This window comes from Eptesicus fuscus, chromosome 17 (assembly GCF_027574615.1).
Source record: "Eptesicus fuscus isolate TK198812 chromosome 17, DD_ASM_mEF_20220401, whole genome shotgun sequence".
Classification (NCBI taxonomy): domain Eukaryota; kingdom Metazoa; phylum Chordata; class Mammalia; order Chiroptera; family Vespertilionidae; genus Eptesicus; species Eptesicus fuscus.
Window position 1 is genome coordinate 45,367,831 of NC_072489.1, and position 144,179 is coordinate 45,512,009.

The following is a 144,179-nucleotide window of genomic DNA, read 5'->3' on the forward strand; positions in this document are numbered from 1 at the left end:
TGGAGAACACATTTGGGTCCAACACCTGTGGAAAGGAAGGAAAGGAGGTAGGATTGGGCAGGGAGAAGGTGAACTGTGAAATAGACTCAGCAAAGGTCTCCACTAAGCCTGTTGGGATCTCTGGAGTTGGGATGGCCTTTCAGAGTTGTCTTGCATCGGGGTAAGAGGCCTTGATGTACACTGGCATCAACAAGTCAATGGATGAGGAAGAAGATATGACCCAGGGAGAGGGGACTCTTTAGCGGGTCATTTCTGGAGAGGACTGTCTCCTATCACCCGAGGGAGTAAGTCCTTCAGTCTTGAAGAGGGTAGTGGGTGACACATTTAGCACCACTCCTGTAGCAAAGCCAGTTTTCTGTCATTCTGCCCAATGACACTTTAAGTTTGTCAATAAAATCCCAGTTAGCCCTTTCAATGACAACTGATACAGCTAAGAAAAGCACTGGCTTTTGGCTCTTGCTCCTCAACTCTGGCTTCTTATGTTAAAACTAGAGGCCTGATGTACGAAATTTGTGCAAGGGGCTTGGTCCCCACCGCCATGGAGGCCACATCTGCCTTGGCCTCGGCCTCCGTCCACCGTGGCGGCTGGGGGCCTCTGCTGCCTCGGCCTCGGCCCCCGCCACCGGAGCTTCGTCCAGTCTAATTAGCATATTATGCTTTTATTATTATAGATATTGACCAACATCATTTGATTGCTGTCCCTCCTGAGTGCTTAACTTCTTATGTTAAGCAAATTGTAAAAGATAAAATGTCTTCTGTATCAGAGACATCTCTGTTCCTTTATTTTTTACTTTCAATATTATTTTGCATTGGTTTCAGGTGTATAGCATAGTGGTTAGACAATCATATATTTTACAAAGCGTTCCCCTCCCCCCACCTCCCATATCTCCATTATGCACCTGGCACCAAACATAGTTATCGCAATAGTCACTTTCCTCCTTCTTTTTTTAAAATCCTGCTTCCACCTTCTCATTGTTTAAGACTCATTGAAGTAGTTCTAAATCTCTGGTTAATTTTCCACCTGCTCTTGGGAATTAAAGAAATACTGATTTTTCCCTTCTTCTGTGTAGCACACAAGTAAGAAATACTTTGGCTATACAAAAACCATTATTCTTTAATAAAAATGGTATTTATTGAAGCTGAAGAAGCACATCACCTAATAGTGCTTTTACATTAATAATTGAGCTAGCTTGCTTTTCCAGCTCAATAGGGTAATTTGAAAATAATTCAGTTGGCCTGGTTTACAGGAGCGCACCACATTGTAAACGAGTTTATCTGGAGAATCTGGATGCTATCAAAACATAATGGAACATAACCTCCCTTTGGAAAAGTAAATCATGCAGCTTGAGGAGAAGATGAAGGAAAGCCCTCTGGGAAAGAACTGATGCTTCCGAGTTTGTTGGTTTAGCTAGATTGGTTCTGGGGTTGGATGGCAGTAATACTTGGCTTCAAAGCAGCCTTGATCCTTCAGTAATTCCCTAATCCTTGTTGTTATGTGAACCAGCAAACATTTGAAAGGCAAAGCTGTAGAATAGAATTAGGATGGTCTCCTAAGTGAGACAGAAAGTCTCAATGGTGCAAAGGACTTGCAGTTCCACTTGAAACCTGTGTTTTGAGGATTTTCGTGAATATTGAATAGAAGCAAAATGTTCTACATATCTCAGGATAAAATTTTTGGGGTTAACCACAAGTATAAAAACCACCAAAGCGCTTCCATATTATAGGAAGAGTCACAAAGATGGGGAGATCTCCCCCATTTAAAGGACATGTCTGAAATTCCATGGCATAGGACAGAACCTAAGGTAACAGAGAAGGTAGAAAAGAGAACGTCCCAGATGTTTAAATGACAACACTGAGGTCTAAGTCAGAGGCCAGTGCGATCACTGCTTTATAAATCATCTTTGTTAAAACAAGAAGGTGTCCTTTGGGTAGACAGACTCACAGCCTCTCAGCCTAGTTAATAAAATGTGCACTGAATTTCAGCCTCCCCTAGCCTTTCAGGGGTGTGCTTTTGTGTGATACACAAAAAAACAAACAACTAGTCTTTCCACAAGCCAAAGAGAAATCTAGAAACCAGAATGCTCAACTTGATTGATTTGGGAGTGAGGTGATTAGAGTCAGCACAGTTTGAACACAAAGGTTCAAACAGAACATAACTTTTCCAGCAGTCAGGCATGGATCAGGGTAGATAAGACTTGGCAGCATGGTCATGGGATGGAAATCAGGAGGGCACTGTTGATTTCGGTAGGGTATATCCAGAGTGGGATAGAGAAGACTGACTGGAGAACTCTATCTCCAGGGATCAGGCTCTAGGAGAGGATCTGAATGAAGAATGATAACAAGGGGTACCTGGGAAACTGGTCAGTATGCCAGTCTGTATAATTCTGTATTTTGATGCTGAAGTATTTTTATTATTTATTTTTATTGATTTCAGAAAGGAAGGGAGAGAGAGAAACATCAGTGATGAGAATCATTGATTGGCTGCTTCCTGCACGCCCCACACTGGAGATCGAGCTTGCAACCCGAGCATGTGCCCTGACCGGGAATTGAACCATGACCTCCTGGTTCATAGGTTGACGCTCAATCACTGAGCCAAGCTGGCCAGGTGATGCTGAAGTTTTTAAAAAATATATATTTTTATTGATTTCAGAGAGGAAGGGAAAGGGAGAGAGAGATAGAAACATCAATGATGAAAGAGAATCATTGGGGCCTCCTGCACGCCCCCTCCTGGGGATCAAGCCCGCAACCCAGGCATGTGCCCTTGGCTGGAATTGAATTCAGAACCCTTCAGTACGCAGGCCAACGTTCTATCCACTGAGCCAAACCAGCTATGGCATATAGTACTCCTTTTTAAAGTAAAATTTTGATTTACTTAATATTGTTTCAATGATATATTGTTGCTTAACAAACGTTCCTAAAACTTAGTGCCTTAAATTAACAGCAATTGCTTATTTACTTCATTAATCTGCTGGGCAGGACTCAGTGGGGAAGGCCTGGCTCTCCTCCACTTGCTGTCAGCTGAGGTCATTTGGCGAGAAGCTGGAAGATAACTTCAAGATGGTTTATTCACATGGCTGGCAAGTTGATGCTGGCTGTTAGGTGGGAGCTCTACCAGGACTGAGGGCCTGGGACCCATGTTCCTTTCCTCCCAGGCCTCTCTACATGGGCCTCATCATGGGTTGTTTGGACTTTCTCAGAGCATGGTGGCTAGTTTCCAAGACTGAGTGTCCAAGTGACAGGAAGTAGAAACTGCCAATTTCTTAAGGAATGGGTCTGGAAACGGGCAGTGTCACTTCTGCCGTATTATATTAGTTAAGCAGTCATAGCTCCAAGATTCATAGATACCCCTCTTGACAGGAGGAGTTTCAAACATGTAGTGGCTATATGTTAAAATTATACATACAGAAACACATACAAATCATAAGAGCAGAGTCTAGTGAATTTTTTCATAATAAACCTACCCATGTAGTCAGCATCCAGAGGCCTCCCCCTGTGACCTTTTCTAGTCACTACCCCCTCAAGGGTAACCAACATCCTGATCTCTGATACTAAAGATTAGTACTGTACAGGGTTTCTCAACCTGAGCTGGATAATTCTTTGTTGGAGACAGGGATGGGGAGCTGTCTTAGGCATTGTAAGATGTTGAGCAGTGTTTCTGACCCCTACCTACCAGTGGCCAGTAGCACCCCTCTCACAGTTGTGACACCTAAAAAAGTCTGCAGAAATGGCCAAATAACCTGTGTGGGCATGTGTGTGAGGCACAAAATCACCTTGGTTAGAAGATAATATCTTTTATTATTTGCCTACATCCCACTTAACCATTAGAGAATTTAAGTTCCACCCAACCAGTGCGGCTCAGTGGTTGAGTATCATTTGATTCCTGGTCATGCCCTGGTTGCTGGCTTGATCCCCATTGGGGGGCGTGTAGGAAGCAGCCAACCAATGATTCTCTCTCATCATTGATGTTTCTATTTCTCCCTCTGCCTTCCTCTCTGAAATCAATACAAATATACATATTTTTTTAAAAAAAATCTATTTCTGTTTTTTAAAATATATTTTATTTATTTATTTATTTTTTCTTTTTCAGAGAGGAAGGGAGAGAGATAGTTAGAAACATCAATGAGAGAGAAACATTGATCAGCTGCCTCCTGCACACCCCCTACTGGGGATGTGCCTGCAACCGAGGTACATGTCCTTGACCGGAATAAAACCTGGGACCCTTACACAGGCCGATGTTCTATCCACTGAACCAAACTGGTTAGGGCTAAATCTATTTCTTAAAAAGAAAAAAGAGAGAATACAAGTTCCAAGAGGCTGCAGGGTTTTGTTTGTTTTTTTGGCCCATTTTGATTCTGACTGATTCTCTAAGTCATCCCTACAGGAGTATATAGTAGGATACTCCCTCGCCTATAGTAGGAAATTGAGACCATCTGATGAATGAAGGAGTGGATGAAAGATGGCAATTCTAAATAGTTATTTAAAGAGTCAATTCTGGAATACATTTTTTCTCCCCCAGTGGAACCCTCAATCACAAATAATAGGTACATTTTTGTTAGAAATGGCCATTTTATAAAGTTCAGATGAATAAAAAATTGAACATAGATGTGGCTCTAATCAGAATCTATATTGGTTAATTTCCTCCTGCAGCAGCATGAAACATGAGTCACAGAAATAGAAAATTTCGTGATTTCCCAGACAAATAGGCAGTGTCTCGTGACTGTAATAAGCCACAGATTTTGGTCTCTAGTTGTTGTGGCGGCTTTGTGAGACAAGAATGTGCAGTAATAAAGTTTTCATTAAAAACCTGCTGCTCTGAAAGATCAGAGGAGTTAAGGAGGAAGATTATGAAACGATAGTAAGAACTTGTTATTTCCTTAGGGGGAAAACCTGAAAATGTCTTTTGGAAGATAGCCACTGACCTTACTCTGAAAACATCCCAACCCAATCCTCAAGGCATGTGGCAGGCTCTCTTATCTTACTAGGTACATTTCCGAAGGGTTATTCCAAAAATAGCTTTGGGTGGAAACAGGATTCTCAATGAGTTTTGACAGACAAGCCTTTCTTTCTGAAATTCCTAACTGCATCTATTTACTCCTCAGTCCCAATTGTGTCAGAAAAATGGACACCATTACGAGTATATGCATAAGGCAGCTAAAGTTAGGGACACAATGAAAACAGAATTTTACAGTTACAAGGGCCCTTAAAGTTCATGTTGAAGAAGCTACCTACTACCAAAATCATACCTTAGCAGTTAATTCCATTTTCTGGGTCTTTCTGAATTGTTTCAACTCCCGGAAGTCTCCACTGTTCAAAATGAAACTCATGTGTAAACCTCATAGTGTCGAGTAGTGACTTGCCCACAGAGACAGTTAATGATGGGACAAATAATTTTGAGCCAGCGCTAAAAAAATGATCACATCCAACTTGTTTGCCTTATGAAACAAAGAAGAACTGCAGTACATAAAAGTATGGGCAACAGAATAGCATAAAGGCTTTTATTAATCACAAAGGATTGGCTGCCTGAAGGCTGCAGCTAATGTCTGAATGAGATGAATTCGATATTGACCACTTAAGTCCTTAACATTCAAAAGATGTGGTATCTAAATTTTAAAACTGGAATGTGAGTGCCACTTGTAAAAGAAGTATGTCTGTAGAGTTTTTAATTCCCCCAGATTTGAATATGTTAAGCCTTGCCATTACACTGCCAAATGTTTATGATTCATTTCAGCAGAAGCAGCTAGGGATGAGGAGAGGGTGGGAGTGTGAGTGCAACAGTTCTGTATGACGCAGAAAGGGACATTAATGTAGAAGGGAGGGTATTTTTAGATTCCCCTTTTGAAACAAAAGCAGCTTACCAGGTGATTTGTTTACTTTTAAAGTAGGAAAGAAAAAAAAAAGACCAAAAATCCGTTTTGGAATTTTCTGAATGACACACAATCCTATTTCAGGAGAATGACTGTCATGATTGCAGGTTACTTTTTAAAAATACCCGAGAAAATATTTATTTCTAAAAATGTAACTCCACAAGGATAGACAAATGTATTTATACCACAGTTCTTGTACACCAAAGGAATTTGCTACTTCCATGTAACCTACACAGTAGCATTTAAAGAACTTAGTAGTAAACTTGCTGCCTAAATTAGAAATAAGAAAGGGAAAGTAATTGATGTGAAATTTGCTCTCAATAGGTATAAAGTTCATTCACTTTCATTCATTATTCTACACAAATTTATGGAATAGGAAGATATTGGGCTACCTCCTGTGAGGTAGCTATTACAGACCATCTTAGTTCTTCAATGCTAGGGAGTTTGGTTTACCAAGATCTGGATTCCAGTTCAAATCTGCTATTGTCATCTCTGAGTAACTCTATCTCAGTTTTTCTTACTTTTATGGGGCTATTTTAGATCCTACCTCATTGCGTTGATATCAGGTTTAACTGAGATAATACATGAAACCACTAAGCACAGTGCTGACATACAGTAAGCACTCAATACATATTCGATTTTTAATTAAAAATTTTAAATAGATTTTTAGAGAGAGAGAGAAGAGGGAGGAGAGAGGAGGGAGGAAGAAGAGGGAGGAAGAAGAGGGGAGATGGGAGAAGGGAGAGGGGAGAGGGGAGAGGAAGAGGTGAGAGGGGAGAGAGGAGAGGGAAGAGGGGAGAGGGGAGAGGGAGAGGGCAAATTGTGAAGATAGTTCTCCCCTCACCAAGCTATTAGTGAGAATGTCTTGAACTGTGTATTAAATGAATACTTTACATGGCCACTGGTTAAACTTCACTTTCAAAGGTTTAAAAATTCAAGGAAGCCAAACTATGGTTTACAAATAACACAAACATCTAGCTATCAAGGTCATTACTGGGAAAATCTGAATCTGTCTAAATGATATCTCACTGGTATTATTAAATAATTTCTGTGGCTATAACTTCATGGAAAAAAATGTATAAACTCCTATTAACTCCCTCATCATTTCACCAAAGTATGTTATACTTGATCACCTCATTTAAACAATATTAACAATGCCATTTGATATTATTATTTGACATGATGAGGCAATTCATAAAATAAGATAAAGTAGCCAATATACATATGAAAAAGTGTTACATCATTAATAATCAGAGAATTGTAAATGAGAGGTTATTTGTTCTATCAGCTTGACAAAGATTAAAAAGATGAGATAATACCTTGGTGCTATTGAGGGTGTGGTGAGACTAGCACTCTCACATATTGCTAGTAGGAGTATAAATTAGTACAATCTTCCTACTGGACAATTTGGCAATACAGGAAAAAAATTCTGAGTATGATCTTTGACTCAGTAACTGCACTTCTTGTATTTTATCTTAAGGAAATACAATCAGACAAATACACAAAGATGCTTGTATATGCATGCTCACTGCAGTGTTGTTTATGATAAAAAAAAATTGGAAACCACCTAAATGCCTACCAATAAAGAAATGTTTAAATAAAATGTGGTTGAGCTGTACCCTGGGACTCCATGCACTTATTAAAAATGATTGGATAGATTTATTTGTACTGGTATGGAAAGATATCCATGATCCATATTTGACACCATTTTTTGGACACCATTTTTATATTTAAAAAATATATGAATAGTCCAGCTGGTCTGCCTCAGTGTTGTCCCATGGACCAAGAGGTCCCTGGTTAGATTTCGGGCCAGGGCAAAACCCAGTAGGGGGCATGCAGGAGGCAGCCATTCTATGTTTCTATCTCTCTCTCCTTCTCCCTTCCTCTCTATCTAAAAATCAATAAAAAAAAAATTTTTTTTTAAAGTAAGATATATTTGTAGAGAGAGATTTAACCAGATTCTTTTTTATGCATACATTTTTAGAAGTATTTTTTTTAAATGTACACAGTTGTGTAATCATTACTACAATATAATTTTAGAACTTTTTTTGTTAACCCCCCAAAATTCCCTCTTGCTCAAAGGCTTAACTTTCAGAGTGGTTAGGTTGGAACTGAAGTTGGATAGAGGGAAGGCAGAATGGGGGAATTACAGACAGGTTCCTAATTTATCATTTCTATATTATTTGAATTAATTTACAACAAGGATATACTATCTTTTAATTTGAGAAAACAGTAAAGGTTTTTCTATTTTGAAAATAGCAAAAAAAGGAAACAGATTTAAACCCTTTGACCCAAATTTGCTTCTGGTAATTTCCCTAAGGAAATAATCAAATATGTGGAAAAGGATTTGTAGAGATATTTATCTATGTTTTATCTAAAGTTGAGAAAAGTTCTATGTAATCCAAATATTTCATGTTTTAAGGAAACAGTTGCTAATGGTATGGGAATATGAAATGTGTAGGGTGCAAACCTTTATATTCAGTATACTTTAATCCACGTAAATAAAAGTCAATCCACAGCCAAAAGTCCTGTTTGGAAATACAATACAATCTTACCAATGTTTATATCTGGATGGTAGAATTAAAGTATGTCTTTGCTTCTTATGTTATTCTTTGTGCATTTAAAATTTTCCACAATGAGTATGTATTACCTTTACATCTAGTGCCACCTGCATAAATAATAATAGTTAAAAATAGATTAGTTTTTATTGCCACAGGTGTATACATCTGTCAAAACATAAAATCGTATATTTTAAATATGTACAGTTTGTTGCATATCAATTCTACCTTAATGAAACTATGAAATAAAAAAACAAGAGGGATCTTGAGAAACAAAATAATTTTAACCCTCTTTCTGGAAGAAGAGTTTTGGGGCTGGAGGGAAAAATGGTTGGGCCTTATATAGATAGCAATTTGGCCTCTGCTCCAGATAAACTCCATTCATTCAAGGGAACTGCCTTCTCATTATATGTTAGGAATGTTGTCAGGTTCTTGGATACAATGATGTGTAACAAGCCACTGCCCTCAGCGCTCCTTTCTGGTGGAGAACAGGAAGGCCGGTCACTATCTGGTAGATTCCAGCCAACGCCCACTTGGCCCAAGCCTTCTTCCACTCACGCTGCCCAAGGGGCCAGAGGCAGATCTGGAAGCCAAGGTAGTAAAGTGGTTCAGATGGAGTCAGGAAGGGTGGGTGGCACGGGAATACGGTTGTTGAAGTGGCCAGCAGAAGGTAGATTACCCTCAAGGAGTGTCGTGGTCATCATTCGAGAAGTGGGCTTACACGCTTTATATATATCTATGTCTATCTACCTGCACACTTAAAAAAATTTTTTTTTATTGATTTCAGAGAGGAGGGAGAGGAATAGAGAGAAACATCAAAGATGAGAATCATTGATCGGCTGCCACCTGCACACCCTCTATTGGGGATCGAACCTGCCACCTGGGCATGTGCCCTGATGGGGAATTCAACCGTGACCTCTTGGTTCATAAGTCCACGCTCAACCCCTGAAGCACACTAGTCGGACTTACCTGCACACCTGTAGCAACAGCAGGAACTAAAATTGAGCAGGCACCGCGCAAACCGCTTATATCCATTGCCTCGTTTACTCCTCTCCGTAAGAAAGGAAAGGTTACTGCCCAAGGTCACAGAGCTGGTAATTTCTGGCTCTAAAGCTCCCAGCCATCACACATGCTCCTCTCACTGTACTATTGGACCCATTTGAAAGCGGAAAAAAAATCCTTTCGGGCCCCCATCGGCACAGCTCAGCTTTCAGTGTTTACAAAATTTCTCAGATCCAGAACGGAGGCAACATCCGCTAGCAACATCAACAGGGTCGTGCCCGCGGGGCAACTCTACCAAAATCCTGGACTGATAGGATGTTAGGGCTTAGAAGGTAAATGGGGAACAATTCGTAAGGATCGAGGAACGCAAAAGTCCACGTCGCACCCCGGGCGGGACGCCTGCGAGCCCCTCAAAGGCCGCCAGCAAGTTGAGCTCAACGCGCGTGCGCGGGACCAGAGGGCACGCCCCCACGCGAGCGCGCGGTGAGCGGGGCGCGCGACCCGCGGAGCGCGCGGGCGCGCTGCGGCATTGGCGTCGGCGTCGGCGTCGGCGCGCGCTCCAGAACGAGGCTGTGTGGGCTGCGAAGGGAGCGAGGAGGCGGCGGCGGCGTCGGAGCCCGGGAGCCGAGGGGACGCGCGGGCCTCGCGCCGCGGGAGCGGACAGCTGCGGAGGGGACCCCGGGCTCGCGGCCCGAGGCGGGAGAGCTCGGCCTGTGGACTGCCGGCCCCAGAGGTCGCCGGCCGCGTCCCTTGCCCGGAGTGGGCGCCGCCCCTGGAGACTCGCCGTGACACGGGCCTAAGCCGCGGCGACCGCGGGCGTCTGGACCGCTCGGACCCATCGGGCTGGGCCGGGTTGGGACCGAGTCCGGGCAGGTGCCGCCACCCCTAGGGCCGACAGGGGGCAAGGCACCCACCGCGCGGCCCGCGGGCCGGGCTCGGCCGAGGGACCGCCCGCGCAGCGCACCCCCCTCCCACCCTGTGGGTCGGAGTCCGAGACGCGCCCCGCCTTCCCCGGGACGCCCAGCCGGAGCGGCGGGAGCCGGGAGAGCCCGCGCCCGCCGCCGCCCGCCGGGCTCGCGCGGGAGAAGAGGGAGGAGAAACTTTGCCTTTCATTGTTGTTTTTAGTCCTTTAAGTGCCAGGAACTCTGTTGGGAGGAAAAATGTCCTTCTTCAATTTCCGTAAGATCTTCAAGTTGGGGAGTGAGAAGAAGAAGAAGCAGTACGAACATGTGAAGAGGGACCTGAACCCCGAGGAGTTTTGGGAAATTATAGGAGAATTGGGCGACGGAGCCTTTGGGAAAGTGTACAAGGTAAGAGGGAGAAAACGGGAAGTTGCGCTTGTAAGATAAAACAGCCACTGTCCTGGAGTGGCACGAGGATTTCACCCCCCCCCCCCCCTTGTCCCTTTCCTGTCTCTTGCCCATCTTTTGACTTCGGAAACGTACATCGGAACTTTATCCAGGCTGTCATCCAAGGAGCAATCAAGACAGTAGGGTTTAAGGTTGAACTTTAAAGAGTGATTGCTAAAGGGAGGTGAGGTTATTATACTGGCTACTCTGTCAAACTTTAAAGGAAGTGGGGAGAGCTCTTTAATTTACAGCAGGGATCAGGTTGTGGCCTTCAAGTACTTTAAAACCACACTTTAGAAACTCATTATACTTTTCAGTGGCTTTATGTTTGTCTACTAGCTGTTTGGAATCATGTGTATGATTGTACTTAAACCAGTTTCTTTTTTAGAGTCAGGGCATATACTTGGTTGTGTCTATAGGACATACGTAACCTATGTCTTGGGATGAGAACACAGTGATTGCTACTTGCCCACTGTTCTTGATTTGGTTGCTTCACAACGTCCTATAAAATGGAGTGGAATTTCTGATCGAAAATTTCCAGAAGAAAACCTGCATTTAGTACTAGTTTCAGAGGAAGCATGGACTAGAAGTCAATACCAGTGCTTAAGAAATTAAAAATAACACACACTTTATTTATTTATCATTTATTTATATTTCAGTAGAAAGAGTCTTTGAGGTTTCAACCTGAAGGCATTAGTGTTAGCTGTTTATTACCCCATAAGGGCATATGAATGATGTCATTAGAATATTTTCATCCTGAAGGGTGAGGTTTTTATGAGACACAGGTTTGGGGGAAAGATCCTCGTGAAAACAAAGAACTGATGTTTATACAGGTCTAAAGCACTTTCACATAATTTGGCCCCATGAAAGTCCTGTGAGGTAAAGAGGTCGGTGGAATCTACATTTCACAGATGAGGACACCGAGAGTCAGAAATTGTTCAAAGTCACACAAGTCAGATTTAGTCACACAGTTTAGATTTGAACTCAGGTCTTCTGACCCCATATTTACTGTTGTTTTTTACTTGAATGTCCATTGGTAAAAATGATAGAATTTCCCCCCTCCTCTCTGAGCACCAGCACACTCTGCCTTTGCTCTGCCTCAGGTGCATCTCACAGCCCCTTGCCTTGCTCGTTCTTTACTCAGGCTGAAATATACACTCTGTGTGCTTTCAGAACACATTCTTCACATGGCTGCTATGGCACTGTTACATGTTATAGTTAACATGTTTATGTTTTTATGATAAAACCAGAGGCCAAATGTAAATTATGATAAACATTTGGGTTCACCAATTGCCTTAGCACATAGTGTATCTCTCTGTATTTGTTGAAATGAAAGAATGTATGTTACCTACATGTGAGTGCTGTTGAAGTTATTGTATGCTGTGAAAGTTGGCAAAATAAACTTCAGTGCTTGTGAAGGGGATAGAGAATGGGTTCCAAAGAGAGTTTACAGTTTAGATGTATGGTCGGAAGGAAGGGCTTTTAGTGCAGTGGGAAGATCACTCCTGGGAATTGTGCTTTAGTGTTGGCTGTCACAAACCAGCTCTGGGGTCTTGGACAGAACACTTCTCTGGACCTCCATTTTCTTAGCTGGAGAATCATAGATTTCCCCTAACGTTTGTTTTGATTTCTTCACCTAGTAGAATTCTGAGTATGCAGTTATCTGGGAAAGGCAAAAATAAGTTACTCAAGACACCTGGAATCCGGTGGTTAGAAGGTGGTAGGTGATTATAGGCAGTTTTCATGGTATAAGTGTTTTATTGAATAGAACATTGTAGTATTAAAACACTGGCTCTGGAATTGTACTATATCTTGCCTTCCTCAATAGCAGCCTGTGAGTTGGACAAATTACTTAATTGTTCCATGTCTCACTTTTCCTGATCAGTAAGACTTGCTTTTAAATGTGTGAAAATTAAAGGAGATAGTTAATATAAGGCACATAAAAAGGGCTCACTAAGTGGTAGAAATTACTGTTATTATATTTAGAATTCAGAAGCAAACTATAGGATGGGACAGGAAAAGGGACCTATGAAAATAGTGAACCATTTTCTTATTTTCCCATGGCACAGATGATTGTATGGACATGATAATGCTCTGGGATTTAATTATTTAATGACTCTTTCTGCAAAATGTAACATATCTTTCTATAGTGAGATATCAATTGAAAAATTTCTGAAAAATAAGACACTCCATATAGTTGAAACACTGTAAAATTGTGTCAAGGATAATTTTTCTGGGCTTCATGACTTTCAGTGTGATATTTGAAGATCTTAAATCCTTTGTATCTTTTCATTTTACTGGTCTATGCTTTCAAGGCTCTGAGATTTTTTTCTTTTAAATTCTTTATTTTTGAAAGTATTATATATGTCCCCTTCTTCCCCCATTGTCCTCTCTCAGCCTGATACTTCTTTAGAAGAAAGTTTAAACTTATCTGACCTGTTTTTTCTCTTTTTCCTGAAAGTTTCTGTTTTCCAAGATATGCTAGAAATTTTAAATTTATAAACTTCCTTCTGTGTGGGAGAAAAAGCTACTAAACTTCAGTATTGTATGAAGTAGAAAACTATTTCTAAAATTGATTGTAACCATCATTTACTTATGGAAATTAGTAACTTATAAAGATTAAATTATAAAAGGCAATCATTTTAAGTACTTAGTTTATTTGAAACACTTTTCCATCATATACTTGTATTCTTTCCACTCAGTTCAGCACTACACGAATCTGTCTTCTGTATTTTTAATCTATTTTCTCTTTTTTAAGTCTCTGACTTATCTTTATTTTTAATTTTCTCTTTAATGTTGTATAATTTGACATATAAAGGAAAACATATATATCTCTCAAACTTTTTACAGTTTATGTTTGTTATATTCCACAAATGAGTGAGATCATGTGATATTTATCTTTCACCAACTGGCTTATTTTGCTTAGCAAAATGCTCTACACATCCCTCCAAGCTGTTGCAAATGGTAAGAGTTCCTTTTTTTTACAGCAGCGTAGTATTGCATTGTGTAGATGTACCACAGTTTTTTAATCCACTCATCTGCTGATGGGCACTTAGGCTGTTTCCAAACTTAGCTATTGTAAATTGTGCTTCTATGAACTTAGGGGTGCATATATCTTTCTGATAGGTGTTTCTGATTTCTTGGGATATATTCCTAGAAGTGGGATTACTGGGTCAAATGGGAGTTCCATTTTTAATTTTTTGAAGAAACTCCATACTGTTTTCCACAGTGGCTGCACCAGTCTGCATTCCTACCAGCAGTGCACAGTTCCTTTTTCCCCACATCCTCGCCAGCACTTGTCGTTTGTTGATTTGTTGATGATAGCCATTCTGACAGATGTGAGATGGTACCTCATTGTCATTTTGATTTGCATCTCTTGGACCATTAGTGACTTTGTGCATGTTTTCATATGTCTCTTGGCCTTCTGTATGTCCTCTTTCAAAATGTGTCTATTTAGGTCCTTTGCCCATTTTTTGATTGATTGCTTATCTTCCTTTTAAGTTGTATGAATTCCCTATAAATGTTGGAGATTAAACCCTAATTGGATATAACATTGGCAAATATGTTCTCCCATGCAGTGGGCTCTTGTTGTTTTGTTGATGTTTTTTTTTTTTTTTGCTGTGCAGAATCTTTTTATTTTGATGTAGTCCCATTTGTTTATTTTTTCCTTAGTTTCCACTGTCTAGGGCTTTTTTTTTGTTAATGTTTGGATTTCTGTTGTTATTAATGTGAAAAAAAGGAGTAACATAAAATTATGTATTGAATTGAAACTGACCTCCTGACTGTATACTGGATGAAAGTGATTATTTTTATGGCACTGATGGGTGTACACCTTTAAAAATAAAAATTTAAAAATTGGATGTACAATTACCTAGAGCTGTAATTGTATTGAAAAGTATAAAAACACATGTACATTTAGTAAATAATAATAATAATATGATAATATTAATCATCAGAGTCAAGGAATTCTGCCAGCATCCCAGAATTCCTCCCACCTTTTTTCTGAATTGACCTCTCCCCCTAAAGGAAAGCACTATCCTGTTTTTTAAGTTTTTCATTTCTTTGCTTTTTTTTATAGTTTACTATCTAGGTATGTAACCCTAAATATTATAAATTAGCTTTTTAAAGAATATATATTTTTATTGATTTCAGAGTGGAAGGGAGAGAGGGAGAGAAATAGAAACATCAATGATGAGAGAAAATCATTGATTGGCTGCCTCCTACACGCCCCCTACTGGGGATGGAGCCTGACTGGGAATTGAACCTTGACCTCCTGGTTCATAGGTGGACACTCAACCATTGAGCCATGCCAGCTGGGCTATAATTTAGTTTTGAATACACTTGAACTTTATATGAATGGAATCATGTTGATGTCTTGCCTCTTTCAAAATCAGCATTATGTTTGTGAGGTTCACCTTTGTTATCACCTAGAGCTGTAATTACTTCATTATTGCATAGAATTCCATTATATGGTTACTCTTAATGGTAAAGAATGTTTGTATCAATTGTTTCCAGTTTTTGGCTTTTATACACAATACTGATGCATATATGCATGATTTTCACTAAAACTTAACTCAGGAGTAGTATTGCTGGGTTATAGGGTAGTGTATCTTTAATTTTACTAGATGATGCCAAAGTGTACCAAGTTACACTCTTACCAGCAGCCTATGAGAATTTCCTTGCTCTGCATCCTTGACAACAATTTTGATATTGTCAAAATTTTTCAGTTTTGACAATCTAATGTTGTTATATATATATTTTTTGTGGTTTTAATTCATCTTTCTCTACTAATTACTAATAACTAATTCTTTTCACAGCTTTATTGGTAGATTGAATTTCTTCTTTTGGGTTCAGTTCTCTTGTTTATTTGTGTATTGTTTATTTTAACCATTTTGAAAATCACTTTTCTACCTTGCTAGCTGCTCACTTGTAGTTTTAACAATTATGGAGCACTGGAGGAAGGCTGTAAGGAGATGAATAAAGAAAGGACTTTCACCTTTTTCTTTTTCTGTGGGCTTCCTGTCTGCTTTCCTGTTACTATAACCATCATCCTAGTGGAAATTCCTCATCCAGCGACAGGAGTTAAATCCAGTTTGTAGTTTTTGCAACACTCAGAGCTAGCCTCATCATAACCTTTCATAACACCAGCTCCAGTTGGCTGGCCCCCTCTTCCTCAAAAATTCCATGAGACCCCTCTTCCAAGTTCAGAGAGGCCAGCAGCAGCTGAGCAGCACTCTCTCCCCAGGGATCTCAGTTTCAGCTCTGCAGAACCTTTCCTCCAAGCTTCTGAGTTTTAATAATTCCAATCCCTTGACTCTGCTGGTCCTAGGGTAGTAGTCTTTTCCTGCAGTTGTTACTTCCACCTCCCAGACTCTTAATCTTCTGTTTATTTTTTAATTACTAGTTAACAACAGAATCAATAATTATTTATATCAAATTCTCTTTTAAAATGATCAATATGATTTCTTTCTCCTGGCTGGACCCTGATTGGTTAAATAAGCTAATAAATAAGCCACAGTTGAAACAAGAGTAATTTAAGATGATGTAATTTTTACACTACTTCGTTTAGATTTAGAACATGAAAACAGTACAGGAAACTTAATAATCGTTATGTTTCCCTGTAGCCACTAGTTGTTTATGTAAAGTGGCCAAGCTCTATTCATGATTTATAAAAATTAAAGCGGTGAATTTTATGTGATTATGACTGATCTCTGAAAACATTTTATCAATGTCAAGTACTATCTTGGTGTGTGTTATTCCATTCTTGTTTTTATTAACATTTGTTTAGTTATTTCATTAAGTCTTTATGTGAAAATGAGATTGTTTCTTTTTAAACATTTTTTAAATAGTCCGTTTTTCTATTATTATTATTATTATTATTATTATTATTATTATTTTAAATCCTTGCCTGAGGATATTTTTCCATTGATTTTTTTAGAGAGAGTGGAAGAGAGAGGGAAAGACAGTGAGAAATATTGATGTGAGAGAAACACAGATTGGTTGCCTCCTGCACGAGCCCAGACGGGGAGGAGCCTGCAACCAAGGTATGAGCCCCTGACTGGAATCGAACCCGAGACCCTTCGGTCCACAGGTCGTCGCTCTATCTGCTGAGCCAAACCGGCTAGGGCGAGATAGTTTCTTTTTAACACTTATATCCATTATATTTGTTTAAAATGTAGTATTACATGCTTATCAATGTTTATTTCAGTTTTGAGTTTCAGAGTTCTTTAGAACCAGATCCTGATGAATAATTGTTTTCAAGCATTAATGTAGGAGGCACTTATACTTTCTAATGTAACTTTTATTCATTATATTAAACCAAAAGGTTTCATTGTTGGTTTAATCAGTATCTCCAGGGGAATGGAATAATTAAATTTGTTACTATAAAGAACTTTAGAGATTATCTAGTGTTATTTTCTCCCTCTTCATACTATTTCATTCATAAGTAAAAGACATCTTTAAAATCTCTAAGGACATTAGTAGAAGCATGCAGAAGTAGAATGACTTTTAACTCCACTCACAATATCCTTAGTCTATTACCAGAGTTTATATTTTATAGTGTGCCTCTTCAAAGACAGTTCCTCTGGTCTCTTTCTTCCCAGAGTATTATATTAAAACTAGAGGCCTGGTGCACGAAATTCATGCATGGAGGGTAGGGGAGTGTCCCTCAGCCTGGCCTGCACCCTCTCAAAATCCAGGACCCCTTGGGGGATGTCCAACTGCCAGTTTAGACTCGATCCCACAGGATCGAGCCTAAACTGGCAGTCAGATATCCCTCTCACAATCCAGGACTGCTGGCTCCTAACCGCTCTCCTGTCTGCCTGCCTGATTGTCCCTAACCACTCTGCCTGCCTGATTGCCCCAGTCACTCTGCCTGTCTGCCTGATTGCCCTAACCCCTCTGCCTGCCTGCCTGATTGCCCCTAACCACTCACTTGCCTGCCTGATTGCCCCTAACCGCTCACCTTCCCACCTGATTGCCCCTAACTGCCTACTGCCTGCCTGCCCGATCGCCCTTAACCGCCTTTGCCTGCCTGCCTGATTGCCCCTAACCACCTCTGCCTGCTTGTCTGATTGCCCCTAACCACTCACCTTCCTGCCTGATTGCCCCTAACTGTCTCTGCCTCAGCCCCCGCTGTTGTAGCTTTATCCGGAATGATGTCCGGAAGGTTGGTCAGCTTTCCGGTCTAATTAGCATATTACGCTTTTATTATTATAGATGATGAGAGAAGGGGTTATGTTTCACTGGCTTATTTCTTCTGACTTAGGGGGATGGTGAGTTCTAATTATTATTGGCTCAACTGTGTATCTTTCTTAGAGATACAACTTAATGTTGTATTTTCATCAGTTATGACAGATTTCTTGATTTTTAACATCTCTGAAATTGGAATATGTCCTTTATTGATTGATGCCTTAGTATTATTGTTGGCCAGGTAAAGGTCATGTTATATCTGTCATTGAACTTAGTTGTATCACTAGTGTCATACAGTTGCAATCCTTTGCTGTTTCAATTAATAAACTATTTAAGGACCTTTTGATGAAAAAATCCTGGTTGTTACCTAAAAATCTTTTAGCACCTGTGATCAGATAAACAAAGTAGTATCATTATAATTGCAAAATGGGAGACAGTGACTTTAAATAAAATTTTGGAGATAGTAGTTAATTTAATGGCCAGAGAATGATATTGTGTGGACATTAGATATCTCAGTGAATAAGTGATTAAAACTTCAATATATGAAGTATTTAATTATATATGAATCAGGATAATAGATATACAATAACAGTTTTTGTCTAAATATGTCCAAAAGTTCTTAAAAAAGGTATAATATAAAAATTCTAAATGAAAAAGTGTTGATATAGTTTAATTGGAAGTTTTTCTTCCTTAGTGAAATATAAGATAACTAGAGGCCCGGTGCACGAAATTCATGCATGGGGGGTGTCCCTCAGCTCAGTCTACACCCTCTCCAATCTGGGACCCCTCTCATAATCCAGGACTGCTGGCTCCCAACTGATCACCTGCCTGCCTTCCTGATTGCCCCTAACCGCTTCTGCCTGCCAGCCTGATCACCCCCTAACCACTCCCCTGCCAGCCTGATTAATGCCTAACTGCTCCCCTGCCAGCCTGATTGCCCCTAACTGCCCTGCCCTGCAGGCCTGGGTCCCCCCCAACTGCCCTTCCCTGCAGGCTCGGTCGCCCCCAACTTCCCTCCTCTGCCTGTCTGGTCACCCCTAACTGCCCTCCCCTGCTGGCCTGATCGCTCACAACTGCCCTCCCTTGCAGACCTGGCCCCTCCCAACTGCCCTCCCCTGCTGGCCATCTTGTGGTGGCCATCTTGTGTGTTGGAGTGATGGTCAATTTGCATATTACTCTTTTATTAGATAGGATAGAGGCCTGGTGCACGGGTGGGGGCCGGCTGGTTTGCCCTGAAGGGTGTCCTGGATCAGGGTGGGGGTTCCCTTGGGGCATGGGGTGGCCTGGGTGAGGGGCCTGTGATGGTTTGCAGGTCGGCCATGCCCCCCCGGCGACCCAAGCGGAGGCCTTGGTATCTGGGATTTATTTATCTTCTATAATTAAAACTTTGTAGCCTGGAGCGGAGGCCAGGGCAGGCCAGGTGGGGGGCGGGAAGCTTGGCTTCCTCCATCGCCGGGGAAACCCAAGCCTCCTGCTCGCTCTGTGGCTGCAGCCATTTTTGTTGGGATTTATTTATCTTCTATAATTGAAACTTTGTAGCCTTGAGCGGAGGCCTGGGCCAGCCAGGAAGCTTGGCTTCCTCCATTGCCGGGGAAACCCAAGCCTCCTGCTCACTCTGTGGCCACAGCCATTTTTGTTGGGATTTATTTATCTTCTATAATTGAAACTTTGTAGCCTTGAGTGGAGGCCTGGGCCAGCCAGGGTATGCAGGAAGCTTGGCTTCCTCCATTGCCGGGGAAACCCAAGCCTCCTGCTCGCTCCGTGGCTGCAGCCATCTTGGCTAGGTTAATTTGCATACTCGCTCCTGATTGGCTGGTAGGCGTGGCTTGTGGGCATAGCAGAAGTATGGTCAATTTTCATGTTTCTCTTTTATTAGTGTAGATAAGATATTTTAAAAGACATTTTTGGAGATTTGTTAAAATATGATAGCTTAGAATATTCTTCTAGAGTGTAGTGATGATCAGCATGAAGTTTTTTTTTTTTTTTTTAAAATATATTTTATTGATTTTTTACAGAGAGGAAGAGAGAGGGATAAAGAGTTAGAAACATCGATGAGAGAGAAACATTGATCAGCCGCCTCCTGCACACCCCCTACTGGGGATGTGCCCGAAACTAAGGTACATGCCCTTGACCGGAATCGAACCTGGGACCCTTGAGTCTGCAGGCTGACGCTCTATCCACTGAGCTAAACCGGTTTCGGCCAGCATGAAGTTTTTTAAAAAATATATATATTTTATTGATTTTTTTTACAGAGAGGAAGGGAGAGGAAGAGAGAGTAAGAAACATCGATGAGAGAGAAACATCAATCAGCTGCCTCCTGCACACCCCCTACTGGGGGTGTGCCCACAACCAAGGTACATGCCCGTGACCGGAATCAAACCTGGGACCCTTGAGTCCACAGGCCGAGGCTCTATCCACTGAGCAAACCAGTTAGGCAAAGTCTTTTTTTTTATTTTAAAAATATTTTTATTTCAGAGAGGAAGTGAGAGGGGAGAGAGAGATAGAAATATGATGAGAGAGAATCATTGATTGGCTGATCCCACTGGGGATCGAGCTCGCAACCCCAGCATGTGCCCTTGACCAGAATCGAACCCAGGACCCTTTAGTCCACAGGCCAACGCTCTATCCACTGAGCCAAACCAGCTATGGGTGAGCCAAACCAGGTAGGGCTGAAGTCTTTTGTACAAAACATATTATTTGAATCCTAAACATTAGGGTTACTTAATTAGTAATTAGTATTTTTGCCCCTATTTTTTTCCTAAGGAAGTAAAACATAGTAATAATGTACTTAGAAAATGTTAAACAAAAGAGTTTACAGTCAAAAGTTTCTTGAAAGAAAGGTTTTATTGAGCCAAGTGCTAGCCTGGAAAGGACCAGGTCTTGGGGCATGAAGTCTAAACCACCGGTAACGTAGCTAGATGGAAAAGTTAGTACGTTCGTACTGGCATTGATGGGCGCTTGTGTACATTCTGTTTTGGGGAAGAAAGCTTGTTTTGGAAAGAATATACATTGGCTACAGATAAGGAGGGGGGGTGGGAAAAGGTGAACTGGGGGCAATTTTGTGATAGTTACACAATCCATAAGGAAGAAATATTTACTCTTGTTGTTTAATTATGGGCAGCAGTCCTGAAAGTTAATGCGTACTTGTCTAGTGATTGGCTAGTAGACTCTGGAGATTGATTTAAAGCTCCAACACATATTCAGGAGTGAGAGCACTCTTGTTAGTTGGCCCACAACTGTTAACTGGTTAATTGTTCCAATTTCTTTCTCTGACTCTCCTGTCCACTTAGGACATACAGAATTAATTTAGGACATACAGAATTTTTCTTTTGACAAAAAATTCCATTCCCATATACAGGCTGATACCTGTTTTGCTTACTCTTTTCTTCATTATTGCCAAGGTTAGATAGTAGATCACTAAGAAATCTCCCACATACTTATTTTAAAATGCTTTATTGCTTCTGTAAAAATAATACATGTTTGTTTTTAAAAGCTCAAACAATATGGTATGAAATAACGAAAAAGTCAAAAGCACCTGAAATTCCACCATCCTCACTAATGAAGTATTTCTAGATACTTATGAAGCTATCCATATATGAAAATGGATGTGTAGTTTCTGTAAAATTACGTATCTCTCATGTTTAATAAGTTGTGTTTTTTCCCAGTCACTGATGTCTTATGGCTACTATTCCATCTTACGAAATATTAATTGATTAGTCAATTCATTTTGGCTGTGTAATGTCTCATTGTAGAATTATATTGAATGATTTAAGCAGGTTCTTGTGAATGGACATTTAGGTTGATTCAGTTTTCTTACTGTAAATAGTACTTTGATGAATATATTTATACATGCATATTTTTTATTTTGTAAAATTACCTCCTTATGATCAGTTCTTAAAAGTGGGATTTGGACTTTTATTTATAATTTGAAACACTTATTAGTAGCTTCTAAAAGTTTGGTATTTTTTTCTGTTTTTTTTTTTTTTTTCTTTTAAGTAATATATTCAGTTTTGCTGGAATGATAACATATAATATTGAAATGTTTTTAAAAAAATCTAATTAGTATTTTAAGATCTGATTAAGATATGCACTTAGCATGGTGCATAGCATGCATTAATTAATATTTATGTTTAGGCTATCTTTCAAAATAAGCATTCTATATAATAAACGGCTAATATGCAAATTGAACAGCGGAATGACCGCTTGCTATGACATGCACTGACCACCAGGGGGCAGATGCTCAACACAGGAACTGCCCCCTGGTGGTCAGTGTGCTCCCACAGGGGGAGCGCCGCTCAGCCAGAAGCCGGGCTCACAGCTGGCGAGCGCAGTGGCGGTGGCGGGAGCCTTTCCCGCCTCTGTGTGGCACCTGCCCAGTGGAGAGGAGACAAGAGCTGCTGGGGCTTCTCACAGTAGGAGTCTGTCCTCTCTCCTCACGCAGAGGCGGTCCCTGCAGATGCGTGTTTCTCTATGTGCCTCCTCGCTGATTTCACCTCTATTTCTTAGAATCATAATGGATCCAGGGAAGCTGTCACCCATAGTTTGGGTTCCTTGTTCCTTTGCAAGAGTTTTTTATTCTAAACCTCAGAGCGAGGGCTCCCGGACTGCGAGAGGGCGCAGGCCGGGCTGAAGACAGCCCCCCTCCAGTGCACAAATTTCGTGCACCAGGCCTCTAGGGTAAAAAAAATAAAGAGACAAGCTACTAATAGGAGAAAATATTTGCAAAATATATCTGATAAACTACTATTCAAATATATAAAGAACTCTTAAAACTTAACTATTAGAAAACCAACAATCTGATTAAAAATGGACAAAAGATCTGAGCAGACATCTCACCAAAGATTTACAGATGGTCAGTGAGTACATTAAAAGATGCTCAACACTATATGTCATTAAAACAAGTAGATATCACTATACACCCATGTTAGAATGGTGAAAATCCAAAACATTGACACCACCAAATGCTGACAAGAATGTGGCACAGTAGGAACTCTCATTCATTGCTGGTGGGAGTGAAAAATGGAAGACAGTTTGGCAGTTTCCTATAAAACTAAACATATTCTTACCATATGATCCAGTAATTGTGCTCCTTGGTATTTACCCAAAGGAGTTGAAACTTATGTTTACACAAAAACCTGCACATGTATGTTTGTAGCAGCTTTATTCATAATTACTGAAAGTTGGAAACAACCAAGATGCCTTCAGTAGGTGAATGCATAAATAAATTCGCACATCTATATAATGAACTATTATTTAGTGCTAAAAAGAAATGAGTTGTCAAACCATGAAAAGACATGGAGAAACCTTAAATATATGTTACTAAGTGAAAGAAGCCAATCTGAAAGGCTATATACTATGTGATTTCTGGAAAAGCAAAACTATGGAGTAAAAGATCAGTGGCTGCCAGAGGTTATGAAGAAGGGAGGGATGAATAGGTAGTGCATAGAGGATTTTTAGGGCAGTGAAACTATTTTGTATAATATAGTGGTGGACACATGTCATACATTTGTCAAAATCGATTGTACACCAAATGTAAACAGTGGTCCGAGAATGATAATGATGTGTCAAGAGGGCATTAATTGTAACAAACGTGCAGAATCTTGATAGTGCGGGAGGCTCTGCATGTGTAGAAGCAGTGAGTATATGGAAACTGTACTTTCTGCTCAACTTTTCTGTGAACCTAAAACTATTCTAAAAAATGAAGTTTATTAAAAATAAAATTAAAAAACTAAGTATGCATTGGGATATTTTCGATCTTACTTTTTTAGGCCCAGAATAAAGAGACCAATGTTTTAGCTGCTGCAAAGGTGATTGACACCAAATCTGAAGAAGAACTTGAAGATTACATGGTTGAAATTGATATTTTAGCATCTTGTGATCACCCAAATATAGTAAAACTTTTAGATGCCTTCTATTATGAGAACAATCTTTGGGTAAGTATTTTCTGTTGATCTATAGGAGTAGTCAAAATGAATTAATTGTCCTAAAGAGGTTTATAAGTTTTGAAAGCCTATTTTGTATATAACCTCTTTTGTTTAGTTACTTGTGTTGAGAGTTATCTGCGGATGAGAGGGTCATTGACAACACAGTTACCCTTAGCTTCAACAGATACAGGGGTAGGCAAAAGCAGGTTTACATTTACTCATATGGAAAAAGACATGCAAGTTATGATTATTACAATAGCTTTATTAACTCTGTGTTTTGCGACTCACAACTGTAAACCTACTTTGACCCCCCGTGTATTCAGATGTGTATTTCAGATTGTACCATATTTCATGATTGTTTGACATTGGACCCAAATGGAGAAACTTGGTTAGAATATTAAATTTCCTAAATTATGGAATTAGATAGCCTTTTCTTATTTTTTTAAATCTTAGCATTTACTTAAAAATTAAAAAAAAAATTTTTTTTTGCTTATAATTTTATTACCCTAAATTTTTTCTAAATCATGTAATAAATTATAAAATGCTTTCTAGAAATGTTACGTATTTATCTTATATAATCAGGCCCTGCTTTAGTACATGATATAAGTAGTTCAGGCTATATGTATAAATTATGTTCATTTTTAGAAAATATTAGACACAAGTAGATATAAAAATTAATGTTTATTATAGTAACAAGTCTCTTGCTCTGCACCAACACTAATTTAACCAAGAAGGCTTTTTGAAATGCAGTTTTTGTTTTTCTCCTTGAAGGAAGAAGCAAAGTGTTATGACAGAAGAGTAGGTAGTACAAATAATACCTGACTAGGAATCAAAGGCCTATATTTTTTGATCTTGGTGTTGCTAGGAGCTTAAATAAATCAATTAACTTTTATGAGTCTGTGTACTCATAGGATGAGTTAATGACCTACCTCCCAAATTATTTTTTAAATGATATAATGCATTTAAAAACAATTTGTAATTGGCAAGCATCTGTGAAAAATAAATTGTTATTATATAGAGGGAAAACAAAACAGGAAGGTATGTAATTTGTTAATATTTGTAATTTTAAAAAGTTACAGTTATTATTACTGTGATATCTTTTAATGTAACTGATCAGGTCTCTTAAAAAATGTTTCCAGAGATTATGATAAAAATGAACTCTTAGATGATTTAATAAAGAGATAAGATATTTATTCAAGATTAGTATAAAATAAAAAGTTGGACAACTGTGAAGGGACAGGTTAGTGGGAGAGAGAGACATTAATTAACCAAAGCATCATAGTCAAAATTACAACTGTGATAAGGGTTAAGAAGGAAAGGTACGTGCTGGTATGTACCAGGAAGGTCTGGGAAGGCATCCATCAGGAAGTGATAATTGAGCTAGGATCTGAAGGTTTTGTGTATATCGTCGTTTTTTTTTAACTTGAAGTCTCTATATTTTCCGGATTTATTTCTATTAGTAAAGCTGAAAATACTACATTTGATCACTTAAATCACAATAGTTACCTTAAAAATGAAAGTAATAAAATCATTCAGTATTGATGAAATGGATATATAATATTATCCTGGCCCTGGCTGGGTTGCTCAGTTAGAGAGTTGTTCCTATACATTAAGCGGGTTTGATCCCCAGTCAAGGCACACACAAAAGACAACCAATGAATGCATAATGGGTGGAACAGTGGGTCCATGTTTCTTTCTCTCAAATCAATAAATTAAAAAAAATACTGTCCTGAAGAAAAATTCTATGCCTGGTTATTTTAGAGAAGCAGGCACGCTAAAATTGGTGATTAACAAAAAAGCACATATTTCCAGAATGTGTTCTCTTTGTGCTTTCTCAAGTGATTATCATTAAGACTCCTAACACTTTTAACACTTGTATGGTTAGCATAATATTATTTCCATAGTCCAGTTAAATTGATAGCTATTTTTTATCCTTTTTGCTAAATTGAAGAAAAAATACTCAAACTCAATGTTGTATTAAATGCATGCCTTTTTATATGCCTGCAGATCCTCATTGAATTTTGTGCAGGTGGAGCAGTGGATGCTGTGATGCTTGGTAAATACCTTTTTTCCTTTATGTTCATATCTTAAATTATACTTAATAAAAATTGATGGATTTCAAACATTTATGCATATATCTTATTGTTAGGTGAAGTTCAATCAGTTAAGAAATCAGCTTAATTATATTTTTATATTCTTAGACAATTGTAATAAAATTCTAAAATTAAATGATGAGTATAATATATGAGGAAAGTAATCTTATAGATATTCAGTTCTTCTAAAATAAATTCACTATATAAATCATTGACAATGATGGTAAAAGTAAGAGCCTACTGACATGTTTTCACTGTGTAAAAATGCAGATTTGTTTACTTTTTCCTTACAGAACTTGAGCGACCATTAACTGAGTCCCAAATACAAGTAGTTTGTAAACAGACCTTAGAGGCATTGAACTACTTACATGATAATAAAATCATCCACAGAGATCTAAAGGCTGGCAACATTCTTTTTACCCTGGATGGAGATATTAAGTTGGGTAAGTTTATTTCCTTAAATAAGACATTTGAATTTGTGCTTTTTATCTTCTTTTTTTTTTATTATGGTGAAATATACTTAACAAAATTTACCATTTAACCATTTTTAAGTGTACAGTTCTGTACCATTAAATTCATTCACATTGTTGTACAACTATTAGCACTATCCAAAACTTTTCATCTTCTCCAACTGAAACTCTTTAAACACTAGCTCCTCATTGCTCTGTCTCCCACAACCTCTGGCAACCACTGTTAACTTTCTCTTTCTATGAATTTGACAACTCCAGGTACCTCATATAAATGGAATCAGACAATATTTGTCCTTTTGTGTCTGGCTTATTTTACTTAGCATGTCTTCAAGGTTCATCCATTTTGTAGCATGTGTCAATTTCCTTCCTTTTAAAAGCTGAATAGTATTTATGTATATGCCACATTTGGTTTATCCTTTCATCCATTGATGGGCACTTTGCTTGCTTCTACCTTGTGGCTCTTGTGAATAATGCTGTTATGGACATGGGTGTACAAATACCTGTTTGATCCCTTGATTTCAATTCTTTTGGGTATTCCAAAAGTGGAATTGCTGGATCATATGGTGATTCTGTGCTAATTTTTTTGAGGAACTACTATATAATTTTCCATAGTAGTTGCACCATTTTACGTTCTTATCAGCAATGCACAAGGATTCCAGTTTCTCCACATCCTTGCTAATATTTGTTACGGGTGTGGAGTGGTAATGGTTATGAATTTGTTTATCTGCTATTGCATTCCTCTTAATTTAGTCTTTTTTTCTAAATGATTTTTTATTTCTAATTTTCTCAAGTTCTGCCACCTCATTTCTAAGTTTTTGTAATTCTGATTTAATGTTACTCTTTTATGTCTTACCTCACCTAAGCATATATTGTATTGATTTTTTTTTTTAATCGAAAGAGAGGAAATGGAGGGAAGAAAGAGAGAGAGAGAGAGAGAGAGAGAGAGAGAGAGAGAGAGAGAGACGCTGATGTGAGAAACATTGATTGGATGCCTCCCACATGCTCCCCAACTGAGGACCAAATCTGTTCTCTGACTGGGAATTGAACCCACAACCTTTTGGTGTACAGGACAACACTCCAACCAACTGAGCCACCCGGCTAGGATTGTCTTAACATCATTTTTTGAAGTCTCGTAGCTCATTTTGAAATAGTTATGTTATAATTTTGATTAATTTTTTGGTGAATGTTTTTCTGTAAATGTATTAAAACCTTATTTGAATATAAGAATATACTGTTGTGTAAAATAATGTATACTTTAAGTATATTTTTGAAGATCTATTTTTGAGTTGGTTGACATTTAAAATAGTTTCAATTTCTGTTTAATTAATTTGTAAATACAGAGAACCTCCGATTTCTTTTACACCCTATTAAATAATATGCAGAAGTATAGAGTTAAACTATGCTCATGAACCATATTGCAATACCCCAATTTTTATGATCTTACTGGGTCACATAATTGCAAATGAAAATAAGTATGTAAAATGCTATTTTCACAGACCAATGTGTACATGCCACATCATTATAAGTAGAAATACGAAGCACATGGCAAACTTAATTTTTCCCTTTGCACAGAAAAAACAAAGATGCCTTTTGTACCTCCTGTTCATTAGAGTGCTTGGAGAGGTATGAATGTTGACAGTAAACAGTTGTTGTTTAGGCCTGTTTCGGGACCTCCTTCCTCAGTCATGTTCATAGGGGAGAGAGTTAAAAAGAATAGTGTTAATAGGTTCTAGGAAAACAATGGAATAAGTACTGAGCTGACTTTACCTGAGTCCAGAACTTCTCTGGCAGAATTTCATATTGTGATCTCAACTCCTTCCTCCAGGAATATAAGAGAAGCTTGTAAGTAGAGGAGGTGAGGGGTGGCAATAGGGGTGAGGAGTCCTGAATAAATCTATATTGTATCTTCTGTAAATAATATATTCCAAGTATAATATGTTCTGTTTGCTTCTTTATTAATTTAATTATAAAACCTTAATTCAATATCTAATGTAATGAAGGATTTTGTACACTATGTTAGGAAGCTTGAACTTCATTCACAGGCAATAGGTAGCTGCTTATTTATGTTTAAGCAGGAGAACTACATGGTGAGAGAGAGAGAGGACCATAGAATAAGCACAAATAATTAGATTACAAAGCAGGACTTAATAAGTTTTAAGAGTTCTGCCAATAAAATATCCCAAAAGTTAGAATAATAGATATGGTTAATAATAGTAGCTACCATTTACTGTGCCAGGCCTTGGAGCATAAATACTAAATGCAGGATTTTGGTATTTAATTTTGAGAATTGTGGCATGTCAAACATGAAACCTTGAAAGATAGATAGATGTATGGCATGAGGTAATTTAGGCAGCTATAGCAGTTTTATGTTGCTATTAATGCTTGTCTCTGCTGTAAACTTAAAAGATGGTGTTTAACAATGGCTTTATATTGTTGCTGTTCTCTAAAATTTATTTATTTTTTTTTGAGTGACTTAAAACAACACAGATAATATTATTCTCTTACAGTTCTGAAGGTCAGAAGTCCTAATGTTAAAGTGTTGGCAGGGCTGCATTTCTTTTAGAGACTCCAAGGGATAATCCATTTCTTTAGCAAAAGCTTCTAGAGGCTGTCTGCATTCTTTGGCTCATGGATCCATCCTCCATCTTCAAAACTAGCATCTTCTCTATCTCTGATTCGGAGCCTTCTTTCCTTCTTATAAGGAACCTTGGGATTCCAGTGACACACCTGGATAATTTAGGATAATTGCCCTGTCTTGATTTAATCACATCTGCAAAGTCCCTTATGTGAAATGTTGTGATGTACTTAGTTCAGAGTATTAGGATTTGGACATCTTTAGGGACCATTATTTTGCCTACCACAAGGGAAGGGGCAAGCAATTTGGCAATATCTGCCAAAATTACAGATACAGCTCTGGCCGGTGTGGCTCAGTTGGTTGTGCATGTCCTGAAGGGTTGCTGGTTGGATTCCTGGTCGGGGCACATGCCTGGGTTGTTGGCTTGACCCCTGTAGGGAGTGTGCAGGAGGCAGCTGATTGATGTTACACTCTCATTTCGATGTTTTTCTCTCTCTCTCCCTTCCTCTCTCTCAGTCTCTATGCAGTCTCCACTTTCCATCCTTGGTTATCAGGATTCTCTCCAGCTAGTCTTCAGTTGATTATTCAGAGTATTTTTTTTTTTTTTTTTTTGTATTTTAGTTGTAATTCCAGTTTGGTTCTGGGAATATGTCTGTGTAGTAGTATCCACTTACTCCGCCACCATTTTTAATCTCTTTTGTGCTCTATAATTTAAATAAGAAAACATGGTTCCTAATTTTTTTCTTTGCAATGTGATTTTCTGAGGAAGTTAGCAAGCCATATGCTGTCATAAAGGCTGCTTTGGTATAGTTTCTGGTTTTCGCACTATAGAAAAATGTTTACATCTATTGATTTAATTATAATATAGCACTAGTTGACATTTGTTTTGAAGTGGATAACCTGGTCTGTTTTAAAGTTACAATATTGTTCTTCAATTCTGGAGAATTTGTGATCTGAAGATGTATAAAGATGGTGGTATTAAGTGTGTTAATGATGGAATCTTTTCTGCATCATTTTTGGTGAGTAGGTGCGATAGAAAGAGGGTGGTCAAAATTAGGATGGTAGAGAAGTTTATTTTCCTTACCCTTTAATAAGAATGGCCTTATGAAGGACTTCATATGTTTTCCCAAACTTCATTGACTACAGGGAACTTTGCTTAAACACTATCATTAACACTTCTGTATAATTATTTATTTCAAGCGGATTTTGGAGTATCAGCTAAAAACACAAGGACAATCCAAAGAAGAGATTCCTTTATTGGCACACCATATTGGTATGTATTAACTTTTATGAATTTACAGGTTAGTTATGTCAGCAGTTATTATACTCATTAATTTGTTCACATAATTGGTGATACTGTCTGTCTTTGTTGAGGGTTGCGATCACTAGTCTTAATTTAAACATCTTAACTTTCAATTTTCTGTTTTCATAGGATGGCTCCTGAGGTAGTCATGTGTGAAACATCGAAGGACAGACCCTATGACTACAAAGCTGATGTTTGGTCCCTGGGTATCACTTTAATAGAAATGGCTGAGATAGAACCACCACATCATGAATTAAACCCAATGCGAGTGCTGCTAAAAATAGCAAAATCTGAGCCTCCTACATTAGCACAACCATCAAAATGGTAAAGTATTCTAAACAAAGCTTTTTAAGAAGCAAAACTTGACGCTTTATTCTTCCAACTTTCCAAGAATACTTACATTTATGGTACAAAGACTATATAAAGTAGAAAACTGATTTTTGGTATAGTTTCAAGACTTAAGGACCATTTAAACTCTTAAAACTAACTTTTCCCATAATTTTTTCTTTTAAATCCTTACCCGAGGATATTTTTCCATTGATTTTTTAGAGAGAGTGGAAGAGAGAGGGAAAGACAGAGAGAAATATCAGTGTCAGAGAAATACATCTATTGGTTGCCTCCTGCACATGCCCTAATTGGGGCTGGGGGGGTGGGGTGCCTGCAACTGAGGTACTAGCCCTTGACCAGAATCGAACCCAGGACTCTTTGGCTCTATCCACTGAGCCAAACTGGCTAGGGCCCCATAACTTTTAAAAAAATCAGTTTTAGAGAGGGAGGGAAGGTGAGAGAGAGGGAGAGAGAAAAAGAAACATCGATGTGAGAGAGACAGTGGATCAAATCCACAACTTAGGTATGTGCTGTGACCAGGAATCAAATCTAACCTTCAGTTGCCAGGACTACTCTCCAACCAGCTGAACCACACTGGCCAGGGGTTTTCCTATAAATTTGAAGATACCAGTGACTTGAGTTCTACACAAAAAAAATATTTTCTTTTCTATGAGAAAGTGAGACATGTATCTGATCTATATTTGTGGAATTTAATATAGAAGAATTTTTGTGACTTGGCATACTTGTGAATATATGGTTATATCTCATTGGTTAAAACTTTGAACCTACTTACTTATATGTGTAAATTGTATTTATAAATAAACTGGAGGCCCAGTGTACAAAATGTGTGCATGGGTGTGTGGGGGTGTGTGTGTCCCTCAGCCTGGCTATACCCTCTCGCAATCCAGGACCACTGGCTCCTAACCGCTCACCTGCCTGCCTGCCTCATTGCCCCTAACCACTCTGCCTGCCTGCCTCATTGCCCCTAAACACTCGCCTGCCTGCCTGATTCCCCTAACCATTCTGCCTGCCTGCCTCATTGCCCCAACCTCTCTGCCTGCCTGCCTGATCACCCCTAACTGCTCACCTGCCTGCCTGATCGCCCCTAACCCCTCTGCCTGCCTGCCTGATCACACCTAACCGCCTCTGCCTGCCTGCCTGATCGCCCCTAACCACTTGCCTTCCTGTCTGATTGCCCGTAACCGTCTCTGCCTCGGCCCCTGCTGTTGTGGCTTTGTCCGGAAGGATGTCAGGAAGGTCATTCGGCTGTCCGGTCTAATTAGCATATTATGCTATTATTATAGATAACTAATAAAATCTTAATATTCTCATTAACTAGTTTTTTTATGTTGAATAATACTATTGTATACATACTGAAACTTAATTTATTAGAGTTTTGTTTGATTTTAATAACATGAAACTAAAATGGGATGTCATTGTTAAAATTTTATTTTGAAGGTCTTCGAATTTTAAGGACTTTCTAAAGAAATGCTTGGAAAAAAATGTGGATTCCCGGTGGACAACATCTCAGCTACTACAGGTAAGATAAGATTTATTCATTGTGCTCTTTTTACACTTGAGTTTCCTTGTGGAAAATCAAAATACATTATAGTAATTAATATTTATTTTATCAACATATATTAGTAGGTGCTGCCATTGCTAAAAGGTCTTGAACTTATAAGTCATTCCTTCTGTGCTTTTTTGATTGAGTTTGTGTTCTTTCATTTTGTTAGTTATTTCCGCTTTGTTAGTTGCTTCCATTTTGTTTCTCATCTCTCTTGAGGATAAATGTTGCTGATTTTAACAAATAGTATTAAAGTGATTGGATAATTTTGATTTATAGCGGAACCTGTTTATAATATTTGAAATAAAACGTAGTCAAATAGTTAATATTACAGGTGAACAAAAAGAATGGCAAATATTGAGGCACTTACTGTTAGGTTGAGTTACTCTATAACTCCTACATTATCGTGTTTTTGAAAACACGATAATGTAGGAGTTATAGGAACAGTTAGTTATACGTATTTATGTTGGGGGGCGGGTGAAAGCAGGAAAAATTGCCTTGTTCTGTGCAATATGAATTCCCTGGGACACACTTACTTTTATTATTTTACTACCTCCACATTTGAAAGCCTTAGTCTGTGACAGACACTGTTAAGTGCCAAGTACACAGAGATAATAAAGTTTCTTCTTACTCTTAAGAATATTAGAACCATGAGCATAACCAATGGACACAGACAATAGGGTGGTGAGGGCATGTGCTGGGGGGTGGGAGCGGCTGGGGAGAGGTCAATGGGGGAAAAAGGAGACTTTTGTAATACTTGAAACAATAAAGAATATAAATTAAAAAAAAAAGAAAAGAATATTAGAACCATGTCAAAAAAGCAGATATTTGTAGACACTTTTAACTTTAAATTTTTTTATTTTATTTAGGCTTTAAACTGGATTTATATGTATTGCTACTTTTTAAGAACTGGTATTATATAGTTAACTTGAAAGGTACTTTAAATTTAAATTTAATTTTTATATTACGAAATTTTCAAAAATACACAAAAGTACGTGTACTTACAGATATAATGTCATTATTTTGACATATTTCCTTCAGACTCTTTAAAAAGGTACAAGTAGGGGTTGCAGGCCCCTGTTCAATCCCCTTTACCTTCTTCCTTTCCTAGATGTAATATTACTTGATGGTGTTTGTATTTTTCCTACCTATGTATTCATATTTTCACCACATAATAATGTGTTTTATGTTTTGAAACTTACTCTATGAGCAAGTATTTCAGGTGTTGTTGAGCATGCTCTTTTTAATGATCTGACAGCATCCTTTTGTTACTGTGGATTCCAACAAACCAATCCGAGAATTGATTGCAGAGGCAAAGGCTGAAGTAACAGAAGAAGTTGAAGATGGTAAAGAGGAGGAGGAAGATGAAGAAACAGAAAATTCTCTGGTCAGTATGATAGAAAGGAAATTTTATTTAGGTAATTTTTAGAGTTGGGTTTTGAGGTATGATTATACCTGTATTTAAGGATTAGTTGATGGGTAGCAGTACAAACTAATTTTTGAGATGAAGATTAATAGCAAGTTTACTCTTGCTATCCATTTTTGTCATATTTATTATGTGAAGATTTATCAGTTCTTTAAACTACTTTTATAACTTCATCAGATTTACTGAATAAATATATTAGATCATTATATATGAAGTAGATAAATTTAAAATATAAATAAAATAAAAAAAGTAAAATGTTGTTTTGGTCACCATCTTGTTTTAACACTAAAAATATATAAAACCTTTTTCAGCCAATACCTGCAAGTAAGCGTGCCTCCTCTGACCTCAGTATTGCCAGCTCCGAAGAAGATAAACTTTCACAAAATGCTTGTATTTTGGAATCTGTCTCAGAAAAAACAGAACGTAATACTCCTGAAGATAAATTTAACAGCAGAGTTCTTAATGAAAAACCCACTACTGAAGAGCCTGAAAAAGGTGTGGAGGGTATTGATGAAACTTTAGGAGCTGTGGCTGAACTCCATACTAGAACAATAATAATCAAGGAAAATGGGAGAGAGGAGAAGAGACCCAAGCTTGAAAATCTGCCTGACATAGAAGACCAAGAAAGAGTAGACATGAAGTCAATCAACGAAGGAAAAGAGAATAATATAACTGTAGAAACAAATATTGAACAGAGTCTGAAACCTGAGGAAGAAAGGGATCAGGAAAAGCAACAGACATTTGAAAATAAGGTTATAAAATCTGAAGAAGAAATTAAAGATACTACTATGCAAACAATTGATTTAGTTTCTCAAGAGACTGGAGAAAAAGAGGTAGATATTCAAACAATTGACAATGAAGTTGAGCTTACAAAGGAAGACACCCAAAAGAATTTGGGAAAAGATGAGAAAACGAAAAAAGATGTAATCAGTGATACAAGTAATGCAATAGGAACAAGTGAGGCCATAGATGTTGCTCAGAAGGCAGTTGAAAACAATGCTAAGGACGCTCAGAGTAATGATGGGAAAGAAATGTTTGAAGCAGGTCAGGAATTAGCAAGTAAACCCATGGAGGGTCCTGAGGTTGGTGGTACTGAGGAAGTTTCTCTTAGAGAAATAGTTGAAACTAATGAGATAGATCAAAAATCTATAGAAGGTAAAGGTGAGAAACAGTTGATCAGCAGTTCCGAGAACATAGTGGAGACCACTGAGGAACCCAGGACAAACGAAGTTGAAATTACTGAGTCAAGTAGCACTGAAGAAATAGAGGTCAGAAGTGCAGTGATTCATACTGACCAAAAGGCTTCAGGAAGTGAAACACAGGATGCTCATGAAGCCACTACTCAGACAGATACAGAGCAAAAAGAGATTCCATGTGAAGTGCCAATTAAAACAGAACCTGACGTTACTGCCACTTCACAGCCCAGTGAACCTCAGCCTGTTCCAATACCTAGTATTAATATCAACTCTGATGGTGCAGAAAATAAAGGGGAAATAGGTGCTTTATCAAAAACTGAAACCATGTTGCTACCAGAATCTGAGACTCAAAAGGAAAATGATACTGATTCAGGCACTGGTTCTACTGCTGATAATAGCAGCATTGACTTGAATTTATCCATCTCTAGCTTCCTAAGCAAAACTAAAGACAGTGGATCAATATCTTTACAAGTAAGTGTACATGAGTCCTTGTTCGGGTTTTTCTTTGTCATTTTGGTAATTTAGAGTTTATGTGAAACTGATGTCTTGAAAGTGAGGCAGCACTAAATCAGTGTAGTATTTACTACCCCTATAAAATTCTTAAGGCCTACAAATGCAATCAATTAACAGAACCAAGGAGAGAGGTTGTGGATGTGACCTTTAAATTTTTTGGTAGTACCTACCTATTTTTGCCAACTTGATAGAAACAGTATATATTATTGCTTAGTGTGATTTGGGTTCTCTTATTGTACATAGGTAGATACTGTTTTAGCAAGAATCAATAGCATATGAGAGAATTGAGAAAGAATGATCTTTTTAAAGCACGTTTAGGGTGTAAACAGTCCTTGATTTACCACTGGCCCACACAGACGACCATTTTGTTGCTTCTTCCTCAGTCATAGCCATCACTACTGCCATGAGAACCATTGTGGGACAAACAAAACTAAAACCCAGAACACTTGCAGCTCCTAAATATTAGTGTGCTTAAGACTTAGCAGGGGGGAGCTATACAGGAGTATGGAGTGGGGCCCAAGAATCAGTATTTGTAACAAAAGATCCCATGGAATTTTGATGCAGGTGAACCATGGACAAAGAGTTTGGGTTGACAGGTAGCAGAAGACAAGACTGTGAAAAGCAGAAACAACTTAGGAAAACAGACCTTAGGGATAAGACTAGGGCATGACTAATCAGCCTGCCTATCTGCCTCACATTATTACATCTTGCCTAGATTGTCTTCATTTTATTTTTGTTTCACTGACTGAAATTCTATTAATCTGAAGTCCATTCACTTACTTACTGAGTAATGTAACTATGTATGGTAACTTTTAAGTTACACTATAAAAATATACTAATTTTTTAAAAATGCAAATACTTTGAGAATTAAGGTCATGTTAATTATGGATATTTTAGTAGGAACTGAAGAAATGGAAAGTTTGGAGGTTATGGGGATGTAGATCTGTTTTGGGGGCAAGCCCACTTTAGATTTTATAGGAAGCCTGGTTAGGGTGCTTAAGGGGAGGAGAGGAAACTGGAAGCTTGGAGAATAGAACAATAAGAGGTTGCAAAAAGGTGACTGGAAAGTGACAGACAGTTTAAAATTCTAATGCATTTTGAGTTTAGTATTTTCACATTCTACTTTTGCTCCCTCTGCTTTCTAAGCTTTCCTCCATATCAAAACCTAGTAATTATCTGTTCTCAATACATATATTTTTACCATGTTTATGTATTTGTAGGAGTGTTATATTTTTATTATTTGTTTACATTTAAAGAACATTTGGATATCAGTTGAGGAATCAAGAGTTTGATCTTAATAATGAGTGATAGGCAGCTCTCCCTCTCGGGTTTCCCTCCAGGTGTGTTACCTTTCGCTTTCCCTCCTAAGCTGTAAGGGCCCTTCTTCTGCCTCTGTAACTTGTTTCCTGAGCTTAGCAGCCCAACTGGCTCACTTCTACTACCTTTGTAACTTTCTCTTTTAGTTTGAAAAAAAAAGAATGGTAGGCAATAGCTAACGGGCAAATATAGTTCTTTTGAGGTGCAGTAGAGGTGCTATCTTGCTAATAACTCTAAAATCACACATTCATCTCCAGCCCTGAAATGGAGAGCAGAGCTGTAGATATTGTTGCTGACGAAATAGCTTTTGATTCCTAGTCCTGGCAAGTGTTTAAAAATTACCTGGGAGCCTTTTCAAAATATAAATTCCCAGCTACCCTTAACCCTATTGATTTAGTGTCTTTAAGGGCTGAGCCCCAGGAATTCAATTTTGTTTTGTCAGTGGTCCTAAACTGAAAGCAGAGGTATCTGAGAACCTACAAGGTGAAAAGAGGAAGAAAAACTAATGGTTAACATGTAAAAGTTTACTAATTAGTCACTTATGTGAATTGATCCTTACCACTGTAAGGGTCCTTACCTGATTATGATGTGGTATCATAAAAATTATATAGGCACATCATGAAAAGTCATACTTTGATTTGAAAAATTTAGATTTCATCTGTAAAGTCATGTGAAAGTCAAATAAGATGATATAACTGGTTCTACATGTGAGTCTTATTGCTTTATATTCTTATTTTATATGTGTAGTCTTAATGGTTCAATTTTTTTTTAAAGAAGAAAATGCTTTCTGTCTTTAGTATTGCTCATATAAAGCCTAACTAAAATAAAATCTCATTCAGGAAACAAGAAGACAAAAGAAAACATTGAAGAAAACACGCAAATTTATTGTTGATGGTGTAGAAGTGAGTGTAACAACATCAAAGATAGTTACAGATAGTGATTCCAAAACTGAAGAATTGAGGTTTCTTAGGTGAGTAGAGAACAACATAATTAAAACTGGTGCCCTAGCGGGTTTGGCTCGGTGGGTAGAGTCCCAGGTTTGATTCCGGTCAAGGGCACATGCCTGGATTGCGGGCTCGAATCCCCAGTTGGGGGGCGTGCAGGAGGCAGCCAATCAATGATTCTCTCATCATTGATGTTTCTATCTCTCTCTTCCTCTTTCTCCCTCTCTGAAATCAATAAAACAAAACTGGTTTTGTGACTTCTTTTTAGATTCTGTAAAGTCTGAAGACTAGAGAAAGGAATAAAGACTTGGCTAATTTTGGACCATTCTTTTATTATTTTTACATTTGCAAAAAATTACTTTTAAAGTTTGTGTTTTTTTTTAAAGCATTACTTCAAAGGTATAACTTTTGTTTTCTGCCTCTATCATGGCTATTACATTTTATTCAGACGCCAGGAACTTCGGGAATTAAGATTTCTTCAAAAAGAAGAGCAAAGAGCCCAACAACAGCTCAATAGCAAACTGCAGCAGCAGCGAGAGCAAATCTTCCGGCGCTTTGAGCAAGAAATGATGGTAAAGTCTTAAATACTTGTACCATTTTGTTAATTATGAACTTTGATGCTTTAAGAAAAAACCCACTAGTGGTTTTAGATCTTGTTCTCTGATGACTACATTTTTCTGGCTTTATGATGTGTTTTTGCCCAAAAGGGTCCATCCTCGTCTTCCTATCACTGACTTATAGTGTGATTGGTGTCCTCATTTTTCTTTGATTAAAATCCGTCATGAAAACCTGGAATCATGAAGATGTTTACAAAGTTCTTTGGTGTGCCTATTGCTGGATCATTTTTCAGTGTTACAGTTTGACCTCTCAGATTTGGAATCCAAGATTTTAAGCCAGTCTAGAACAGTTATCTTTAAACCTTGCTGAGTATTCGAACTTCTTGGGGGCTTTTTTAAAACAAACAAACTTCTCTGGCAATTCACAGCTGCTAGATAAATTAGTGCTGATGAGTCTTTTGGTTTTTACCTCATGCTCAAAGTTAAAAAAGGAATTAGTAATGTGGTAATTTTTGATAACTTATGTTGAACATCTAGCTTAATGTAGGTTAGAAAAAAGATAATTTGAAATGTTACAGTGTTTATGCTTTAAACATAGTTCTTTTGCTGTTCTTGTAAGTGCTAAGAATTGTTTTGTGTGAAGTGCGGTATTATTGATTACATTTGTTGGATCATAACTGAGAATTCCTAATAATGAACTTTTTTTTCTTACTGAGTATTTTTAACTGTATATTTTCCAGAACCTTATAAAAGCTGGGTTTCTCCCCCCCCACTACCCCCCCAGATATTTTTCCAGAGTGTTTTGCTTTTTAATTTTTTTAAAGAAAATAACCTTTACAAATATTTAACTCTCTCTTATCCAAAATTGCAATGTTACTCAAGTTTTATATAAGCAGCAATATTTTGTTGAAAAGTGTAGATTTATAATTCCAAAAGATTTGTTTTGCTGATATAAGATGTTTATTTTAAGAAATTAATGAAGAAGGGTAAATCTGAAAATGACAATGGTACATAATTAAAATAGACTTCAGATAAGACCTTTGATTTATCAAACATTATATTGTATAAATGTAGAGATTTTTTTTTACTTTAATACTTCATAGCAATTGGATATTCTCCTGGATTCTCTAAAAATTTGCAACATTCTACTGCTTGTATAATTGAAAAATGTACAGTTGACCCTTGAACAGTGCAGGGTTTTAGGGGCATGAACCTGCAGCCCTGCCCCTTCCCTTGTGCAGTAGAAAATCCATGTTTAACTTGTAACTCCTTAAAAACCTAACTACAGTTGTCCCTGGGTATCGTGGAGGATTGGTTTCAGGACCCTCCACAAATACCAAAATCTGCACATGTAGAACAATGCATACAATAGGCCCTCTGCATCCACAGATTCCCAACCATGGGTCAAAAATACCGTTTTCAATTTGTGATTGGTTGAATGTGCAGATGTGAAACCCAGGGATACAGAGGGCCAACTGTATATTTATTGAAAAAAAATCTGTATATAAGTGGACCTGTACAATTCAAACCTGTTCAGGGGTCAGCTGTATTTATTTTCCATGTTAGAAGAAAAGAAATGCATGACTTTTTGAAAAATTATATATTTTAGTTCATTTGACTTGTTCAGTACTACAAAGGTTATATATATTCATTACATCTAAATTAAAATGCTAGTTATGTCCTCTTAGTAAACATCTTCATTATAATAGTTAATGTGAGTGATAGAAAAATAAAATGATCTTGAGCTACATTGTTTTACAGAGCAAAAAGCGACAATATGACCAAGAAATTGAGAATCTAGAAAAACAGCAGAAACAGACTATTGAACGACTAGAACAAGAACACACAAATCGCTTGCGAGATGAAGCCAAACGCATTAAAGGAGAACAAGAGAGAGAATTGTCCAAATTTCAGAATATATTGAAGAACCGAAAAAAGGAGGTAAGTGTAACTACTGTTTTTAATTATTAAAGCTATTTTTACTAGTTAAATAGGACTCTCTCTCTATATTTTTTGTTATCTTCCCAACAGTCATGTAGGTTAGTAGTAAGGTCAGGTGTTAACCCATTTTACTGCTCAGGAGGCTTGAGTAGAAGAAGTTTTAATGGCCTGTTCAAGTTCACAATCTGCCAGTAAATATCCAGCTACACGTTGAGCCAAATCTTCATTTTTCTTCCAAATTATCATTTCTTTTTTATTAATACAGCATTTAAGGCATACTACAGATGTATTTTTTCAAGAAAACTTAGTGTTGTGTTTGTAGGAGGCAATAATATATTTAATTCATACTTAAAATACTCTTTTTATTAACTTGATTGCCTCTCTGTGACATTGTACTAAAACAAAAGCTAAATAATCTGAAATTCAAAATTGTATCTATAAATTCATCAAATTGTAAGATACTTTGAAGAATCAAAGGTAGAAAACATCTGTAAAGTGATTTGAATAGGATGAATTTTTTCATTTTTCCTGAAACTGTTCCATATTGTGGTAGAATCTTGTTTGTGGTATGAAAGATTGTCATTGATTGAGAAAGAATTATATATTGGATCAGTATGTCTTTTTCTCCCAAACTAAGAGAGCTTTATATATTAGCAGCTTTCAGATATAATTCTATCATTTATTCTGTACCTTTAGTGTAGGAGAAGTTACTTTTTCATGATTCTAAAGGACCCAGGAACAATAATTATGATATTTGTATTAGATTGGAACCAAAACATCTCAGCCAAACTAGTGAATGCATTTTCACTTTGTATGTTTCAAATACCCAGCTCCATTACTTTAACATTTAAATTATGCAGAAAATTGAACATTATATTGCTGAACTTGAGGATCTACTTTAAAAAGGATAGAATCAAACATTAGTAAATATAGTGTGTACAATGATTTCTTTAGGTAAAGATGAATGAAATGGTATATAATTTTATTTGATGTGGCTATCATTTCTAAAAATTACTGTTTTGTCACATATTTTACATAAAATGGCTTTGTATATCATGGTGTATGACTTTTACTGAGGCTACATGTTAATTCTCTTGAAACCATGGGTAGTTTTCATTGAGAAGTTATTTTAAAAATATATATATTTTCATTTCAGAGAGGAAGGGAGAGGGAGAGAGAGATAGAAACATCAGTGATGAGTGAGAATCATTGATCAGCTGCCCCCTGCCTACTGGGGATCAAGCCCACAACCTGGGCATGTATCCTGGCCAGGAATCGAACTGTGACCTCCTGGTTCATAGGTAGATGCTCAACCTCTGAGCCATACCAGCTGGGTGAGAGGTTATTTTTAATATCAAATTAAATAAATAAAATTTTACAGGCAAATATGTTATTTAATCCTAAGTACAAAAGAGCCTCTAGTTATTATTACTGTTTTGGATAAGGGAATTTTAGCCAGTGAATATGTTTGAGATCATGATAATGCATATTTTAAATAATTATATTATGTATTTTTTTCCTTATCACTGAACTTCTTGCATTTGGGGAGTCTCTTCCTTTTCATGGTGATTTGGTTTCATGAGGAATTACTGATGGGAAATTTTAAGTACACTGTTAAATCAAAATCAGTCTCTTTCACAAACCATCAATAGCATGTGGTGATTTGGAATCTGGTTGCTTTTGGTGCTTCTACTTGTGTGAATACATGATCATTTTTCATAGTTGGATTACAGGTCTGTTTTTAGGTGGAATACATATCTAGAATTTTGAAATGATTTAAAAGAAAGAACTCTAAAATATACTTCATTTTATCATATGTTTTAATAGTTATAATAAATCAAAGCAAATTAAACTTATTTTATGAGTACCTATATTACTGATTTTAAACTTGACAATTAAGTTTGGCTTAAATTGTCAGCAAAGGAGAATGTCATTTTAATCCAACTCAAAAGTATCAGATATATTCATTTTTATCACACCGTGTATAAAATGGTGTGTTTTCTGAAAAAAGAAAATGTGGTATCCATTTATTTCTCCTTTGTGTGTTCTAAGGCTTACTTGCCCTGTTCTTTTGATCTCATTGAGTGGGTTTTATTTAAAATTATCAAGCTAATTATGAAATGTTTCACTTCTGTAAGGGGCATTAGCTTTCCTTATGCCCAATATTTCAAACAGTGTCAATAGATATGTTTATAATTTTATGATCTTTCAAGGTCAGTTGAGTTTATTATCTTAGTTCAGCATCAGTACTGTAAGTAATCCTTTACTGATTATCTTGGGTTTTTAGAGGGAATGATATATAGGGATAATTAAGCAACTAATTAACTTCTACATGGCATAATGTCCCTTTTCTGCACTGAGATTAAGCATGTTCTGTCCTTTCATTCTTTTCCACCAAACTAACACCTATGCTAATGCATGTTCAACTTTTTAACAGCTTTAATATTTGGCTTGTAGCTTGTCTGCTCACATAAATGCTTGCCGTGGAGAAAGTATTATTTCCCCACCTCCTGCATGCTTATACACTGTAGGTTATAAATGAAGTGGAGAGTGCACCCAAAGAGCTGAGAAAAGAGCTCATGAAACGCAGGAAAGAGGAGCTTGCACAAACCCAGCATGCTCAGGTAACAGCAGCAGCTTAATGCTACTAAAAACAGAAAGCAGCATTATTCTAACAGCTCAGTAAACCGTGGTTGAAAGGGTAATTTCTAAGTGTATGTGTTATTGACTTTGTATGTCATACAAAGGTTCCCAGGGCATTCTTAAGGTAGTTTCTAAAGGCACACTAATGGTGACATTTAAGTTGCTAATATGCTCCATGCTGGGGATCGAGCTTGCCACCCGGGGGGCCTGTGCCCTGACCGGGAATTGAACCGTGACCTCCTGGTTCATAGGCCTATGCTCAACTACTGAGCCACACTGGCTGAGCCCAATTTTAAATATAAGTCTGTTGTTTTTCTTTTTGACTCAGAATCTAGCAGTTAAAAAAATAGACTATTTTTACCCATATAAATTTGATTCTAGGTTATAAGGCTGAACCAGTTAAGATAGTGAATTCTTTATTAAATTAGATGAATTAGTATTTTCAATATATTCTTGTTTTTTTTTTTTTTAATATATTTTATTGATTTTTTACAGAGAGGAAGGGAGAGGGACAGAGAGTTAGAAACATCGATGAGAGAGAAACATCGATCAGCTGCCTCTTGCACACCCCCCACTGGGGATGTGCCCGCAGCCAAGATACATGCCCTTGACCGGAATCGAACCCGGAACCCTTCGGTCCGCAGGCCGACGCTCTATCCACTGAGCCAAACCAGTCAGGGCAATATATTCTTTTTTTAAAAATATATCTTATTGATTTTTTACAGAGAGGAAGGGAGAGGGATAGAGAGTTAGAAACATTGATGAGAGAGAAACATTGATCAGCTGCCTCCTGCACACTCCCTACTGGGTATGTGCCTGCAACCAAAGGTACATGCCCTTGACCGCAATCGAACCTGGGACCCTTGAGTCCCCAGGCCGAAGCTCTATCCACTGAGCCAAACCGGCCAGGGCTTCAATATATTCTTACATAGAATTATTTCATGTGACTCTACAAGGTTTTTTATACTAGGAATATATTTCTTTTAAGTTTGCACTCAGCTTGGAGGCAAAGAAAAGTGAGTTCAATTTATAGTTACATATGTCAATGAAAGGAAGAACACACATGGATTATATATTAATTGTTGCCTATATTATCTTTATAATGTGGTTTTATATAATTTCAAAAGTGGTCCCCAGACTTTTAAACTTTATAGACTCATGAAAAGAAACATAAATTATAACCAAAAACATTGGGGGCCATGACAAATGGATTGCTATTAAAATTTTTTTATTTTTGCCCTAAGTAAGGATATTTTAAAACTGCCATTTACTTACCACAATCATTTCAAAGGAGAGACTATTATAATACCATAAAGAAGAATAAACATCTCAGAATTAAAAATTTTAATAGTGAAAAGTTTTCTCTTGACTGATGTGGAGATCACTAAATAGCAAACATAGCATTTACTATGTATCAAGCACTGTTCTAAATGCTTTACCTGTATAAACTCATTTGACCTCACAATATATGAGGTAGTTTCTCTTATTACCTTCATTCTACAGTGAGGAAATTAAAAGCACAGGAAGGTTGAGTGACTTTTCTAAGATCACACATCTGGTTAATGGTAAAACCAGAATACTTGTCTAGCCAAGTTTGGTTCCACATTGAACCACCATAACATACTGCCTCTCATATTCAAGCTACCCTTTCTGTACTGAATCTAAACTCTTACCAGCTTAGCTTAGTGGTTGTTGGCCATTTATTGTTATTAGGTGAAAGGGAAGTCCTTGCAAGTTGTACGTATGTTTTTGGGTAATTTGGATTTTAAATCAGATAATAATACAGTTTTTGCCTTGTAAAGGAATGTAGACTTTTTAAATTCCAAAGGGTAATATATCAGACTATAGAGTTGAAATTGAGAAGTTAGCATTGAATGAATTAGGTCATCCTATACTTTAGTAAAACTTTGTTGGTGATTATTCATATAATTTTGGGTGTTAGCCTATATTTTCCAATGAAAGCTGAAGGTAATTGTTTTTGTAAACTTAATGAAGAATTTAGTATAACAAATTTCAAGTATTTCTCTTTAGTTACTGTTTTTAATGAAGGTGCTAAAACTTGATTACAGAGTCTATTTTAAACTTTTTTGAGTGTTTATAAATAATAGCCATATATTTATGGAGCTAGAATGTATTTGATCATCTGGTCCAGTGGTTTTCAAATTGTGTTTCCAGTAGCTCTTGAGTTTAGAAGAAGTACCTTGAGAATCCTTCAGAAAGTAAGGACTGTGGGGCTCTTGGCCCCTGCTTCCATTTCAACTCAAACAGCACCACTTTTTATCTGTTTTATAAATTGTATGTATTTTTGGTGAGTTTTTTAAAAGAGGGCTTGACTGATTTTAAAAAATGCCAGCAAACTAGAGTTTGGAAACCATTGATCTAGTTCAAATCCTTCATTTTACAGAGGAGAAAGAGGCCCTGCTGTTCCATGCCTCAAGAAACTCAGCATTTGTATAATTATCTTTTTCCTTTTATAAAGTCATTCAGCTGTATTCTCACCTGGGAGGTGCATTGTATTCTGATCCACAGGGTCTTGCTCAGGTCATGATTCAGTCTTTTCAGTTGTCATCTTGTGCAGTCTTCAACGCCCAAATGCAGGATGTAAGTCCCACGTGCCTGTAGGAGGATGCCTTCTCCTATTTTATCTGCTTTTTCTTTGACTCACATGTGCCTTTTCATTGTTAGCTTTATTTGTTACAATCTTAGCAGATTGATAGATGATGTCAGTAATGACAATAACAGTAATAACTTGACATGACCTTTATAGTACAGTATTCTTCAGAGTTTCCACATTTGATTCCCACTGCCACCACCCTAATGTAGGGATGGAGTGTATTCATTTTACAGATGAAGAAATCAAGGCACAGAAGTCTAAGTGATCTGCCTAAAGTCTCAAAGAGATTAGAACTAGAACACTTCTAATACAGTGTTCTTTTTCTATCTACTCCACCACAATTTTTAATTTGAGATTTTCATATTTTTTAACCTTTTGCACTCAGATGTCGAGTGTGACTCGACACGGTTAGCATCGGTAGAGCTCGAGAAAAAAGCAAGCGAGTGCAAAGGGTTAAGAAATATCTTCCCAAAAGTATTTTATGAATTTTGCACATGTGAGAAATTGAATGCTGTGGTTAGATTTTTATCTTGGTGTGAAGTGACATTTTGATTGCATATATGTTTATGTAGCTGTTTTAATTATGGATATGGTCAGAAAAGCCATATTAAAAGTAGTGATTTTAGTTCCATTTAACTGTAGTTTTCACTATTCAAATTGTCCATAATGAATAGTGAGTTGCTATTCTTCTTGTAGTTTTAAATTAAGTCTGGAATTCCAGGCTGTATTCTTTCTCACAGTTTCTATAGGGAGTGACTAGTTCATTTAACACTGTAATTTTTGTTTGTTACGTTTGATATATACAACTGGAATAGATAGAATACAGCTTGATTTCAACCCCCTCTTTCCCCTCTCCTGAAATTAGATTAATTTTTTTTATTGGTAGCTGTTGGACTCTATAGTCTTCTAAAAGAGTAAGCAAAACATTAATTTTTTTAACGAGAGGGAGAAATTATGAATTACGATCACTTTTCTGATCATTACCATTTTTTAGATTTTCTTTTGAGTTAAAATGATCAAATTCTGTACAAATAGCCCAATATATTATAACCCTTTCTTACAGTTTTCTAAAACACAAAGTTGTATTTTTCATGTTCATAGATATCTGATTAATATGATAAAATTACTTATCAAAATTCAAACTTGTACATTTAATGGGCACTCATTTTACAATTTATGTGTCTTTTTAAAAAATACTTTTTACTTCCAGTGATGAGATTCATCTCTTAATTTTTTTTTTATTGAATGAATGTAATTTGTACAGTCTTTTTGGAATGTAACATAACTTTTCATTTAGAGCTTAAGAGTAATTTCTAATTAAAAAATTCCATTGTGAACATATTGTACTTGGCTTGTGGAGTTAGGAAATTTAATGAAAGCTCAATTATATTAAAATTTCATTTCTTTTGAGGTAATAAAATATATTAATTAGTATGTAAAAGACCTTTCAGGTAATTTTTAGCTTTAATATAAGCAATTATCTATGCATTATTCTTGACTGTGTAATCATTCAGACTCTGCCTAATTATTCAAGTCCATAGCTCTGTAAGGCAGCTTGTGTTTTTGCTAACTAGTTGTTAGGAAGCTCTGCCATGTATTGCTACCTTGACTCTTTCCTGTTGATTCGTATTCTACCTTCTGGGCCAGAGCAATGTTAGTTCTGCCTGCTTCCATAGGCAGTCTTAGCTCTTCTTTTTCCTCATTTACTATTAGCTGCTTCACAGCATGCTTTTGTAGCTCCTTCAGTCATTCATTGTGTAGCATGATTTCTAGTGGTGATGTTTTTTTTTTGTTTTTGTTAATCCTCACCCGAGGATATTTTTCCATTGATTTTTAGCGTGTAAGGGAGTGGGAGAGACACACAGAGAGAAACATTGATGTGAGAGAGACACATTGATTGGTTGCCCCCTGTATGATTCCTGATTGGGGCCAGGGATCGAGTCTGCAACCCAGGTACATGCCCTTAATTGGAATCGAACCCGAGACCCTTCAGTTTGAGGGCCGACACTCTCTCCACTGAGCCAAACTGGCTAGGGCTACTGTTGAACTTTTGAAAGTGTAATACTAAGAGAAGGGGCCCACTGCATACTTAAGGTTTTCTTTTAATGGAATTCTTATATTGTTTATCTAGACATATTATTACAGTAATATTACAGAATGTGACCAAAATTGGCATTGACAAGAAATTGCATTTGAGTGGCACCGATTTGCATATACCTTTTTAATTTTCAATATAAATATGTACAAATAAATTTGCCCCATCTTGTATTTTTGCACTTGATTTTTTTGAGTCTAAATGTAATATTTATATTTATGCTAGTTAATTTGGACCCATTGTTTCTGTCCACCACACACAAATATATTTTTTTTTATTCTCACCTGAGGATATGTCTTTTTGTTGATTTTTAGAGAGGAAGGAAGAGAGAGAGAGAGAGAGAAAGAAAGAAAGAAAGAAACATTGATCGGTGGCCCCCTGGTATGGGGCAACCAACCAACTGAGCCACCTGGCCAGGACCACACACATTTTTTTTAAGTTCTTTGCCAACCAATGACAAAAAATGTTGAACAAAAGAAAACTCTTTGATATGTCTGCCAGCTAATATAAATTTATTTAATAAGTTTGCATATAGAAATTTTATAATGAAATTAGAGAAACAATTTAATTTTTATTACAATTGATATTTGCTGTAGGACAAGGAGAAGCTTGAACAATAACTGCGTAAAAGATAGGCATGGCAATTTTGCATCTCTTTAAATAAAACTCTCAAAAGACCTTATTCTATGTAGCTGAATTTAAATATTTATTTAGTTTTACTTTATTTTTTGCTGTGATAAAGTTATATAGGTATCCGTAGTTAAGTTGACAATTTTATTTTATAGAGGCAATTCATTAGTCTTTTGCTACTGTATATTTGTATTTTTGCTAAAATACAAATTATGCTGCAGATGAAAACAGCAGCTTTTGTGACTCTGAATTACAGGATGTCCTGAATTGGTAAGACCTGATCTTCACCTCTAGGGACAGTAGTAATGCAGGGGCTTGAGGAACACTGCTAGACTTGTTCTTTGAGTATCGAAGGCCAGGCTGGTTGTGATTTAGATCTATGAGACTCTGTTTGAGGCCCAAAAATTAGTTCCAAAAGGATGGTAGGGTTTTATCTTCTCTAGGATGTGCAAGAGGAGGAATTACAGGTGAAATGGTGCTTCAACACTTAATTTTTAAACCTACACTCAGATTGATCTGAGTGTCCCTTGAGCTGATCACAGACTGCTGTAACTGCCGAGAGAGGGGTAGAGATCCAAACATTTCCTGGGCAAAATTTACGTTTCTTCAATTTGGATGTTGTTTCTTTTCTTCTGTAAATCTTCTAGCATAAAGATCACAAGTCACTTTATCCTTTCTTACAAAGTAACCAAAGGATATTTTTAAAGCATAAATTTGGTATTTAGGTACATGGTATGTACTCAGTAAATATTTGTTGAAAGAGTGAGTGAATCCCAAACGTTTTAGAAGAGTTCTCTGATTATAAGGAATTTTGTTTATAGATTTATAAATGTAGCTCACTTTCCTATTCCTAGTTCACATTTCTCTAGCAATGTACTATTTCTTATTAAGTCCTCAAACTATTGTTCTTTTTTTTTTTTTTTAAATATATTTTACAGAGAGGAAGGGAGAGGGACAGAGAGCTAGAAACATCGATGAGAGAGAATCATCAACCAGCTGCCTCCTGCACACCCCCCACCGGGGATGTGCCCGCAACCAATGTACATGCCCTTGACCGGAATCGAACCTGGGACCCTTGAGTCCGCAGGCCGACGCTCTATCCACTGAGCCAAACCAGTTTCGGCAAACTATTGTTCTTTTTAAGCACAGGCTGTTGATACAGAAACTATCTTTCTCTATTAGTATAGGCATGGTATTTCTTCCTAACTCTTTATTTGTCAGAAAAATAGTGTTTAAAATTCTGACATCTGTTTACTTATTTGCTGTTTATTGCCTTTCTTTCTAAAAGGTATTTCTTGTTTGTTCTTGTTTTATCCACACCATACTGAAATAGTCAGTTTTAGAAGATGTAAATTTATTATTTTCCCAAAGATGTCAGTGTAACAGGGCATTTTAATTATGAGTTTATAATAGACTTCTTTTGTATGTGTTAGTCTTAATGATGAGTTTAGAATAATATGTATTCTAGTACTTTTTTTCTAGGCTTGAATTGGGTGACTAATACATTTATATATACACTATATAATCTTGGTATTTTAAAAATTTCACTAACTTTAAAAACTTGGTTTAGAAATCTTGATAACCATTAATATATACAGTCATACAGATAAATGGATGTTTTGCTCAGTAAATACTTATTATAACTGATGGTTAACTATGTCTAATAGGAACAAGAGTTTGTTCAGAAGCAACAACAAGAATTAGATGGCTCTCTGAAAAAGATCATCCAGCAGCAGAAGGCAGAGTTAGCCAATATTGAGAGAGAGTGCCTGAATAACAAGCAGCAACTCATGAGAGGTATATGAAATTATGCAGCATATGTGTACATATAAAATGATATCTCAGAAACATTGTGGAGCTATACTTTGAAAATTATTTGAATGCTTTCTCCTTTGCTAGAGTGGTAGAGGGAAAGATAAAGTTGAGGTAAATAAGAGGAAAAATTATAAAATACTGTGAGTTATAGAATTCCTTTATGACAGTAGAAGTGAAAATAAATATGTTCCTTAAAACATTTTTTTGTCCAGATGATGCTAGAAATATACCTGAATAATTTTACATACTCATTATGTCTTATAATTGTTGGTATACTTAATGGCTACATGATAGAATGGGATTTTAACCACTTATTTCCCCTAAGAAATAGCTTAGATTTTTTTTTTAAATTTCTCATGAAGATGATTAAATAGAATTTTGGTATAGGGGGTATGGCATTCTCTGTTATAGGACATTAGAACAGAACTGAAAGTAGTAATAGATGTTATCTTTACATTGGTAATATTTATAGCTCAGAATGTCAGCTTGTATGTAAGTGTATATAGATCGCTTTTATGTAAATTTGTGTAAAAAAATGAAATCCAAAGTACATTAGTAAAAAGATCAAAGTGACATTTTTGAAAATTGCTTTCTTCTTCTAGCTCGAGAAGCTGCAATTTGGGAGCTTGAAGAACGACACTTACAAGAAAAACACCAGCTGCTCAAACAGCAACTTAAAGATCAGTATTTCATGCAAAGACATCAGTTACTGAAGCGCCATGAGAAGGTTAATGAAAGGAAAATTTATTTACTTTTTTGTTCATTTTAAAGTTTGCAGAGTGAGAATTTTAGTTTTGAAACTTATACTTCTTAGAGAATGCATTTCAGATTTCTTTATTTTATCCCTAAAATGTCTTTGATGAAGTTTGGAGTAATTAATTGTATGTTGATCCTGATTGCAAACTTCTTTTCTACAAATTCCATGGAAGGTAACTAATTATAATGCCTAATGGCCTTGATAATCTTCATCTTGGTCTCTCAAAAGTAGCTATTATGGCTCCATTTATGGTTCATGTATCTTAAAAATGTGGACTCCCTATACTTAGTAAAAGAGCTTCAACATAAGACTCTTATTACTAATAGCTCATTTTTCCTAGAAGTTATTTTTTGGCTGATATTTTGCTGATTTTTATGCAGTGAGGGAGAGAGTAATTTTGGGAAACAACAACAAAATGGCATGTTTGAACATATGCATGGGTACTGAGTGTTAAATTATATCTACATCAACTGGATTCTGTTTAAAACTTCCTTAGGAAACAGAACAAATGCAGCGTTACAATCAACGACTTATTGAGGAATTGAAAAATAGACAGACTCAAGAAAGAGCAAGACTGCCTAAGATTCAGCGTAGTGAAGCCAAGACTCGAATGGCCATGTTTAAGAAAAGTTTGAGAATTAACTCAACGGCCACACCAGATCAGGACCGTGAAAAAATTAAACAGGTAAATAAGCAAATTACTGTCTTCTCTTTTAGGTTAAGAATATTTGAATGACTTTTAGAAGGGTCACATGATAGTGTTGTAAACATTTAGAGGCAGCTTGCACTTATTGATGTTCACTTTGGCTCTGTGGGTTGGGGCTAGATATATGGCATGTACCAACTTAGTCTTCCTAGGGTCATGTCCACAGAGGGCAGAGCCCTCCCTCCCATGCCCCACACCGGGTCCTGGATTATACTGATCCTAAAGCTAGCCCTGGGAATGAGATGACTTGGACAGCTTTTAAAGTAAAAACATATGACCTCACTATATTTCAGAAGTCCCACACACAAATTAACTGAGGTCAGTCCCTAAGCTGATAGGAGGAACAAGGTTGTAATCAGAAGTCCTCCCCTCCCCATAAAACAGACTCCAGCTTGAGTCACAATATATTATTACATGCAGCTTGAATTTATTGTACTATAAGCTTTGGTAAATTTCTTAATTATACCTTTGGAAGATACAGAAATTACATTGCTTGTTAACCGTATTTGCTTTTACAGTTTGCTGCTCAAGAAGAAAAGAGGCAGAAAAATGAGAGGATGGCTCAGCATCAAAAACATGAAAATCAAATGCGGGATCTTCAGTTGCAGTGTGAAGCCAATGTCCGAGAGCTGCATCAGCTGCAGGTTAGATATGGGAGTTCTAAGACAAAGCTGGTAATAGATGAGCAGCACCGGGTTTGGGAAAATAAGAGCTAACCAGAGTAAGCTTCACTTCACTCATGAAAGTGCTGGAATCTGTTTCCTGTTACAGACCGGAAATAAGACCACTTTGGCATCATAGGCACTTGTTTGGATTTTATATAACTGTAAGATAGCATGAAACTAAATTATAACCTAAGAATTTGAGTCTTTCAAAAGTAGTATTGAGTATTTTTAGTATATTTTGCAAAGAAGATGAACAAAGTTTTCAAAATGATGTAAGCAGTTTTGTTACCAGATTCTGAATTTGAAATTGCATTTAGGGAGAAATAGCTTATTTTCTTCTAGGTTTATGAAAAAGGTGATAAACTAAATATATGAGAATTTTTCCCTAAGAAATTTAAAGATTACTTTAGAGGGGACTGTTTTTGAACCTTACCTGGAATACGCAACCCATCTAGTAGATAGCCTAAATTTACAGTTATCGGCAAACCGCGGCTTGTGAGCCACATGTGGCTCTTTGGCCCCTTGAGTGTGGCTCTTCCACAAAATACCACGGCCTGGGCGAGTCTGTTTTGAAGAAGTGGCGTTAGAAGAAGTTTAAGTTTAAAAAATTTGGCTCTCAAAAGAAATTTCAATCGTTGTACTGTTGATATTTGGCTCTGTTGACTAATGAGTTTGCCGACCACTGGCCTAAAATGTTTAGAATTTCATAGTAGTATATGCATTTTGGATACTCTACGTATTTGCTTAATTTACCAGAAGATTTCTGAAACCCATATTCTTTTTATTTTATTTTATTTTATTTATTTTTATTTTTATTTTTGAAACCCATATTCTGGTACCAACGGGTAAAATGCATACAAGCTGCCTTCTGAAGTGTCAGTGTTATGAGTAAACCTTAGAAAGGAAAAGCAGGATCAAACCAATGCTACCTATTTAAGTTCTTTTCATGTGGTAATAGACCTAGCTTCTAAACTTGCAAAGATGAATCTATGACTCATTTCCTAATTCTTGGCCCTTGGTTTTTAGAGGAGAATTTGAACCTCAGTAATAGCCTAGTGTTTGATGAATAATTGATTATTTTGGAAGATAATGTATTTGTGAAAAGTTACTTTGTTGATCTGAAGTTTTTTAACCCATACTTTATTTCCAGAATGAAAAATGCCATCTATTGGTGGAGCATGAGACTCAGAAACTAAAGGAGTTAGATGAGGAGCACAGCCAGGAATTGAAGGAATGGAGAGAGAAATTGAGACCTAGGAAAAAGGTAATTTTAAAAACTTTAATTAAAATGTTTGCATCTATCCATCCATTCATCCATTCATCCATCCATCCAGAGGGGGAGTGTGTTCCTATGTGTAGACATTAGAGAGGGGGAGAAGGAAGGAAGTAATGACAGCTTGGTCTAGACAGGTTGACGGAGCCAGATTACAAGGCCATTGGGTGCTATGTAATAAAATAGGAATGGCTTCTCTGTCTTTATCTAACCAGCTACCCATTTTCCTTATTTGCACTTGACTGTTTGATAGCCTGGTCCAGTTGGTCAACCATTCAGTTCTTGTTATCACTATATGACCCTCTCCCTTTGTTAACTCTCAAACTTAAAGGTTTATTTTCTCTTGGGCTTCTTGCCTGCTATACATTTCAACCATTCCTTTCTTCTATTCATCCAATCAGTGAATTACAGAAATATGAATTTAGCACCTATTATTTGTTAATGTTTCTAGAGGAAGTGAAATGACCAAGTCAGTTGATAGTGTGGCTTTTTAATTTAAATTTTATTTTTAAATTCTTGAATAGGTAATTCATATGGTTCAGAATTCAAAAGGCATGGAAGGGTAAACAGTGAGAAGAAGTCTCTTTCTCTAGTTTCTTTTAACTCTTTGCAGTCTAGCTTTCATTTCAAACTCCCAAATTGAACTTTAACAGGTCACAAAGTGAGTTGGTGATAACCAGGTCCTATGACATTATCTAATGGTTCTGATTATAAATCTTGTTTCTTAAAATTCTCTTCTCGCCTGACTTTTGTGATATACTCTCTTCTTTGTGCCCTTTATCACCTTTTGTCATCCAGGCACCTGAAGTGTAGACATTTCCCAGTTTTACATCCTTAGCTGTGTCCTTTATCTTGATGATCTCGTAGCTAGTCATGGCTTAAACTGTTGCATATTTAAGGACAATCACAAAACTTGTATAGTAGGGGTTGTATAGAGCACAAATTCTAAAGTAATACAGATCTGGATTCAAATATCAGTGTTGACACTGATTAATTTTGTTATTTAACACTTCTAAGTCTAGTTCTCCTTATTTGTAAAATTCATCTTAGTGGGGTTAAGACAGTTAAAAGAAGTGCTGCGTGCACAGCAGTAGTCCCAGTACTTGAGCATGGTCAGGGTTCAGTGAATGGTTATTATTGCTACTATTGTTTATTGTTTTCTTATTATTGGTTCATTCTCAGAGCTCTCATTTTCCACCTTGATGTTCCATTCCTCATTTCATTCAGGCCTCTGTTCCAATATCATTTCATCAAAGGTTCTTTTTTGGATCGCTATATAGAAAATAGACTCCATGCCCACCTCAAACACACTCTATCCCCTCACCTTTCTTTGTTTTTCCTCATAGCATTCATCACCACCAGATACATTTGTTTATTGTTTGTCTTCTCTCACAAGAATGTAGGCTCCTTGAAAGCAAGGACATTATTGCTTTGGTCACTGGTACATCCCTAACTTTTAGAATAGTTCCTGCACATTATAATGGTCATTGCATACCTGTTGAATGTTGACTAAAGATTGTAAACTCGGTGGAGATAAAACTAAACTTAACATCCTTTTTTCTTCATCTATGTGTCACCCTTTCCCTCTCTCTCTAGTCCCTTCACCAACAGATATTCTTTCCGCATTCCTGTTCTCTTGCCGTCTAGGCTAAAAACCTGAATTATTTTTCATTTCGTTGATACCCTACATTAAATCATAATATTTCTCTTTTTCATAGTATCATCTTACTACTTGCTTAACATTGTTCAATAATATCCTAATGGGCCTTCCAGTCTCTAGCTCCTTTTCTTTTTTCCTACTTGCCTACCATCACCAGAATATTTATCCTCAAGAACATTTCTGATACTGTCATAGTGGTACTGATAAATCTTTAGTTCTTTCAGAAATACATGTAAATACCTCAATCTGACTTAAAAAAAAAAAATCCTCACCTGAGGATATTTCTTCCATTGATTTTTCAGTGGAAGGGAGGGTGAAGGGGAGGAGAGAGAGAAAGAAACATCAGTGTGAGAGAAGAAACACCAATGTGAGAGAGACCCATCAATTGGTTGTCTTCCCCACGTTCCTGAACCTGGGGTCAGGTATTAAACCTGTGACCCTTCGGTCCACAGACCGATACTCTAATCACTGAGAAAACTGGCCAGGGCTCAGTCTGACTTTTAAGCCTTCATAGTGCCACATATTGGCCACAATCAACCTTTCTAGCTTCATCTTCCATTAACCACTTTGATCCCGGGTTCTGTTCCAGTAGCCTATGTAATAAAAGCCTACTATGCTAAGTGTCCAGTCGTCCAGTCATCCATTCAACCAATCAAAGTGTAATATGCTAATGATATGCTAAGGCCACTCAACCGCTTGCTATGACATGCACTGACCACCAGGGGGCAGACAGTCGACCGATCAACCAGTCACTATGACATGCACTGACCACCAGGGGGCAGAAGCTCTGACCTGTAGGATAGCTTGCTGCTGGAGTCCGGTCAATCAGGACTGAGCGAAACAGGCTGGACATGCCCTGGAGCCTGCCTGCGGTCCCTCTCTGGCTGGCCAACCTCCTGCTTCCCTCCCCAGCCCTGATCGTACACCGGTGGGGGTCCCTAGGCCTGGCCTGTGCCCTCTCACAATCCAGTACCCCTTGGGGAATTGTGGTTTGAGAGCTGGTTTCGGCCTGGCCCCCACTGGTGCACGAATTCATGCACCAGGCCTCTAATAGGGTATAATCACCATTATTCAAACTATTTTTGCAGTTTCCTGCCTCTGCATTGTTTCAGCTCCCTTTGTCTGGCATGCCTTCCCCATCCTGTCTATTAATTTCTTATCTTGACTTCAAGACTAAATTCATGTTTCATTTCTTCTGAGAAACCTTGTGTCCTTCCATCTTCTATACTTTGATTGTACCTCTGTAGCAGCACTTTATCCCTGAATCACTTTTCTGCAAAGTCATTGATACCTCAGATATTTGTCAAGCACTTATATTTGCTCTGTATTATGGGGATATAATGTTGAATCTGATTTAGGTTTTAACTTTAAACAGTTTATAGTCCAGTGTGGTAGAAAAAAGATGCACATCAATAATCAAAATAAAAAGTAGAAAATGGTAAGTCCACATGGGAATCACAGATAATAGTAGGTGCCATCTATTGAGTACCAAGTATGTGTTAAGTACATCATCATCACATTTAATCCTCACACAGCAACCCAGTGAGGTGTAGGTGGTGCTTTCCCTATTTATAGCAGAAGAATGAAATGATTCTGTAAGATAGAGAAGTTAAGTAATTGACCCAAGTTAGCCATTAGTATGGCTGAGCCAAGACTTGAATTGAGCCTAGGGCTGTGCACAGCCTTTGATCCTAACTACTGAGCAGTCTGTTCTTCCGTAGATAATATACAGAGAATGTGTTTGGGGCAAATAGTTTTATCTTGGCCACCAGAGTAAATTCTGTTTGAAATACCAGTACATAATTTCCTTTTCCCTTCCTTTTTAAGACACTGGAAGAAGAATTTGCCAGGAAACTGCAGGAACAGGAAGTGTTCTTTAAAATGACTGGGGAGTCTGAATGCCTTAACCCATCAACACAGAGCCGGATTTCCAAATTCTATCCTATCCCTAGCTTGCATTCCACTGGATCGTAACAATGGGAAGTATTCTGGGGTCTAGTTTGGCTTTTGCAATATGTCATTTTTTCTCTTCATCTTCTGCCACAGTCTACATTAGAGAGTGCATGAAGACAATCACCTGCCTCACCTTCTAGAAGTTTTTTTGTTTGTCTTGTTTATTTAGCAAAGATGAAGGAAAAGGAACTAAGACAGATGCTGGGCCATGTTGGCATAGAAGCATTTTGCAGTAATTCCCTAAGGTGATTTTGTATACTAGTATTAATCTTAAACATTGTGTTCTTTAGTTGCTGTTACCTAAAAAACTTTTAGAGATATAATGTTTAAAGTTATTTTAAAAAACCTGTTATGTCACTGAGTATTAGTAAATATCTTTGGAACTCTGCTGTAGAGAGTTGGAATAATTTTCTTTTGGTGAATCAGCTCTCATGAAAAAGCTCTGAGTTGCTAAAAATATAATACTGATTTATTAAATCAATTTTATCTTTAAATATCAACAAACTCTTTTAAAAGAGAAAAATTATTTCAGTAATCTAATATAATTATCTGTTTAGGCCTGAGCTAGTATTCAAGGGTGCTGGTTTTATTAAGATAGTGCCTAAAACACTAAATTTCAATCGAATCTAAAATAGGATTTTCTTTTTTGATTCAACAGGGACAAAAACATCCTTAGCATTAAGCATTATTGTTTTTTAAATCTTGGTTCTATTACCATTTGATAAAAATTTTCATCCTAAACGTGTTGTTCAAGGTGGGAAATATGAAAGAAAAAAAAAGAACTTTTAGATGTCCAAATTGGAAATGTATTACTCACCAAATTAAAAAATATATATAGATTTAGCTCTCCCAGCTTATTTTTTAAAATAATACATGAGCTAGTTAAATGACTTCTCCCATCTCAGTAAATTCTGTTCATTGAAAACTGTCAGAGGCCTTCTGGCTCTGAGTTACGTATTTTCTGAAATTGATTTTAAAAGAGGCATTTATTCAGAATACTTTTTTAAAAAATTAAGTAAAATATTTAGGAAATGTTGGAAATGACTTAGTTGTTTTGAAATAGTCATTTATATTTTGGTTTTATTTTGTTCCATGCTTAAATTATTTGATTTGAGTGGGAAAAGCCTGAAACCTTTATCCATGTGGTTGCTGATACGTATAATTATTAATGAAATGCTCACTCTTAGTCCCTCTTGAGGCTTAGAATTTCAAGCACATGTCAGGTCAAACAGTATTGTGAACTGTACTGTGATGTGTGACACAGTAAGTGATGCTGCCTGCCATTTGCAACCTTTTCTCTTTTAAGAGCACCAGGTACCAAATTGTACAAGTTTCAGTTTTTGTTACATTACATTTGATGCTGATGAAAATTTAAATGTAACTGTGGGAACACTTATTAAGGAAATGTAAATATCTGTAGCACTTTCTTGCAGTTAATTTGAAAACTTTGAATGCTGAACCTTATTTTGTCCGTGGTTTAGATTTAAATGCATGTATGATTTTCATTTTGTAATTGTTTTGACAAGCATAATTTACTTGGACAACTTTGTGGGTAGCCTTAACTTCTGGCCAAGTTTGTTTTTATATATAAAAATATATATATACATATATATTATGTATGGTTGTAAATTCATACATTTATCACATGAATGTGTTACTGTATACAAAACTCCTTTGATGCTTTATTCTCAAATGCTGGGTTGAAAAATGTTTTGAAAGCCTTTTAAAATATATATCTTTATAAAGTAATATTCAGGATGATGGAAATTGTTTATATTATGATAAAAATGACAGTATAAAGTTACTCAGTGTATTTAATGATTTATTTTAAGAGGGAAAGAGGAGGAAGGCTCTCCTTGAAATTTTCAGTGGACATTTTTTCAGTATCATTTAAATTATATTCTGTATGCTAAATAGTTTGTGGCACGTAATTAATTTGGTCTGAATATTTGATTCTTTTTATTCCTTTTAACTTGATATTCAGAGTATTGAGTAAAGGAAAGAGGCTCAGAGTAGAACGGTTGACACTCTGGTAAGTTTATTTGCAACTGTTGGTATCTCCCTTAAAACTGCCCTTTGGATTCAGTATTAATTAATGCTTGAGTCTTCTTTCAAATATGACCATATTCATGTGTCCGCAGGACTACAGAGTGATACATATATAGAGCTGAAACATTCATTTTAATACTTAACTGTTTTGTTACAGAATATGCTGTTTGTACCCATCCCTGCCCATTTCTTCTTAGGCCCTGTATTCAAATAGATAATAGTGATCTTTCTTTCTTGCATGTAGTGTAGATGGGCAGTGGGGGAGGGGCACAGACTTCTTTGAAATCAAAGAATGCAGTCACATCCACTCCTGATTTGGATGTTGTTGCTGTGGCAGAATGTGCTGTGAAATGCATAAAAGAAATTCTTCATATGTGTGCCCTAATTGCTCACCCTCCCTCTGCTCCCTGTGTGCTGTGGACACACCAGACCGCCACCTTTCTGCAGGTCTGGCTCTTAGAGCTCGTTGCACCAGGCTGCCTTTCCTAGTCCTGTCAATCCATAGTTGAGTGTGAATTGCTGAATTAGCTGCTATATTATGTGGAGTCACAATTAAGCTTTTTCTTACCCTTTTCTATGGGGAAGCTATAGGGTGGGTCAGGAGGAAATTGAGTGCTTATACTTTGCTGAAAATATTAGAACTTTCCTCTAACAGGATACAGCAAATTGTAGTTAAATATAAACCAGAACCAGAGCTACCTCTAAGTGTTTCCTCAAGCACAAAGCTCTCAGGCATATGAGACCCACTTTAATGGAGGGTCTCTGATTTCTCAAGCATCAGCGAGTTTCAGAAGCAACTGTCTTTTGTATTCTTCTAAGTTCCCTTGTAACTACACACTTTTTCCCATTCCACACTGTGCTTAAATGACAGTCTCTTCTGAGAAGCCAAATTCTGTCAAATGATTAGCTAGAGATAGTGTTGATTAAAGGAAACCTAGAACTGAGGTGAAAGGGGAGAGTTAGTTCTAGTGCTAATAGTCTTCTGATTAAATAAATCAATTCTTTTCTGGGAAATGTTCTTTTATGGGAAATGGGATATTTTAAATGCTTAAGTTTAAGGCACAACAGTTAATGCCTCTGTTGTTACCTTTCTGTGGCTGACATGGTTTTGATATAGCTTTACACTTTCTGCTACTAAGCTTCGGGTAGAATGTTATACCGGTTTTAAATGTTGGCTGCAGCTTTTTGTGATCCTTCTTTGATTTGCAGTGTAATAACTTCACAAACTAAATTTTCAGAATTTTGTTTCAGATTATGCCTCTTGTCTACTTGGGAGTAATTTGTCTTTTCAATCATGGGATTGACAAATGAAAAATAAAGTTGTTTCTTAATCTATGTTGAGAAAGCAGTCTTTTATTGAGAACCGTTGAAACAGGCTTGTCATACGTGAGAACAGTATGCAGCTTTTTTGGGGCCTACATTTTTAACACTTGCAGTCCTCTAGGTCTTCTGGCCTTTCAGACTTATTAGAGGTGCTTAAAATATTTCCATCAACATATGTATATGTACATATTTGTTCTTTCCCTTTTTCCCCTTGGGATGGATTCTTTTTCTCACCAAACATTTCACAAGCCATATGACCTCACTTTTGCTAAAAATAACCTCTTTTTGTCATTGATATGTTCATGCAAGATTCAGTAGACACTAGGCAGTATCATTTGGTAAGTGTTCAGCTTGGCTGGAGGGAGGCAAAGCATGTCATTTCCTAATCCAGGAGTATCGTACATTATTGAGCTCATTCTTAACTTTTGTGTGTGTGTTTTTTAAAATAGAAACCAAAGAGGCTCAGAGTCATTGCCTTCCAGCTGAGGACATATCTGCCTGTTTTTTTCTGGGTCCTGTCCAGAGAAGGTAAGCAGGTTTGGACTTTCACCTAATTCACATGGTCTTAGGACTCTGTGGATAGAGTGTCAGCCTGCGGACTGAAGGGTCCCAGATTCAATTCTGGCCAAGGGCACCTGCCCGGGTTGTAGGTTCAATCCCCAGTAGGAGGTGTGCAGGCAGCAGCCAATCAGTGATTCTCTCCTATCATTGATGTTTCTATCTCTCCCTCTCCCTTCCTCTCTGAAATCAATAAAGAAATATATTTAAATAAAAAACACTAAATGGACTCAGACTTTAGGTAAGACTTTTTAGGTAAAACTAAAATATTAAAAAGGTACAATGTAGTCATTTATTATACAATAAGTTTTCATTAGGAAGTAAAAAGTTTGAAATTCTGAAGGCCTTATTTTTTTAAATAATTTTTTAAAGAATTTTTTTAAAGAATTTTTTTAAAGAATTCCTGTATTGATTCACAGCGGGTAACTATCAGGATATGAAAAAGGCAAACAAGACCATATAGAATGTTTGGTGCTTGACTAGTGGATGCTGCTAGCAGTTGTTTGATATAGTGGAATTAAGTGTTGTGTTTTCCCCCAGGATAATATGTCAGATACTCAGTAGAGGCCACGTAAAAAATAAACGGTTCAGTCTTTTAGAAGAATAGAGGTGTAGAAGTAGATTTCATTTAACCCCACTTTAAATTATCCAGTAATTGAGCATCACAGTTTACAACAAATTTAAAAGTGGGCCAGCGGTCCTAACCGATTGGCTCAGTGGATAGAGCGTTGGCCCGTGGACTGAAAGGTCCCAGGTTCGATTCCGGTCAAGGGCATGTACCTCTGTTGCAGGCACATCCCCAGTAGGAGGTGTGCAGGAGGCAGCTGATCGATGTTTCTAACTCTCTATCCCTCTCTCTTTCTCTCTGTAAAAAATCAATAAAGTATATTAAAAAAAAAAAAAGTGGGCCAGCGGTAGCCTTGTCTGAATTTGCATTTCTGTGGGGCATTTGATGTTTGTGTGTTTTTCCTTAATAGGCGTTTTGATATTCCATATTACTTGTTCTGCCATTACAATTCCTTTGCCCCAGGATTAATCACTACATTAGCTGAAAATAATCTTGTTACTCATCTGTTGCATATATGTTTATTTCAAGTAATTTATGCTCAGGGAAACTCTTCAAATGCTAGTTTCTAATTGCCCAAATTGAATTATTAATTCCAGATGAAGGTCTGCCTTTAATGATCTCAGTGATTAAACAAAATACCAGAAACTGTGTCCCAGAATATTGCGTTTGTAATAGTGTTAGAGTCAAACTCAAAATATTTTTTTCCTTAACTTTGGTTAAATGGATCACATTACACGTATTAAAAAAGGAAAAAAATCCTTTAATCGGAAATTTTACTTTTGAAATGACTTTTCATCTAATAGACCACATTAACATTTTTAGACATTGAAAAGTGCTTAAAACCAACTGCACCCAGTACCCAATGCCATTTGTTTAAGTGCAGAACAGGTGACATCCTGCCCCAGCAGTAGATATTCTATTTTCCCTCTCTCTTTCTCTTCTTGCCCCTTGCCCTTCTTTTTCTATTTGCTTCAGCCCAGTTCAGTACAACTAATCTATCTATAAACTCTAGCATAGACCTATGGATATAGATTATAGCTACCATCAAACTTTCTAAGCAAGTGGGACTATCTGTAGTGAGAAATAACTGTTAGAAACCCCGTAGCCACCTTCAGGAGAAGTGAATTTCTTAACTTTTTCAGTTGCAAGAGTGGCTCCTTAGCCAACTGTTTTCTGTGACTAGAGAATGCGGAGTGAACAGGGGAGGAAGGAGCTGACAGCACAGCTTTTTAGCATTAATCAGAATGCACCCCCATTAAGTGTAACCCACCGGAAGGCGCCCCCTACCATCCCCATCTTCCATTTTCTGGGCTCATTTACAGGCAAAGCTCAAGGACTGCTGAGCCAACTCGTATGGAACTGGCTTTCCTAGGTTAGGGCTTGGACTAACGTTAAAGAGGCCAAGGAGCTCACATCTAGATAGCAGAGAAGTGTGTCTGCTGCCACAACACTGCAGCTACTCAAGTCTACCCAACGAAGCTGTTGCAGATGGGGTGTCTTTGAATCATTTATATATGCGTGTATTGTGTCAGACTGAAATAAGTGTGTAGTTGACTGTTTGGCTGTGCTGTATCAGTAGGCATTGAGACTCCAGCTTTCATCCTTTGGAGAGATTTTGACCTAAGCACCATAAGCCATTGCAAGAACTGGTCTGGGGGCTGTTCCACCAAGGGTAGCTCATGGCTTGGTGGCGATGCTTCTCCTTCTCCGCCCAACATAGACTTGGTCACCTGAAAGTTAGAAGATGAGGAGGAAGTTAAAAAATACCTTGTGGCCTGTGGGGACTTTAACGTGGGCAATTATGGCAACTGTGACTAAAAACTGGCTTGAAAGATAAACTCTTTTGTGAGACTGTCAGTTTGTTTAGACTGTTGACCCTCTTTCATTACCAGATTGCTTCTCCTTTTCCTCCCTGCACTGGCACTCATTCCTTTCTCCCCTGCTGGCTGATGATTGTTGTGCAGATTACACTGTTGGCAGGGTCTGCCTTTAGTAATTCACATTGGCCTTAGTTTTCCAGGCTTGCTCTGGAACAAATCTCTGTGGCGGTAGAGGCTTACCTTTGTCTCCTTTTTCTCCCTTGGGCCCTTGAGGGCCGGGTGGCCCAGGCCAGCCAGGTGGCCCAGCAGGGCCCCGCTCACCTAGGAGGAGAGATGGATGCTAAGTGAAGCCGTAGTGTGGGGCCCGGAGGAGCGGCAGAGCCCAGCATGGCGTTGGCAAGGGAGCTGCTTTTCAGCATGAGGTTGTTACACAGGATCCTGGTGGCCATTTCCTGCCACTACTTACCTCTGGGTCCTGAGATGCCCACCTCTCCCTTTTGCCCAGGGGGTCCTGGAATGGCTCCATGAGCTGCAAGGAGAAAAAACTGGCCTTAGACTAGCAGTCACCATGAAGCTGGGGAGATAAAGGGATTTGTTCACACACAGTGGCAAAGTTTGAGCTTGTAAGAGGAAAAGTTTAGAATTGGTCAGATTTTTAGCATCTCAGTGTTAATAATGGGGTTTTCCAGGAGACTGGTTTCTGTGGAGCAAGGTACGGGTTGGGAAAACAAGCGGGGAGGCCCTTACTTCGGAAGAAGTCCATGAGGTCCTCAGTCACATTGCTGTAAGCAGAGAAGACCTTGCTGATGCCCGGGGGGCCCTGGGGCCCAGGCCGGCCTGGTGGGCCTTGAACGGTGTGGGCCAGCCCTTGCAGCAGGCCCTGACCTGTAAAGCATGAAAGTGTGGGCACACTCTTCACAGTGGGAGTACAGCACCCCTGACTGTCTAGCTCCCAGCGCAGTTAGAGGAGGTTAAGTGACAGGAGGGAAACGCGCTGCGCCTTCCTTGTCTTCCCTGTGCCGTGGCCTTTCATCAGAAGCCTTTTAGCCAACAACCTCCCCTCAGCCCCAGCAGAAACCGCCATAGTCGTAAAGACTTCTGAGGCCCACACAACTTAGCGGGAGAGCAAAGCTCAGAGACCCCGTATTCTCCCTTCCCTGCAGTAGAGGTTCTGGTCTTGTCTGGGGCCCCTTGAACTAAGCTGACAGAATTAGGTTGGGGCTTCCTGTCTTCAGTCCCCGTCCTTCTGACTCCAGAAGTGCCGGCCTCACAACCTGGGTGCTCCCAAATGGGAGGGTGAGTTTCTGGAGCCTCGATGGGGAAAGGCTCACATGCTCCCGCGCCCTCCACAGCACTGAGGCCTAAGTGCCCCAACTTACGCTGCAGGCTCTCCGACACCCGGACAGCCAGCTCGTTGTAATCCAGACCTCCAGCAAAGCCAGCCCCGAACAGTCCGCTGTCACTGCCATACAGGCCCCCTTCCGAGCCAAAGGCTCCCCCTTCACCCAGGGAGCCTCCGCTGGTTCCTCCAACGCCCATGGAAGAGCTGTAGGAGGTGCTCCTGCTGACGGACGAGCTGCTGCCCTGACTGTAGGAGCCATCCATGGACCCCAGGCGGCCGTCGCCAGGTGGTCCCCGGGGCCCAGGAGGGCCTGGGGGGCCCACAATGAAGCTGCGCACATCAGGACCTGTGGGGAGGAAGCTGTGTGAGTGGGAGCTCAGGTCTGGGTGGAGAGAGACAGTGGGAGTTAAGGGGGTCTCTCAGAGTCTCGACGCTCCTGAGCAGGATATGCACTCCAAGGCCCTGGGCATTCTCTGACCAGTGCCTGTCGTGTATTTGGCCTCCCAGGTCCTTCACCTTCTCCCCTGACGGAGAAGCCAGGGCTGGGAAGGGGCACAGAGGACAGCATCAGGGGCACGCACTTGTCAGGTAGCTAATCAGTTCGCTCCGGAAGCTGTCGCTGTTTTCAGCTGCGTAGGTTGCCAGTGCTCCCGAGACACCCGGAGGCCCTCGAGGGCCCGGGGGACCCGGAGGGCCTGGTGGGCCTGGGATGGAGGACAAGCCAGCAGCTGAGCAGGAGGCAAGAGAAAGAAAGGTCAGAGGTCGCCCTGTGAGAATGCTGAATTCCCAGCTCAGGGGCCCCTCTTGGGAAGGAGAGGACGAAGAGGGAACAACTGACACCAGAGCACCACCAGGGAATGACTGGCCCTCCCTCTCCCAATCCTGAGTTGCATTCAACCCAGATCCTATCCCCTCCCCCTCAGCCCTCCTGCCCCTGAGGGCTGAACTCTGCCTGGCTCCTGATCAGGGATGACACACTGGCTCGTGAGCTGCCTGAGGGCAGTGCTGCGCCTGGGAGCACTGTCCCTCCCACTTTGCCCGCTGATGGGACAGACTGAGCACCTCAAAGCTCATATGTCCCTCTGCAGGGCCCCAGGGCCCAGCCCTGTAAGCGCTGCAGGAGGACTTGGTAACTAAGTGGATTTAACTCCACAGCTGCCCTCATAAAAACCATGCAGCCCTCTGCCCTCCTCACCCCTGCTCCCCACTCCTTACTGTGCAAGTAAGATGAGAGGTCCTCCACGCTGATGCTGGACCACCCGTTGCCTGGGATCCCTGGTGGCCCAGGGGGACCTGGTGGCCCAACGATGCCTCTGAATTCAGATCCTGAGATGCCAAGGAAAAGCAAGGAGTTGGTCATGGCCGAGGCCAGGGAGCTCTGCCTTCCATCCCAAACCACTTGGACAGATGTCCCCTGCTCAGCCTTACCTTGCAACAAGGAGCGGAGCTCCTCATAGGATGTTCCCGGCAAGCCAGGGGGTCCTGGGGGGCCAGGAAGTCCAATGCTAATTCCAGAACCTGAGGAACAAAATCCCAAGTTGTGATGGATTCAGATCAGATAGGGAAGTCAGATAGAAACACCTGTGAGAGGAAGCCAGATAAGCAATGTAACCAGAAGTGGGGGCAAACAGGGAAGAGGCAGTCGGAAGGGACAGGCAGAGGAACGCAGATACAATCCGGGGTAATGACGCCAAGGAGGAGGGGCCCCAGTCCTGGGAAGAGCATAGGTCATAAAGGGCTCATATCCATCCTGCCAGTGTGTGTGTATACAGAGATGTGTGTATGGAGGTGTAGTGTATGTATGCAGAAGTGTGTGTGCAGAGAAGTGTGCGTGTGATTGTATGTATAGATGTGTATAAAAGTGTACATGTGAGGTGTGTTTGTATAGAGAAGTGTGTGTGGGTGTGTTGTGTCTATAGAGAAGTGTGGGAGTCGTGTGCAAATTCCATGCAGGACGGTGCCCAAGACACTCATTTTGGTTTCCCTCACCAGGCTCTTTGACCTGTTCTGCGGCCTCGGTTTAGAATAGCTCTGAATGCCACTCACTCCCTCTGGGTCTGTGCAGCCGGGCAGGAGAGGGTCATGGGCCATTTCAAGGAAGGTCAGCCTGAACTCCTGACCACCCTGGCCTGCAAAGGACAGATACTCACTCGACATGTAGCTGAGAATGCGGGTGCTCAGCTCAGCGTAGTCCAAAGACTGGAGGGACCAATCTCCACCTGCTCCTGGTGGCCCTGGGGGGCCCCGAGGGCCCATCAGGTACTGATGTAGATACTGACGCACGTCGTCCCCTGAAAGGAAAGGGTGTGGTAGCATCACCTGGGCCATGGGACAGTGTGGTCTCCCCGCACAGACTGGCTGTTAAGTGTGAGCCCACGGTGGTGGTGGTGGTGGGGGGAGGAGGGGGTGGGAATCTGTAAGCTCCCAGGTATCTGAGGGGCAGCTGCCCGTTGCCTGGCACTGGAAGCCAGGAGATTTGCTGCCTCCTTCCCGTCAGTGGTTGGGAGCAGTGAGGGAGTGGCTCCTTGTCCTGAAGGACCACCTCCCCTATGCAGCCCTCACAAGGCTCAAGAGGGACAAGATGCGCCTGACAAGGGAGGTCAGGAGAAGGCAAAGGGGGCTCCCACATCCAGCCCCTGCAAGAGACTCACGCTGCAGTGCAGCCAGGATGTCTTCAGAAGTGATGGAGGCAGCTGACAACGAGCTGATGCTGTACCCGGAAGCTGTCGGGAAGGGAAGCTGGGGTTACCTGCGTATCTGTACTAAAGCAGTACCCCCATTACTCCAGAATCACAGACTGGTCAACGGGCTGTTTCCACTTGGGGGAGATGAACCAAGGGGGCGCATTAGGAGATTGTTTTTAAAGCATGAAAAGGTGGAGGAAGGTTGTTACTTTGATTTTGTTGGGTAATCGCAGTTTGCTATCGAGGTGCTTTAGCCTAAGGCCTACGAGATCCCGCCAGCCCGTAGGATCCCATTTCACATATTTAGGACACAGCCCTCAGCCGCAAGAAGGCTCACTGAACACGGCTATGCAGCATTTCTTCATCTGACCAAAGCCTTTTGAAGCTGCGCCAGGGGGCCTGATTACCCTGGGGTCAGATTTGAATGTCATGTTCAGAAGAAAGGCAAAGCCAACACAAATTAGGAGACAAGGTTCTGGGAACAACAGTGAGCCCTGGGAGAAGGGTCATTTCAGGGGTGGGAGAGGCTTACTCTGTAAGTAGCTCACGACGAGGCTTGCCAGCTCTGAGTAGTCGAAAGTCTCACCAGTGATGGTGGTGACAGGCCCGGGGGGACCAGGTGGGCCTGGGGGACCCTGAACTCCAGATAGGTAAGACCTAACACTGTCACCTGCCAACAAACAAAGCAAAGTCAAGCCTGTCCCCAGGTGGGCATGTGCTTCCCATGGAGGTGACCTGAAGCACCGGATGAAATGCCTACCACACCCCACACTCGGGCCCAAGCAGAGCAAGCAGGGAGCCTCGATGTCCCCTTACAGATAAACTGAGGCAGTGGCCTCGGCGGGCCAGGGGGTGCTCGGGGGCTGTGGACCAACAAGACTATTCAGCCACTCATTTAGCAAAGCTCTGTTGCCCACATTTGTGGAAATCACATCCGTGGGGAGTACAGGGATGGGGTTGGGAATAAACACATGTGAAAGTGTGTAGCTGTGTATGCATGTGGACAAGCGTGTGGGTGTGTGAGTGTCATGTGTGTGGGCAGCTAGCAGACAGGAGCTCATGGACGTGCTGTCTCGCATGCAGGGGTAGAAGACCTGGGCCTGGCCATACAGACTGCTGACCTCCAACACAGATGTGCATGCAGTTGCGCACACCCATGCACACATGTACACGTGCACAAACATACTGCCCGACTAGCCCGGCACTCACTCTGCATGTACTCAGAGATGTACTGCTGAACCTCCAGGCCAGAGCTGCTGAGGGAGCCTGGAGGCCCAGGCGGTCCAGGGGGGCCTGGGGGGCCCTGCATGAACATGGTGCCAGATGATGATCCCCCTGGAAGAAAGAAAGCCTGAGCTGATTTCTCCACCTTAGGGGCAGGCAAAGGGGCCAGGCACTGCTCCCACCAGCTGGAGGGAGGGTCTTTCCCAGAAGAAAGGACAGTGGCAAAGAGAAGGCTCCCCAGAAGGAGAGGGTAGGAGTGCCTGCAGCAGCCACTGTCTGCAAGGGGCACAGAGATGGGAGCTCTCCAGGCCAAACCCTCACTCCTCTCTGGACAGCCTGCTCACCACTCCACAGTAACCCTCATCTCTGAACACCCCCAGCTCCCAGGGCCTGTTCTATCTCCATCTCTTGTCATTGGGATTGTTAGTCACCTTTACACACAGGGGTTCTTCCCTCCTGCCCTACTAACATGTAACCTTAAGGCAGCTCAGAGATCCTAGCGTGTGGAGAAAGTGCCTAATCAACACTGAATCATGGCTGAATGAATGAATGAATCCATGTCCTCACTGGCAATGATCAGCCTTGAAGAAGGGGAAAGGAACTTCGTCACCTTTGGTTCTTACCTTGAGAGGAACCACCAGGAATTCCGGGATCACCTGGAACCCAAAACGAGAAGCCCTTTTTACATCACCTCCGCCAGGAAGCCTTCCTTGGTTAAGCCCAACCACACCGATCAGCATGTGGCTCAACAGCTGTCTCATGCCTCTGTTTCCTCAATGATACCACAAGCTCCCTTTGGGCAGAGACTGTGTGTGTCCTCACATCCTCCTCCCTTCCTCCCTTCAGCTTCTCCTTTCTTCCCCTCAAGGCTTTAGCACCAATAAATATATGCTGGTCACTCTTTGGGCTCTGGGAGCCAGCTCCTCACTGCCTTCTTGGCTGCTCCCTTACTGACCTTTGTCACCTTTGGGTCCCGGTGGGCCTGGTGGTCCCTGCAGGTTGAATCCCAGAGAACTGGAACCTGGAAGCCAACACCATACACAGTGCAGTCAGCCAGGGCTGGGAGAGGCTTTATCCAGAGCCTGCACTGGGGGTGGGGGCGAGGCCTGAGCACTTACCTGAGGTTGAGAACCCTGGGAGGCCTGAGGAACACAGTGAGAGTGGACAGTCAGTACCTAGAGTAGCATACACACACACACACACACACACACACACACACACACACACACATACCCACGAGCACAGTCAGTACTAGAGTAGTACACACACACAGACACAGACCTACGAGCACAGTCAGTACCTAGAGTAGTACACACACACACACACACACACACAAGCACACGCACATAGGTTCTCAGTCACTCATAGAGACACACACTAATCTCTGGTCAAAGGCTCTTGGAACGCCAGCTTTTGCCACCCCCAACCCCAGGTTTTGTTTGATGCCAGTTCTGCTCTACCTTGGTGTCCTCAGGGGCCTGGAGGGCCCGAGAGAAGGAGGCTCAGAGTTGTGAGGTACATATGAGCCAGACATTGTGAATTCAAGGGGCCCATGGCGAGGGGGGGGATGGGGCTCCAGGGCTGGGACAGACATGGCTTGGGGCTCCTCCTGCCTCTCCTCCCACCAGGCCAATGCAGAGGCAGGAATCCTGTGTGAAGCTTCTGACCATCATGCCTCCCCCCACCGCATGCTCCAGGGATATGGCAAGAGAATGAAGAAATGCCCCAGCTCATCAAGCCTCATCCAAACTCTCCTGGCCACCAGCTGGGCATGCTGGGCACATACAGGCTCCTGTACTCCCTACGACACGGCTCTCACCTTGGTCTCCTTTGGGGCCTCGGGGGCCTGGAGTGGAAGGTCCTGCAGCAGAGAGTGAGGAAAGGCAATGCTGAACTCACAGAGCCGATCCTGCCCCCAGGAGCAGGGCCTGCTTCCTCACTGAGTGCCCAGCTTCCCGGTGCCCCGCGATTCCCCACCTTCAAAAGACCCCTGAGATGCTCACCTGGTGGCCCAGGTGGTCCAGGTGGGCCTGGGGGACCTCGTAAATCAAGACCCTCTGCAGGGAGAAGAAAACGGAAATGAGCAAAAGCTGACACGGGGGTGCTTTCCACCAGCTTCTCCCCTCACCAGGACCATCAGTGCCAGGCACCCTGGGCTACATGCATACCCACACACCAGACCCCCTCTGCTGTGGTGCCCTTGATCAGAGGCAGGGCAGGGCTACAGTCAAACTCCCTGATAGCTCATATGGGTGCAGCAAGGGCTAGGCAAGAACATGGCTTCAGTTCGGAGAGCCCGAGTTCAAATCTCTGCTCCACCACTTCTAGCTGGTGACTCGGGGCAAGTTCTCAACATTTTCCAGCAGCAGCTTCCACCTCTGTAAACCAGAGGCACGTGGCCTACAGCACAGGGCCCCGTGAGGACAGATGCCACGGCACAGGGGCCCCGGGAGGACTCGGCGCGATGCCACGGCACCATGTCCGGTTCACATGACAGCGGGACCAGGGTTGGCTGTCATCCTGGCTGTTCAGCTGTCCAGACGCTCAGGTGCTGAGGTGGAGGCCCAGCAGCATCCCCATCTGGGCTCCTTAACGGACTTTGGGAACAGGAGGACCAGGAGTTCAGCCTCCCAGGCCAGGCCTGAGGCTGAGAACCCTGGTCACTGCTCCCATGAGAGGGGCTGCAGTACTGCTGCCAGCGACACTAGCCGTGTCTGGATCACTCGGAGGCCCTGCGTGACCCTGGAATCTGAGAACCTTTCTGACAGCTGCCCCATCCCCAGTGAATCACGCCCCCCCGGACCCCTGACGCTGACAAAGCCCCTGCTGTCCTCGGCTGGCACTGTGTTCCAGAGGACTGTCATCCTCACCCGCATCTGGGGCTCCGATGACTCACTGGTGCAGCTGCCACAGGCCCCAGTGTCCTGACCTCGCTGCCACTCCCCCCCCCCCACCCCCGGATCCCCTCCCTGCACCTGCCCGGGGTCAGGGGACACTCACGGGCAGAGAGGACTTCAGAGATGGAGCTGCTGCTGCTAATGAACGATTCACCAGCAAGTCCTTGCTCCCCTCGCGGGCCTGTGGGAGAGACAGAGTCAGGGTGGATGCCGCCAGCAGAAACCCCTCCCGTGACCGCTGCAGCCCAGGTGCCTGGGGCACGGCAGGCCAGAGCGTTGACTGCAAACAGGAGGAAGTGGACTGGCTTTCCCCGAGCCTGACTGTGTGTTTTGGTATTTGGAGAAGTCTCTGGACACCATAATCAGGGTCTGGTCACAAGAGGCCCGAGGCCGGTGAAAACAGCTAACCTTGACCAGGAGTGGAAGGTCCTGCCTCAACGCCCTGTCCGACCGACCCCCGCCTTGCAGCGGAGGCTTTGCAAGGCTCTCGGTGAAGAACCATGTCACCCCCTCACCTCCTCCCCCAAAGCATGTCTGGCTTTATTTACAGACCGAGGCCCAAGCCCAGCCTGGGAAGGAAGCCCTCCCGACTGAGCCCACCAGGTGTGTGCTCTCTCAGGCGTGGCATACCTTGCTGTCCTGGGAGACCAGCTGGGCCAACAGGGCCTGGAAATGGGGTGGGAAGAAAAGGCTTTGTCACACCTCTAGGGTCCCAGTTCTAGAAAGAGCTGAAGACCAGGTGGGTCCTGGGTACACACCTAGCTTCCTCACAAGGCATGGGACAGTGACCCAGAGAGGTCAGCTTGCACTGGGCCCCTGGATGGGCAGGGCCGCCCCCTCAGACACTGCTCTTCAACAGCGAGGGACTTCCACGCACCCCAGTGCCCCCTCCCTCACTGGAGCTTATCAGGAGGGAAGGCTGGTCCATACCTGCCTTGGTCATGTTAAATCATGTATTTCCTTTACATGTGAACATTTTTAGATAATGGAAAAATAGAGTTGACCCTTGAACAACATGGGGGTTAGGGGCGCTGACTCTCTGTGCAGTTGAAAATTCGCATGTAACGTTTGATTTCCCCAAAACTGTGATTACTAATAGCACACTGTTGATTGGAAGCCTTACCAATGAGTCAATTAACATTGTTTTATAGTTATATGTATGATATGCTATAGTCTTACAATAAAGTAAGCCAGAGCCAAGAAAATGTTAAGAAAGTCATAAAGTTTGTTTGCAAATTTTTTTCAAGTTGTCACAAATCTCCAAAAGAATGTTTGTGTATAAGTGAACCTGCACAGTTCAAACCCATCTATATATCAAAATAACAGGCTTTTGGGAAAAAATAGAAAATATCACCTATACATTTTTTTTTGGCATCTTGTAAAAATATTGTTGCAACCACAGAGCACACTTTATAGAGCATTCTGCTGTTTACAATAATACTATCATCCCCTAATAACTTGCTTTTATGTCTTCATATTTTTGTAGCAATTTCATTATGGTTGAACAATTTGGGGAAATTTTCTCCAAATAGATTCCTAGCATCTTTGTTGCCCTTGATGCAGATTATCAAGTTGTTTTCTAAGAGGCAACTCCTTAGCTGTGCAACCTTAAGAAAGTGGTCTACGCGTGCTGTGGGGTCTGGTGCAGCAAGGCCTGTGCAGTGCGTGGGATGCTGGCTGGTGTGTGATGAGGGCTCGCTAGCCTGTCTGGGGGGCTTTCTCAGCTCCTCCTCACGCTCCTCCCTTGGTTCCTTTCCTGGGTTTCAGGTACTGAAACGCGGGTACTGTCAAATGCAACCTAGGCCTGCTGCTGATTTGGGAGCAAAGCAAGGAAACAGACTGACCTGGGGCACCTGGTGGTCCTGGGGGTCCCATGGCTCCAGGAGGTCCTGGTGGGCCTGGGACAGTGAGAGTCGACGACCCCTCTGGAAACAGAAGACACAGGCAACACTGAGCCCACTGTCCTGGCTCAGAGGTGCCGGGACCCAGGCTAGGCTGTGGGCTGGGCTGGGCCTTCGTCTCTTGTTCTCATTACTTCTAAACCCCGCCCACTGCCTCACTGCTGACCGGAAGAGCCCAGCACTGCATCCTGCCCAAGCATTGTGTCCTCAGACTGGTGCTTCTTGGAGGGTATTAGGGCAGAGCCTGGGCAGATGCCTGGTACATGGGAATGCACAGTCCAGGGCCTGCTTACCTGATGTCACGATCCCGCCTGGAGCTCCTGGTTCACCTGGGAGGGGAGGAAAAGGAGAGTGGTTGTTCCCAGGATCAATTAGTGACCCAGTAAATCATTTGCAAGGCCTCTGATTGCATTTGAGACCCACTCCTGGGCCTCTAACCTGCAGGCTAACGGCATTTTAATGAACTAAGGGGAGTGTGCAGGATGCATTAAGCACCAGTCTCTGCACGGACACCCTGGAGGCCGGAGCATTGATCTTGGCCCACATTAGCTTTTGGAAGAAGCTGGGACTCCCTGAAGGGGCAGAGTTTGCCTTTCAGTGAGGCTGAAATGAGGCTGACTTGAGAGTCATTCCCACTCCCACTCTCTCTTCTCCCACAGTGGTGTCTCAGGATCTCACTGGGAACGGGCTTGGGCAGGAAAAGTACTGAGAGGTCCAAGGACAGAGGCTTCAGGATTCAGGGCCTTGCTGATCAGTGCAGATCCCTGGTTCCCAGCCTCACAGCCACTAGATGCCACTGTTGATCCAGGCTCTGCCCAGACAGGGCTTCACTCCTGCCAACACCTCCCCTCCCCTCCCACAAAAATGACGGGTGAAAAGAAAGAAAATCTAGTTTGGAAAGTCACTTACCTCTAGCACCTGGTCGGCCGGCGGTTCCAGGAAGTCCTGATGTGATTGAAAACAAGTCAGTCAGGATAATGAAGGCCCAGCAATTTCCGACACCCTCTGTTGTGGCCAGCGCCCTGTCACTCAGCATGGCCACCATCGCTGACCGCACCCTGGAGACCTCCCTGGCTTTGCCTTGTGCTCCTGCCTAGCCTTTGTCTCCTGAACTCTGCAGGGCATCCCCGTGTGCTCAGCTTTTGGGGGACCTGCTGCTTGATTTCTTTTTACATCTTTGCTTAATTCCCTTTAGGGGTTGGGGCTGGGTGTGTGGTGCCAGCACACATGGGCCCGACTATAGGGTGGACTTGGACGCCAAGGCTGTCTCAGAGAAACTGGGCCCCTCTGCACGGTGAGCTCCCACTCCTCCAGGCGATGGGATGTGGGCTGCCATGGGGCCAGCCAACTCCTGGGCCTGAGCCGGAGGGGAGCAGGGCACAGGCAGACAGAACGGGCACACGAGCGAACTCCATTTCTACCAGGATGCCGTTCTAGACTGCCCGGTGCGTGCTTTTCCTTCCTAAGGTGCTTCTCAAGACGCATTCCACAAGGTCTGAGCCCAGTTTCACTGGGAGAGTGCGGGGAGGAGAGGAGACTCAAGGGCGCTGAGGAGAGGCATTGCTGATGCTGGAAGGCTGGAATGAGAGTGACCCAGTGACTCACCCTGAGGTCCTTGGGGTCCCGTGAGACCTACGGGAAAGAAACACACGAGGGAGAGTTGAAGGGCTGAGGAGCCACACCCTCGAATGCAGGAGCCGGTGGGGTTGGTGGGGCAGCCAGACTCGGGGGTCCTCCCAGCACTGGCCTCGGCAGTGAAGTGACCCACTGCTCCCTCAGGCAGCGGTTCTCAGCCTGTTTGGGGTCACAGACCTCTGGCATCTGAGAGCCATGAACCCAGAAAACACACACTCACTGACCCCCTCATGCTGCCCCCAGGCTCCCTCCTTGGCGCTCCCAACAAAGGAGCCAGGAGGCCTCCTGCTCTCCCACCACTGATGAGCGCCCGGCCCCTCCCAGCCTTCTTGGTGTTTTGATTGGCTTCTCCTGCAGCCCCGAGCATCTTGCTTCTGTTGGGCCTTCGTGGAGATGGCCTCTCATCAGACTGGTGGGCATTAGTGAGGGTCCAGGTATGGCCCGAGGGGAGGTGGGCCAAAGGGAAGGCTCTGAGGAGCAAGATGCTGAGGTGGTGTTAAACTCTGCCCCTTGTTTTCAACCCTTCCACCTTTCTCTTCCCAGTTGCCAGACTTGGTGACTCAGAGGTGTCAGGACACAGCCACAGTGCAAAGCCAAGCCAGCAGTTGTGTCAGTTACCTGCTGAGCTGCTGGAGGAAAATTGGACGAGACGAGCGCGCGCGCGCGCGCACACACACACACACACACACACACACACACACACACACTCTCTCTCTCACACACACACTCAGCAGAATGTGGCTCCCTCTTCCCGCGGTTACCTGGCTTTCCTGGGTCTCCGGAAGGTCCTGGTGGGCCTCGGATTCCAGGCATCCCTGTGAGACCTTGTTCACCTGGAGAGGATGACCAACGTGTAAATGTTTTCCTTCTGGGAACGCTGAACTGGCCAGCACATCTGAGCTGCTGCCTTCTTAGGGTTTTACTGAGTGACTTGCAGGCAGGTGGGGAGGAGAAAGCTAATAAAACCCGGCTTTGTATGTTTCTATGTGGCGCGTGCCTCGTAGCTATGATTAGAAGGCGTGGGCAGGGCAGGCAGTGGGGGGCAGGGGAGGCAGTGACAGTGAGGAGAGCCCATCAGTGACCAACCTCTTGGGCCTTGGTGTCCATCGGGGCCAGCAGGTCCTAGGAAAGCAGAACCACAGCTCATCAGTGACTCTGGGAGCTACTTCTGGGACTCCCTCCCTATGCTGCCCATCAAGCTCACATCAAGTTGTCTCCCAGGTGGGGAGCCCTTGGGCCCCTTCCATGGCCGCCCAATGTGGAAAAGCCCAGTCTCTGTCACGGCTTTCTCCCTGCCCTCTTCCCCTACACCAGTAACTTCTATCTTCCCGTTAAAACTGTTCGGTGACTCCCACTGCATCGCCAGGGCCCTGGGCAGGACTCGGCACACACCAGATGTGTGTTTCTTGGCTCAGTAAAGGCCGGACTCGTTTACTCCACGTCCTGGAAGTCGAACTCCTCCAAGCTCTTGTCTCCTCCGCTCCAGTGAGGCCAACCTCCCTGAGGTCCTTCTGGGACCATGTCTTGCTCCATGCACCACCCTCCCCCTCATCTCTGTCTTTTCTTACTATGTTATCGTTTCTGCATGGAATTTTCCAAATTGACCATGATCAAAATCTTCTTGTACTTTTTAGGACAATCTGAAATGCTGCCTCCTCCACCTTTCTGGGTGCAAGCAATCCTCCTCACACTCTACCTCTAACGGCACTTGTCACCTCATACAGGCTTTATCTCCCCTCGAGGGAGGGGAAGCATCTTATTTGCCCAGCAAAGCATCCTGCATAGAATTGCACTTCCTAACGATTTCATATATATATATATATATTTCAGAGGGAAGTGACAGATAGAAACATCAATGATGAGAGAGAATCATTGATCTGCTACCTCCTGCATGCCCCCGACTAGGGATCAAGCCCCCAACCTGGGCATGTGCCCTGACTGGGAATCAAACTGTGACCTCCTGGTTTATAGGTCAATGCTCAACCACTGAGCCATACCAGCTGGGCAACAATTTCTTAAATGAATGAGAAGGTGAGTAAATCACATCCCGAATTGGTGGGGCTTAATCCCTCCTGGGACTTGTGCTAAACACCTGGCTCTTGGTCAGCCCCATGCCCCTGGATCTGGTTGTGAGACCTGCCCTGGGTTGTCAAGGTTATGTCTGGAATCCAGAGGGTTCCAGAGGACCCTGGCGTTGCCTGTCCTCTCCAGGGACCCAAGTGGCTTGGGGACAGGGTGGGGGCCATGCCTTGCCCAGTCCTCCTGCCAGAGCAGTGAGAAACCCACAGAGACTGCTGCTCTCTGAGCCCCAGGAGGGATGTGTAGGCCCAGAAACGGCCTGTACACACATCCTCTACCAGGGGGTGGGGGGTCAGAGAACAGGAGAGGTGGCTCTAGAAGGATCTCAACTCCAGAGCCATGATGACAACTGGAAGGGGACAGACTTGCTGCATTCACTCCTCCGGACACTCACCCATTGCTCCTTTAGCTCCAGGCTCCCCGGCAGCACCAGGTGGACCTCTGGAGCCCGGCTCGCCTGCGAAGGAAATGGCCTAGCTGGTTGGAGGCTTTCAAGCTTTGCATCCTTGACCGTGGTAGAATGCTGTTTCCTCCCTGCCCACCTTCAAGCCTGCCACTTCCCCAACCAGATGAGCTTCGGGTACCAGAGAGGTTGGGGACACGGTGTCCACTTAGATTCTACAGTCAGGGCCACCCAGGCAGCAGGCATGAGCCTGGTCTGCAGCTGAGTGTGTCTGAGTCTTATTTCCTTGGCAACAGAGAGCAGCCCCTTGTCGCTAAAGTATCATTATTATTATTAACTAGAGGCCTGGTGCATGAAATTCGTCCCTAGGCCTGGCTGGTGAACAGGGCTGATGGGGACCTTCTGGCTGCCGGCCGGGGCCTTCCTTCATTCCGCCCCGCCCCCTGGTGGTCAGCGCATGTCATAGCGAGCGATTGGACTCCCGGTCGAACTCCCGTGGGGGGATAATTTGCATATTAGGCATATATATATATATATATTTCCTTTTTAATCATGCAAGTTGGCAGGAGGTAAGTGGATGAGGGGGGACAAGTGGTGCCAACTTTCTGCCACTTTGGGAAGAGCTTAATTTCCTCAACTGGATTCCCCAAAAACCAGTGACAATCCTAATTCCCTTTTCTGCCCCAGATGTTTACTGTCTGGCAAGCCTGATGCTGGCTTGTCTCCAGCCAGCGCTTCATGCCATTCGTCTGTGTTTTGTAGACTGCAAGTTCCCTGAAGTAGACAGAGATTCTGTCTCATACCTCTGTATTTTTCCCCACCTCCAGGGCCCAGTAGATTTATAAAATGTCTTTCAATGATCAAAGTGGATTCCCATGTAGGACTGACCTGTGAGGCCTCGGGGTCCTTTCTCACCCTGGTCACCTAAAACAAACATGGGGGGGGGGGGGCAGGAAGCATCGGTCAGGAGCAAGGAAAGCATTCTCACCCCGTTAGAGGGACCCTGCTGCAGAACAGTTCTCCCTGTGCCTGCAAGCTGCTGTCAGCAGAATCTGGGTGAGAACTCGTCATTTATGAAGTCAAAGGGGCACATTTGATTCCACCCACAAGCTGCCCCCGGCCCTGACTGTCATACAGTGGGTGCTGTGGGCACAGGATGGCCAGAACAGGAGGACCTCAATACTGCATCCTCGCCACCCCAAGGACTACCCACCCACAATGCTGCAATGTGGGTGCTTTGTGACTCCTCTTAGTGCCTCAGTTTCCCTATCGGAGAGGGACATCCCTCCCAGCCCCAGGGCCCGGGAGCCAGAGTCATCTGTGTTCTTGGATGCCGGGGCATGAGTCACATTTGGGTTCCTAGGAGTCAGGCAGGCTCTAGCGATGTCTGAGCAGCAGTAGGAGCAACATACCTTTAGGTCCTGGTGGTCCCATAGGACCTTTGTCACCTGAAAAAGTAATGGCCAACCTGATATAAAGAGCCTTGGCAAGGAAGACCAGGAAGGGCAGTGTCTTTGTCTGAAGACAGCACCCCGCCCACCATCCTGACTTCCCCTCTCCTTGTGTGCCTGTCAGCCTGCACAGGCTGTTGGTTACGTCCATCTGACCCTCTCTGTCCCCCCAACACCTTCTTCCTGAGTGACTGGCACCTACAGGGTGATATCTCCCCCTACCCAGCTCCTTCCCACCAGCTTACCTTTGAGGCCAGGGAGTCCCACTTCACCTCGGGACCCTTGGAGACCTACAGGGCCTGTGAGCAGAGGAAACCATGCAGGTGGGTGAGTGCCCCAGCTTTGGAAAGGATGGACGCGCACACAGACACACACATGCAGGCAGACAGGACATAAGCATGTATACACGCATGTGTGCACACACCCAGGCGCTTGCACACACACTTTGGAGTGAAAATCAAGAGCTGCTCTCTGCGGACTCCTCCCCACTTCCCTCCACATCGTCCTGGTCCAGCTTCTCTGCCTCTTTGACTCCCAGGCCCTGGTCATAGGGCACCTCGTGGGACCCTGACAGAGACACTGGCCTGCATTACAATGTGGGCCGTAGCTCGAGATTCCCAAGACAGCAGGACGAGCTCTGGCCAGTAGAAATGAGGTGGAGGCAGGCACTTGCTCAGATGTGAGGGCAGGATGGGAGCTGCCTGCTGCTGAAGCTGCCAGAGGGCCCAGGCCCCAAGCCAGGCTCTCACAGGGCTCCCTGGTACCTGACCTCAGCCGCAGGGGACATGTGGACCTGAATTTTGTACCTCCAGGCGCTCTTTAAATTTGCTTCTTTTGCTTAAATAATGTTTGCTTTTCCTTTTGGCACCCCTTTCTTTGCCCCAGAAATAACGTCTATTATAAGGAGAAGTGTACTGACCTGGGGGACCCGGTGGGCCTGGTAAACCACTGGCACCTGGAAGGATGACAGAACAACAATGATCAGAAGGGTCAGACATGGGCCGGGGCAGCTGACCCCACGGTGAAGGTCAGGTGGAGGGGTGGGGCTCACTTCCCAGTGAGGGCTGTGTGTGCATGCCACCCACATGGTCTGGGTTCTTCCCAGGACCCCAGAGCCAGTGGGTCCCAAGATGACCCAAGTCCAGGGCAAAGTCATCCAGGGAGGAAGCTGAAACTGGTGGGATCAAGAGAGCCCTGCTCCTTCCCAGTCAGAGTAAAACTTTTGGGCTGGGGCAGAGGAGGGAGGAGAGATGAGCAGTGGGCATCAAATCGAGAAGGCCCACTCTCCCGGGTGGTTCAGACACGTTGCATTTTGAATGTGTGTATCTGGGCCCAGACAGGTGAGGAGATGGTCTGACTTCTGATTTCTTGATCCATCTACCCACTTAGGGGCCACATAATGGGGCCATTGGAAACAGATGGAAATACGTCCCCAAATCCGCCATGCAGCCCAAACTAGCCCCAACCCTGACCTCTGACTCCTTTGTAGGGGACCCTCTGTGGGCCCATCGCCCCTGCACAGGCCTGGGGCAGAGGGTTAAGGCTGTCTGGGATCCTAGCACCTGGACCTCTGTTATCTATCCAGGACATGGCAAACTTGGGTACCATCCTGGGCACCTGACTTACCTTTGGGACCCACAGAACCCGGGACGCCAGGTAGGCCAGGAACGCCCGGTTCACCAGCCCCTGGGGAGAAAGGAGCACTCTGAGAGAGTCCACCCAGCCTGGAGGTGTCCGTGGGGGGTGGTCCCCACCCTCTGAGCCACTGGGTGCCCCCCCCACAAAGGCCATCAATCAGCAAAACACCTTCAGTCTCTACCCTCAGAGCCTTTATGCTCCATGAAGTCTGGCACCCTAGATACTTGATACACATTTGTTGCCTTATTGAGCAATATTTTTAAGAGAGAGGGAAGCTAAAAATTATGCTTCTTGCTCAGCTCATGACCTGTTGGCATTGAGAGGATTTCTGGGGTCTATGCTTGGTTTTTCTTGGGAAAAAAAAACCACAACGAAACAAAAACAAAAACAGACTCATGGTTAAGAATCTAATTGCAAAATCTTCCCAGGCCTCTCCAGGGCTGGGCCTGTGTCTGGGGCTTTCCATGCCTCCTTCCCTGGCTAGTTCCAGCCAAGAAAGTCTCCAGGATCTGAACCACACTCCGCCAGGCCTTGCTCTAAACTCTTCACCTCAGCCCTAACTCCTCGCCACCCCACGTGGGAAGGCCCTTTCTCCCTGTGACCTTGTACTCTGAGCTCTGCAAGGTTCTTAGCCTGAGGCCTGGACCTATGGCCTGGCCCACACCCTCCACCAGGCCTGGCCCAGACCCTGGCTCAAGATGCCCAGCAAATGCTAGTGAGAAAAATGGAAGAAGGAAGTGTGGATGTAACTAACCCTCCTGGTGAAGGAATCGCCTCTTACCTCTGTCCCCTTTCTCTCCAAACCCAGGTGGTCCCGGTTCACCACGAGGTCCCATGGGGCCTTCACGCCCTCTCTGGCCCACAGGTCCCTCCATGCCAGGCTCTCCTAAAAACAGAAATGGCCATATGAGAGTTAGGACCCTGAGGGCTCCGCGGGCAGCATCTCGCTGGTAGGACACCTACCTGGAGTCTCTGCACTGGTCCCCTGGGCCTCCCCTCGCTCCCTGTAGCCCAGGCTCAACCCAGAAGCCAGAGCGACCCTTGAGAATGCAAGAGGATCATGTCCCACCTCTGCCCCAAACCTGCAAGTGGCTATTCGCCTCGCTGGGGGGAAAAGTCTTCACAAGGCCTCCACGGCCCCACATGGTCAGCCTGCTCCCTGCCCTCCCTCTGGACTCTCCGCCTCCCTTCTGGGTTGTAGCTGAGGCCCCTATGATCTCCTCTTCCTCCTCCTCCTCCTCCTCCTCCTCCTTACTCCTTGACCAGTGGGCACACCTGTGCCGGGGCCTGTGGCTGCTCCCTCTGCCTGGAATGTTGCTCTAAGTTCTCCTCATGCCAGGCTCCCTCATGCCCTCAAGTCTTGGCTCACATGGCACCTGCTCAGGGAGGCCTTTCCTGAGGGCTCCCTCAGGACTCCCCATGTCCCACCAGCCTCTGCCTTCCCCATTCCCAACCACCTCTTACCCTGCTATGAACTTCACAAATTTATCTAGTATTTTTCTTCCCCACCCAAACGTAAGCAGGAGTTTCTCGGTTTTGTTCACCGACGTCTCCCCAACAGCTAAAATGGCCTGGCACACAGTGGGCACTTAATAAATGTCTATTGAGGGAGGGAGGGAGGAACGGAAGGAGTGGATGGAGAAGCAGTTCTTACCAATGCTGCCCTTTTGTCCCTTCGGTCCTTCTGGACCTGGCTGTCCCAAGAGCCCAGGGATACCTGTAGATACATGAAAATACCCCCTAGGACCTGGGATCCAGGACCCAGCAGCCCACCACCAGCCGTGCCATCAGATTACGCACCTGGAGTCCCAGGGAGCCCCCGATCTCCTGCGGGACAGAGATAAGAAAGAGAAGTCAGCTCAAAGACTTGGGCCATTACCTAAAGGAGCCACCAGGTGGGATTCAGACAGGATTTCCAAATATAGCAAATAAAAATACAGGGTGCTCAGGTAAGTCTGAATTGCAGATAAACATCGAATAAACTTTTAGTATGAGTATGTTTCATGCAATATTTGGGACATACTTATAGTGAAAAATTATCTGTGCTTCGAATTTAACTGGGCAGCCCACATTTCCTGGCAACTGCAGGCTCAGGGGCTCCAGGACCTTATGTCCCCATCCCCAGCAGGGTCAGGGGGTGTGACCTACACGCTGGAGTCCTGGGGAGGGGAGCTGGGGCGGTGACCCAGGCGTGTGCATGGAGACAGACAACCCTGAAGAGAAGAGGACCACCAAGTGCAGGAGCCCCAACTCCTGCATAGGGATCTCTTGGGAAGAAAGATGGAGCCCAGAGAGGTGACCCTGTCACCTTCAACAGTGATTCTCCGAATAAACTGGGGTGATCAGGATTGCAGACTCCTGGCCCCACCCACCTGCACCACCAGGACTGCTGAATCAGAGGCTCTGGAAGTGGGACCCAGAATCTCCTGTCCATGCTCATGCACTCTGAAGTGTGTGAACCCCACTCGGCTAGATCAAGGGGCGCTGCTGTGGTCCTGGGATTGGAAACCTCTTCCTCCCACCCATGGGCCCACCCCATTGACCGTCAAACCACTTCTCCGAGGAAATACATCAATTTCTTACAGCACATAAGTGTGTGCCACACGAGGTAGCATGCGGTTGTCCCCAACTGACTAGCACTGTGGGCACCTGCTCCTGTGACTACGTCCCGCACCCCTGGAGGCAGGTGCTGGTGCTCCTGCTGAATCCCCCACAGGAGGCTCAGTTCCCAACGGCTGGGTTTTATCCCCGGTCTCTCTCGGCTAAGACCCCTGAGAGCAGGTGGCTCACTTGGAATGGTGGTTCCTGAATGATTCATCAGAATTAAAACCCGGATAGAGGGTAGGTCTAGCCCCACAGCATTTGCTCCAGGAACACCTGATTCTCAGCAGGGCCCAGGAATCTGTATTTTAAAAACCTTTAGGGGGTTGGGGAAGCTGAGTAGTAGCAGGCCCTCAGCTGCCCTTTGGAGCTGGGGGTAGATGTAAGCCCTTGACACAGGCTGCCCGAGGGCCTGGGAGTCCCTGGAGCCCTGAGAAGGGGCGAAGCCCTGCTCTGTCACGAAGCCCCTGCCCCACCAAAGCCCAAGGGTCTGCAGGCTGCTCTGCAATTCACGGTCCCACCACAGAAGGGCGATGGCCAAGAGCATGTGAGGTGGGTTCTCTGATGCTCGCCGATTGCTTTAAACCGTCAACCCTCACTAATAATTAAGGTAAAAATTACCTTTGGGGCCTGGACTTCCCATGTCACCTAAAATAAGAAAGAAAAAACGATTGTGAACGGGGTGAGAACCCAAGGGCCTGTCTCTCATAGTCGGTAAGACCAGCTGACAGCGGGCGAACCGCATTTCAAGGTGAGCTGGCGTGGGGCGTGGCTTCCTCTCAGTCCCCGTCTGTGTCACTTGGCACATCACCCGCCTCTCAGAGGATGCCCTAGGTCCCTTCCCGTCCTGAGATATTCTGACTGTACAGCCAATTCCCAACCCTCCCAACAGATGCTGTAAGATTTGTCTACTGCTCATCCTTCAATTTGGAAAACAGCTTTCTAATCCACCCAGAAAACAGGGCTCCAAGTTCAGGAAACGAGAGGGAAAGGGCTCAACCCACCACAGTACCTTTAGGGCCAGGGTTTCCTCGGAGATTGCCTACAAGAGAAAGCAAACCCCGAGTTAGTTACACATCTGTGTGACACACAGACACGAAAGGAATCTCTGTGGTTGTAGTGGGGGAGAAACTGAGGGTAGGACTGGCAACCAGATTCTAAAAGGTGCTACTTGTGTGATATTGGGCAATTCTTTCCAGGCCTCAGTTTTCCCAACAGTAAAATGGGTTCACAGTCCTGGTCCTGAGAGTGAAGGAAGTGTGGGAGTCCCCTGAGCGGGTACCACTCCACACACAGGCCGGCCCTTTGCCCTGCGATGTGCTCACCGTTTTCTTGCTCCATCATCAGCTTGTTCCTCATGAACAGCCAGAGCGCCTCCTGACTGGAAGCATCCAGCCCAAACTTGTCCATGCCTGTGTCCGCCCCGGGCGCCAGCCCCTGCAGCCGGTCCTTTTTGCTTTTCTCTATCTGCTCCTGCAGCAGCACGCCGCTCCGCATCCGCTCCAGCTCGTCCACGCGCGCTTTCAGCTTCCGCACCTCCTCCGCTGAAAGGGCAGACGGGCAGCTCAGCCGAGGGTCAGCCCAGTGCCTTCCCAGCACACACTCACTCCCCCGGAAGCCTGAACTGGGGACTCTGAGGGCTGGGGAGCTTCTTCTTGCCATTGGGGACATGTTAAATGTACATATATATTTACTGATTTCAGAGAGGAAGGGAAAGGGTGAGAGAGAAACATCAACGATGAGAGAGAATTATTGATTAGCTGCCTCCTGCCTGTTCCCCACTGGTTATCTAGCTCGCAACCTGGGCATGTGCCCTGACCTGGAATCGAACTGTGGCTTCCTGCTTCATTAAGTCAATGCTCATCCACGGAGCCACACAGGCCAGGCTGTTGGGAACATTTTGATAGAATGCTTATGGCTAGCAGCCAGATTAGCTACTCAAAATTGTCATCGACCCTTAAAGAAACCTGGTCTGGGTGGGCGGGCTCAGCCTTCTCATTTGAGAGAGTGATAGTGCTGGCCCTTACCCTCCCTGAGAGCTGTGTGAGGCCAACAGAGCGTTCGGGCCAAACTGCTATGAGAAGGCCTGGCCTGACTACCGGGGCAGCTGGGAGCCTAGAGCCGTGCTGCAGGGATGGGGGCCTGGGCAAGGGAGCTGCACCAGAATCCAGCTCCGCCACTAGGTGGCGTCCTCCCAGAGCCCGTTTCCCCACCTGCAGCACAGAGCTCTGCACTGATGCCCGACACTTGGGACACAGCAAATTCCTGCCCTTGGAATGGGCAGCTGGGCACTGGGACCGGCTGCCCTGCCACCGTTACCACGTACCCAGAGCAATGAGGCCGAAGAGCAGCCCCAGGAGCAGCAGCCAGGTGAGCAGCAGGCCCAGCAGCCACTTCCACCAGCTGCAGCAGGAGCTGCAGGGGCACCAGGTGGGCGCTGCTCCCCATGGGCCCCCGCCAGCGCCACCACCACCACCGCCGCCGCCGCCGCCACCTTTACTGCCACTGACACCGTTATGGTGATCGTAGCCGTAGCCGTGGATATCTGTGGGAGAGAGAAGGGGAAGGTGAAGGCAGGTGGCTTTGGCTCTTCCCTCTAAATTCTCTGGCTTCGGGTGACTTCCTGTGGTCCCGAGTGAACGTAAGTGAGTCTCTCAGGGTCCTGTGCGGCTCCGTGAAGGATGAGGCTGGTGAGGAGTAGAAGTCTGACAACCCTGGGCTTGAGCTGTGTGACCCTGAGATGGTCACTTAACTACTCTGTTTCCTTTTTCTTTTCTTTTCTTTTAACTACAATGAGCTTAAAAGATTACTTACTTCATAGGACAGTTGCTGAGTGAAATGAGAGGCATGGAAGGCAGTTAGCAGGGGACGTAGCACAGAGGGCTCGGTTTAAAGCTCTTGATGAAGAACTTTGACCTGCCACAACCTCCTACATTTTATTAGGCCCAAACCCAAGGTGTTCCCATCTCCACGGTGCAGTGTTTACAACTCTGTGTGTAAGCCCCAAGTGCCTAGAATGACACTCAGCATTTAAGGTGTGCCCAGGCAATTTTTTTTTTTTTTTTTTTGTAAAAAGGTTAGTATTTAAAACGGGGTGCTAACCCTTGCTCTGCCTCTCTCACAGGTTAGAGGAGGAAGAGAGGAAAGTGTAAAGGGTTGGAGATGTGCATGAATTAGTGCCACCGTAAAGCCTGTGTGTTTGTGTCTGGGGAGTGGACAACAGCAGCCCTGCTGTGTTGCTCCTGCTATAGGGGGAGCCCCTGGACCTGAGGGCAGGTAGCAGTGTATGAGTGTGTGTGTGTGTGTGTGGGTGTGTGTGTGTGTGTAAACCTGTGAGTAAATTGCACCTGAACTAAGCTTTTTCTGTGGACCACTCTAGCCCCGGTCTGCCCCCTCTACCGCCCTCCACCCAGCTCCCTTGAGCCTTCAGGGACACTCTTTAGAGTTGGGTGGCTCAGGTGTGCTCTGGCTCCAGGCGAGGGGCCTTATCTGTCCCATTCACCATCACCAGCCCCATGGGTTGCTGTCACTGCAGGACTCGCCGGGCTCACCTACCTGCGGAGGCCGCCTTGCCCTTTGTGGACACGGTCTTCACGTCTCCTGAAAGACAAGCACCGAGAACAGGTTTTGACCTGAGCTTTTATTTATTTTTATTTTTAAAAATATATCTTTATTGATTTCAGAGAGGAAGGGAGAGGGAGAGAGAGAGAAACATCAATGATGAGAGAGAATCAGACCCTCACTGGGGGTCGGGCCTGCAACCTGAGTATGTGCCTTTAATTGGAATCAAACCCAGGACCCTTCAATCCACAGGCCGACGCTCTATCCACTGAGCCAAACTGTCTAGGGCTTGACTTGAGCTCTTAAATGTGAGGAGCCCACAGATAACCTCTGTGCAGATTAGGGGCAGGGCTTTAGGTAGATGTACCCCCCAGGCACCTTGAGTAATTGCATCGATGCAGACATGACTTGGCAAACAATTAATGGTGGGAAAAAGCAGTGTCACAACCCTCTTGTGACCTGAAACCTGTAAAGCCCTAGACATTTTCAGGAGTGACCTTTGCTCTCAAACAATAAATGTGCTTGTGAGAAATGACTTGATTTTTTTGGTGAAGGGACTTTTATTTTTAATTTATCTTTATTGTTGAAAGTATTACAGATATCCTTTTTTCCCCCATTAACCCCCTCCCCCTACCCCCCTCGGCCTTCTTGGTGAAGGGACTTTGAATGCAAGTTCCTGACCTGGGGTGCAGGGAACCCGACAGCAAGGATGGGCTGGGAGGAGGGCTGTTGATAAGTTCCTGATGCTATCTGACCACGGAGTGTTTGTGGGCATGTGCACAGTTTTCTGGGAAAGTTGTTCACAGCTTCCATCTGATTCTGAAAGGGTCCTTTGGCTTCACTGCCCCATTTCCACCCCGACAATGTAAGGAACTGCTAACTTAGGCATTGTCAGGGCTGGGACTGATTTCTTTTGCATTTACCTAAAAATGTTCTATGACACACTTTTCCCCTCCTTTACTGACCCCGCCCTCCCCTCCCCCGTGAAACCAGTGATTCGGAGAGATGGTCTGGGACTCACAGCAGTGAAGCAATGTGTTTATCTACGAGAGGATCTAGGTGTTTGAGAAGAAAAAATAAAGCTAGCAAGTGCTTTGCAAAGCATTTTCTATTAGTTCTTAAAATTAAGGGAGGATGAGTAAGGTGAGAAAAAAAATACCATTGTAGGCTTTACACACGTCATGGGAAAGCTTTTGTTTCAATATTGTGCGCGCACGAATCAACTGGGAGCCTGTGAAAACGCAGCCTCTGGCTCAGCAGGCCTGGGCCAGGGCCTGGGCGCCTGTAACAGGCTCCCAGGTGCTGCCGCTGCTGCTGGTCCAGGGACCACCTGTGGAGTGGTGAGGTCTCAGGAGACAAATACGTAAATGAAACGTGGATGGGCTGAAGGCAAAGGTGGACAGAGATCAGATGTGATCTTACCATTAGTATCCAAGATCAGCTTAGTGTCAGTGGTGTAGGCAGCTTGCTTTTCCTTTTTTAGGGTGTCCTCTGAAAAAGAAGCTGTGCACACAACTCATGACAATCTAGGATATTCCCTCCCCCCCTCTCCAACCCCACTCCACATCCTGTCCACATGGGTAGGAAGAGGACTCAGCTTTCCTGGGGTTAACCCCCCCACCCCCCCATCTGTGTTTGTGGTTGGGAGTCTTGCTGAGGTTGCCCTTTTCCAGAATTTTCCAGGTTTGTCTACATTCTAGGAGCACCCTGGTTAGGCAGGCAGTTTTTCATTTGACTGGATGACTGTGCTTTCACTATTAAAACATCTCAAACCACCTTGCTAGGACATGGGGTCTCCCACACTGTCTGCCTTTCTTCTGACACCTGAGTCCCTTGGGCTCCCACGTACTTGAAGCGATGCTGGCGGGGGAGGCAGTAAAGACCTTCCCACTGTCCTTGTTCATGATCAGCAGCTCCATCTCCTTCTTGGCAGGCATGTTATCTTTCTCCAGGATCAGGAACTTACAGTCCTTGTGTAAGAGCTCATCATTCTGGACACTCGTGGTACAGGCTAGAGAGGAAGAGGTGGGTGAGGAGGAAGGAAAAGGTACCAGGAGGAGGTGGAGGGAGGAATGACCAGAAGAGGAAGGAGAAGGAAAAGGGGAGGGGAGGAAAAGAGAGATTAGTGGGTGTGTCCAAGGGTCTCTGGTCTCCCTGACAGTGGCTGCTAAGAAGCATCTTAGGGACCAAAGACAACCTCCCTTGCTTCACAGGGTCTGGTTGTGAGGAGGCTGGGTCCATGTCAGAAGTACTGGAGGGCTGGCTGATGGGCAGCCTCCCACCTGGATGCTATAGGATCTCTACTGAATGGACAAAAGTCCCTTTCTCAGACAGGCCCTTCTTTAACCTGGTGGTTCATTTCTATCCTTTAGGTCTCAGGTGTTAGCGCCCTGGGGGTTTTTCCTGACCACCCCGTCTAATATACACACATTCCTTTTTCTACTCTTTCACCTATTTCTTTCCTTCAAGTTATCTTGCCTACTTGTTTATCTGTCTCCACTGCAACTGTCAGGCTGGTGGGCAGGAACCTAGCCTGCCTTGTTCATTCTGTGGTCCAGGCACTTAGAACAGCATCCAGAAGGAAACACCCAGGATCAGAGCAATGGATGAAACGGCCGACCCTGTGCGGTGAGCCCAAGTCGATAACGAGTCTACAGAAAGTAGGGAGGCTGTGGCAGCTTTGACCGGCTCCTTGGTTCTTGCCATGGGTGACATGTAACAGGAGCAGGCCAGGGGCTTCCAGACAAAGGTGGGAGCTGGAGTGTAAGTGTCTGACCCTAGGCAGGTGTGGAGGGTGAAGCTTCCTGCCTCCCTTGGACAGAAAGGTCAAGGTGAGGTCAGGGAGCTGCTGATCTCTGCTCATTTCTGGAAGTAACCGAGAGGCCCATTTGGGACCTTAGACCACCAGAGGGTTATGTCCCCTCCTCCCATATGCTAAGTGTCACCAAGGAGCAATTCTCCCGGTACTGCAGCCTGCCCCTCCCTGGCAGCTGGGGACAGCACTCACCGGCAGAGGTGGACACGCCAGTGCTCACAACGGCAGGGCTCTGGGGTATGTTTTTCTTCATCCCGTATGCTGCAAGAGAGGAACCACTGAGGGAGTGGGACCAGCCCTGGCAGCCTCCCCACGTGAGAGGAAGATAATAATAATGAATAATAATTATGAGTGAATAATGAGCATGAAGAATAAGGAATAATGCAATCAGCTCTCCAGCCATGGGGGCAGCAATGAGAGCTTAGATGGAACTTTCTTTGGTATAATTCCCATCCTTCTAGAACAGTTCTAAAGGCTACCTCCTCCATGAAGTCCTGCTAGATCCTCCCACATCACCTTCCCTTCTGAACTCCTACAACCCTAAGACCTGCTCTGCACAGTTTGATTCATGTTATCTTATAGAATCCCCCAATAGTTTCATGTTTATTACACTTTTTACTCCAACTAAACAGTAAGCAAATTGAGGGCCAGGGCTGAGGCTCATGCCTCTTCTGTCCACCCTCCCTCAGGTGTGCACAAGGAGTAAACCATAAAATTAGCCAGATGATTGATTTGCAGTGGCAGTGGGCAGTCAGGGACAGCAATGAATCACAGGGCTACACAGGTGACACCCCACAGTAACAATCCCCCGGGTTTTCACATGTCTGATCCAGCAAATGATCGAGGTTGGCATCTCTAGGTTGGGAGCGGGGGCTGTTTCTTTGGTGGGAAAGGTCGATTGATTTTTTAGGGACATCTTAGTCCCTCGGATGCAGTTGTTGAAAGGGAAATTGTGAGTTATACCTGCAAAGAAGCATTACTTCCCAGCCCCTAAGCTCCAAGCCTCAGCTACTGACCTGTGGAGGTGGTGGCCATGCCATGGGACAGGGCGGATGAGCTGGGGGCCAGATTGTTCTGCATGCCAAACACTGTGAAAGGAATTGAAGAAAGGTGAGCGCAGGTGCAGAGAGGAGGGTCCTCAGCTTAAGGCAGCTCCACCCCCGGCACCCCAACACCACTTTCATGATACATAAATGCCTTTGCATATGAGAGATTCCCAAATTTTCTCAGTGCTCACATTCTAAGTGACACAGCAATTTTTTTATGCCCCACCTCCTCATCTTGGGCTAAAAGTTACGAATAGTTCCATTTATTGAATACTTAGGTCTACACAGCTTACAGTGGTAGTTCACACAGGGTCTGACATTTCATGTATTCAAAATACCCTTGGAATGGAAAAACACCCCCAAGTTCCCTGTTCCCTACAGCACCCTAGGGTGCCTTGGTGCACAGTATGGGAACTGTGGGCATAGGATACAGACACAAGGGGGCCGAAGGCATAGACTTGGCAGAGACCTCGTTTTCTCTTGAACTCTTCCTTCTGACTCAAACACATCAAGCTCGTTCACCCCTAGTCTGATTTCAAAGCCGAAGCTCACTCCTCCCTAGTTAACGCTTTCTCTTATTCCATCCTGTATAGTGTTTGGAGTACAAGATTGTGGATTTAATATCTTCAGTCAGGACTTGGCTAAACAGAATAGCAAAGGCAGAAGAAATGAAGCCTGAACCTGGTGTCTTCTGGGTTTGGTGGGATGCTAGTCAATTGGAGGTGTTGAAATCAGAGATATGCCGGTCAAGTAAATACGGAGGCCCACATCATTATGTTAATTAGTCATGACGCCACAAGGAGAAGGCACATTCCTTTAAAAAAAGAGGTGGCTGGTAACCTACACTCAGGCTGTTGCAATGTATGTGGAAATAGAGTCAATAAATTTGAGCTCCCAATGACCTACCGTATTTATAAAAAGACCTGAAGTAAGAGCTTTCTAACTGTACAATGTTGTGGTTTTCTTTTTTGTTTGTTTGTTTGTTGTATCTGAAATGTCCTAAGCCAGGCCTCACTTAGCTTCTTTCCTCCCATTTCTCCACCTCTCAGAGAAAACATGTAAGTGAAGTCTCCGGCCCCTCCGCCCTTAGACCTCTCCCTTGGGGATTGAGCTGTCTCTGACCTCGGGCAGCCCCCGGGCCACTGCCTCTGTGTTGGTGTATATGCAGGAATGTCCTCATGCTCCAGGGCAGAAAGGACATCTTCTCTAGAAACCATAGATTTTCCTCACCAGGAAGGAGCATGCATATAATTAAAGCAAACCACCTGGAAAAGGCGGTGGAAGCTGGCGAGCACTGACCTGAGGAGCAGGTGCTGATTCCGGGGTGCAGAGTAGGGGAGCAGGATGCCATGTTGTTTGGAACTCCAAAGACTGCAGGGGAGAGGGAGGGCTGGTGAGAGGGACGTCCAGCCCAGAACAGGGGGTGCCCCAAAAGCTCCAGAATTAACAGGTTGCATTTTTATATTTTGTTAAATTTGTTTTTCAGAAAATCGTAGGCACTTGCCTTGCAGCAGAGAACCATACATTGGTCTCTGGTTTGCACCTTAGATCATAGCCAAGGGGTGGTCAAAGGTTGGTTGGGCCTCAGGTGGACATTGGCTCTGGACAAAGCCCACATGTTAGTGACCATTTTACAGAAAAGGAACTTGGCCTGGCCAGTTTTGCTCAGTGGTTGAGGATTGACCCAGGAACCAAGAGGTCACGGGTTTGATTCCCTGGTCAGGGCACATGCCTGGTTTTGGGCTCGATCCCCATTAGGGGGCGTGCAGGAGGCAGCTGATGGATGATGTTTCTCTCTCATCCACATTTCTATTTCTCTATCCCTCTCCCTTCCTCTCTCTCTAAAAATAAATAGAGATTAAAAAAAAAAAAAAGAATAAGAAACGGAACTTGAAACCCAGAGACGGTAAATAACTAGCTCAAGGTCACACAGCTAATGCACATGAAGTGAAACCAGGTTCCTTGCATCTGCTTTCGTGTTTTATTCCCACTGCATTTTTTCTGACGCCCTGTGGAATATAGTTCTTTTTATAGCGGACCCACCCAAAGAAACACCTTGGAGACTGAAAGGAAATGAAATTCCAGTGGAAAAACCTTGGGATGTTTGGCCACAGAAAGCCCCTCTAGCAAGCCTTGGGGACGGTGGACACCAGCAGGGTCTTTCAGCTCCAGGTAAAGGTGAGGAGGGCTCAGGGGTGGGAGGGCACGTGCACTGCGCATCACATACCTGATCCTGAAGAATAGGCATTGGTGTTGAGGAGGGACGAGCTGTGGGTGGTCATGTTGTTGTGATAGGTCCCCATGGAGGACCCTGCCGGCAAGGTGGAGGACCACATGTGGGAGGGAAGGTTGGCATCCAGGATGGTTGCATCATAGGTGCCGGACACTGGAAACAGACAGATAGACAGACACCCCAGTGAGAGACAAACCAGAACTCTGTGCTGGGGTGACCCAGTTGGCTCTGTTTGCTGGGACTTTCCTGGTTTAGCCCTGAAGGTCCCACATCCCAGCAACCTCTTGGTCCAGGGCAAACTAGGGCCGTTGGTTATCCCAGTTCTGTCTGAAGCCTCGGAGCTGCTGCAACCTTATCCCTTGGGTTAGACATTCTTGCTGGCTCTTGATGAAATTTGAAGTAGGTAAATTTTGCTTTGGGGTTGCCCATTTCTCCTTCTAAGCTCCCCTCCCCCCCGCCACCTCCTCTGAGCGGTTCCCACCAATATTCTCATTCTCTATTTGTTCCTGTCTCCACCTTCAAAGATACCAGGGAGCAGCGAGTGAGGCCCCATAGCAAATACCCACAGAATTCCAGGCACACAGCAAGCACAGGCAGGGAGCCCGCACTTCCGAGGCCACCCCGCATGGATGACAGCCTTTTCTGGTTAAACTTTCCTTGCCAAGGAGACCCAAAGGCACTCTGCCCCCAAGAAGGGGTTTTGGTGCTTCAAATCTGAAGCCAATTCGGCCTATTCCTTCTATGAGAGGGAGCTAGCCCCATAGGTCATAACGTGCTCTGAGGTTTCGGTTGTATTAAAAAATAAAAGAAAGATCACAATCTCAAGGTTTCTCCCCCCTCCCCCAAGTAGCAAATGACAGGAAAGCTCCATTCACATCCTAGCAGAACTGGCTTCTTTCCTCATCTCCCTCCGAGGATCTCCTCATTCCTCTTTCTGCCTCCCACAGAACCCACCTTATACGTGGTAGGCACGTGATATATGAATGCTGAACAACCCTCATACCATCTGACTACGATCTCTTGGTTATCTGACTCCCCCCAGAGGCCCTCACCTCCACGAGGGCAATGACTGTGTCTGTCTTGTTCATTGCCTTTCCTCAGTGCCTGGTGCTTGGCATGGAGGAGGCAAATAATAAACATTCACTGAATGAATGCATCAATGAAAGAAAACATGACAACTCCCCAATATTCTTCATTTGGGGAACCTGGCCAACACATTCCCAGGAGATGTTAAGAACCTCCTGGAGAAAATCTGTAGGATGTAGAGCCTGACTCAGCAGGCCCCTGGGATGGTTGACCAGCCCACATTTTCATGCTGCATACAGGGCAGTGCTTTGCTGTAGTCTGGAGGGCCTGCCAGGGTATGACTGAATACCACCTTGTTCCCTTCCCTCCACGCAGCAGCCCGGGATGTGGGGCTCACCTGACTGGGAGCTCACGGTTTTGGTCTCCACAGTGCCTTTCTTGGGGATGGGGAGTGTGTTGGAGGAATTCCGGGTGGGACTCGCGCTTGCTGATCGGCTTCCCTTGACCAAACGTTTAACTTCATCCAATTCCGTCCCTGTAGAAAAATCCCCACGTTCTCCATTAGGCCCAGGATTATTTCCCAAGTCCGGCTGCAGTGAGAGTTACATTTATGGCGTCCTGAACACTAGGGAGGATGGCATCTACTTTGCATGCTGGGACATTTTTGGTTAGCCTTATAATTTTTGCATTTTGTCAATTTATAGCACTTATTAACCTGGCACTTTGTAATATTAATGGCCTCATAAATATAGTGCCTCTACAAGGAGGTCAAAGTCGTCGGTAGATATTTCCTAATTATACCTCATCAGACACCACAGGGATGACTCTGTGGCTGAAAGACAATGTCATCCTGGGTCAAGGGAAATTTACACCCAGGGCAGTTAGAGAACCAGGCCCCTTGAAACAAATGGTTCAGTCGTGATTTCAACCCCTGCTCAGGACACCTCAGGTGTCGGGTCCCTGACCTTGTATGCTCTGCAGTGTCAAAGGGATTTGTGGCCCATAACTCCTAAACATTATGCTGTTTTTGTGTGAGTTGATTTCAAGCCCGTCTGGCTGGTATTATTTGTAGCAAGGCGATCTAGTGGAGCAGGCTCCCTGTGCTTCCCACATGGCAAACAGGAGAGGAGGGAGGAGGGGGAGGCATGGTGCAAGGGCAATGCATAAAAGGAGACAGATTTGCAGACAACACCTGCTGGAGGACCACCCAGGACCCCCTCCCCTGAGATCCCCATCTTATGGACTCAGCACCCCTAAGCCTAGAAGGGCTCAGGCGAGATAGCATCAGGCCTAGAGGCAGATTCCTGGACCCCAGGCACTGAGCTCTTTGGGCAAGTACCCATCTCTGATTCCTGAGCCACCCACCCAGCTCTTCCTCCTCCTACTCTACTCGGCTCCTGTCCTAACAGTTGGGCTCATTTCAAAATGTCAAATAACCTCTAATAAGAACAAAAGAAGTCTAACACAGTCAGCAGACAGAGATGGGGAATCCCTAACATTTGAGATCAAGTTCAAACTCTCACACTCTACTCCTGACCTTCTCTAATCTAACCATCCCCTGAGGGCCCCGCCTGCTGCTTTTCCTTCAGCCACACTGAAGCTTTCTCCAAAGTCTCATCATATGGTCCTCAAATGTCTCTGCCAGCTCATCCCATGGAGCCTAACTGATCCAGCCTTCAGTCTCTCTTCAAGTGACACTAACCCAGGAAGGCTTCCCAGGACCCCTGCTCCTTCCACTCCCTGAGCTGTCCTAGTTGGTGGTTGACTGTCTCCCCGTTAGTCTGTGAACAACAGAATAACAGGGACTGTGACTTACTCAGCTCCTTCCCCGCTTGCCCCTGCACCTAGCACAGGATCTCTCTCACAGAAGGCCCTCAAAGACATTTAATGATTGAGTGACACACACACACAGCCCTGGATTCCTGGGCCCTTTCTTTTCAGCAAGACAGTGCTCACTTACATCGGGTAGATGGGGATGCACTCTGCAGTCGCACTCGGATTTCACTCTCTGTAGGAGGAAAGGGAAGGAGACGGCTGTGAGTGAAGGAACTTGGGTCACAGTGCCTGACACTGAGCTCTGAGCAGTGGATACACCTTTGGGCTGCTTTGAGATCTGTGTCCTGGGAACAGGACACCCAGGTATACCCAGGACGAATGTCCTTTCTCTACACCCCAGCCGCCCGGAGATGCTCTGATGAAACCCCAGGCTGAAGAGGGCTGCTCCATCACAGTCATCAATGACCCACCCCTTTCCAGTCACCCGTTTCCCAGTTGCCAGAACCACGCTGCTCTCCTGCCTCCAGGATCTCTCAGGCAGTAGCGAGAGGATTCTAAAACCTAGGATGTTTACTTAGCCATTTTGGCCTCTTCAGAAATGGAGAGGGCGGAAAGCGGGTAGTTTAACATCATTAGTTTCAGGTGGAAGACTGGCATCTTTCCACTATCAGCCTCAAGCTGTGGTTGGTTGGTGTGTTCCTAACTTTTCAAGTCTAGGCTGGTCATCGAGAACTCCCAAAGCCTACGAAGAATTCTGCCTTCTGCGTGGGCCTGACACCTGCTCCTCACCAGGTTCAATAAGGGCAGCTTGCCCGGGATCACGTTTCCCGCTTACAGCCTTATCCACGGGCAGATGTGGAGAGTGCAAAACTGTCACAAAACCCTTTGTCCCCAGGGATGATTGGGAAAAGAAGGGCTTTTGCTCAGTTTTGATGCATAAAGGCATTCACAGCACCTCGTTAAAGTCAACCAGGAGACTAGAAGTGAAACAAGATGTAGCGCCGGCATCTTCAGACAATCCACAGCAGAACCAACCACTGTGGTTACCATGCGTTTTAATTCCTGTCTCCACGTGCTTGTTAGATTACCATCAAATCTGCCCTTCCCCTCCTGGTGGAGCCAGCAAAAGATTCCCCGGAGGCTGTAGGCCCCTTGAGGGTAGAACCAGGCCTCATCTATTCTTCTGCGCTCCTCCCATTTCCTGGCTCAAAGCTGGACACGTTAAATGCTCAGAAAATACTTGTTGATTGAACTGAATTGAACCCACAGATAGAGCTCACCTCGTGTCTGGCTGCGTCCTCTGGTTGCAGAAGATGCTGAGAAACAAACAAACAAAAAGTTAGATAAGAGGTGGTATGCTAAATATTTTTGATGTGGGGGTAGACCTATTTGGGTTGGGGGAAGAGCTGGTTTTCACAGTATGGCGTCCTTATGGATAGTGGATGTTTAATAAATGAAGACCATGAAGCCAAAAGGCAGAGAAAGTTTTGCAAGGCCCCAGTGCCTTTAAGGAGTTAAGGTAGCTAAATGAATGTCAAGTTAGCTCACACTTAGAGTGTTAAGTTAGCTGAGGTAATCCATTTAGGAGCATGATCCATTTGGACTAGCTCACTACACACTGATCAAATGTATCAAAAGGCTGCCAGATCTTTTCTTTATTTTTGTTTGTTTTGTTTTGTTAGAGATTGCTTTGGTTTCCTCACTGAAAGCAAACAAATAAAATCATAACCACTTTATAATCAATGACCATATCAATTCATATGCACAGTGAGAACCTGAGAACATGGATGAAAGACTTAAGGCCAGAAGATACTTGGGTTTCACTTGTCCCACCATGTGCCTCTTAGGCGCCTGCTATGGTGGAAGTGCTGGGATGTTTGGCATGTGTGTGTTCTGACCCCCACTCCTCTTTGCTGGGAGGTCTCTGTGGAAGGAAATAAATCCTACAATTGTTGCTTGGCCTTAGGGCTTATCTGTCCACGCCTGAGCTTTGTATGAATAGCTTGCTATTTCGGTAGCCTCACAAGCAAAGGCTGCAACAACCCCCATAAATGTTTTAGGATGAAAAGCAAGGAAAAAACAGGTCTGCAGAGGTTAACCTCTTTTAGGAGAATCCATTTAACTCACGATGTTCCTTCCCCCTACCACCCCCCTCCCGTACCCCACCCCCCCCACCCCCCCACCCCCGGCCCTTTTCCAGTGCCTCATTTGACCATTTCTTCAGGAAATAAGGAAGGGACATACCAAATTCCTTCCGAGGGTACTCCGGAGAAGAGTTGCCACTGGAGCTCCCTGGAGAGAGGACAAAACACTCAGTACAGGCACGCCTCGCTTTATTGCGCTTCACAGGGGTTGGCGTTTTCTACAAATTGGAGGCAAGACCCTCCACCAGCAAAAGGATTACGACTTGCTTCATTGCAATACTTGTTTTATTGAGGTGGCCTGGCCTGGAACCAAACTCGCAATATCTCTGAGGTCTGCCTGTACCAATGATCACTTGAACCCAAACAGCTTCCGAGAGGGTGCTGCCGGGTACCCCTTTATGAGCCTTGCGGCCTGCCTGTTCAGGACAACAGGTGCTCTTCAGCGAGCTCCTGACTTACACCTGCTTTGCCTATCGGACATGGCTGGGGCCCTTCAATCCGGTCCCTGGGCTACTTCAGTGGGGCAAGGATTGAACAAAGGAAGGTAAGAGCCTTTTTTGTTTTCACTTCCTCAACTGTTTGCCCCATGCCAGTGCTGGTGAAGGTGGCCTGGCCCTGGTCAGGTAGATATGCTGTTATCTAGGGTGTCCCTGACCTTGTGAAGGTCATCCTGAGTGTGGACCCTGTGAAAATGAAGGTACCAGCCCCTGCATAGGCCCAACACCAGAAAGCACTGTGGTGACACCATCCTCTTAGCCTGGATTTGGGGCTCCCCAAGACTCTGGCAGTTCTGGGTCTTTTAAAAAAAAAATATATATATATATTTTATTGATTTCAGAGAGAAGGAAGAGGGGGAGAGAGATAGAAACATCAATGATGAGAGAGAATCATTGATCAGCTGCCTCTTGCAAGCCCCCTACTGGGGATGGAGCCCACAACCCGGGCATGTGCCCTTGACCGGAATAGAACCTGGGACCCTTCAGTTCGCAGGCCGACGCTCTATCCACTGTGCCAAACCGGCTAGGGCCAATTCTGGGTCTTAAGTCAGTTACTGGGGATACCCATCCCTAATCCTGCTTCTCCAGTCACTATTAGACCCATTTGCTGCCTGGCTTGTGTGTTTTCCACTAAACCTGCTTCTGCAGATCACCAGACTCCAGTAACCTCCTCCTGCCTTCTCCTTCTTGTCCCTGAGCACTTTCTTGTACTGACTTCAATGATGCCGCCTGTACCTGGTCTCCTGCTCCCCTCAAAGTATCTTCTTCCTCTGTATCCCCGGCTCTTCTTCTCTTTCTTCCCAAAAGTTTACCTTTCTTTGCTCTCTGCTGCTTTTTATACTCTCTTCCTCAGCCAGCTCCTTCAGTTTTCCACCTTCCACTAACATCTCTTGGTGAATGACTCCAAATGGGGTGTCTGGCCCTGACTTCTTCCATGAGCTGAAGTCCTATGAGTCCCTCTACCTGCTTGGTACCCCCACCTGAAAGCCCTGCCAGTAGTTCTATTTAAAGACCAAATAACTGAACTCATCTGCGTGAACTCCCTGCTGTAATTGTTGGCACCAACATGAACCCAATCACCGGTGTTTCAAATTTCAGCAGAATCACTAACTCCTTTTTCTTCTGTTAAAATAAAAAACAAAGGGAGACCAGCCTTAAAAATCTCCTGAACAGACAAAACTAGATGAATCTTTCAAGCAAAGCGTAGTTTAGCTAATTTTGAAAGATGAACTAAGTCGCCTCTTGCTCATGCCTCTGAAAGTCATAAGCAAAACTGAAACTGTTTCCCAAGGTTAATATGAGGTAGCTACTGACCAATTCCCTATCACTTAAGGGAATTCTAACAGTATAATCAGTCACCATGAAAAATAAACTACATAAGCTGCTTTGTAACTGTACAACCTGGAGCCTCATTCCATGTTTGGTTTGAGTGCTCTCAACGTGCAAACTGTCTTTTTGGTGTGCACACAATACACTTTTACTAACTAGTATTTTAGTGATTCGTTGGTTTTACTTCTGTAATTTCTGAACTTTTGACACTCCCCCTTTCCCAACATTTAATCAATTGTCAAACTGGTCAATTTCCCTTCTGCAATGCCTCTCCCCTCCAGCTCCTCCTCTCCTCTCCCACTGCCACCACCCTAGTCCCAGCCAAGTTTTCCCTTCCCTGGACTATTGAGCACAGTCTAACATGTCACCAATTTCAACATATTTCCTCCCTATTTTTCCTGCATGTGGCTTTCACAGTGCTAGTCCTGGACCTCAAATATGATCGACTCTTTTGCTCAAAAATCTCTGTGGCTTCTCACTATATACAGAATAAAGTCCAAACATCTTAGCCTGGCACTGGCGCTGAGTCCCTCAAGCCCTCCCTCTTACCTAAGCACCACGGGCCTGACTCTGCTGCCTGTCCTTGCTGTGCTGCTGCTCCCGCAGCCTGGAGCACCCATCTCTCCACCTCCGGGTATCAAACTCTTACACATCATGAAGGCCCAGCTCACAGGCACCTTCCCTATAGACACTTTCCTGGAGACTCAGCTTGAAATGATAATTGCCTTGTACTTTGTATCATGGTTTTTATCTGTCGTCTTAACTTGTCTATTAGACTATAGATTCCTTGAAGACAAGATCCATTTAAGCGTCTGATTCATTTAAGCCCCCCTCAAAGCATTCTGCATGGTGTCAAACACATGGTAGATATGTGATAAAATACCACATGAGAAAATGACTAAATGAATGAACGAACGAAGGGGCAATGTCAGTTCTTAAAAGAAATGAAGGAAGAGTGGAGAGAAAGGTGAGGGGGCAGGGCAGGCCCAGGTGAATACAGGTGCCAGTTCTTCAAAGGATGAGTGAAGTTACTGGGAAGAGAGTGGTTCTCTCTCTCATACCTTCGTATGTTCCATGGCGGGTGATGTGAGTTTTCCTTTCAAAGGTTGAGCCTGGTGAGTTGGGCAGAGTGGAGGCAGGTGAATGAGCCCTCCTGTAACTGGAGGTGGAGGCATTGCCTCGGGTGCTTCCACCTGCAAACCAGAAAGAGTGTCAGTCCTCATAGCACTTCAGCAGATTGGCAGCCAGTTACCTTAACTACGTACACCAGGCTGCTCCGAATGAAAGAGGGCCCCACGGAGGGGCCAGAGGACATCAGCACTGAAAGGCTCCACCCCACATTCCCTCGGGTGCTCAGAAATGGGGGTAGCGTCATTGTTCCTGCCCTTCCTCCCCAAGCTGGGGGTCCTTGGTGCACATAGCTGCAGTGTATGGAAATGGAGGGGCTTCGGCAGCATTGTTCTTGAAGACCTGGCACTAATCTGAGCTCACTGCTGGAGAGACTAGAACATAATCCCATGTGGAAGGTTCCTCAACAGATGAGGGCAGGTGCTTCTCATGGCCAGCCTGACCATTTGCCTGTCTTGGGTCTTTTTTAAAAATAATACATTTTTTATTGATTTCAGAGAGGAAGGGAGAGGGAAATAGAAACATCAATGATGAGAGAGAGAATCATTGATCAGCTGCCTCCTGAATGCCCCCTGCTGGGGATTGAGCACCCCAGGCATGTGCCCTGACTGGGAATCGAACTGCGACCTCCTGGTTCATAGGTCGATGCCCAACCACTGAGCTACACCGGCCAGGCTTGGGTCTTCTTTTTTAGTGTCACTCCAAGATTTTAAAAATGAATTGGTGGGCTATGTGTGTGCTTGCTTTTCCCCTTAGCCTTGTTTTGTTTTCCTTAGATTGAAAGCTACCATGAAAGAGTGGTTCATGAGGAACAATAGGACGATGTTGGGTGCTTGCCCAGTGGAAACTCACAGGGTGTGGGATCAGATTCCCTGTGCACAGTGACCCAGTCCTTCAGTTTCTTTAGTGGTTATTAATTAATTAATTAATTGTATTAATTAATTAATTAATTTAGTTGTTGTTAATTCAAATTGTAAACCCTCAGAAGTACACACCCTTCTCTAAAGGAGATGGCTTAAAGAGTGATTCAGGGGGGAAGAAGGCACCTCCCCATGAAGCCTCCTTAATTAATCATCGTCTCTAATAAAAGGGTAATATGCAAATTAACTATCACTCTGCTACACAAGCCACACCCACCAGCCAAGCCACGCCCACCAGCCAATCAGGGCAAGTATGCAAATTAACCCCAGCCAAGATGGCTACTATTGGGTTTCCCCGGCAACAGAAGAAGCCAAGCTTTTCACCCACTCTGGCTGGGCCCAGGCCTCCACTCAAGGATACAAAGTTTCAATTATAGAAGGTAAACAAATCCAAGTGGCAGCCATGGATCCAGCAGGAGGCTTGGCTCCACTCCAGGCTACAAAGTTTCAATTGTAGAAGGTAAATAAATTCCAGATACCAGGGCCTCAGCTTGGGTTGCCAGGGGCGTGGCTGGCCTGCAAACCACCACAGGCCCCTCGCCCAAGCCGACGCCCCAAGGGAACCCCACCCTGATCCAGGACACCCTTCAGGGCAAACCAGCTGGCCCCCACCCGTGCACCAGGCCTCTATCCTCCTATCTAATAAAAGAGTAATATGCAGATTGACCATCAATCCAACACACAATATGGATGCCCCCATGTGGACACAAGATGGCCACCACAAGATGGCCAGCAGGGGAGGGCAGTTGGGAGGCACCAGGCCTGCAAGGGAGAGCAGTTGGAGGCAATCAACCCTGCAGGGGATGGCAGTTAGGGGTGACCAGGCTGGCAGAGGAGGAAAGTTGGGGGCAAACAGGCTGGCAGGGGAGCAGTTAGACATCAATCAGGCTGGCATTGGAGTGGTTAGGGGGTGATCAGGCTGGCAGGCAGAAGCGATTTAGGGGCAATCAGGAAGGCAGGCAGGTGAGCAGTTGGGAGCCAGCAGTCCTGGATTGTAAGAGGGATGTCTGACTGCCCATTTAGGCCCGATCCAAGGGTTTGAAAGCTACCATGAAAGAGTGGTTCATGAGGAAGGGAGAGGGAGATAGAAAGAGTGGTTCAGAGAGGAAGGGAGAAGGAGATAGAAAGGGATCTATCCAAGGGATCGGGCCTAATCGGGCAGTCGGACATCCCTCTAGGGGTCCCAGATTGGAGAGGGTGCAGGCTGGGCTGAGGGACACTCCCCCTCCGTGCACGAATTTCATGCACCGGGCCTCTAGTTGTTATTTATATTAGGGAAATAATTAAAGTTGACCCCATTTTAGGTTGGCATCAAATGCAGATGATGTGAAAGTCTCACTTTTTCTGGATTCGGTGTCATTTACATACTCTTTGGGTCATTTGGATGAGTTTGGCCCCTCTCCTTGCAGGACTCAATCTCTCCCAGCCAGCTCTTCCCCCACCCTCACCCCCCACCAGCAGGCACTTACTTGAGTTTATGTAGCCGCTGCTGCCATGGGTCAGGCTCTGTTTCTCCAGCCGGCTCCCTCCACTGAGGGAGCCTGTTTTAGCATAGCCATTGGTGGTCCCCCCTTCTGCAGAAACAAGGAGCAGGTGATCATTTATGGGTGAAGTCAGCCCAGAGGGCCCCTCATCCCTTGCCCCTTGGAAGCCTTCCCTAGCTTCTCAACCATGACCCTCTTGGCTTGGGCTCCCTTTCCCATCTACAGTGCAAGCTGCCAGGCTCTCATTTCATTTGTTTCTGATACAAATGTTAAAAGCAAATACTCCACCCGATTTAAAAGGAGCTTCTGGGAGGAGCATAGCAAGTCGTTTATTAGGAAAATCTAAATATTAGAAAAGGTAGTGAATGATGAAAAAGCTCCTTGAGGCCAAGATCTGGGCTGGGCTTGCTTTTTTCAAAGGCCTGGTCAGTGCCCCGGGCATGCAGCCCCTAGAATTGTTGGAGGGAGTGGTAACAGCTCTTGTGTTGCTAGTTTCCCATCCGGCAGCCCATCATACTCCAACCTCCCATGTTGATGGGTGGTATTTCCACACTCCTCCACCTCTGTGTGCCAGGCTTCCTGGGAGGGGCAGGAGTAACTTTAGGGCTCAGACCTCCATTACAGCATCTACTACACATAAAGACCTCCGGAGGAAAATGTAGACTCAAACAGAAACCTCACTGGTGGTTCCCTGCTCCCACCCCATGCTCAGGTGGGATAATAATAGTATTGTCAATATTTCAGTTTCCAGATCAGGCAATTCTATAGAGATTGAAAGTAGATTTGTGGTTTTCAGGAACTGGAGAGAGAATGGGGAGCGGCTACAAATTGCCATGAGGTTTCCTTTGGGCAGGATGGAAATGTTTTAAAATTTGATAGTTGCAATGGCTGCACAACTCTAAATATCCTAACAACCATTGAATTATACACCCCAAACTGGTGAATTTTATGGATACGAATTGATGTCAATATAACTGTAAAGAAAAAGGAGATTTCAGGTATTTTGGATTTGCTCTACTGGAGCGTGAGTGCCGCTGGGAAAGGTTAGAGGCGGAGTCTCTAACCTTCACACATGACTCACTGAGAAGAAGCTCTGGAGACAGTCACTTACTTGGCGGTAAGGATGTGAGTCTCGTAGTCACTGTTTCGGTGACAACTAGGAAAAGACAAGGAAAAGATCAGCTCTTATGTAAGGCACTGAAATCCCTGTAGTTCGGCAAGGTCTCATCTGTCATAGGCTCAGTGAATTAAATTCAGTTCCACAGAGATTTTTGTATATTATGTGATAAGGTATGTGATCTTTCTCACTATACACGAAAATATGTACAATAACAATGAAGTTTAGTGTCCCTGGGAAATACGTTTATATCCCTTTGGAACCAAAACGAGGTAGCTATCCATGGATTTGAAAAATGAGTTGTCATGGCATCAATATCACTCGTTTAACTATTAGATCCAGTCCAGGCCTGGATTAGCCTTTGAAGGAGGACCAGACCTCAAGTCACTCTCGAGTGTCTTAAGTCACACTCTTTCACTGCACTGCCCCTTCCAAATGGTCACCCAGTCCAGCTGGGGCCCGTGCATCATCCTGGCTGATTTCACTGTGAAGTGGATAATTACCTTGCCTTTTAAAAATAAATCTGAGGGTGTCTCAAGGACATCATAATTCATTCTAAAATCTCCAGGAGCATTCCTGGGGAGGCGTAGCCCTGCCTTATCCCATCCACACTCCAGGACTATATCCCTAAATAAGGAAATGGTTAAACACACGATAGCAAATTCATTCAACAGAATAATATTATGCAACCATTAAAAATGCTGATTATGAAAATTATTCATCAAAATGGCAGTTTTCATCTTCGAAGAAAAAGCAGGACACATTTTTATTACAAGTATGTTAAAATAAAAATAAGCAAAAGGAATCTCATGGGAAGGAATAGTTTTTTTTTAGAAATACCTTTAAAATGATAGTTTCTTTAAAAAGCCAAAAAAAAAAAAAACCACACCCTAAATACAAAAAAGAAAAAAATAGGAAAAAAATGATACAGTAGTTAATGCTGGAACTAGGGATGAATTATTTACTCTTTCCAAATTTTAATCACTTTGGTAATGACATATATATCATGCTCTTACTTCTTTCAGTGACTTCGGCGCCATCGCGCTTGCTTTTCTTGGTCACATCCATACCATAGCCACCTGTGGAAAAAGCCAGAAACCATAAACAACCATACCTCTTACTATCACTTTTTTAAAAAAGTATATTTTTATTGATTTCAAAGAGGAAGGAAGAGAGAGAGAGAGATAGAAACATCAATGATGAGAGAGAATAACTGATCGGCTGCCTCCTGCACACCCCCTACTGGGGATCGAGCCCACAACCCAGGCATGTGTCCTGACTGGATATCGAACCATGACCTCCTGGTTCATAGGTGAATGCTCAACTATGGAGCCATGCCAATCAGGCTTACTATCATTTTTTCTAATCATAGGTCCCTACTATTCAAGCTGAGAACCTAAAACTCGATTCCTGGAATTCAAAGCCTAATTCTTTCATGTGCACATTTTTTATGAGTCATCCCTTGTGATTCGTGTATCATTTATAATAGCAAGTAATTTAATAGTTTCAATTTTGATTCTATTCCTTGTACTGAGATCTTATTTTTCAGAATCTAAATGAGCAGGCTGCCTGCCGCCTGCTGGGCATTAATACAGAGATGATGTGCTGCCCGGACCTCTGACTAGAATACTTCCCTTCTTTGTCAAACAAATAGCTGAAGGATATCTACCTGTCAAAGCACTTAGTGCTTCCAGCTAACTCATTTTGATGTGCCCCATAATGTTCAATCTTCTATATGAAGTCCTATGAATGTAAGACATTTATGCTTTATTATTTAGAGTTCGGGTGTGAGAATGATGTTTGATGGATTGAAATCAGGATAATAATCATGATAATGGTCATACTTGTATGGAACTTTACACTTTTAACAATTTGAAACTTTCTCTTTATAACAAATTAGCACTAGTGTGCTTTTTTTGCAGACATAACTAGAAAAATAATATGAAGAAAGCATGTGTAAAATCTATTGAAATATGTAAGAATATAAAATATTCATACATGCTAGTTATGCTCCCCCTTTGTGGTTACCCTGATTCTGGAAAGGAAAATCATTGAGATCTTGTCCATTGTGTCCTGGAGTGTGGATGGGATAAGGTAAGGCTAACATCAAGGGGTGGGTTGGGGTGGGGCTCAGGCCTAAACATGCATGATTATATAGCCCAACTGAGCTCTTGTGGCTGTAGATCCCAGTTTCAGGTTCTGGAAAAACTTGAAATCTGGCTTTCCTTGGTCTTCTTCCCCTACACTCCCAACCTTTCCTTCCTCCCAGATTATTTTTTGGATAAAGTTCGAATTGGATTCTAGAATTCTGGGGCAAGCCACTTCTGCCCAGGACACCCCTTGCTTGAAGATTTCTGCTTTCAAGCTTTTTTCCTTGCCTGTTGACTTTAGTGCCTAATACCATCATACTTTTACATGCCCAAAAAACTGTTTTAATTTCTTTTTAAAATCAGAAGGAAAAATGGACACACTCCAACCTGGATTACCTTATTCCAATGCAGTTATAAAATAAATACAATTTTTAAGGTTTTTTATTTTTTAACGGAGGAAGGGGTCCCAAAGGCAAAAGTGTCTAGGACCCATGAAAGTCATAATTAACCCTGAGTGACTTCCCACCTTGAAAAGCAAGACCACATGCAACCACCTGGTAGAGTTAACCAAGATCGGCACAGCTAGCTTCAGGGCTGGGTTGAATGTGCCAACTTCTTGCTCATCGAAGTTTTTTAAACGCAGCTCTAGGCAAGGAATGAAGCATCATGGAAAAACTCCGAGGTGGATCTGAGAAGCCACAGAAGGCCTTTTTGTAGGTATGTGCCCCAAAGCCTAGAGGAGGGGCCCATAAACAGTTTAACAAGGGAATCCAGCCTCTCTGGAAGGCCAGACCTGGCCTGTGACTCTCTGCATCCCAGCAATAACCTGTATGATTTTGTCATGCAAACCTACATATAACTGGATATCCTCTTTGAAATCCTTTGTTTAAGCATTAATTGCTTTGGTATCTCTGAAGCCCCTCTCCGCTTTAAAAAAAAAAAAGGTCATTAGCTGTGAACCATTTTGTAGATTAAACATTCAAATGCACTTGGCTGCCGATGGGTGCACCTAGGATGGCACCTGAATCCATAGGAAACATTATCCTGAAAGGCACTGTTTATAACAATCCATGGAAACTTTTACTTCCCACAAATGATTGCTTATTTTAATCCTTTAATTAAAGTTGCTGCCAGCAACTATAACTTTGGCATGGGATGGGTTTATTCCACTTGTGGCCATCAAGGCAGGCTGATGACCTTTTTTAAAAAAAAAAAACTTAAAAAAATATATTTTATTGATTTTTTTTTTCAGAGAGGAAGGGAGAGGGATAGAGAGTTAGAAACATCGATCAGCTGCCTCCTGCACACCCCCTACTGGGGATGTGCCCACAACCAAGGTACATGCCCTTGACTGGAATCGAACCTGGGACCCTTCAGTCTGCAGGCTGATGCTCTATCCATTGAGCCAAACCGGCCAGGGCAGGCTGATGACCTTTTGGTAAGAGTTGAAGTGTCTAACTAGCAAAACAGGCAAGTGTTTTCTTGTTGTTTCTATACCCAGAAAAATAACAGACTTTCCCCGCCCCTCCGTCTTTTTCTTAAATCCTAATTACGGAGCCCTGAGATCTGCAGCAAAAAGCCAAGGGTTTCCCAACTTCCAGAGACATCGTACTAAGAAATCAGATGCCCTTCTTCAGAGTCTGGGGTGCGAGGGCACATACCTACAAAAAGACCTTCTGTGGCTTCTCAGATCCACCTGGGAGTTTTGCCAGGATACTTCATTCCTTGCCTAGAGCTGGGATAGAATGTGGCCTAGGTGGGTGCAGGATGGCCCCCTAGCCTCTCTCTCAGCCTGAAGCCCTTCCAATGTGTGTCCCATGGCCAAACAGAAAGATTTCTTGGGCCTGAAATGTACAAGATGGAACTCTGTTGACTTTGCCAAAATTTTCCCAGACTGGTAGTCTGAAGTGGCAGGAATGTGTTGGGAGATGGATTCCTTTAAACCAAATGTGAGAGGAAACTTTCTGTAAGTGGGTTGGTTATCAAATGGAAAACGAGGGGTTGAGGCACAAACCTAGACTGGGATCATCCTGTGGGATCTACAGTATTTCCACAAGACTTCCTTTTTAAACATTTTAAGTGCCTATGGATTTAAAAAGCATAAATAACAGTAGGGAAAGGAAATTACATGCCTAGGCACAAGCCCAATCCTGTCTTTCTGAGCAGTGCACTCTCCTCCAAAAACACTACTTAATGGAAACACAGTCGAGTAGAATAATTTTTAACTTCTTGGATGTTTGGGCCGCTTCACCAGAACTAAGGATGAGCAGTCACTCAAGTTCTTAATTTCAAAAGTATGCTAATTTCCATCTATAGTTCTAAGGGGGCTGCTTTGTGGTTATTTCATAGTTAATGCTCTGTTGAACTGATCCCATGCCATTTTCTGATGCAAAAAAAAAAAAAATGCAATTTCAAAATCATTTTTCTACTTCTTTGAGTTTTTTCTTTTCACTTCATTTAAATGATGTCACATCCACCTAAAACTAGTCCAATGATGATGAGGTGTAACACACACACACACACACACACACACACACACACACACAAAAGCAAGGATAGTAATAGAAAACCACAGCATAGACCTCATCTTATTCTAATGGCTCATTAAACACCTTGGTCTTTGATACAAAGAAAGGAATAAAGAAGCAAAATGTTTTTCTCTCTATTTTCTATTTTAATAATAAATGTCCCTATACTCTGCTAAGGTATCACAAGCCTGTTTTCTTTTTATAGCTATTACTCCAATCTCTGTACACTTTAATACAAAACAACAACAAAATGGCCAAAGTGTAAGAAAACCACCCTCTAGCTTTGATCAGTAGACATAGAGGAACCAAGCAGTTTGACAGCAAAGAAAACCAATGCCCTGGGGTGGATTGCCTCCAAGCTTTTGTCTTTAGCCCAGCAAGGGGTTGGCCCACTTGCAATATTTGGCGTCTTCGGATTTTCAGAGCTTGGGAGTGGGGAAGCTTGGGCACCAGCTTTGTGATTATGCTGCTTGTTTACAGCCATGTTTGGTTAAACCCTACTGCTGTTAATAACAACAAATGAGCCAAACCAGGCAAACACAGATTTCTTTGGGTCAGGCGTCATTTAAGAATGTGGTCAGTTCTCAGGTCAGATTGGTTTCACTAAAATAAGGAGTTTCTATCTAAGCTTAAATCAGAACTGTTCCCTTTAGCTTTCCCCGTGTCAACTCTGCCCAGATTTTTGGGGTGTTTTGAAGGGGCTGAGAGTAAAGCAGGCCCCTCTGATTCTCTGAAGGGGCTGGCCGCCTGCTTTAGTTTAGCTGTGACTTAGCTCTGTGCTTTAGCTCTAAGAGGTGGGTAGGAACTATCCTGCTTTTTCAAATGAAACTCTTTATAACATTTCACTACATTTTATGGACAGAACAAATCCAACCAGCAGGCTACTGATGAACTGCTTCTCAAAAGAGGTGGTGTGCCAGAGGCTTTGCTTATACTTCAGAAAGTGAAGTAGTAATTTGTCAGTTAGTAGTTCATGTGGTCCAGTGGGACTCCTAAGCCGGTAATTCTCACCCCAAAATGACTTTGGGGGCCCAAATTGGCCAGTTAAAGTATGAACACACTCAATTTTTTTTTTTTTTGTTCTACATTTGACTCCAGGAAATTCCTGGATTAATTATATCATTGTAGATATTTCACGTTACTTTAGATTAGGCAAGTAGTAATTTTAGAGTGTGATAAACAACAATGTTCCTTCAGCTTAACCAGAACCTGGCAGCACAGAGGCCTGGGCAGCACATCAGCTCTTAGTGCTCAGGGGCTGCTTCCCGAAGGCTCCCCTTACCCCCACTTCACCTCTGCTGTCAGGGGAGAGAGGGAAAGAGAGGGAGTGGGGAGAATGAGAGAGAACGAGAGAGAGGTTGAGAGAGAAGAAATCATAAACTCTTATCATATTCTAAATAAAACAACTTAACATAGGCCATTTTATAACACTGAAAATAACACAAAAAATTCTGGCAATAGAGCCCAGTGTATCTTAATTAGCCTTTTTCTTCTCTTTACCACTGATGCATCTTTCTTGTTGATCCTTTAAAAGACTTATCCTAAGCAGAATGCATAAACCAAAGTCATCACTATGATCAGTTAATCACTTCAATGAGAACACTTGAAACTCAACAACTTTATCTTATTTTTGACAACAAACATTTAAGTTCTAAATGGCAAATCTCAAATCAAAGTCTCAGGCAAAGGGAGAAAAGTCAAAGTCTTCCTGTTACTCACCTCGTTTGAGATTTTGAAGGAATGGGAAACAACTTTGAATAAATCCCCCCTCTCTCTTCCCCTGATGTTTTCTTCTAGACGTTTGCAGTTCCCACTTTTTTTATCCAGACCCAGCCAAGGTGTGTTAAAGCTGAGTGATCTTTCAGAAATGTTCACTTCTTCTCCCCCCCTTGTTTCTTTCAGTCCTTTGCTCCCAGACAAGTCCCGACAAAGGTGTGTCGTGGTTTACAGCGTTACTCCACCCTCCCAATTATCTGACACTTGCGGGATTTAAAAAAAAAAAATCTGCCTCCAGGAATCAAACTTTATAGGAGGCAGAAATTTTCTCCTACCTGTTTAGGAGGATTAACCATTTCTGGGCCGATGGGGGAAAATGGAACAAAGGTCAGTGTAGAGGAAATTCCCTTGTTTTACTTCTTACCTTCTTTAGCCAGAGAACTGCCACAACTTGGTATTCCCCTTCCTCACTGCCATGGAATACGCAAAAGCCCAATATGCATGATCCGTGGTGTAGCTGGGCATGTGGTGGCCTGCGGTCAAGTCGTCTGAGCCCCAGAAGAACTGTGAAGTTGGCAGGATTGATGTTTGGGACCTCTTTCCCCATTCTGACCCAATCCAGGTCAAGTCCACCTGGAAGAAATAGTAGGTGAACTAATTTTGAATAAGATGTTAGTGACAGAAAATGTGAAGCAATTGGTGGAATGGGGATTCATATTTTTAAAATAAGGCAACCTGATATAGTGATGCTGACTCCAAAGAGTGACATGCTAGTCACAGGATTTAGGCATGTAGCCACCTAAATAATGGAGAGAGGTACTGTTGGGGAGGGTTAAGGATCTTCTTGTTCCTCAAATCAGCAACTGCATAGTCTCCATACACCTGGGTGGACTCCCAGAGGCCCTGCCATTTCAGGTGTATTCCGTGGGACCCTTGGACTTCCCTCGAGGGCCAATTTGCACCAATCTAGATAATTTTTATGATTATCTGAAGAGCATCTGGCTTTCCAGGACCCCTAAAGACTAGCTGAGACTCTTGGAGTAGGTAATATGGGAAGTCTGAACTTAGAACTCACTCAGGCTTCTTTGGAGCCATAGCACCTTCTTGGGACCCAATGTCAGTTTTGGATTCTCAATTCTGAGGCATCATTCTAAGATCCTGGAGGGGAGCCATGGAATTCCTTTAGCAGAACACCAATGCATGTCTGCACCCTGCTATGTACAGACATGCATTGAAGGGTTTGAATACCACTTGTGGGGTTCTCTCTCCAACGCTCCCAATATTCTGCTTGGAGTCACACATTTCAGAACCCTTCCAATGTCCCAGAATGTGACACTACTGGGTTCTTGCTTTCTGGGATGTTCCTGCCTTCCCCAAGTAAATACTTACTCAACATGTCTGCTGTCAGTCTCAGAGGAGAAGAGCCCTGAAAAATCTGGAAGACAGACAGTATGAAATTGACACAACCCTGCATCATTCATTCACTTATTTATTAATTCATAAATTGAACAAAAATATATTCGCTCCTGCTTGGAACCAGACATTGAACTATATGCTGAGAGTTCAGTGGTGAAGCATACACATGTCCTCTGTCATTAGGGAGTTCACAGCCTAGTGGAGTAAGATCGGCCTTAAACAATGGAATACTCTATCGGACGGCCATAACAAAAATCCTGGTGGCTTAAACAACAGAAATTATTTTTTCTCCCAGTTCTGGAGGTGGGAAGTCCAAGATCAAAATGTCAGTGGGTTTGGTTTCTCCTGAGGCCTCTCTCCTTGGCTTGCCGATGGCTATCTTCTTGCTGGGTCCTCACACGGCCTTTTCTGTGTGTGTGTGTGTGCACCCCTGGCGTCTCTCTTTATATATATCCTAATCGCCTCTTCTTATAAGGACACCAGTCAGATTGATTAAGGCCCATCTTCACAGCCTCAGTTTAACTCAATTACTTCTTTAAGGGCCATGTCCCCAAACACTGTCACATTCTAAGGTACTGGCGGTTGGGCTTTGATATTTGAACCTGGGGGGGGGGGGACATAATTTATAACAAATTATGTACACAACACATAATTATGTACCAATATACATTCAGAATGTGATAGCTATTATGAAGAAAGCATTATGAATACTATGAGAAAGCAAAAGAGGAGACATAATCTTGAGGGATGTAAGAAAAAGCCCTGCAAAGGAAGTGACATTACTAGTAAACAGATAGATGAAGGTGGAATAGAGATTACACAGGTGAAAGGAGGGATTCTAGAACCTAGATAGGGAAAAGAGTATTTGAGAAGGTTCTGAAGTGGAAGAAGCCTGGTCAGTTTGAGGAACAGTGATGACAATACATTTAAGTGCACCAAGTGAAGGGAGAGTGCTATTGGAAGAGAAGCTGGAGAGAGGCAGGAGATAGATCATACAGTCTCAAAGGCCATGGTAGGAAGGTGGTTTTGGTATTTGGTAAATGTTCTTAAACTGGCATTTGGGAACAACTCTATATAGGCACTGTATGAATGTTTGGATGATTAAGAAAGAAGAGAGCCTAACCAGTGTGGCTCAGTGGTTGAGCATCAACCTATGAACTAGGAGGTCATGATTCCATTCCCCATCAGGGCACATTCCCTGGTTGCAGGCTTGATCCCCAGTGGGGGGCATGCAGGAGGCAGCCAATCAAAGAGTCTCTCTCATCACTGATATTTCTACCTCTCTCCCTTCCTCTCTTAAATCAATAAAAACATATTTTTTTTAAAAAAAAAAGGAGAAGAGAGATTGGAACTAATGTTTTCTAAAGTCTATTATGTGTCAGACATTTTACATACATTATCTTACTTAATCCCTACAGCAACCCTAAGAGGTATGTATTATTTTTATTTTATAGGTGAGAAAAGTGGAATTCAGAGAAACTGAGTAACCGGGCCAAAGATCTTACATCTAATAAGTGGCTCCAGAGAGGGAAGAGGGACTGGAAAAGGAGCTAAATGATTGATCATGCCTACATGATGAAGCCGCCGTAAAAATCCCAACAGTGTGGGGTTCAGAGAGCTCCCAGGTTGGTGAATACGTCCACAGACTGGGAGGGTGACACACCCCAACTCCATGAGGCATGAAGCTCCTGTGCTCAGCACCCTCCCAGATCTCACCCTATGTACCTCTTCATCTGGCTGTTCATCTGTATCTTTTATTTTATCCTCTAATAAATTAGTAAATGTAAGTAAGAGTTCCCCTGAGTTCTGTGAACTGTTTAAGCAAATAATTGAATCCAAGGGGGAGCGGGTTATGGGAACCTCCAACGTATAGCCCAATAAGACAGAAGTTGTGGGTAACCTGGGGCCCTACAACTTGTGATTGGCATCTAAAGTCTCATGGGACTGAGCCTTTAACCAGAGGGATCTGACACTATTACCAGGTAGATAGTGTCTGAAAAGTTAAATGTAGTACACCTAGCTAGTGTCATGGAGAATTGCTTGGTGTCACATTGTGGGAACCCCCAACCCATCATGTCTGGTGTCAGAAGTATTGTGAGTATGGTAGTAGTGTGAGAGTAAAGAAAGACACAGGAGGAGGACTAGGAGATGTTTTTCTATACAGTGCAGAGACTATATTCCACTTAACCTTTGAACCCTCATTTCCCACTGCCTGTGTATTATTAAGACTTAAGTTTGCCCCCAGCTTGAACTGAAAGGAGACAGGTAATATCAAAACAGAACTGGCTGAGGGCAAATGATAACTTAAATAAGAACTAAAACCATCTGAACAATGGAGATATTTTCAATCAACAGCATTATGGTGTTAGTATACTTTATAGATGATTCTAGATAAAAATCTGTATTAGATGCTGGCAACCATAAACCGATCAATTATTCAATTCATATAACTACTATATAAAACCAACCATTGGAATCAGCATGGCTGTTTTTCTCCTCCTGTTGGATTCCTGTAATAACTAATATTCGAGTATATACTATATGTACTGATTATATTCTATACATATTATATTCTAGTTACTCAAGTTTCATAGTTTACTGTGCTTGGCAAAATTATTTCCAATAAGACATATCTTGGTACATGTGGTGAAAGAAACCTTATGTTCATTCGACATTCATATGTTAAGTTTCTGCCATATCCTGGTACTAGGGAATTGTCTTTTAAATGTTTCAAATTAGCCAGAAAGCAACAAAATTCTTACTAAAATTAAGGAACAGAGTCAGATTTAGGAGAAAGCAATGACTAAGACACCGGAAAGGTGTTTCTTGCTCCATTTGGACCTATGTTTAATGAGTCACATTTAATCAATTTTTGATGGAGCAGCAAGAAAATTTCCTTAAGAGGCAACCAGAAAAATATTCATCCTCCCAAAATTATCTACTGACTTTTAAGTTGGGGAGAAAAGATGTCTGTTTACGTGTAGCCCAGACTGACACCTGGTACCAGACTCTCATTGCTTGCTGAGCACTGTGAGTACAGGTATACCCCATTTCCTGTGGCTGATGAGTTTCTGAAAAACTGGATGTGTAAATCTGGTTTTTGGTGACTAGGGTGGATGTTTTTGTCAAATGACTATTCATTAACCTCATTAACCTTTGTGAACACAGAATTTTCTGTATTTGTTTGGTTTAAAGGAATGTACCCTGTAGATGGATTTCTCCCTATTCCGTGACCATCTACTATAAGATTATTATGATAGTGATTTGTTTTTAATCAAATGTTCATCAAGGGATCCTAGAGCTTTGAGACACATTTGCCTTGCACTCCTAAGAGACAATAAGAAGCGAAGTTCACTAAAGGAGAAAATAGTGCTTGCTTTGACAGCACATACACTAAAATTGGAATAATACAGAAAAGATAAGCATGACCCCTGCACAAGGAGAACATTCAAATTCATAAGCATTTCATTTAAAAAAGGAGGAAATGATTTTATAATTAGTGAGATAATTCCACTATCTACAATAGTTGATTCAGCTTTTTTTGTTGGACAAAAAAAAATAAAATAAAATAAATTCACTGATTTTTAAAAAAAAGTTGAATTCCTGTGTATTAAAATAAAGAGAATATGATTATTGGTTGCAGGTTGCTACAACATTTCTAAGGCTAGAAGCCCGTATTTCCTCCTAGCTTTCTCTTTGGTTAGCATGTGCTCTTAGATAATAAGCAATTATAACAATAACATATGTCACAATTATGGAGCATTTGGCTTTTGGAAGGCTGCAGCTGAGAAATAGTACCAAGTCCTGCCCTTCATACATGGGTATAAGGTCTTCATTAGCTTTTCTTGTTTATAATGGTTCTTAAATTGTTTCTGCTGCCTTTATGATAATAACAATGCACTCTGGTTTCCTTTCTTCCATTTCCAATTTCAAATCTATTCATTTATTTATCCATTCAAAACTCATGCATATTTGTTGAATGAGTAAACAAATATCCATTGAGGTCTACCATGAACATGACACTGTGTGTATAGATACAATTGAGGATGAAATGTAAAACCTGCCTTCAAGGAATTAACAATGTAAAAAAAAGATGGATGGGTGTGTTTACCACATATATAAAAAATTAGAATATAAGGAAGAATGTAATCCATTAGAGATTTAGGAACCATGTAAATCCACTTTCAGATGTGGATGTCAGCCAATGCTTCATGAAAGAGGTGTCATTTGAGTTGGGCTTTAAAAAATGGGTAGTAGGGAGAAGCTGAAGATGGAGCTGGAATTTCAAGGATGGAGTCCAGCATGAAGGCACAGGTACAGGAAAAAGTAAGGCCCAGGTGGAGGATGGTGAAACATAGTGAAAAAAGAGTAGATGGGGAGAGGCTGGAAGTGTAGAACGTGTCAGTTGGATGTAGGAAATCTGAAATGCCAGCCTAAGGAGTGTCTATGTCATTGTGTGGGTGAAGGGGAATTATGGGAAGACAAAAAAATAAATGATGAGAGTTGGGTTGGACAAAGATTAATTTGGTGACAATGTAGAGAGTGGACCAGAAAAGAGATAGACTGATCAGGACAACAGTTTTGGTAAAAGATAATACAGGCCTAAAGTTCAGGAAGATAAGAATGAAAAAGAAAAGGAACCGAGGTGGGCAATATCAGTGAGGCTGAGCAGAAACAAGGCATTCAGTGATTGCTGTTAGGATGAGAGAGAGGACAGGGCCTAGGATGACGCTGAAATTTTCCAAGCTAACCACTGACCACCCTTCCCTCTTCTTCCCTGCCAAGTTACCTTCCTCAAAGGTCCACCTGTTAAAGCTTACTTTTCAGTGGAGGATTGAAAAAATCCCCACCCGGCTGGTGTGCTTAGTGGTTGGGTGTCAACCCATGACCAAGAGATCACCGTTTGGATTCCCAGTCCAGGTACATACTCGAGTTGCTGGCTTGATCCCCAGAGGGGTGCATGCAGGAGGCAGCCTATTGATGTTCCTCTCTTTTCAATGTTTCTAGCTCTCTATTCCTCTCCCTTTCTCTTTCTAAAAATCAATAAAAACGTATTTTAAAAATTCCCCTTGGTTTGGTCTCTTCCCTCTAGTAGGCAGTTAGACAGGCATGAACAAAGCAAGACAATAGGTCAGGCACTAATACCACCAGAGAAGAAAATCCCAGGTACCTAGCAATGGGTAGCCAGGGAGAGCAAATATTGAAAATACGTTTGGTAAGTTAGGACCTTATCCCTGAAGTACCCTTTCTTTCCCTAGCTAGTCATGCAGGTCAGACCCTTCCCTGACCTTTTCTCCATTGGCATGTAGCTAGTCATGTAGGTAGAGCACCTTAGAGAAGAAACAAGGGGCTGAAGAAAAGCCCCGCATGATTTCCATACAAGGACAGGAGACAGTGGGACAAGCCCCATGGGTCAACTTAAAGAAGGAAGCAGTTAGGCTTCCTTTTCCCCCCACAAGGAGCCCTTGTCAATACCGCGAGGCCACTCTTTGGCTAAAATCTTCTTTCAAGTGTACTTTTGCTTTGCTAAACTTTCTTTTATAGTTTGAGTCTTGGATCTGAATTCTTTCTTAGCCAGAACTCAAGTACCAAGGTTGCTGAACTGAGATGCAGTCTGACTCCACTGGTCTAACTCCTGCTGCTGTTTCGCTGCCAACATTCCCCACTCCCATTTTGTCCTGTGTTCATTCGAGAACGTGTTCATTACCTAACGTATTACAAATGTGAGGTTTAAAAAAATGGTTTATTTTATGTCTTGAAGAATTTGGATATGAAAACAATAGGATATTAGAATATGTCATCTGTAGGTGATACATTTATTAGTTTAAAACTGCTGTGTGTTTTTTTAACATGCCCTACTAAATTATCTATAATTTGTTTCTAGCAATTTAAATTTATAGTTTAGTTTTGTCATAAGACAGCAAAGAGCCAAAGAAAAATATGTGAAGTGTTAGTCTTACTCTTTTGTAATCAGAGAAAAGAAATAATAGTTCTGAGGTAAATCACCCTATCTTGTATGTGCATCTTTCCTAGAGGACAAATCTCAAATATTGCAACAAGTAAAACATGTAATGATTTCTTAATATTCAGTAAAGATGCTGCTGAAGAAAAACAAATCTGTATACTGAACTAGTCTCAAATGAGTTCACAGAGATTACTACTAATATCATCACCATCAATCATTTATGCCACAGGGGTGGTAATAAAAAGGAGTCAGAATAGTTTAAAAAACAACAACTGTCACATGAGGGCATGCAAAACCCACTGCACCTGCTGTCAATCAAAAAGTGGGTATTCCAGCCCAGCTTGTGTGGCTCAGTGGTTGAACATCAAACCATGAACCAGGAAGTCACGGTTCTATTTCTGATCAGGGCACATGCCCGGGTTGCAGGTTTGACCCCCAATGAAAGGTGTGCAGGAGGCAGCTGATCCATGATTCTCTCTCATCATTGATGTTCCTATCTCTCTCTCCCTCTTCCTTCCTCTCTGAAATCAATAAAAACATATTAAAAATCTTTTAAAAGTGGGTATTCCCGAACAGTGAGGTCAAAAAAGAAGAAATATATCTAGCAGAGGGATAAAACACATATGAGGCACTTCCTCCCCACCCCCCAAAGAATACAAATCACTAATAATGTGGTTGGTGATAATGGACCTTGGTCTTATAGAAAGGAATTGACCAAGGATTTCCAGAAGTGGGCAGTACATGTTGTTATTGCTGTGGCTCTGTGTACAGCATTCTGTGTAGACTAAGAATGTATTATGTGTTATAGTGGTCATGGTGGTTGCCTTCCAATTCTTCCCTTGGATTCCAAAAGATTCTCTATTGATAGAAGAAATGAAAATCCGTCTGTCTAGCGGGGAAGTCATTTCTAGCCTTATGTTTGGCAATGTTAACCTGCCCACCCAGGCAGTGTTAAGCCTCTCTAAGAACTGGGGCAAACCAAGCTATTTGCCCTTTATTTGCTCAGAAATGACATGGGAAGAATGTCAGAAGCATCAAGAGATGAAAAGTTCAATACTGCTCATAGAAAAAGATGTGCTCTCAAAAGTGAACTACTTAATATAAATAGACAAGTTGTTTAAAATATGTGTAAAGCTTGATCCCTACTCAGGAGCAAGAAAAAACTATTCAACTAAACAGCAGGAAGCCACATGACAGATGGGATTATTACTGGATTTTAATGGTATTTAGCCTAAAGATCTAAAAAGTCTGTCAAGGTGATGAGCATTCTCTTGTACTACAGGCCATCATTCAGAAGACAGGTCTGATTCTCACAAAACATGTCCACACAAGGACTATCTTTATTAAGATAAAGACCACACCCTATTATCTGGTTTATGGTTACCACTATTTTCCTCATGGGTATATTGCTAATACATACACTCATGCTGAAAATCCGGTCTTGTGGCCTGACATGTTCATTGACTCAATGTTCCATTAATGATAACTCATCCAAGCATTTCTGAACTATGCTATTCCAGTGATTCCCAGCTTATGTTTTGGAGACCCTGGTGTTTTAGCCATTTGCCAGAATCACATGTAAATCAAATAACTTAAATTCAGTAAAACTTGCCCTTTTTAATATCCTATGAGTTTTGACAAATGCATTTAGTCAAATCACCACCACCACTTGCAAGACCTAGAAGAGTTTCATCACATCCCCAAATTCCTTAGTCTACCCCCATCTCCAGCCCCTGGCTGTTTTTTTATCCCTATAGTTTTGTCTTTTTCTGAATGTCATATAATGGAATTATACAGTAGATAGTCTTTTGAATTTGACTTCTTTGACTTAGCATTTGAGATTCATCCATGTCATTGAGAAATTACCAAAAATTCGCAGACCAAATCTATGCCACTAAAATTCTGTGCACATTTTAGCCATTTTCAATGAAACACGATGGTGATGATGAACTTAAACAGAATAACTCTACTCTTGATGATTTCTACCATCCACTCATTTCTCTTGGGAATAGGAAGTAGGCTCAGCCATTCTACATACTTACAAGGTGATTGAAAGGATAGGATAGTTAGTGTGGCATAATATCAAATGTTTTATAAAGTAATTTTTTGCCACATACATATATTTTTATTTATCAGATTGGGCTCATTTCATATATATTGGGCTCATTTCATATATAGGACAGTCATAGCAGGGAGAGTACCTGAAATGAGATACTGAAATTTAAAAGAAAATATTATCATTTCCAATGACCTCAAATCTTCCACCTCTTTGGCCTATAGCTAGAGACTTAATTAAATTTTTAATGGGCAAAAAATTAGAGTCAATAGGCAGTCCTTCCCTTTTCCCAAAATGAACAAGAAGCAGTTTTATCTTCAATGTAAGTTTCTCATAATAACCCCTTGTAACTTGCAAGAGTATCATAAATAAGTTTAAAGGAGTGATTAATAACATATTACCATAATCTAAAAAACACTTTAATAGGTAATTTTGGAAGAAAGTCAATAATTTGAATTGAAATTAACCCAGACATCACTGAGAAAAAATATCCAAGTTGATGGCAGCCATATTGGTGTACTATATATAGAAGCCCACACCAATGTTCAAGGCTTCTTGTTTTCTTAGCGATAACTTGTGGCTAGACAGCAATGTTCTTGGCCCAGGAAAAGCACAAAGGGAGACTTTTCCTTTAAAGGGATTAAAATGTAGCAGGTATGTGACCTTTGGGTTTCCATTTTTGGTTTGTCTGGGTTAACTCAGGTATCTGAAAAAGCCGGGGGAGTTAAGTTGTGTATGTAAACCTTATTTATTTAATCAGCCTAGGAAGATTTTTTTTAGGTTAGGAGAGAGAGACACTATGGGTGACTGATGGAAGAGTAGAGAGTTTTCTCTGTTGGTCTAACTAATAGGGTTGGGGATAGGGTAGGGATAGAGAGGGAAGGAATTGCCTTTAGTTCTAAAATCTGGTAAGTTGATAGTCAAAGAGGATTTCATCACAACAACTGGGAAGGGTTTTTGAAATAGAAAGCCAGTTTAGTCAGATCTCACAGGACAGAGATTTACCTGTGTTGCCAGGAAGTTCTTGCAGCCCATCAAGCTGGCAGCTTAATAAAGCCTGCACGTTCATCCCAGAATACCCCGGGGCTTGTTCTAGGGCCCAGGAAGTGCATGGGCAGGAATGTGAGAGATCACTGGCGATATTTTGCAAATTCACCATAGTATTAAGACTGACAATAAAGCTAAAAAGTTCAGGCTTCTTGTAACAACTTGGGAAGGAGCCCTTCCAGGTAGTCATGGATTTCCCCTCTCTATCTAGAGATGAAGACTGTCCTGGTTCTGGGAGATCAGCATCCAGTTAGCGAAAGAAGGATACAAATCAGAAAAGCTTACATCCCATGGGTAAGACTGACTGTATCTCTTCAGCACATGCCCATTCTTTTACCTCTGCACCTTTAATACACGAGTACACTTGTTTGTTTTCTTAAAGCCCTTGGAGAAATGGGCTGGGCTTTTATCTTTTCATCATATGCCCAACACCATAGTGCCTATAGTAGAGCAGGCATTTAGTGAAACTTCCTCTCTCCCAAGCTCCTGATTCATTTTCCCAACTATTACTGTTTACCTCCATCGGCATCCCACTGGCACTTTAAACTCAACATGTTCAAAACCAGACTTGTTTCTCTCCCCCCTGTCTCCTCCCCTCAGCCATGCCTCTGGTGCTGTGTTTATCTGTGTGTCTGCAGGGCCTGGGCTGTATCAGGCTCACTGTAAGTATTCAGAAAATATTCAAAGTGGGATGAGAAGAGAAATGAGGAAAAAGAGACCAGAAAAGAAGCATAAGAAAAAACAGTAAAATGAAGAAGGGAATTATGAAGGCAACAAAGAGAAAAGAGGGAAGAGCAGAGGAGGAAGGTGAGAAAGATATTTTAAATCCCCCTCACCCCCCGAAATCAGGAGGCATGGAATTCACCAAGCGCCCTTGAAAGAAGAGCTAGATCCAGTCAGCAGATGTGCGTCACTGCAGATTTCCCAGGACCAAACCAGAGAGGGTCGGACCTGCATTACCACCATTTGTCCACCATTCAGAACTGAGATATCATTGCTGTTATGTACACATAAAGAACTGTTGGACATAGAAATTGGGACTCAAAAGAACTGTTGGCCCAGAAAGAAACTCACTATAGACTGATTCATTTGCCTCTCAGCATAACCATTATTGCTTGTCTCATTTTCGGTTCCTATAAGTGTATTCCTAGTATCACATGAGCTCACTCATCTAGGGGAAAAGATGAACAACATAGACTGAAGGACAATAACAGCGTCGATCAGACTGTCAGACCTCAGAGGGAAGGTAGGGGAGGGTGGAGATAAGGGAGATAGATCAACCAAAGGACTTGTGTGCTTGCATATGAGCCTAACCAGTGATCACGGACAACAGGGGGGTGGGGGCATGCGTGTGGAGGGGTTTGGGATGGGAATCGGGGGGGGGGGGTTTGAGGACAAATAAGTGATACCTTAATCAATAAAGTAATTAAAAAAAAAGAAAGAAGAGCTAGATCACTTTCCCATCTTCTCCACTTCCCTTTAGTGTTGTCTTCACTGCTTCCAGTTTGGGTTGGACTTTCAGTATTTATGTGATGAGAGAAGGGACTTGGAGGCATGTCTCCACCTTTGCAGCCATTCCCACACAATGCAGCTATCAGCAGCTGGGCTATTTTCCATTATGAAGCATGTTTCTCTATGACAGTTGGCAAAAATTAGGATTAGACTCCTAATTTTTAAACCTTATAGTTCTGGAGATGAGGTTCTGAAATGCAAATGTAGGGTTGAGGTTCATTTGTTTTTCCCATGGGGAATGATTCCCAATTTTGCCTTAGGTAGGTAAGGGGACAAGATCTTGCTTGCTCTCCCGGTGCTGGAGTTTTTACAGTCTTGTAACGTATTGTATGTTTTCTTTTTGGGTTCTGTTGCTAGATTATTTTAAGTCAGATGCTCTAATCTCTTTGAGTGATGACATGTCATAACTGTAACCCCAAGACATTTTCAAGTAAAGACAAGATACAGGCACACCTTGATTTTATTTGTGGGAGGTACATTATAGCCCACAGGGAAATGTGTAATGAATATTCCGTCATTTTAAGGGACTTGCTAAAATCATGCTGCCATCTGGTAGTTTTCAAGGGTGCTTAGATCTATGAAAAGAGTCTTTTCCAGAGAAATTATTTTTTTTCAACACTTGTTCTAAAAAAGAGGCTTAAAGGACTCCTGTGGTTTTTTTAAAAAAAATCAGTGAAAGTACCTGCTATTCCTAAGGCAGCTGTCCTCACATGCTGTGTTTATAAAATCTATGCACCCCAGATGTCTGGCATCCCTGGGAGAGGGTTTTCTATTGGAATGGAAAATTTTACTAAAATATAAATAGGCAAGAGTTTGTGAATTAACTCCTTTAGTCAGCACAGGAGGCAGGTAGTGAAAACTAACAACAGGAAGTCCCTTCCTGCTGAAACCCCTGGCCTAGAGACTTGAAGCATATTCTTTTTTGCAGTCTAGGTTTCTAATATAAATGAATATTGAAAACACAAGGCAACTTGTCTTCAGGCATGGTACTCACAAGGAAATTAGGCAACAGGATAGGACTCAGTATAACCCCCATACAAGTCAAAGGATTGTCCTAAAAAATTGGAGTTCACAGGCAAGAGTAATTTTCATGAAAGAAGAACAACACATTCGTTCCTAATAAAACAAATGACATCCACCACACAGCAAATGAAATGAGCACATAGCTCATTTTCAGATAAGTCCCAATTTTCCACAAATTACTAACACCATGGATGAACTCTACACTCTACTACCAGTGTTTATATTTGTGCAGGTGTATTTATCTAAACACATCTGAGAACCTTGCACTTCAAAAAGCAGTTAATGGCATTTGTCAGAGGACAGACTTGGCCTCAGAATGGGGAAGCCTATTGGTATCTTAGAGACCTAAAGGTCACCATGTTTCAGTGATAAGAATGTTATCAGAAAAAAAGAATGTCTATATATTTGCTAATTTAAAAAAAAAGATTTATGATCTGGTGGATGAAAATCTCTAAATAAGAATAAAGATGGGTGATAGAGAAAGAAAATATAATTCAGGCTAGTTTGAGAACTCCCATGATCTGAGGAGAAAACATGAATTAATAAACGTAATGAATTTGCTTCTCCTGTTATAGTAACTCAAAGTCAGGTAACATACTACTTTATTGTAGCTGTTGAAGGCACTGTTTCATTGAGTAAGTAATTATTGTCATGATTATAGGTGTTAAAGTTTTAACAATAGGTTTATTTTCTTAGAGCTCTAAATAATTCCCCTCAATATTATTAATACTTTTCCATGAAGAGAAAGTTCATTAAGCCTAGGGTCATTAGATGTCAATTTAATCCTTCTGTTTTGATTTAGTAAAATTAGTATTATAATGAGGATGTCTTCCCATTGATTTTTAGAGAGAGTGGAAGGGTTGTATTTATGTGACAAGTTTTTTTGGTTGTTTCTAAACACATTTGAGTATATCTGCTTTTTCTTCTAATATATAATCATCACTCCCAGTATGTTGTTCTTTCCAATGACTAAAAAGTGGCTTTATCTTTAATTCAGTGCTCATAATTACAAATCCAACAAAGTTCATTCTAAGGCTAAAATGCAGTCATTAGATTTCCCCTGTTAGTCCTGAGTGCTTACTAGAAGCCACCACTACCTGCTTCTTCTTTGTGAACTAAGGCAGGTGAGAATAGTTATCTTCCTACCCAGTCATAACATTAGTCATTTCTGAGGGGCTGGCCTGAGGAATGCAGAAGGAGGAGCAGAGAAGAATTCTGCTGTCCAGACCCTCTCCAGGTTGAGTGTGGTCCATATTCACATTTTAAACCGTACTGGGCCTTTTAAGGATGACTGGGCCAAGAGGAAGTACTTGCGCATCCTGTCCTGAACCGTGTGTTGATTCAGAGCGTGACTCAGTGATCCTCAGTGTTGGGGATGAGGGTGAATGGCCCATGGCAAGTTCTTTCTGAAACGCTATAATAGAGTCTTTTACCAGAATGTTGACACATCTAACTACCAAAGACAAGTGAAAGGTAGGCTAACTCTGAAATTTTAGGCCTGGGAAGCCAATTATTTTGCCCAAACACTTGGCCCTAAATCATTAACTTGATGATATTTAATTTAAACCATTGGCTAGTAGCACAAAAAAGAAATTTACATCCTCTCTGGGAAATATCTGCAGTTATAAAGAAGACAAAATCAATCAGCAATGGGAAATAATAATCTTTATGGAAACTGAACTTAAACTAAAAATGAATTTAAGAATCCCATTCAACCTTAATGGTGTATACATGTCTTTGTGCATTTGTCAAAACTCATAGACTATACATTACAAAGAATGAACCTTAATGTAAACTATAGACTTTAGTTAATAATAATGTATCAGTATTGGCTCACCAATTTTAACACATGAACCACACTAATGATGCAAAATGCTAGTAATATAGGAAACTATGGTTTGTGGGGAGAAGGTGAGAGGGTATATGGGAACTCTTTGTACTTTCTGCTCAATTTTTCTGTAAACCTAAAAGTTCCCTAAAAAATAAAGTCTATTAATAAAATATTTTTAAAAATTCAATAATGTAGCTAATCTACATTGCTGCCTCAAAACTCCTGAATTAAAAAAGGAAGCATGCCCAGCCAGTGTGCCTCAGTGGTTTACAGTGATCTAGCATCAGCCTGTGAACCAAGAGGTCACTGGTTAGGTTTCATGACCTAGTTGTGGGCTCAATCCCCAGTGGGGACATGTAGGAGGCAGCCAATTGATGTTTCTATGCCTCTATCTCTCTCCCTCTCTCGAAAAGCAATAAAAAACATATTTTTTTAAAAATGGAGCAAAACTTAAAACATGGAGGAGAAAGTTCTTCATTCATTGGCTGCTTATCTTTTGTTTTTATTGCTTTGTTAGTTAAAAAGTACACATACAGAAAGGTGTGTATATCATAAATATACAGCTTAATAAATAATTACAAAGTGAATATGCCCATATAACCAACATCGAGGGCAAGAAATAGAACATCACCAGCCCCTCAGAAACAGTACTTCGCAGGAACTTTTAGTAGCATAAATTAATTTTTTTCTGTTTTTGAAATTTAAAAAAAATGGAATTTTAAAGTAATCTTTTGTGTCTGGCTTCTTTTGCTCAACATTGTATTTATGGCATTCATCCTTACTGTTGTGTGTAATTCATTTTTATTGCTGTACAGTTTTCTATTGTGTGAATATATTATGTTTTTTATATATCGTCTGTTGATGGCATTTCAATATTTTCAGACTTTGACTATTATGAAAAATGCTGCTACAAACATTCTTGTACGTGTTGTTTGTTGAACATGTGCAGAAAATTCCTGTTGGATCTATACCTCGGAATGTACTTTCTGGATAACAGGTATATACATGTTTAGTAACTAATGCCAGATATTCCACAGGAGTTACAACAATTTACATCCCCATTAGCATTGTATAAGAATTTCAGTTGCTCTATATCCACATGAACATTTGGTATGGTCAGTCTTTTTCACTTTTACCGATTTGGTAGTTCTATATTGGTATCTCATTGCAGCTTTAATTTGAATCTCCCTTATCTAATGAGGTTTCCTACTTTTTCATATATTAACTAGAGGCCCAGTGCAAAAAATCATGTGTGGGTAGGGTCCGTAGGCCTAGCCTGCAATCAGGGCCATCTTCTGCCCGTTAACAAGTGCCCAGTCCCGCCCTGCCACCGACACCCACCCCGGTTCCCCGTTCGCCATCTGGTGATCTATCAGAACCTGCAGGCCGGGGGGGAGGGGCAGAGAGGTCTGCCTTCCATCCGCTCGCCAGTCCCCAATCCCACCCCGCCACCACCCACCTCAGTTCCCCGTGGTTCCCCATTGGCCATCCAGCGATTGGAGACTGTGGGCTGGGGGGTGGGACCAAGAGGTGGTCAATGCACCTCATAGCGACTGGTCAATCGGTCGTTCTGGTCGTTATGGTCACTGGCCTTTTATTATGTAGGATGGCCATTTGGATACACCCTTTTGTAAAATATTTGTTCAAGTTTCATGACCATTTTAAAATTAGGATTGTTTGTCTTTTTCTTATTCATTTCCTTTATCAGTTGTATGTTGTAAATACCTTCTCTCAGTCTGTGGCACCCATTTCAATGCTCTTAATTTTTTTTTTTTATAAACAGAACATTTAATTGTTTCCTCAATGGTCAGTGTGTTTTATGTCTCATCTAAGAAACCTTCCAAGGTCATGAAGACATTCTCTCCTATAAGTCTCCTAAAGTGTCATTTTTAACCTTTCACATTTGGATCTTCACCTTTTTCAAACTGATTTAAAATACATATATATATATATATATATATATATATATATATATATATATATATATATATATTTAGAGAGGAAAGAAGAGGGAGAGAGAGATAGAAACATCAATGATGAGAGAGAATTATCAATTGGCTGCCTCCTGCACACCCCCACACTTGGGATTGAGCTGGTAACCCGGGCATGTGCCCTGACCAGTAATCGAATGGTGACCTCCTGGTTCATAGGTTGACGCTTAACCACTAAACCATGCCTGCCGGGCTCAAATTGATTTTGGTGGATGGTGTGAGTTAGGGGTCGTTTCATTTTCCCCATTTGGCTATCCAATTAATCTAGCACCATTTATTAAAAAGAAATTCTTTCCACCATTTCTCTGTATTGACATCTTATCATAAATCAAGTCTCTACCTCTGCATGGGTATGTTTTTTAACTCTGTTCCACTGCATTCATCTATCCTTTTTCCAATTCCATACTATCTAGATATCAAGTTATTTAGTAGAGAATGTTGTTCCTTTTTGTTCCTCTTTTTCCACATCTTGGCTGTTCTTGGGCCTTTACATTTCAGTTAAAATTCAGAATCAGCCTGTCACACACACACACACACACACACACACACACACACACACACTCACTCTCTCTCTCTCTCTCTCTCTCTCTCTCTCAAACATCTAGTAAGAAAATTTAAAATTGAAATTGCACAAAATCCACATACCAAACTGAGGGAAAGCAACATCTTTAAAATGTAGTTTTCCAATTCATGAGCCCTGTCCATGCCTCCATTTATTTAGATCTATGCTTTCTTGAAATGTTTTATAGTTGTATGTATTTTATAGTTTATATGCTTTACAAACATACAATTTTTATGTTTTAATGTTTATGCTTTATATGCTTTTATGTTTTATGAACACATAGTTTATATGGTCCATATTTTTATAGTTTATACATTTCATAGGTTTCTGTATAGAGGTTTTGTGTCTCTCATAGGTATTTGATTTTTTTAATTCTATTTAAAATGTCTTTTAAAATTTCATTTTCTATTGGAAGTTTAGTTATTTATATATTGACCTTATATGTAGTTATCTTGCTATATTCAGATATTATTTTGAGTAATTTATTTATAGATTCTTTTGTATTATCTGTATACTCAATTATGTCATCTGCAGATAGTGAGTTTTATTTTTTCTCTCCAGTTCTTATACATTTTTTTCTTTTTTTTCCTTATTACATTTTGTAATAAGAATTACATCATCATTCAGTACAATAATGATTAGAATTGTTAATAGCAAGCATACATTTTAAAGATAAAGTTTTCAACATTTCACTATTTATCATAGTTTTTAAAATGAAATCCTCTATTAGATAAAGAAGTTCCTTTTAATTACTAATTTGCTTTTTTACCATAAATTAATGTTGAACTTTATCAAATGCTTTTATCAGTATAGAGAAGAGTTTATGGATGTAAGGATTTGTTTAGGTATATTTAGCAAATATCAGGGCTGACATAGCTATAATAAGAAAGAGTTTCCCAGGAAATTTGCCCCAGAGGGTTGTAAATTCTCCTTTTTTAAAACAAAAGCTAACCATCAAGCTTTCCTTTTAAAGCCAACTGTGGTTGGGTACAGAATCCTTAGGAAGAAAGAGTGCTACTCCTAATTTTTAAACATTTATTTTTTATTCCTCACCCAAAGATATTTCTCCATTGATTTTTAGAGAGAGTGGAAGAGAGAGGGAAAGACAGAGAAATATCGACGTGAGAGAAACACATCGACTGATTGCCTCCTGCACGCGCCCTGACCAGGGCCCGGGCCGAGGAGGAGCCTGCAACCAAGGTATGTGCCCTTGACCGGAATCAAACCCTGAACCCTTCGGTCCACAGGCCGATGCTCTATCCACTGAGCCTAACAGGTTAGGGCACTACTCCTAATTTTTGTTTGCATGTCAGATTCACTTCACAGCAATAAAGCTAACACTTGAGATAAGCAATTAACAAAAATACAAATAATCACATTTATGATTATAACAGGTCTTTGAATGTGAAACTATATTTGCAAAAATCACACTTGACACATACAGAAGTGTTCATCCAGCCCTCAGCAACAGGGACTACCCGGAAAAAGCTAGACTTGAATCTTCACATTCATGCTATGTTCTTTGAACCAGTTTATTTGTGTCTGGATAATGAGATTTCCAGATCCTTTTCTCCCATGCCTCTGACTAAACACAGAAGACTTACTAGAATAAACATGGATGAAGTAACACTGAGCCACAACATGAGAGGAGGGCTGTCTAAGGTTATTCAGCAGGTTGGCTTCTTGCAATCCTCAGGAATCAGTCATGCCAGTCAACACCTAGAAATATGCTAGACTCAGCTACTTATCAAGAACAAGCAATAGACAAGTTGTTCTGAGCCTGTGAGGATTTCCGAGAAGACGAATCATGATTTAATCACTTGTGTTTTCCCAAATTGAGCAGCTGCCTTGTTAAATTCTTAGCTGTGAACAGCACAGTTCTCTTTTCTTGAGGATGACTGGTATTGAGCATGGGCTAAAGCAGGACATATTTCCTCTACATTTTCTATTTATTCTAACTCCCACTCTTCGGGGTATTCCATAGAAAGTAACTCTAGTAGGTATAGATGCACTCACTTATTCAGAGTATATAAAATATATAACAAGTGTGTAGCAACCAAGGTTTTTTTTAAATTTTTATTCTGTATTTGTAAGGCAGTCCTCCTCTACTATAAAAGTAGATTAGGAGATGAAGAGTTGGGCATTTTAGTAAAGCCTTAAGGGTGCCCTAATAACCAGGACTCTGATGCTTCAGACAATGGGATACTGACAAAAACAGAACATGTGCTTCTGCAAATAGTTGAGCGTGAGTATGACCTGATGCTTTTTACAGAACAGCATGAAATAAAGCAATACTTAATTCTGTCATATGAACTAGGAACAATAATATTAGCAAGAAGAGACCAAGCTACATGCTTACAAGTCTTTATAAAAAAATCCCTTTTAATAAAACAACTTTTGTTGAGTATTGAATAAATATTTAAAATAAATCAGTTTACTAATGCTTCCTCTTAATATTCATTTGCTACTTATTCATTATGTCATCCATTTGCAGACACTAAACTTTTAAAAAGAGTATATAGAAAAAAATTATAATAGAAAGCATTCTACTTCTTATTTTATTTTTCTCGATGAATTTAAAAATTGGTGACTGGCATGACTGACATCTCTGATTGGACCCCCTGAAAAGCCTTTTGTGCAATCGCTGGGAATACAAAGATCAAAGACACAGTCCCTGCTCTCAAATAGCTCCTGGTGATACCTACAGGGTGCTGTGAAAAAGGACAGGCATCTAACTCCAGCTGGAAGACCTGGGAGAGAGAGAGAGAGAGAGAGAGAGAGAGAGAGAGAGAGAGAGAGAGAGAGAGAGAGAGAGAGAGAGAGAAGGAGTATATGGGCCACTAGGTGAGGGAGTGGGAATTTTGACTCTTGATCCTAGTCTGAAGATGGGAGTAGGAATTAGGCAGATGGAGAAGGAGTGTATGTGTTGCACATGCACTTGTGTATCTGTGTTTTCTAGGCAGAAGAAAAGGACAAGATGATAAGGAGAGGAACCTGAATGATGGGAACTTCAAGTACATAATTTGAGAAGGCTTGTATGCGGGGTGTGGGCTGGGAAATGGCACAAGATGAAGTTGGAAAGGTATGTATGAGTGATTTGGTAAAGAATTTGGATTTTATCTTGAAAGTATTGGGTGTCACTGAACAATCTTTAAATCTTTAGAAAAATCATCCTGGCAGCTATGTAGAGAACAGATGGGCGGGGAAATGAGATGGCATAGGGAGAGTGGTGTGCAAGTCTAGAAGCCAGGAGACCAGTCAGGAGGCTCTTGCAGGCAGGCATCCAGCCAGACCTGAGTTCAGGCAGCAGCAGTGATGTTGAAGTGAGAGACAAGACTGATTTAGGCAAATAAAGTGAATAAGTTGGGCAAAATAAAACACTAATCTTAGCTTTTCAGATAAATAAAACTTATTTACATTTTTATATTCCCTGAAATGATTCAGGTTTCTCTACCTTTTCCAGAGGTTGTACTAATGGTTTATGGCACAGTTAGCATAATTAATGGAATTAGTGTTCTTTTCATGAAGCCCAACATATATTTACTTCTTGATGCACTCATCTGACTTGTTTTCCTGAAGCTGAAGTTAGAGGTTGGTTTCCATGAACCTGCCTTATTTTTACTCCATTCCCTGGCTACACAGACTACAAATTATGCTGTCTCTCACAAGAGGATTGAGTAAGGGGTAGAAAAGATAAACCTGTTAAAACCCATCCCATTGTAAACAAAGCAACTCAAAAGGCACACTTCCAAGAGAGCTGGTCTTTAGTGAATATTTCTATGATTCTTTGATCCAATGACAGAAGCATCAATAAGATAAGACATGCAGCTCAAAGGTTTAGATTAGATTTGAGGAACAGTTTCTCCCTCAGAAAAGCTGTTCAGTATTGATATCAGTTATGTCAAAGAATATTCTTCACTAGAGATTTTTTTTGGGGGAATGGTGGTAAAATATATAAAAAATTGACCATTTTAACCATTTTAAGTACAATTCTGTAGTATTAAGTACATTCACACTGTTGTACAACCATCACCATACCACCATTCAACTCCAAAACCTTTTTATCATCCCAAACTGAAACTCTGTACCCATTAAGCAAAAACTCTCTTGTCTCCTCTCCCTCCAGTACCTGATAACCACTATTCTACTTTCTATTTCTATGAATTTAACTACTCTACATACTTCATATAAGTGGATTCAGACAGTATTTGTCCTTTTGTGCCTAGCTTATTTCACTAACCATGATGTTGTCAAGGTTCATCCATATTGCAAAATGTATCAGAATTTATACCTTTTTAAGTCTGAATAACATTCCATTTTATTTATACTAGTGACCCAGTGCACAGATTCGTGCGCATGGAAAGGAAATTAATTAGAAGGTGGCTGTCGGGGTGGGACTGGGCGAGACACACCCTGGAGCCAACCTCCCGCAGTCCCTCCCCAGCTTGCCACACCTGAGGTGGCGCTGTGGCTTGAAGGGCATCTGCAGAGTGAGCAGGGTCCCTCTGGCAGGTAGGGTCCCTCGGCCTGGCCTGCAGGGATCGGGCTGAAACTGGCTCTCCGACATCCCCCGAGGGGTCGCGAAGTGAGAGAGGGCACTCTGCAAAGTTGCTGTTGTACAGAGTGTGGAATGCAAATACAAGTTTGCAATAAGCCAGATATAGGGCCGACAGTGCCCCAGCAACAACATAACCCACGGCCGAAGGTGGAATCACGCGGCCCCACAAGGAATCAGGCTCCCTCCTCTCTGGTTTCGGGGTGAGTCACCCGAGAACCACCGCTGCCAAGTCACTGCAGCTCAGCAGCTCCTGCATTGACCGTCTGCCCCCTGTGGTCAGTGAGCATCATAGCTACCAGTCGGACAGACACTTAGCATATTAGCCTTTTATATATATATAGATACTACATTTTGTTTATCCATGAATCTTTTGATGGATAGTTGGGTTGTTTCCACATTTTGGTTATTGTGAATAATTTAGCTATGAGCATTGGTGTACAAATATCTGTTTGAGTCTCTGATTTCAATTCTTTTGGGTATATATTAAAAAATGGAATTGCTGGATCATGTGTATTAGGAAAATACCCAGTTTTTCCCCCTGTGTGTCTTTCCTTTACTTTCACACTACTTCTGACACTTCTGTCACCAAATGTGTGGGTTTTTCCCCCCTCCCACACCAAGCAATTCTTTGTGACATCAGCTGGGTGGCCTATAATTTAACTCAATTCTGATACTATCTACCTATGTAGCATCAGATCCCACAGGTTAAGGACTCAGTCCCATTAGACTGCCCGCCCCCCTATTTTAGACACCAATCACAAGTAGTAGGCCCCCAGGTTACCCACAACTTTTATCCAATTTGGCTACAAATTGGAGGTTCCCATGACCAGTCTCCCCCCCTTGCATTTTATTATGTCCTAGAACAGCTCACAAAACTCCAGGAAACATATTTACCCGTTTATCAAAGGATATGATAAAGGATAAAGATGAATGGCCAGATGAGGGGATACAGAGGGCATTGAGGTGAATCACCCTCCTAGTACGTGCATGTGTTCACCAACCTGGAAGCTGTCCAATTCCCATACTATTGGGATTTTATGGAGGTTTCCTCAGGTAGGCATGATCAATTATTGACTGGATTTTCAGCCCCTCTCCAGAAAAGGGGTAGGAGAGGGACTCAACATTCTAAGCTTCCAATCATGGCTTGGTCTTCCTGCTAACCAGCTAACATCCAGGAGCCAGAGTCACCTCATTAGAAGCAAAGACACTCTTATCACCCAGAAAATTAATTCCAGGGGATTTAGGAGCTGTGTCAGAAACTGAAGTCAAAGACCAAAATTTGAAATAAGGATGGTCCTAGTGCTCTTATTACCTAGGATTTTACAAGGATTTCAGGAGCACTGTACCAGGAACTGCCCTGGGGAGGGGGGAGGTAGAGAGGGAATATCCTTTATAATAAAAGCCTAATATGCTAGGTGTCCTACTGTTCAACCATTCAACCAGTTGCTACGATGCGCACTGACCACCAGGGGGCAGACGCTCTGACCAGCAGGTTAGCTTGCTGCTGGGGTCCGGCTGATCGGGACTGGGCAAGACGGGCCAGATACGCCCTAGAGCCCTCCCCGGCTCCGATCATGCAACGGTGGGGTCCCTTGGCCTGGCCTGTGCCCTCTTGCAATCTGGGACTCCTCGGGGGATGTCAGAGAGCCGGTTTCAGCTCGATCCTTGCAGGCCAGGCTGAGGGACCCCACTGGTGCATGAATCTGTGCACTAGGCCTCTAGTATATATATATCAATGCAGGAGCTGCCCCCTGGTGGTCAGTGCACTCCCACAGGGGAAGCGCCGCTCAGCCAGAAGTCAGACTCACAGCTGGCCAGTGCAGTGGCAGTGGCAGGAGCCTCTCCCGCCTCTGTGGCAGCGCTAAGGAGCAGCGAGCTGAGTGGTAAGGAGTAGTGTGCAGGTGGGCGGTAAGGAGCGAGGGATTGTGCACTGGGACGTGGGGATCCCTCAGCCCAGCCTGCGCCCTCTCACAGTCCAGGAGCCCTCGGGGAGTGGGCCTAAGCCAGCAGTCAGACATCCCTCTCATAGTCCGGGACCCCTCACTCCTTACCACCAGCCTGCTCACTGCTCCTTACTGCTCGGCTCGCTGCTCCTTAGCATCAAATGTTAATAAAGGCAAGGGCATGGGTTCCAGAAAATGACAGTAAAAGTAACCAGAGTAACCAGGGGTGTTTTCTGCAATGGCAAGTGGTGGGAAATAGGACTTAGCCTGAAGTCCTGGGCTCGGGATACTGGGACTCAGATGATGTGGGAGGGCTGCTACCAGTAAGAGGAAGGGAAAGATCACTGAAGAAAAAAGTCCTCTATGTAACAATCCCCGCCTGCCCCCCACCCAGGGATGGTGCTGATTGGATCTATGTTACAATTACCAATGTATCCAATTTGTCTTTGTAAACTCCTAAAAAATATACTTTTATATACTTTTTCCATTTTCAGCACCTAGCACATCTTCCATGGTATCATCATAATGGTTATTTCTATAGGGACTTTTATCTGTAACTCCAACTCTCTATAAACTAAGTAATGTTGGAAACTGGTAATTTCAGGTGTACCAAAATGTACCAAAACTAAAATCAGAGAAACTCAGAGCTTGAAAAGATTACCTTTCTCTCTACAATTCATAGGTGAGAAAACTGGGACCATAGAACTTAATTGAATCTAAGTTAATTGCCAAAGGCTAGTCAGCTGTTAGTGGCAGGGTCAGTAAAGAACTCAGTTGCTCTGATTCACTCCTAACCCCTGATGCGGCCACAGTTCCATCAGAATGAATGAATCAGAGAAAAAGAGTTGTAAACATCAATTGTGTCATTTGTATTCACCTAAACGTGTATTCAAACAAAAATCCCAAATAACTTCCCCTATTTAAACTGACAACCCATGATTATATCATATTTAGTACAGATTTAAGTAACCTCACCTTCACAGTTTGTGACCACAGCCCATTTCATGCCCAATTCACTGCATAGAGCAACGAAAATCAACAAAGAAAATGTTTGGACTGCTAAAGAAAATGTAAGTAAGTAAGGTCTGTGGCTTTACAGCCTTACTCATTTAAAATTTCACCTGCTGTAAATTGTGGCTTATCTAATTTACAAGATATAATCTGGCTTAACCTGACTATTACAATATTCTGTCCGTCCTATGGAAATACACATGTACCTATAATGCATGTTTACATCTTTATTAATCACTTTACAACTTTATTGCGCACGAATCTGTGTGCCAGTAGCTCTCTGTGGGGCCTGGCCACTCCATCCCCGCTGCCCAGAGGCTGTCCGCGGCCCAGAGGCACATCCGAGGCTGGGTGCAGAACGCTTGCCTCGACACCATGGCGACGAAGCAAGCATTCCACCAGGCCGCTCACGCTGTCTGCTCTCAGCGGCCACCCCCCTGGGACTGGGGGACTCTGGTGGTGCTGAGGGGACTGGGCACTGCCATCTTGTGGCTATGGGTGCCACCATCTTTGTGACAGAGTGATGGTTAATTTACATATTACCCTTTTATTAGATAATTTTTGCATTTCCATAATCTTTTTTATTCAATTGTATCAAAAGACCTTGATAACATTGAAGTATGCATTTCTCATTAAGGAAGAAATTATTTTTTCAGAATTTTGCCCCATTAAATATGTTCAGGTTTTGTGGTGTTTGATCTACTATTTGGATATTAAAACCCAGATTAAATCTATAGAATAACTTATAGTATGAAGTAAACAAGCCTAGTAATCAGTAGTCTGTTTTAACAAATAGTGTTTTAAAACACGAGAGTTTTGTTCTGGTTAAGGGCAAGAAATCCTATATAATAAAAGGGTAATATGCAAATTGACCCTAACGATGGAACGACCAGAACGACCGCTCGACCAATCATTATGAGGCACACTGACCACCTCTTGGTCTCTTTCCCCGGCCGGCAGGCTCCCATCGCCCAATGGTGAATGGGGAACCGGGAATGGGTGGTGGGGGATGCCGATGGCACCAGGCCAAGACCCCTACCCCACAGGTCGTCCCACACACAGAGAGCGACCGTGGCGGGGGCGGGGCCGGCAAGTGGGCAGGAATGGCCGACCTCTTGGTCCCTCCCCCTGGCTGGCAGGCTCCGATTGCCCGATGGTGAATGGGGAACCAGGAGTGGGTGGTGGCAGGGGGCGGGGCCGGCTGCGGGCAGCCAGGGAAGATGGCCCTGATTGCAGGCCAGGCCTAGGAACCGTACCTGCACATGAATTTCATGTGCTGGACCTCTAGTATGTAATAAAGATGTCGTCCTCCCCTGCTTCTCCCTCCTCTCTTTCTCTTTCTACCCCACTTTCCTCTCCTCCCCTTCTTTCTCCTCCCCTCTTTTCCCTTCCTCCCTCTCCCCCGACAACATTCTTGGCATTGAATTTCAACTCTTGAGGACAGCTTCAGTTATGAATATGATGGTCCAGGAAAACTTCCTGTAGTCTGCGCTTAAGCAATCACTGATTGGAAGGCGATAGGTTTGCTAATTCGTATTCAAATGTTCAATTTCAGCCTCCTGAGTACTCTCATTAGTCCACATAATTCTTACCTGTGGTCTTTCAAACCTGTGATAACATGCTATTTTCATTGCTCAAAATCAAGTCACTTCAGATAGTGACTCATTGCATCTACTGTTTGATATCCATGAATTTCTTTTTCTTAAATGAATTTTCTTCCTAGAGCTTAACCCGTTCTGAGAATGGAAGAATTCTACGTTGAAGGAAGCAGTTAGTCTGTTTCTGTCAAACTATAAAAATAGAAAGTGTTCATAGCAGACAGGGTTGTATTGGTGGGTAGAAGTGGTTGATTGATTCATCCTGAAAATTAGTGACTGAAAATAAATCGCTATCTCCGTAGGCAATTATTGGAATGAAACAAAGTCATCTTTAAATACCTTCCAAAGTTGAGGAAAACAGCTCTGAGTGAAAATAATATGTACTGACAAAACTGCTTTTTGAAAAAGGGGAACATCTTGCCAAAGATTCAAACTCATTCCTTTTGGGGCAGTTCAATTGCACAAGCTTTATGCTAATTATTGTTATATTTAAGATTTGGCAGCTTCACAAAAATCTTAAACTTGTACAAACAGGTTCAAAACACCCTATTTCAGTGGCTCAGAATTAGGCTAGGAAAGCATTTCAGATAATGCCAACCTGTAGTAATGCTTTTGTTTCTTTTTTAAAAACCCATGGGCAGCTTATAATGTATAGTTTCACAAGAATTTGCTTAACAAGACGTGATTAGTTACCTGCCCTCCAAAACCCAAACCTGTGTACTTTAGTATCATGGGATACTATCTGCCAAATGACAGGCTTTCAAAAGTCTGAGAAGACCATCTTTGAAGGTGAGTGTTATTCCTGCATTTGGTATGAATTCCACTCACAGCAGATCTTCAGCAACATAAAGCTGAGTTTTCAATATCCAGCATTCATAGAAGGGCATAGATTCACAAGTTATACCAGAGTGTAAGGAAAAGAGTAAACAGTTCAATGGAGATAGACTAAGCCATCATTCCCACGTACTGTGAGTATTGGAAAACGATTAACCTTTTCTTGATTAAAAGATGATAAAAGTAAGGTTAATAAGTGGCTATAAAAAAAGGATAATTTGACTCAGAGCCACTTACATCAAATGAAAAATAACTGAGATGATATAGGTACTTGACAGCTGCTATACTAATAATCTGAGTGGCACACAGTGGAAATTTGGGGAGATGGGAGGGTTGGGAAGAATCTGAGATAAAGGTGTATGTACACTGTTGAAAGAAAAGTATTATGTCTTAATCTTGTGTTAACAAAGTCTAAATAGCTGGGTAATCTTGGAAGACTATGTCAGGGTGAATGTCGCTGTGTTCTATGCTTCTTCCTAAGAACCTATTTATGGGAAAGATGTATTTTCACTATAAAAAACAGTGATATCATTTGCCATTATTAAACTTCACACATTATTGTTATTATTATTGGTTGCTACAAAAGGGGAGAGCTGGGTACTGTTGATCTCACTGACAAGCTGTGTGATTTAAACACGACAAGGGGGACATGAGCACTAGGCACAATCTTGAAGGTGGAAGGGAGAGGATCTAGTAAGAGATGCCTTTGCCCAAGCCACCTCCCCCATCTTTGATCGTGCCTTTCCATGGATACTACCTGGTGATTCAGATCTGGTGGTCAGGGGCTCTGCATTCAGGGGGTTTGGTATAGCTCATAAAGATCCATGATGAAAATCTAAGACATTTTATGTTACCTTTGGGAGTGGTGGAAAAGGGATTAAGTTTCTATCTAGCTCTCAGATCCTGAACAGGGCCATAAAATTCCTGGTTCTGAACAATTCAGATTTTCTCTACTACTATCTTTCTCTATCATCAAAGTTTGCTAAGCGGTAGAAGAGCAGAAGCAAAAAGATCAAAAGGGTCCTAGCTCATGGTAGAATGGTCTCTTAACTCCTTATTTCCTGGTACCATTGATATACCCTTGCTCCCCATCTAAAAAACATCACTGAGAAGAAACCTTTTATACTCTCAAGACTGAAACAAAAGTGAAAGCTCAGGGTAGAAAACTGAGTTGATTTCTTTTTTCTTTTTTTGCTGGCACTTCAAACAGATTTAAATACTGTGAAATTATCTTGGGAATTATCTCTCAAACTTCAGGTAGTTAAAAGTGATTTTAAGACATGTTCTGTTGCTTAAGGATTTGCTGACATCTAATGCCTTTTTTCTCCAAGTAAATGCACTGATGACATTTCTGAGTTAATAAAGGATCTGAGAAAGACGTGGCCCTGAGCAATACTTTTATTACCATTACTTTTCCACAATCTAACTCATCTGCCATGACCCTCCCACCCACATACACCCTTACCCCCTTCCTCACTGTTATTAATCTAACCTGAATCACTCTATTCTTCTCCAAGAGAACACACCCCAGTAATAGCAGTGAGTCATAGACACTCTACTTCTTTGGTCTTTAATGGACTTGATAAAATGCCAGATGTGAGGGAATAAAAGGAAAGGAACTTTAGGTGAAAAGAGCTCTTTGGGATCTTGTTCAGTATATTACCCTCAGTATTAGTTACCAGACCAATTTTCTAGTTGCCTGGGGGTGGACGGGTTTGTTATCATACTAATACTGCTGACCATTCCCGTACTTCCATGCTCTCAGTAGACATCCTACTACTCAGTGAGGCAACCTTTCAGGCATGCCTATAGCTAAGTCAAGGGCTCTTTCATCTTGAGGTTGAAAATAAAATCTTTTCCTTCTTAACTGAGCTAAAGCATACTAGTATTAAACAGTTCACCCCTTTGATAACAGTGTCTTCAATAGTCTCTACAAGTGAATCATTATGAATGAAAAAGTTTGTCAATTATTCTCAAAGGGAAACTTATGAGAAGACAGAGGACTAAATAAAATGTATCTTCTTTACCAATAGATAGGTCTTTAAGATGATATTTGAATTCATGGCAAGAGAAACCTAGAGGGGAGTTTTTAAAGGCAATTATATACAAATGTCATAAGAAATACTAAAAGTCAATTAAGAGAATTTATATTTAACAAAATTTTGAATTGTGGCTTAAAAGTGTGTGTGTGTGTGTGTGTGTGTGTGTGTGTGTGTGTGTGTATGAAGAAAGAGAAAGGGGTGGTGGAGAGGGAGACAGCATTCACTATGCTCTTCTTGCTATTAAAAAAGAATAAAAAGCCTCAGAAAAATTTTTTAGGTCTTTGTCATCATCCTACCAACAATAATCACAGAGAAGAATGGAAGGTACATTTTACCACTCCTTAATGAATAACAAAGTGACTAATGGTAGCCCTGGGTATTGAAGAAATTTAAAAACACAATGAGAAAACTTGCCTTAGTTTGATATTAATTACTATTATCATTGAATTCCATTGCTCAAATTGTTCTCCATGGTAGGGTAAGGAGTCATTGCCTTCTGGCAATATTTTTCCCTGCCTGAAAAGTTTCATAGGAAAATACAGTGTCCCGTGTGAGCACTACCAAACTCCTTAAATGTCAAAAGATTTGGGGCTCCTAAGGACATGAAAATGTTTGCTAGGCTTTATCTAAAGGTACAGTGAAAACTATAGAGGCTATATCCCAGATACCCTACACTAAACTGAGAGTGGAATGTATATTTCCATTTTTGTATGTGATGGGAGTAGGTAAAACACAAACATATATGGGAATATATTTTTATTGATTTCAGAGAGGAAGAGAGAGGGAGAGATAGAAACATCAATGATGAGAGAGAACCACGGCCTTCTGCATACGTCCCCACCGGGAATGGAGCCCACAATCCAGCATGTGCCCCCGGCCAGAATGGAACCTGGGACCCTCCAGTCTGCAGGCCAACGCTCTAGCCACTGAGCCAAACCAGCAAGGGCTGAAAATAGGTCTTTCTGAGTGCTTACTCTGAAGTTCTTTAAAAATCTGGCCCAAACAATCTCATTTTAATATACCAGTTCACATAATAAGCAAGTCAGAACATTTGCAAGGCAAGATGTTGTTTTCCTTTATGCAGCCAGCAAAAACAGCTCTGAGCTTAGGTTGTAATGATAAAAGGATTTTGGAGCAGCTGACTTTTTTGAGGGAATCATAAAAAGGACCCAACCTTATGCCCCAAGGTGTAAAGAATATGCAGAGTCTGCATTGTGCTTCTAGTGTCAGGACAAATCATTCTGCTTTTTTCAGTGTAACTCATGCCAATGGATGAGTAAAGGGAGAAATAAAAGTGCAGACTGAGACCTGTGGCTTGGTTAGGTGAATAACACCCCTATCACAAAAATCATGAGTCCTCATGTTCATTTTCTAAATTCCTTGAGATTAATTTATATCATTTTTGAAAAATTTAGGAGTGGAATACATATTAATTTCTGTGGAGGCTCCAAATTTCCTGCTATTTGTGGTTTAAATTGTGAGAGATATCACAGATCACAGCCCCCATTAAAAAAGTCTGTGGCCTTTTTTTGGAAAGGTAAGTGCAGGGATGAAAGAAATACGTGATGCATTCCTTTAAGTCAATTAGGGAATGATGAATATAGTTGCTATCCTATATAATAAAGACTAATATGCAAATTGCACCCCCCCCCCCCCCCCGTCGTTCAACTGCTTGCTATGACATACACTGACCACCAGGGGCCCCACCAGGGTCGGTGATGAAGTGGCACTGGCAGCAGTGGAGGGGCTGCCGGCCCCATGGACCCTGACAAGAGCGGGACTGTGGCAGGATGGTGGAGCAGATGAGTGGGCAGCGCCAGGTCGAGGCCTACACTGCACCCTGGCCCGCAGCCGTGCTCACCATATCTCTGCGTGGGGACTCCAGCGCTGTTGACTCAGGCAGAGGGGGCTGGGGGGGGCCCAGGTGCTGCCCAGGGCCCAGAGGTCAGCTGGGACCTACCCTTCTACGCCAGACGCTGGCGCTTGGATCGCCTGCCAGGCGTAGGGACCACACCCATTCAAGGTTTTCCTATAAAGTAACAAACAGACTGCTTCTTAGATACTAGCACTGTTCTCATGGTCTGTAATGCATTCTCATTTACTCCTCTAATCCCTAGGAGGTCGATATTATAATCCCATTTTACCCACGAGGAAACCGAGGCACAGAGACACCGCATTACAACGCACATAAAACAATGGCGCCGGAATTTGAACCCCGGCCATTTATCTTGAACCACTGCGTTAGGCTCTGTGTTCCTGTCCGGCTGCTTAGGTCTCAGTTCAATCCTCCTGGGTCCTGACCACTTCTAAGCCAGTCAGAAAGGTGTCAGCACAGAGACAGTGTCAACGCTTAAAAGGGCCATTCATTCACTAGGACTGAGAACCTTGGCCCCTTAAAACTCCCACCTTCCCGGTGACTCGGAGATGACTCAGCTGTCTTTCCCTAAACGCGGTACTCCACCCGCTTCAGTTAACTTGGTTGTTGCCCAGCAACAGACCATCGCCACACAGGAAACCGCGAGGGTATTTCAGACTGAGGATGTCGCTGCCCAGGACCCAGCAAGGGCCAGGTCTGCTTCCAACGTGTGCAGTAGGCAACAACATCATCTTATTTAGGGACGTGTTCTGCTTCCTCGGTTGTACCGCAACAAACGTCCTTGGACGGCATTTTCTCTCAGATTTGAAGCCAAACTGAGGAAACCTAAATTTCGAGATAGATACAGCAGAACCTCTGTGACTGGACCGCAAAGGCTAGAGACGAGCTCAGCTGGGTGGATTCTCAACAGGCCATGAACCCAGCGCTGCTCTTTCGTGGTCTCGGCCTCTGGAGAGTTTACAAGCTGTGCCTTCCACACACAGACCTCCCTGAGGCTCTCGGTCCTGTCAAGTCCGAGGAAAGGTCTTGGCTGTGGTGAGCAAGGAGCCCAAACACAAACACAACGAAGCAGGAAGGAAAGTTCTGCACGAAAAGAAGAGGGAGGGAAAGCCGCGAAGAAAAGCGCGCTCCCTCGGAATCCGGCCGTGAGCTCTGACGCTCAGCCCGGCCTACCTGACGCCGGCAGAGGCTCGAAGGTGCGCGCGCAGTCCCGCTGCTCCAGGGCGCTGGGCGGAGCAGGACCGCGCGCGTCTGTCAATTTGGCCAATCACGCGTCTCTGCCTACGCTCCCTTGGCCCCGCCCCTCCCCGCCCCGCCCCCCTGGCGGAGACTCCTGGCCGCGCGCGCGCAGTGCCGCCGCTCTCGCGAGCTGGGTGAAGCTGAGCTGCGCGGGTCAGTCAATCTGGCCAATCGCGCGCTGTTCCCGCCTCCCGCGAGGCCCTGCCCCTGGAACGCGAGTGCCTCTGGCCGGCGCTAGGCGGGTTTCCATCGCTGTGGGGATGGCGGAGGGAGGTAGCGTCCGGGGCCGCGGGTAGCTGTGTGAAAGCTGAACTGCCTTGGGGGTCCGCTGTGCAGTGGAATAGCGCTGCCTTTCCGCGGTCAGGGGCCCTCTCGGGCCTGGGCCCTCCAGGGCTCGTGTGGTTCTCTGCAATGGTGGGAGGGAAGGGAGGACTCCTCTGTCACCCCCCTCCCCCCCCCGCCAGTAAAGTTGATGCCTTTGTTTCGGGAAACAAACAAAGTGGACTCTGCTTTGCAGGGTCTTTTCGCTACTTAAACAGAAATGGTGCAGACAGGCGTAAATTTATTTGCGGTTGTGTTCCTTATCCCTAGGTCCTGGAGGGTCACTGGTTCTAACCGCACAGCCTTTAAGGTTCAGGGTGGTGGGACAGGTCTGATCCTGTTCTTTGGGGGCAAGGTTTCAATTGTATTTCCTCTCCTTATGAAGCTGTCAGAACGAAATTAAAAGAATTCTTAACTATCCAACGTTGTTCTCCCCACATGGCAGGTTTTGAATATGAAAACAAATGGAGAGTCTTGTTTATTATGAGACGCTAGTTAGTTAATTTGTCATGAAAAAACTAGTAGTCACCATGTGAACCAACACAACCTTATTTAGGAGGGTAAATGGAAAACAACAGCAAAAAGCAGTAATGAATCACAGCTAAGTTACCTATAATAAAAAATTCTTTGATAAAGACAGGATTTATGTGAGGGTTAATTTGATTTCCGTTTTGTGATGTTTTTTGTTTTTTAGAAGTAAACCAAGATAACATTTTCAAGATGGAAAGTCCTTCGGACTCAGCTGTGATTTTACCTAGCACACCACAGGGCTGTGCCAGTCTACCATCTCCCCATACAAGTAGTTCAAGAAAGCAAGTATGAAAATTTAGTTCTCTCCGTGGGCCA

The 144,179-nt window shown here is 42.6% G+C and overlaps 3 protein-coding genes, 1 long non-coding RNA gene and 1 other non-coding gene across 12 annotated transcripts in view; 4 read left to right on the forward strand and 1 right to left on the reverse strand.

Moving 5' to 3' along the window:
• The first annotated feature begins 9,981 nt into the window (after window positions 1–9,981).
• On the forward strand, window positions 9,982–60,309 carry SLK (STE20 like kinase). 2 transcript variants are annotated; one of them, XM_008144274.3, is made up of 19 exons: window positions 9,982–10,734; window positions 23,733–23,897; window positions 25,896–25,944; window positions 26,275–26,424; window positions 30,227–30,299; window positions 30,459–30,653; window positions 32,115–32,196; window positions 33,479–33,607; window positions 33,958–35,313; window positions 37,512–37,642; window positions 38,065–38,188; window positions 39,935–40,114; window positions 42,646–42,738; window positions 49,764–49,893; window positions 50,514–50,638; window positions 51,165–51,353; window positions 51,893–52,018; window positions 53,190–53,303; window positions 56,800–60,309. In XM_008144274.3, exons 1-19 carry the CDS (start codon window positions 10,585–10,587, stop codon window positions 56,944–56,946), a joined length of 3,708 nt encoding a protein of 1,235 aa, XP_008142496.2. In that variant the 5' UTR covers window positions 9,982–10,584; the 3' UTR covers window positions 56,947–60,309. The 2 variants fall into 2 exon arrangements, with proteins under 2 accessions (XP_008142496.2, XP_008142497.2); XM_008144275.3 differs by lacking the exon at window positions 42,646–42,738.
• Window positions 60,310–62,162: 1,853 nt separating this feature from the next.
• COL17A1 (collagen type XVII alpha 1 chain) lies at window positions 62,163–110,671 on the reverse strand. Its single transcript, XM_054729309.1, has 54 exons — window positions 110,512–110,671; window positions 105,191–105,253; window positions 104,169–104,213; window positions 103,043–103,147; window positions 100,587–100,718; window positions 97,800–97,847; window positions 96,836–96,871; window positions 95,740–95,787; window positions 94,177–94,314; window positions 92,748–92,906; window positions 91,820–91,891; window positions 90,491–90,562; window positions 89,667–89,735; window positions 88,509–88,670; window positions 88,082–88,162; window positions 86,654–86,698; window positions 85,425–85,643; window positions 84,424–84,642; window positions 84,111–84,140; window positions 83,720–83,746; window positions 82,298–82,324; window positions 82,152–82,214; window positions 81,279–81,383; window positions 80,486–80,545; window positions 79,779–79,814; window positions 79,105–79,158; window positions 78,821–78,856; window positions 78,297–78,332; window positions 77,400–77,462; window positions 76,013–76,048; window positions 75,688–75,759; window positions 74,897–74,923; window positions 74,201–74,236; window positions 73,585–73,620; window positions 73,235–73,315; window positions 72,021–72,056; window positions 71,494–71,571; window positions 70,497–70,550; window positions 70,313–70,354; window positions 69,612–69,635; window positions 69,449–69,514; window positions 69,117–69,149; window positions 68,479–68,604; window positions 67,802–67,939; window positions 67,237–67,308; window positions 66,736–66,876; window positions 66,014–66,103; window positions 65,801–65,911; window positions 65,167–65,313; window positions 64,623–64,931; window positions 63,991–64,128; window positions 63,710–63,772; window positions 63,484–63,564; window positions 62,163–63,153 (listed from the first exon to the last, which is right to left on the reverse strand). The coding sequence occupies exons 2-54, from the start codon at window positions 105,240–105,242 to the stop codon at window positions 63,101–63,103; spliced, it is 4,329 nt and encodes a 1,442-aa protein (XP_054585284.1). The 5' UTR covers window positions 105,243–105,253; window positions 110,512–110,671; the 3' UTR covers window positions 62,163–63,100.
• Window positions 106,228–113,711, forward strand: LOC114232500 (uncharacterized). Of its 2 annotated transcripts, XR_008558824.1 has the most exons (3): window positions 106,228–106,268; window positions 110,942–111,153; window positions 113,379–113,711. It is a non-coding gene; the product is annotated as an uncharacterized LOC114232500 (long non-coding RNA). The 2 variants fall into 2 exon arrangements; XR_008558823.1 differs by lacking the exon at window positions 106,228–106,268 and having other exon boundaries at window positions 110,902–111,153.
• A 1,582-nt stretch (window positions 113,712–115,293) lies between these two features.
• Window positions 115,294–115,397, forward strand: LOC114232560 (U6 spliceosomal RNA). Its single transcript, XR_003618633.2, has one exon. It is a non-coding gene; the product is annotated as a U6 spliceosomal RNA (small nuclear RNA).
• A 5,146-nt stretch (window positions 115,398–120,543) lies between these two features.
• SFR1 (SWI5 dependent homologous recombination repair protein 1) overlaps window positions 120,544–144,179 on the forward strand; it is a 26,481-nt gene continuing 2,845 nt past the window's right edge. The window contains exons 1-3 of one of the 6 annotated variants that reach the window (XM_054729174.1): window positions 129,805–130,156; window positions 130,871–130,993; window positions 144,028–144,149. In XM_054729174.1, coding sequence (XP_054585149.1) covers window positions 144,054–144,149 — 96 coding nt within the window. In that variant the 5' untranslated portion in view covers window positions 129,805–130,156; window positions 130,871–130,993; window positions 144,028–144,053. The other 5 variants (XM_054729176.1, XM_054729175.1, XM_054729173.1 and 2 more) reach the window with 5 other exon arrangements.

Coding starts and splice junctions, on each gene's coding strand:
- SLK (XM_008144274.3), top strand. CDS start 10,585: ATGTCCTTCTTCAATTTCCGTAAGATCTTCAAGTTGGGGAGTGAGAAG. Junction 32,197..33,478: donor CAACATCTCAGCTACTACAG/GTAAGATAAGAT, acceptor ATGATCTGACAG/CATCCTTTTGTTACTGTGGA. Junction 33,608..33,957: donor AAGAAACAGAAAATTCTCTG/GTCAGTATGATA, acceptor AACCTTTTTCAG/CCAATACCTGCAAGTAAGCG.
- COL17A1 (XM_054729309.1), bottom strand. CDS start 105,242: ATGGATGTGACCAAGAAAAGCAAGCGCGATGGCGCCGAAGTCACTGAA. Junction 96,872..97,799: donor GTACCCTCGGAAGGAATTTG/GTATGTCCCTTC, acceptor TTTGTTTCTCAG/CATCTTCTGCAACCAGAGGA. Junction 82,215..82,297: donor GGGGCTCCCTGGGACTCCAG/GTGCGTAATCTG, acceptor ATGTATCTACAG/GTATCCCTGGGCTCTTGGGA.